The 121,896-nt window shown below is 38.1% G+C and overlaps 3 protein-coding genes, 1 non-coding gene and 1 pseudogene across 7 annotated transcripts; 3 read left to right on the top strand and 2 right to left on the bottom strand.

The window, feature by feature from the left end:
• Window positions 1-524: 524 nt before the first annotated feature.
• CTXND2 (cortexin domain containing 2) lies at window positions 525-692 on the bottom strand. Its single transcript, XM_068538190.1, has one exon. It carries the CDS (start codon window positions 690-692, stop codon window positions 525-527), a length of 168 nt encoding a protein of 55 aa, XP_068394291.1.
• A 26,722-nt stretch (window positions 693-27,414) lies between these two features.
• On the top strand, window positions 27,415-91,395 carry ARNT (aryl hydrocarbon receptor nuclear translocator). 4 transcript variants are annotated; one of them, XM_068540729.1, is made up of 22 exons: window positions 27,415-27,575; window positions 52,090-52,201; window positions 55,846-55,890; window positions 61,319-61,363; window positions 64,399-64,443; window positions 66,520-66,733; window positions 70,456-70,669; window positions 71,846-71,948; window positions 74,806-74,871; window positions 75,294-75,379; window positions 76,930-77,006; window positions 77,665-77,799; window positions 80,067-80,141; window positions 82,319-82,470; window positions 84,865-84,975; window positions 85,140-85,212; window positions 85,366-85,489; window positions 85,681-85,783; window positions 86,170-86,317; window positions 87,476-87,635; window positions 88,419-88,585; window positions 89,355-91,395. In XM_068540729.1, the coding sequence occupies exons 1-22, from the start codon at window positions 27,551-27,553 to the stop codon at window positions 89,442-89,444; spliced, it is 2,370 nt and encodes a 789-aa protein (XP_068396830.1). In that variant the 5' UTR covers window positions 27,415-27,550; the 3' UTR covers window positions 89,445-91,395. The 4 variants fall into 4 exon arrangements, with proteins under 4 accessions (XP_068396830.1, XP_068396832.1, XP_068396831.1 ...); XM_068540728.1 differs by having other exon boundaries at window positions 27,416-27,575; window positions 87,473-87,635; XM_068540731.1 differs by lacking the exon at window positions 64,399-64,443.
• TRNAR-CCU (transfer RNA arginine (anticodon CCU)) lies at window positions 42,367-42,439 on the bottom strand. The gene has a single exon. It is a non-coding gene; the product is annotated as a tRNA-Arg (tRNA).
• A 1,312-nt stretch (window positions 91,396-92,707) lies between the features above and the next one.
• On the top strand, window positions 92,708-103,898 carry CTSK (cathepsin K). Its single transcript, XM_068540727.1, has 8 exons — window positions 92,708-92,859; window positions 94,447-94,570; window positions 95,056-95,178; window positions 95,264-95,416; window positions 96,889-97,107; window positions 100,772-100,937; window positions 101,202-101,307; window positions 103,212-103,898. Exons 2-8 carry the CDS (start codon window positions 94,448-94,450, stop codon window positions 103,309-103,311), a joined length of 990 nt encoding a protein of 329 aa, XP_068396828.1. The 5' UTR covers window positions 92,708-92,859; window position 94,447; the 3' UTR covers window positions 103,312-103,898.
• Window positions 103,899-111,822: 7,924 nt separating this feature from the next.
• On the top strand, window positions 111,823-112,787 carry LOC137761275 (serine/threonine-protein phosphatase PP1-gamma catalytic subunit A-like; annotated as a pseudogene).
• The last annotated feature ends 9,109 nt before the right edge of the window (window positions 112,788-121,896 follow it).

The raw sequence follows: 121,896 nt of genomic DNA, 5'->3' as shown, positions 1-121,896 counted from the left end.
CTGGCAGGCAGATTCTCAACCACTGTGCCACCAGGGAAGCCCCAGGGCATCACCTTTTATAAAACCTCACACACTAAAAAGGTCCTGTAAGACTCTTATCTTATAAGGTTCCTGCTGGCCTTATATTTGCATAACTAAAGGGACTTCCTAGGGCCACCTCTAGGAGGGCTTCTAGTTTTAGATGCACCTTACCAAGCATCATGATATTATATTACATTACCTCATAAAATTATGGCCAACTGTCTTAAGAATATTAGATACTGGAGGATTGAAACCCATGGCCTTATTTTAATCAATAAGTTCAACCTATCTCTGTCCCACTTTGGTAACTATTTTCCTGAATAGGAACAACACAGACTGGCTTGTGTTTCATCCTTGTTATTATTCTCAACTTAACCTCATGTGCCTATTGTGGAATGCAAGAGTGAGAAGGCTGAGAAATAATAAAAAGTCTGTTTCATAAATGTCTGTATAAAAGATTTCAAATCTCCTGTGAAGGGAGGTCTACCAGGCTTTTTCATAGTTCAGCTCAGAGATGGTTCTGTGGTTGTAGAGCTGACCTTATAGGGATTCTTCACCAACTTGGCACACCGAAAAATCATCACCATTAGGAACAAAAAAAGAAGAAGAACAAAGGCAATGGCAAAGCCTTTGTCTACATCAACACTGCTGGACAGGCTTGAATCATCCATGAGAACACACACCTCTTTACCCTTGTCCAGCTGTAGCTACTTCCTCAGGAGTGTCTTCAGATTTGTCATATTCCTAGACAAAAAAGGATAAAACAAGTTTACTGGTTTGTATATGTATATATGTATTTTCTTAATAATGCTATGTTGAAACCAGAGGGTTTTCAAAAAAAAAAATTAGCAAGATTTATTTGAGGCACTTGTGAAACTGGTAACGTTAGTATAGGTGACCTTCAAGAAATACACACATGCAAGATCGGAAGAAATACTCCAAGGCAAAACATGAGCAATTATGTGTATCTCAGAAATCAACTGGGGCTTCCTTGCTCTGTTAAATCCAGGTAAAATTGTCTTGAACACCCCAATTCTGTGTGAAGTCCAAATCGTTCTCTAATATTTATTCAAATTCTGAGTACTTACTCTAGGTAATTTCTTGTAGAATCTTAACTTATTAGGTATGAACATAAAGTTGTTTTATTTTTTCTAATCACTATGTTTGTGCTGTCATTCCCATGTCTTAATTAAAAATCAGGTATGTTGCAGAAGTGATCAGGTTCAGTTATTGAAACTTAATCGGACTTCCCTGGTGGTCCAGTGGTTAAGAACCTGAGCTTCCAATGTACGTGGTGTGGGTTCAATCCCTGGTCAGGGAACTAAGATCCTACATGCCATGTGGTGCAGCAAAAAAACCCCAAAAAACAAAAAACAAAAGACAGCTTAATCCACCAAAACAATACTGAAAAGAACAAAGTCAGAGGACTCCCTCTTCTCAATTTCAAAACTCACCATAAAGCTACAGTTATTGAGATAGTGTTGTATTGGTATAAGGATAGACATATAGATCAATGGAATAGAATTGAGAGTACAGAAATAAACTCATATATGTATTGTCAACTGATTTTTGAGAAGGGTGCCAATACCATTCAATGAGGAAAGAAAACAAATGGTGCTTGGACAACTGAATAGCCATATGCAAAAGAATGAAGTTGGACCCTTTCTTCACACCATATATAAATATTAACTCAAAATAGATCAAAGACCCAAATGTAAGAACTAAAACTATAAAACTCAGAAGAAAAGAAAGGAGTAAATTTTCATAACTTTGGATTTGGCAAAGGATTTTTAGATATGACATCAAAATCACAGGCAACAAAAGAAAAAAAATAGATAAATTGGACTTCTTCAAAATTTAAAACTTTTGAGCTTCAAATGACACTATCACGAAAGTGAAAAAACCCACACAATGGAAGAAAATGTTCGCAAATCTTATATCTGATAAGGGATTTGTATCTAGAATATCTAAAGTATTCTTACAACTAAATAATAAGACAACCCAATTAAAAATTGGGCAAAGGATGTGAACAGATATTTCTCTAAGGAAGATATACAAATGGCCGATAAGTACATGAAAAAATGCTCAACATCATTAGTCATGGGGAATTACTAATCAAGAGGCATAAAGTTTCAGTGAAGCAAGATGGATAAACTCTAGAGATCTGCTGTATGACATTGTACGTGTAGTTAATGATAATGTATCATACACTTAAAAATTTGTTAAGAAGGTATATCTCATGTTAAGTGTTCTTACCATAGTAAAACAAAATTTGAAAAAAGAAAGAAAGAAAAGAGGTTGGCTGAAGAAGCCTGTGGCAGTAGAGAAGAAGGCAGTGTTGAGATTGAATTGATCAAGGGGAATTTTTTTTTTCTTGAGGACCAGATATGGACCACAGAGAGGGACCAGCCTGGGAGTCACATAAAAGAGGATCTAGCCCAACAGAGCTTCCTGCTAAGATGACGGTTACCTTAATAGAAAATGGCTGGAGGTAAACTCGGATTCAGCATTGTAAAGACCAGTCAGAGGAGAAACATTGACCTGGAGGGATCTGCAGTTAGATAACCCTAGTGAGGGAATTTCTGGGGAGCTCATGAAAAGCACATCATGAGAGAAAGAGCCCTGAACATTATCCAAGCCTAGAGAGAAAAAATGCCGATAGATTTGTTGTGAAAAATGGTTTAATGGGACTTTTGGTGACACATAGAGAAAGCTAAAATATTGTTTTATAAAAGATTAATTGGGATGGTGAGGAACTAAATTGCTTTGTGAAAGAATATCAAGAATTGCGTTCATAATGGGCAGAGTTGTACCTTGACAGAGAATTGTAAGGAAGTGTTCCTAAACTGAAGATGAGAGAAAAACTAGTCTGGTAGCTGGAAAATGGGGGAAGATTGGTAGATATTTGTACCGTCTTTAAGATATGTATCTCATTTACGTATGTATTACATTCTTTATGTGCCTTATCCTTTCCACAGTGCTCTTTCAGGGCAGGGTCATGTGTATTTTTGCGTTCCACATTTCAGTGGCTTATCACGCTCTACCTCTGTTAATATCCTTTTGGGCCTACTTCCCAAATATGTCTCAGATCAATTCCCTTTTCTTTATCCCTATGGCCACCCCTGTGCTCTAGGCCACCAAATGCCAGACACCTGCAAATACTCTCTGATCTCCTGAAAACACTCTTATTCTCCTCCAAACCACAAAGCAATCTTTAACAAATGTAAATCAATCAGTCTTCTGATTAAAATCCTTCATCAGTTTCCCACTGTCTTCAAACTTCTTGATGGGGTTTCAAGGCTGTCCACGATTTGGTCTCATCTTGTTTCTTGCCACTCTCTTCTTTGTACTTTTTTACCCAGCAGTGCTGGGCTTCTCACAGTTCCATGAGTTTTGCATGATCCTCCTTTGCCTCCATGCCTTTTCTATTAACATTATCTTTGCATTACTCCCATCCTTCTATATTCAACTTTTAGGCCTTAGCTTAAATGTTAATTTCCTAGGGAGATATTCTAGTAACATTCACTATAGTTTATTATCGTTAGTTTCTGTCTAGTCTCATAAAATAGTAATCCTACATGAGACTAAAGACCCTATATAATTTGCTTTTTTTATTTAAAGTCTGGCATACATTAGATGTTCAATAAGTATCTGTTCAATGAATGACAGTAGCACTACACTTTGCAAAAGTGAGCATGTAAAGATGCTCATTGAATGCATGAATGACTTTGAGAATGTGGCATTGAATTAAGAAAGGAGAAGACTGTTGCTGATGTAAAAGGATAGTGTTAGCTGAGTGGTAAAGAAGGAATCCAGACTTCAGTGGATTAAGCAGGAAAGGGCAGTGAGGAAATGAAGACACCAAGATTTTAAATAGTTTATGAGGAGTTCAACTAGGAAAGAAAGAATAGCAGCTAAAAGCCTATTGCAGAATCAAACGAGGGATTCATTTTCAAAGGCAGAATGGAAAGGTATCAGGTAGGATGTGTTTGGTTGCAAGACACAGAAAAGTCCACTTAAGTGAGATTAAATAATACATGAAATTTATTGACTTATAAGACTGAAGTCCAGAGTAAGGATAACTTTAGGTATGGTTGGATCCAGAGATTCAAGGCGTTATCAGGGTTCTGCCTTTATATGTCTACCTTTCTTCTATGTTGATTTTATACCGAGGCTGGCTTTCCTGTTGTGACAAGTATGGCTCCAGAAAATCCAGACCTCACATATTCCCCTTTCATATTATCTCCTCTTCATCAATTCCAGAGGAAGAAAGAACACTTTTATATCAGTCAGGATTCTTGTTTGCAAGCGGTAGAAACAGGGTTTCCTTTACTTAAGCAAAAAAGGGTATTTATTATAAAGAGATCAGGTGACTTCCAGAATCAAGCAGAAGGAGAACTGGTCCTATAAAAAAAGCAGAAACCAAGAGAGGCCAGGCATTGAGAACCACAGCCAAGGTCAGCACAGGAAAAGTCTGGTTAGGGCACTGTTGGCACTGGATACTACCACCACTGGACACTGCTGTTGCTGAGCACTGCTGCTACCGTCATTGGATACTGCTGCCTCTGCCATGCCTGAATTATAAATTGTGTCATCTTTGTGTCATTCAATATTCCAGACCCTGGCTGGAGCATCCGACTGGTCAAGGCTGAGTCATGCCCCAGCACTTTAGCCACCACAGGGTGGAAGAGGGAATATTTGGTATCTCTAGGCACTGTAGTGAAAATGATGTTCTGCCTCTCACAGACTCACATAAAGGAAGATTTCCCTCAAGTAAGAAGAGGTTTTGGATGTTGAGCAGACAAAAAATGACAAACATCTATTTTTCAGTCTTGGCCCCAATCCAACTATATGCTGTTTATAAGAGACTCACCTAAAATTTAAAGGCATAAAAACATTGAAAGTAAAATGTATACTAAGTAAATACTCACCAAAAGAAAACTGAGGTGCTATATTAATGTCAGACAAAATAGACCTTAAGACCAGAAGCATTATTAGGGATACAGAGGAATAACATTATGATGAAGGGCAAAATTCAGTAGGAAGATATAACAGTTCTAAATTGTATGCACCTAATAAAAGAGTCTCAAGAGAAATAAGAAAACAATAGGACTATAGGGAGAAATTGATAAAAATTGTAGTGGATAATAAACACATTCTTCTCAATGATTGATAGGTCAACTAGACAGAAATCAGTGAAGATATAGAATATTTGATTAATACAATTAACAAGCTTGATTTATAGAACCATGCATTCAACACTGAGCAAACTCATACTTTTCCATATATTGGTTAATCACATTTGAGTTGGCTTTGGGGGGTTTTTTGGTAATGTGAAACTAAAAACATCCTAATTCCATGTATTAAATCCCTTTCTGCTTAGAATAGCTAGAATGGTTTCTGTTCTCTGCAAGTAAGCCTTGATGGATATAGATACCAAGCTGAGTTTATCCCAGAAGTAGAAGTGTAGCATGTATATATATATATAAACCATATGAATACCTCAGTTGTTGCAGAAAAAGCATTTGATAAATTTCAATACTAATATAAAATGCCCATATTAATATTCTTAGCAAAATAGGGGTAGAAGGGAACACCTTTAACCCAATAAAGTTACCAACAACAACAAAAAATGTATAGCAAACATCCTACTTAATGGTCAAAAGTTGAAAGATTTTCCTTTTAAAATCAGGAACAAGACAAAGATGTTCACTAGCTTCACTTTATTCAACATCATTCTGGAGGTTCTAGCCAGTGCAGTAAAATAAGATAAAGAAAGAAAAAAAAGAAAAAAGAAATAAAGATTTAAAAGGAAAAAACAAAAATGTTCATTATTCACAGATGTCATTTCCTTCAGAATAGTCTACAGAAAATATGAGAAATAAGCAATTTAGCAAGGTGTCTGGATGAGATACACAAGTCAATTGCATTTCTAAATGCCAGTAACAAACAATAAGCAAATGTAATTTAAAAAAGACACCGTTGGGAATTCCCTGGCGGTCCAGTGGTTAGGACTCAGCGCTTTCACTGCCGTGGCCCAGGTTCAATCCCTGGTCGGGGAACTAAGATCTTGCAAGCCATGTGACGTGGTCAAAGAAAAAACACAACAACACATTATTTACAATAGCATAAGAATATATAAGGTATTTAAAAATAAATCTAAGAAAAGTTGAGCAGGACCTGTTTGGAAGAAATTATCAAACTTTACTGAAAGTCATTAAAAACACCTAAGTAAATAGAGAGATATGCCAAAGTTATGGATTCAACATGGTAGAACTGTTAATTCCAACTCTCCCCAAATTAACCTTTAGAGGCAGTGTAACTCCACCAAAATCCCATCAGGGTTTTTTGAGAAAACTGACAAACTGATTTTCTTAATTATGTATGGGAGCTCACAGGCCCAAGAATTAAAAAGACATTCTAAAGAAGAAGAATAGGGTGGGGAGATTTCCCATATCAGTTATTAAGGTTTATTACAGAGCTATAGTATTTTTTTTAAAATAAATTTATTTATTTATTTATTTATGGCTGTGTTGGGTCTTCGTTTCTGTGCGAGGGCTTTCTCTAGTTGTGGCAAGCGGGGGCCAGTCTTCATCGCGGTGCGCGGGCCTCTCACTATCGCGGCCTCTCTTGTTGCGGAGCACAGGCTCCAGACATGCAGGCTCAGCAATTGTGGCTCACGGGTTTAAGTTGCTCCGCGGCATGTGGGATTTTCCCAGACCAGGGCTCGAACCCGTGTCCCCTGCATTGGCAGGCGGATTCTTAACCACTGCACCACCAGGGAAGCCCGCTATAGCATTTTTGACATGGGGTATATGTGCATGTGTAGATAATAGACCATTTGAGCAGACTAGAAAGCCCAGAAACAAATTGCACATTTAGGGAAACTTGAGTTATAACAGAATGGGCATTTTTGACTGCAGAGAAAGAATGGACTATTTAATAAGTGATACTGGAAAATAGGATATCCATTTTAAAAAACACATCTATGGTCAAGAGCAAACTTTAAAATGTTTAGAAGAAAATACAGAATGTTTTTATGACCTCAGGATAGGAAAAGATCTCTTAAACCAGACACAAATGGCACAACATATATATTTTAAAAGATGGTAAGTTTAACTTCAGAGTTAAGAACTCCTGATCACCACAGACACGATAAAGTAAGTAAAAATACAAATCACAAACTCGGAGAAACATATTTCTAAAAAAGGATTAGTATCCAAAGTTAGAAAAATAACTCCTCCAACTGAATAAGTAAAGGACAAATAATAGGAAAATTAGCAAAAGACATGAACTGGCGTTAAAAAAAAGAAACATTAAAGGTACAAAAATATATGAAAAGGTGTTCAAGTTCACTAGTAATCATTGAAATACAGATATTATTTTTTTATCCACTAGATTGGTAGACATTAAGAAGTCTGATAATACAAAGTGTTGGCAAGGATGTAACTCATGCAAGGTTCTTATACACTGCCCATCAGTGGTATCGGAGTACAAATTGATAAAAATCCCCTGTAGAAAACCATTTAGCATTACCTCGTAAAGTTGAATATACATATTCTCCACAACCCAACAATTCCACTCCCGTGTATATACCAGGAGAAATATAAAAGAATGCTACTGTGGCATTGTACGTACAAGCAAAAACCAAACAACTCAAATGACCACAGCCTGGAGAATTATCACAAAAATTATGGTATAGTCACAATCAAATATTATAAAGCAGTGAAAAGAATGAGTGAACGAACTAGAGTTGCATCCAATAATATGGGTGACTCTTAGAAACATATTAGTGAGTGAAAGAAGCAAATTACAGAAGATTGCATACATTATTATATTATTTTTATAAATCTCAAAATAAAACACTATTTACAATAACAATACACTATTTAGGGATGCATACCTATGTGATAAATCTATTTTTGAAAAAGCAAAGGAGGGATTTCTCTGGCAGTCCAGTGGTTGAGACTTGATGCTTTCACTGCTGTGGCCCGGGTGCGCAGCCAAAAAAAAAGAAAAAGCAAAGGAATGATATAGAAAATTCATGATAATGATCACTTCTGGGAGGGAGGCAGGAAGATGATTTAAAGGAAAGAACACACAGGTAGATGCACTGAAATGGTAATGCTATATGTTTTAAACTGGGCCATGGGTTCATAACAGTTCATTTATTACTATGTTTCATAACTAATATGTTACATATCTTCTTTTGAATGTATCAAGGGACTTCCCTGGTGGTCCAGTGGGTAAAACTTCCCGCTCCCAACGGAGGGGTCATGAGTTTGATTCCTGGTCGGGGAACTAGATCCTGCATGCTGCAACTAAGAAGCCCACATGCCACAACTAAGGATCCTGCACGCCACAACGAAGATCCTGTGTGCAGCAACTAAGACCCGGCGCAGCCAAAATAAATAAATAAATATTAAAAAAAAGTATTAGGCTTGATGAAGGCAGGGAAAAGAACAATTTTCCTGCACTGCAAGTATATTACCAGAAATCAAAAATTCTTTGGCATATAGAACTCATTGGCTCCAGAGATCACTATGTGTTCGTGGGGGTGTCCTCTGAAGAGCCGAAGAGGGAACAGCTTAGAGAGAGCTCATTGGAAATTCTTGCTTGTCCGTGCAATTCTTGGTTTTGGAGGGGCAAAGGGCTTTCCTTCCAGATAAGTCAACCCCCAATGAGAACAATTCAATAGCAGTCATGAAATATAAGATGGTAGTGGAGAACATGAATTCTGTAGTCAGTCCCTCTGGATTTGGATCCTGGCTCTAATAAAGCTTGGTGATCCTGAGCAAGTTACTTAACTTTTTAGAGCCTTGGTTTCCTCATCTGTAAAATGGGGATAATAATACAATAATCCTATGACGCAGATGTTGAAATTAAATAAATAAGTGTATGTAGAACACAGCACAGTGCCTGGCACTTAACAACTGCTATATAAGTGTTCGCTATTATTATCCTCCCTGAGTTTACTATGTTCCTCATTTCTTGCACCTTTTCTCTTGCTATGGAGTGTCTGGAAGTCAATGCTGTTTTACTTTTTCATTCAAGTGGAGTTCTAGAGCAAACTCTTCCCATATCACAGTTGTGCTGTATTGATAGTGTGTAACAGCAGCAGAGAGGGGAGGCTAAGAAGTTCCACAGTTCAAAGTGCTGACAACTACTCTGGGTTACATACGGTTCATTTGGTGCTAGAAATGTAATAGATATTCAATGTATGATATGACTTGAAGAAAGGATTCCAGTTTAAGCTTAGCCTGTGTGTGTCCCAGAATTTAAGTGTCAAAACAAGTCTTGGGACTTCCCTGGTGGCGCAATGGATAAGAATCCGCCTGCCAATGCGGGGGATGCGGCTTTGAGCCCTGTTCTGGGAAGATCCCACATGCCGCGGAGCAACTAAGCCTGTGCACCACAACTACTGAGCCTGCGCTTTATAGCCCGCGAGCCACAACTACTGAGCCCACGTGCCACAGCTACTGAAGCCCGTGCACCTAGAGCCCGTGCTCTGTAACAAGAGAAGCCACCACAAGGAGAAGCCCGCGCATGGCAATGAAGAGTAGCCCCCGCTCACCACAAACTAGAGAAAGCCCGGCGCAGCAACGAAGACCCAACATAGCCAAAAATAAGTAAAATTAAATCTTTAAAACAAACAAAAAAAACAAGTCTTTATGATAGTTGGGAATTGGTCTTCCAGACATCTGGTTTATTTCTAACTAGAAATTTCCCTGGTGAAAAATTCATCCTAAGGGAAGAGATAGTCTAGGTTGTGGGTTTAGCTAGAGTCAGAGCAGAGGTAATATTCTGACAATACAGTCTCTATGAGGCAAAGTGTTTTTTGACCCACCTCCCCTGAGTTCACTCAAACCTCAGTCCTAGGGCATGGGAGAGTCAAGAAATTCTCCTTTATCATTGCTCTTGTCACTTTATTTTACCTACGGACTTGTGTGGTTTGGGAACTAGAGATTGCAAACAGATCTGTCTCTATTACTATATGAACTCTATCAACTTTCAATTTGCTTTCAGTGCACCATTTACCATTTAATAAGTAAAGCACAAAAACTAGGTTCTGTGGGCATAAAAAGGTATACAACAAGGCCTGATTTCTGTCTTTAGAAAACCTACAGTCTGGTATGGGAGGTGACATATCCATACAACTATGACACCGGTATTAGAATGATAAATGCCAGAACAGAAGGTAGTGGGCCTCTATGAAATTGTCTGCCCCACACTTCCCCTCCTGTCCATCCATATGGCTATTGTGAGAGCTGCCGTGTTCTGACATGGCTCCACCATGCTGGCTGCCACAGTTCAACAGTCTGGGGTAGACATCCAAGCTGGGCCAAAGCTCTTCTCTTGAATTTTTGTAACTGGAATGGGAAATGCATCCTGGCACTTACTAGGTATTCAATATGTACTTGCTGTTAACTGAGTTGTAGTGAGAAAAGCAATTTCATTGCAGTTTTAATACCATGCCTGTGTCTTTATCCATTTGTATATACCTCAGATGTCACTTTCTAGATATATTTCTTTAATATCTCATTACATTTGCAGGCAAGTACCTTCTCTTTATTCATCATTACAGTCCCTCAAAAAGGTCATATTATTTTACCCTGGTACTTACATATCTCACTAGACCCTTTACAGTCTGGCTAGTTCATTAATTTTCCAACTTCTCTCCGTTATTGCGTTTCAAGAGACTTGTGTTTCTATCATTTATTCTCCTTACTACAGATTTCTAGCTATGATTTTATATACTATGTAAACCATCTCCATTATAAACAAAAATATATACCTCCTGAATGAAAATAAATAATTCCAAAGCAATCGTTGATAAAAGTGTGAAAGGAACCCAAAGGGAAGAATCAGGAAGGTTTCACTGAAGAGGCAAATACCTGAATTGAATTGAGCCCTGAGAATGAGTAGGAGTTTACCAAGCTGATAAAAGTGGGAAAGGGGAGAAGCAGGAGAGAAGATATTTCAAGTACAAACATGAAAGTTTAAGGGAGGACAGCATAGTATGTTTGAGAAACAGTAAGTGTTCGGTAAGTATTTGAGATGTATTCTCCCACCGAATGGGCAGAAGCAGCATCCTAGGGGCCTTATATGTCACTTTAAAGACTCTGGACTCAACTTTGCAATCAGTGGGGAGCCATTAAAAGCTTTTAAGCATGGAAATTATACCATTAGATGGTGGTTTTAGAAATATTAGACTGGCAGGAATGTGGAGGGTGCATGAGACAACAATTAACCTGAAATTCTTCCATTAATATGAGCTTCTAGAGGGCAAAAATCTAAAAGTTTTTGGTTCTTTTTTTTGTGACTTCTCGCAACATAGATTAATACAGTGCCCACACCTAGTAGGAAATGTTTGTTGATGTAGAGACTCCAGTGTCAGAAGGAACACTCTGCTTCTGTTGGGTGATGAGAATGGACAGGATGACCCTTGTCTGATTAACAAACTCAGCTGGGGTAGGATTAGTCATAGAAGTCTTTCTACAAGTGATGGTCAAGCTCAATCTGGAGTAAGGAAAGTACACTCCAGATGAAGGAACAGTGATAGAGACAAGGAAGCATGGGAACTTGTGGGGAAATACTGCTTAATTCAGTATGTTGGAGCTGACAATACATGAAAATGAAAGGTATAAAATCATAGAATCTCAGAGTTGGAAGGAACCTTTAAAAGTAATCTTGTCGCATCAGCCTTCTAATCATTCCTGCAAAGCCCCTGGGGGTAGGGTGAATTTAAAGGTACTGGTGTGGCTTATGCTCAGGAGGCAAAAACATGGGACTGAAGTTTAGGCATAAAGAAGAGCGAGATCTTTAGAGCTGATAGTCACCCAAGGACAGGATAGTTGAATCACAGGAGTAGATGAGATGGTCAAAGTAGAATTAGAAACAAGGGAATGTCTGCATTTATGGTGGAGGAAGGAGGTCAAGGAACCACAGATGGAATAGTTACAAGTAGGAAAACTAGAAGAGATGAGAGAATTTCAGGTAGGGGGCGGTTTGCAAACAGCCTTGTATGCTACAGAGGGACAGACAACCTTCAATGTCTGGAAATTTGAAAACATCAAGTTATCTTTGATTCTTCTTCTCCTCCAATTAAATCTGAATTCCTGAACTTTGAATCAAAGTTCTCTAGTTTACTTATTCAAACTTCTCACTCATAGCTGCCAAATTTCAACAAACTAATTTTGCCCCTGTTAGGCTATCTTTCCTCTCTCTCCCTTAAAAAGTAAAACACGGGCTTCCCTGGTGGCGCAGTGGTTGAGAATCTGCCTGCTAATTCAGGGGACACGGGTTCGAGCCCTGGTCTGGGAAGATCCCACATGCCGCGGAGCAACTAGGCCCGTGAGCCACAACTACTGAGCCTGCGCGTCTGGAGCCTGTGCTCCGCAACAAGAGAGGCTGCGATAGTGAAAAGGCCCGCGCACCGCGATGAAGAGTGGCCCCCGCTTGCTGCAACTAGAGGAAGCCCTCGCACAGAAACGAAGACCCAACACAGCCAAAAATAAATATAAAAATAAATAAGTAAATAAAAGAGCCTTCCCTAAATTAAAAAAAAAAAAAGAAAAGCAGCTTCATTATTAAAAAAAAAAAGTAAAACCCATTCTTATTGAAAAGAGAAAAGAAAAAGGATGATGTTCTTTTGGTTTCAAGTATGACGTATGTTCTTGGCTCTTATTTTCAAATGTAAGGATCTGATCCAGGTTTTATAGGGTCTGAAGTTTATACAAGTTGGAGGTCTCTCTTTAAGAAAAAGAAAACAAGATTTTTAATACAAAATTAGGTTTAAAGTTTTTAGAATGGGAAAAGATCACAATAAATTATTGGAGACTTGGATATTCAGTTTCCATTCTTCTGAAAACCCTTAGATAAAATAGCTTTTCTTGACAGATACAAATGACAGATAAAGTGGTAAATTCAAGATCTGTTTTCCAAAGAGAAGAACTGCCTTAGAATTTTTGAAAGTAGCACTTAAGTTCCTGTTTTGTTTGGGTTGAATAGCAGCACTGCTCGGGACTAGCATAGGGAAAAAGAGGTAGGGCCTGAATCTATTGGTTTATGTAAAATTTGGTCTTGCTAAAGTAAGAAACAGAATAACCGTACTTACTTACAAATCTATAGCAATGTCAGTCCCTCTTTCACTTAACACTTTCCAGAAAGATCAATCACCTTCTCCTTTCCTTGTGTTCTCTTCCCAAGTCATTTAATTTTTCCCATCTGTAGTGCCCTATATTTCTTAAAAAAACCCCAAAAAACAAAAAACCCAAAACTTAAAAAGACCCAGATTCTTTCGTGGCCATAAGTTTAGTCTGAAGGGAGAGGTGATGGTGAAGAAATACAATAATGAAGCTTTCTTAACGATAATCCCTAAAATCAAAGACTTCCTCTAGCTAATAGGACTAACAGAAGTTCCCCCTAATTTGCCTCAAACACGACTGTGCCCAAGACATCCCTTCTCAAATGAAGATTTCACTTTTCAAAAAATCTCTAAGGAAGAAAAGCTCTTTACTTCCCTCAGTCATTTCCCTAGTATTCCCCAAGCTTGTGGAAAGGTGTTATTCAATTCAGAAGAATTGTTGGAATTATTCCCATAAAAACTTTACCAGGAAGGCAATACAGGTAGTTATTTACCTTTTGAGAGAGTGATATCCAAAGCTGGCTGTTGATAGGGCAGTCTCCTCCTACTCAAGCACTGTCTCTTGGCAGCCTCTCCTCTTTTCATCAACCCCTTCTTACAAAAGGAGAGTGGTTGGTGGCTCTCTCCCTTCCCCACTCCCACACTGAACTCAGAAGCGTCATGAATAGTTCAACTAAAACAGGATCAAGTTTCAGACACTCCCATATTGAGTGAGAAAATGATCCCACTAGATTAAATTGGAGCCTAGATCAGTAGAAGTATATTTCCACAACTCTGCTAGGGCTGGGGCAGCCAAGGTTAATGGCTCAAGTAATACCTTTTAAGTAGAATCACATGGGTGGTAGAAGTTGGGTCAGTAGCCAGCTTCTTTGGTCTCTGCGATGATTCTCTGCACTAGTAGCATAACCTGAGAAATTGTTAGAAATGTGAATTCTTGAACCCCCATTCCAGCTTTAATGAATCAGGAACTTTGGAGGTGTCAGCACCTGTGTTTTAACCAGCCCTTCTAGGTGACTGCAATGTATGCTCAAGTTTGAGAATTACTTGCCAACAAGAACAGTGAAGCTCTAAAATCTCCCCTTTTCCTCAAAAAGAATTTACTTAGGACATTTGGATCAGAAAAGTCAAAACTATTTCACTTAGCATTAGTTATTATACATGTACATATACTTCAAATGCAAAATTTACTACTATTTCCTCTAAGGTTTTATTTGGTTCATTTAAAAAAACTTCCATAGGATGTGTGTGCATGTGTGTGTGCATTTGTGTGTGTGTGTGTGTGTGTGTGTGTATGCTTATAAGTATACAGAATATTTCTGGAGGGATGCACTCCAGGGCTTCAAGGTGAGAATTGGGTGGCTTATATTGTACCATGGGCATATCATGTAGTCAAAATTAATTTGTTTCAATTAGACAAAATTTTAAACTATCATCACACCTTAAAAAAGTAACTCTCCTGAAAGATGTGCTATATTTATTAAATATTTACTGAATGCCTACTGTGTGTCAATCACTGTGCTGGATCCTCAGGACAGAATGGAGAATGAGGTATAGTCCCAGCCCCCAAACTTTTATTTTCCCAGGTAACACTAATTATAGCGATTAAAAAATATTTTCAGTTTCCAAATTTCTCTTGCCCTTGACCATACCATTTCAAATTGTGTGAAGGAACTGAGGGAAGGCAAGGGTATTATCCCTTTCTTTCCAGGAAAAACTAAAGCCTGAAACAAAACCACTCACTATAATAGGTACCATCTATTTAGTGATGGACCTTAAAACAAAATTGTTATATCTTTCTGTTTTGCATAATTATAAATGTAATGTAAAGTCATAGTACATTCAAACATTACAGAGATACACACCAAAAGATAGAAATCTCCTACTAATCCCACTCTCTAGAGATATACTGTTAACAGTTTGGTGGATTTCTCCAGCTTCAATTTCTATATTTACCATAATTTATTATTATTTACAAAATAATACTTATTTTATGCTTTTTCATTTAACAGTATATCTTGGACATCTTTCCATTTTAATACATATAAATCCATTTCATTCTTTTTAATGGCTGCTGAGCACGCAGGTATTCCATTACATAGATATCCCATGGTCCATTTTCTCTATAAATAGGCATTTGGGCTGTCTCAAATTTCTTCTTTTTTTAATTAATTAATTTATTTGTTTCTGGCTGCATTGGGTCTTCGTTGCTGCGCACAGACTTTCTCTAGTTGTGGTGAGCGGGGGCTACTCTTCGTTGCAGTGCGTGGGCTTCTCATTGCGGTGGCTTCTCTTGTTGCGGAGCACGGGCTCTAGGCGCGCGGGCTTCAGTACTTGTGGAACGCAGGCTTCAGCACTTGTGGCTCACAGGCTCTAGAGCGCAGGCTCAGTAATTGTGGTGCGCAGGCTTAGTTGCTCCGTGGCATCTTGCTTTGTGGGATCTTCCCGGACCAGCATTGGCAGGCGGATTCTTAACTGCTGCGCCGCCAGGGAAGTCCCTCGAATTTCTTATTATTATACCAACATTGCAATGGATATCCTGTACATATATCTCTGGGTACTTGTGGAAATATTTTGTGGGCTACATTCCTCAAAATATTAGAAATATAAATGCTGGGTTACAGGATATGAACATCCAGAATTGTAATAGGTATTGCCAAATTACACACCAAAACGGTTATAGCAATTTATGCTTCATTCTTGTTTTTTTAAGGGTCACCAATATAGATTACTTTCAATCTCTGAATACTTGTCCATCTAATAGGCAAAAAATAATATCTTATTTTCTTAAAAACTTACATTTCCCTAAATACTATGGTATTTGAAGTTCTATTGTTTGAACATCTTTTGTAGATTTCCTGTAACCTATCCTTTCCCTTCTTTTAACTGGGCTATTCATCTTTCACTTACTGATTTGAAGAATATATGTATTCTTATATATTCATATATATATATATATATATACACATATACATATATATTAAAATATATTTTTACTTATAACTTTTTTTGATTTGTGCTTTTCCTCATTCCTATCCTCTACCACTCCCAATCCCTCATTTTTGAATCTGCTCTTTATCAACATGAGCTTCCAGAATTCAACCTCTTTTCTCAGCCCAATAACCTCTTTCTGGCTTCTCTTGTTTCCCTGAGCAGCACGTATATTTTATTGCATTTTTTAATTGTACTTTTCATTTGCCCCTTTCCACAAGCTCAGTCTATAGACATATTTTTATATGTCTACCCCTACCCTATGCCTCACCCCAAACTAACGTTTGATTATATTCTCTTAATTGCCATATTTCTTGAGAAAATGGAGTATGCTAACAACCTGCCTGTATTTACTCACTTTCTATTCACGTCTCACTCATCTGAACCATGGGTTTCACTCCTTCTACTTCCCTTAGGTTTGTTCATCTTCATCTCTGAACATATGATGCTGTTGCTCAAACTCTTTTATCTTGAAATTCCTTTGGCTTCCATTGCCCTGTTCTTTCCAGGTTGCCTCTTCCTTCTTCCATAACCTGAAACAGGCATTTCTTTTTTTTTTTAATTGAAGTACAGTTGATTTACAATGTTGTATTAGTTTCTGATGTACAGCAAAGTGATTCTGCTATACATACATATATATATATATTCTTTCTCATATTCTTTTCCATTATGGTTTATTACAGGATATTGAATAGAGTTCCCTGTGCTATACAGTGGGACCTTGTTGTTTATCTATTTTATATATAATAGTTTGTATCTGCTACTCTCAAACTCCTAATTTCTCTCTCCTCCCTTTCCCATTTGGTAACCATAAGTTTGTTTTCTATGTCTGTGAGTCTGTTGCTGTTTTGTAAATAAGTTCATTTGTATCATATCTTAGATTCCACATATATGTGTTATCATATGATATTTGTCTTTCTCTTTCTGAATTACCTCAGTATGATAACCGCTAGGTTCATTCGTGTTGCTGCAAATGGTATTATTTCATTCTTTTTTTTATGACTGAGTAGTATTCCATTGTATGTATATACCACATGTTCTTTGTTCATTCATCTGTTGATGGACATTTAGGTTGCTTCCATGTCTTGGCTACTGTAAATAGTGCCGCTATGAACATTGGGATGCATGTATCTTCTCGAATTATAGCTTTGTCTGGTTATATACCCAGGAGTGGGATTACTGGATAATATGGCAACTCTTAGCTTTTTAAGTAACCCCCATACTGTTTTCCATAGTGGCTGTACCAATTTACATTCCCACCAACAATGTAGGAGGGTTTCCTTTTCTCCACACCCTCTCCAGCATTTATTATTTGTAGACTTTTTAATGATGGCCATTCTGACTGGCGTGAGGTGATACCTCATTGTAGGTTTGATTTGCATTTCTCTAATAATTAGCGAAGTTGAGGATATTTTCATGTGTCTATTGGCCATCTGCATGTCTTCTTTGGAGAAATGTGAATTTAGGTCTTCTGCCCATTTTTGACTGGGTTCTTTTTTGTTATTGAGTTGTATGAGTTGTTTGTATATTTTGGAAATTAACCCTTGTTGGTCGCATTGTTTGCAAATATTTTCTACCATTCCGTAGGTTGTTGTTTCATTTTGTTTATGGTTTCCTTTTCTGTGCAAAAGCTTATACGTTTGATTAGGTCCCATTTGTTTATTTTTGCTTGTATTTCTATTGCCTTGGGAGACTGACATAAGAAAATGTTGCTACAATTTACATCAGAGAATGTTTTGCTTATGTTCTCTTCTCGGAGTTTTATGGTGTCATGTCTTATTTAATATATTTAAGTCTTTAAGCCATTTTAAGTTTATTTTTGTGTAGGGTGTGAAGGAGTGTTCTAATGTCATTGATTTACTTGTGACTGTAACAGGCATTTCTTGAGGTGTTCTTTGTGTCCTTTTTCTTACCTGTTTTAGTTTTTGTGCTATCATTCCTGCAACCACAAGCCTCTTGTTGCTGATGCACAAATTTAGGTCTAGGTCCTGTCCTCTCTTTTGCGCAGATGTCCTGTAATTCCGTATGCTTAATAAGCATTTTTACCTGGTTTTCCTACCAACCAATCCAACAACTGAACTTCAACTGAACAAATCTGAACTTCCAGTTAGCATCTGTCTCTGTCATTGATATCATCCAAAAGACTTCTTTGACATCACAGCTTCCTTTCATTCCATATACAATTACATGGTAGGCCTTGTTGATTATTCTGTCACAACAGTATTTGGGGCAATCATTTTCTTTTCAGTTCCATTGACCTATGTCAAGTCCTTGTAATTTCTCCCCTGGATTTCTGCAGAAGTAGAATCCACCCAAGTGGATTTCCTGCTTCTAGTCTCTCCCCTCCCCGAAATAACCTGGATCAGTGTTCCTTAAAATCTTAACTTCGAGAAGTAGTATTTCCAGATAAAAGATGAATATTTTTAATTATAAATATGTCACATGCAATATTTAGAACACACTGATACTAAAAAATTATTTGTTGTTTATCTGAAATTCAAATTGACTGGCCAGCTTATATTTTTATTAGCTAAATCTGGCAACTCTATCCGGAGAGACTAAGTAAAACTGATGTATCTGCAGACCACCATTTTAAGTAATTTAAAAAACTGGCTTACCATGAACTTACCAAAAAACTTGTGATAGTTAAAAATTTAATAGTAGTAATGGTGGCCTCCCATCAAGCCTCTTAGATAGCCTCAGCCACCAGAGGGCAGTCAGCAGAAACAAGAAAAACTACAATCCGGCAGCCTGTGGACCAAAAACCACAGTTACAGAAAGATAGACAAGATGAAAAGGCAGAGGGCTATGTACCAGATGAAGGAACAAGAAAAAACCCCAGAAAAACAACTAAATGAAGTGGAGATAGGCAACCTTCCAGAAAAAGAATTCAGAATAATGATAGTGAAGATGATCCAGGACCTCAGAATAAGAATGGAGGCAAAGATTGAGAAGATGCAAGAAATGATTAACAAAGACCTAGAAGAATTAAAGAACAAACAAACAGAGATGAACAATACAATAACTGAAATGAAAACTACACTAGAAGGAATCAATAGCAGAATAACTGAGGCAGAAGAACGGATAAGTGACCTGGAAGACAGAATGGTGGAATTCACTGCTGCGGAACAGACTAAAGAAAAAAGAATGAAAAGAAATGAAGACAGGCTAAGAGACCTCTGGGACAACATTAAACGCAACAACATTCGCCTTATAGGGGTCCCAGAAGGTGAAGAGAGAGAGAAAGGACCAGAGAAAATATTTGAAGAGATTATAGTCGAAAACTTCCCTAACATGGGAAAGGAAATAGTCACCCAAGTCCAGGAAGCGCAGAGAGCCCCATACAGGATAAACCCAAGGAGAAACACTCCGAGACACATAGTAATCAAAGTGGCAAAAATTAAAGACAAAGAAAAATTATTGAAAGCAGCAAGGGAAAAACGACAAATAACATACAAGGGAACTCCCATAAGGTTAACAGCTGATTTCTCAGCAGAAACTCTACAAGCCAGAAGGGAGTGGCATGATATACTTAAAGTGATGAAAGGGAAGAACCTACAACCAAGATTACTCTACCCGGCAAGGATCTCATTCAGATTCGATGGAGAAATCAAAAGCTTTACAGACAAGCAAAAGCTAAGAGAATTCAGCACCACCAAACCAGCTCTACAACAAATGCTAAAGGAACTTCTCTAAGTGGGAAACACAAGAGAAGAAAAGGACCTACAAAAACAAACCCAAAACAATTAAGAAAATGGTCATAGGAACATACATATCGATAATTACCTTAAACGTGAATGGATTAAATGCCCCAACCAAAAGACATAGACTGGCTGAATGGAAACAAAAACAAGACCCATATATATGCTGTCTACAAGAGACCCACTTTAGACCTAGGGACACATACAGACTGAAAGTGAGGGGATGGAAAAAGATATTCCATGCAAATGGAAATCAAAAGAAAGCTGGAGTAGCTATACTCATATCAGATAAAATAGACTTTAAAATAAAGAATGTTACAAGAGACAAGGAAGGACACTACATAATGATCCAGGGATCAATCCAAGAAGAAGATATAACAATTATAAATATATATGCACCCAACATAGGAGCACCTCAATACATAAGGCAACTGCTAACAGCCATAAAAGAGGAAATTGACAGTAACACAATCATAGTGGGGGACTTTAACACCTCACTTACACCAATGGACAGATCATCCAAAATGAAAATAAATAAGGAAACAGAAGCTTTAAATGACACTATAGACCAGATAGATTTAATTGATATTTATAGGACATTCCATCCAAAAACAGCAGATTACACGTTCTTCTCAAGTGCTCACGGAACATTCTCCAGGATAGATCACATCTTGGGTCACAAATCAAGCCTCAGTAAATTTAAGAAAATTGAAATCATATCAAGCATCTTTTCTGACCACAATGCTATGAGATTAGAAATGAATTACAGGGGAAAAAACGTAAAAAAGACAAACACATGGAGGCTAAACAATACGTTACTAAATAACCAAGAGATCACTGAAGAAATCAAAGAGGAAATCAAAAAATACCTGGAGACAAATGACAATGAAAACACGACGACCCAAAACCTATGGGATGCAGCGAAAGCAGTTCTAAGAGGGAAGTTTATAGCTATACAAGCCTACCTAAAGAAACAAGAAAAATCTCAAGTAAACAATCTAACCTTACACCTAAAGAAACTAGAGAAAGAAGAACAAACAAAACCCAAAGTTAGCAGAAGGAAAGAAATCATAAAGATCAGAGCAGAAATAAATGAAATAGAAACAAAGAAAACAATAGCAAAGATCAATAAAACTAAAAGTTGGTTCTTTGAGAAGATAAACAAACTTGATAAGCCATTAGCCAGACTCATCAAGAAAAAGAGGGAGAGGACTCAAATCAATAAAATCAGAAATGAAAAAGGAGAAGTTACAACAGACACCGCAGAAATACAAAGCATCCTAAGAGACTACTACAAGCAACTTTATGCCAATAAAATGGACAACCTGGAAGAAATGGACACATTTTTAGAAAGGTATAACCTTCCAAGACTGAACCAGGAAGAAACAGAAAATATGAACAGACCAATCACAAGTAATGAAATTGAAACTGTGATTAAAAATCTTCCAACAAACAAAAGTCCAGGACCAGATGGCTTCACAGGTGAATTCTATCAAATATTTAGAGAAGAGCTAACACCCATCCTTCTCAAACTCTTCCCAAAAATTGCAGAGGAAGGAACACTCCCAAACTCATTCTATGAGGCCACCATCACCCTGATACCAAAACCAGACAAAGACACTACAAAAAAAGAAAATTACAGACCAATATCACTGATGAATATAGATGCAAAAATCCTCAACAAAATACTAGCAAACAGAATCCAACAACACATTAAAAGGATCATACACCACGATCAAGTGGGATTTATCCCAGGGATGCAAGGATTCTTCAATATACGCAAATCAATCAATGTGATACACCATATTAACAAATTGAAGACGAAAAACCATATGATCATCTCAATAGATGCAGAAAAAGCTTTTGACAAAATTCAACACCCATTTCTGATAAAAACTCTCCAGAAAGTGGGCATAGAGGGAACCTACCTCAACATAATAAAGGCCATATATGACAAACCCACAGCAAACATCATTCTCAATGGTGAAAAACTGAAAGCATTTCCTCTAAGATCAGGAACGAGACAAGGATGTCCACTCTCACCACTATTATTCAACATAGTTCTGGAAGTCCTAGCCACGGCAATCAGAGAAGAAAAAGAAATAAAAGGAATACAAATTGGAAAAGAAGAAGTAAAACTGTCACTGTTTGCGGATGACATGATACTATACATAGAGAATCCTAAAACTGCCACCAGAAAACTGCTAGAGCTAATTAATGAATATGGTAACGTTGCAGGATACAAAATTAATTCACAGAAATCTCTTGCATTCCTATACACTAATGATAAAAAATCTGAAAGAGAAATTATGGAAACACTCCCATTTACCATTTCAACAAAAAGAATAAAATACCTAGGAATAAACCTACCTAGGGAGACAAAAGACCTGTATGCAGAAAACTATAAGACACTGATGAAAGAAATTAAAGATGATACCAACAGATGGAGAGATATACCATGTTCTTGGATTGGAAGAATCAACATTGTGAAAATGAGTATGCTACCCAAAGCAATCTACAGATTCAATGCAATCCCTATCAAATTACCAATGGCATTTTTTACGGAGCTAGAACAAATCATCTTAAAATTTGTATGGAGACACAAAAGACCCCGAATAGCCAAAGCAGTCTTGAGGCAAAAAAATGGAGCTGGAGGAATCAGACTCCCTGACTTCAGACTATACTACAAAGCTACAGTAATCAAGACAATATGGTACTGGCGCAAAAACAGAAACATAGATCAATGGAACAAGATAGAAAGCCCAGAGATTAACCCACGCACCTATGGTCAACTAATCTATGACAAAGGAGGCAAAGATATACAATGGAGAAAAGACAGTCTCTTCAATAAGTGGTGCTGGGAAAACTGGACAGCTACATATAAAAGAATGAAATTAGAACACTCCCTAACACCATACACAAAAATAAACTCAAAATGGATTAGAGACCTAAATATAAGACTGGACACTATAAAACTCTTAGAGGAAAACATAGGAAGAACACTCTTTGACATAAATCACAGCAAGGTCTTTTTTGATCCACCTCCTAGAGTAATGGAAATAAAAACAAAAATAAACAAATGGGACCTAATGAAACTTCAAAGCTTTTGCACAGCAAAGGAAACCATAAACAAGACGAAAAGACAACCCTCAGAATGGGAGAAAATATTTGCAAACGAATCAATGGACAAAGGATTAATCTCCAAAATATATAAACAGCTCATTCAGCTCAATATCAAAGAAACAAACACCCCAATCCAAAAATGGGCAGAAGACCTAAATAGACATTTCTCCAAAGAAGACATACAGACGGCCACGAAGCACATGAAAAGATGCTCAATATCACTAATTATTAGAGAAATGCAAATCAAAACTACAATGAGGTATCACCTCACTCCTGTTAGAATGGGCATCATCAGAAAATCTACAAACAACAAATGCTGGAGAGGGTGTGGAGAAAAGGGAACCCTCTTGCACTGTTGGTGGGAATGTAAATTGATACAGCCACTATGGAGAACAATATGGAGGTTCCTGAAAAAACTAAAAATAGAATTACCATATGACCCAGCAATCCGACTACTGGGCATATACCCAGAGAAAACCGTAATTCAAAAAGACACATGCACCCGAATGTTCATTGCAGCACTATTTACAATAGCCAGGTCATGGAAGCAACCTAAATGCCCATCGACAGATGAATGGATAAAGAAGATGTGGTACATATATACAATGGAATATTACTCAGCCATAAAAAGGAACGAAATTGAGTCATTTGTTGAGAAGTGGATGGATCTAGAGACTGTCATACAGAGTGAAGTAAGTCAGAAAGAGAAAAACAAATATTGTATATTAATGCATGTATGTGGAACCTAGAAAAATGGTACAGATGAGCTGGTTTGCAGGGCAGAATTTGAGACACAGATGTAGAGAATGGACATATGGACACCAAGGGGGGAAAACTGCGGTGGGGTGGGGATGGTGGTGTGCTGAACTGGGTGATTGGGATTGACATGTATACACTGATGTGTATAAAATTGATGCCTAATAAGAACCTGCAGTATAAACAAACAAACAAAACAACTAATACTAAACTTTCATTGGGGTATTTGTATGGAAATATGTTAATATAAATGTTTCAGACATTACATGAAATTTCTAAAAATCTTATATTTGTATTTGTATAGAAAAAAAATAGTAGTAATGGTAACTGTTTAATATTGGCAAGCTGAAAACACGTGCAATAGGGCAGGTTTCACAGTCGACTTCTTAATATTTATTCCTACTAAAATTAGAAAATCTAAATGCACAATGAGCTTGTCAGATATTGCAATGAGTGTTTGGTGGCTACTAGATAATTCTGAACAGTTGAATCTAGCAAGGATCTAGCGTCATGGGGAGCTTCTAATTGAAGACAGCTTTTAGTAGTGTTAGATCCTAAGTAGAAGAGCATATGGCAACCTAAAAAACTGAAGATTTCAATTTGGGAAAGAGTAGTTGTATTCAATTGCATGGATTGCATTCAGCTCTGAAAAGCATTTTTTCCATACAGTTGCAACATTTGGATGTGGTTGAAAGTATGTTGAATAATGTGTCATCCATTTTTTTCTCTTAATAAGAAAGAAAATTATCATGTTTTGGGAAATAATAAACTCCTGGCAGTAAAGACATTTGCATAAAAGTCTGGTTTTCTTACAAAATCCTGATACTTTGTTCTTTTTTAAAAAAAATTAATTTATTTATTTTTGGCTGCGTTGGGTCTTTGTTGCTGCGCACAGGCTTTCTCTAGTTGCAGAGAGGGGGCGGTACTCTTCGTTGCGGTGCATGGGCTTCTCATTGCGGTGGCTTCTCTTGTTGCGGAGCACAGGCTCTAGGCGCGTGGGCTTCAGTAGTTGTGGCTTGCGGGCTCTAGAGTGCAGGCTCAGTAGTTGTGGCACACGGGCTTAATTGCTCCACAGCATGTGGGATCTTCCCGCACTAGGGCTTGAACCCGTGTCCCCTGCATTGGCAGGGGGATTCTTAACCACTGCACCACCAGGGAAGTCCCGAAAAATCCTGATACTTTGTTCTTAACATTAAAAATCATGGCATTTAGAATTTCAAGTAATAATTCATGTTAATAAAAGTAATGAAAATGTTGCTCAGATAAGCCATTTGAACAAGCCTACTTGGAAAAATTAAAATAGTTTTTGTTAGCATTATCTGTATAGTAAAGAAGGGATTTTTACTCCAGCCCTTATTTAGAAACTTGTGAGAGCACCTTCCCCATTATTGGCCTCCATATTTTATTGTGGAAAAAGCAGTGTTCTAACATTTGCCTGTTTCTTCTCAATGATTATGCTTACTGGCTGCTATTACTATATACATAGTGATATATTTACAGTTTACACTACTTTGTTATATGTTGAATCAGAATCAGGAGAAATATTGTTTGACTACCAATGTTCTCTGAATAAAACACGAAGTGGGCTGACATTTCGCTTATTGTAGGAATAATATCCTTTGTACACCCAAAGCTACAACCCCATCAGTTTTGATCATAAGCTACCTTTTTCAGATTTTCTCATACCTCTCAAAATAACTTTTTAAGTGAAAATTTTTCTAAATGAAAATGTCTTCTTCTATAACCTGAATTTTTAATGATAAACCAAACAGGAAGTTTCTGGGCATTTTTCCTTGTGTACCACATATACACTGTGAAATGATTCATATTGTGTACATCAGTGTGTCCACTCGTAAGATAAACGTCTGTTTAGCAAGTACAGGGTGATACTGCCCTTTCATGTTGTATACCATGATTTTGTATGATATTGATACTTGATTAGGGATTTTTGCCAATAGCTTGTTATACTTTCTCCAAGCAAAATATTTATTATTAACTGTGTAGCTAGTTGCACCAAGTTATCTCTGAAACAAAGTGACCTTTACCATTTTTTTAAAAAATGAGGGATGTAACTTGATCATTTTTTATCCACAAGTTCATCTATTTCATTCTGGAAAACACTACTTTGCTTTTATTCCAGAAAAATACATTTCTTGGCAATGAGGTTATTGTATTTGGGTCAAAACTGACTTGAAGGCTTTGATGGCTTTCCAAGTCATTGACAAAATTTCCTGACAGTCGAGGTGTAGTGGGCAAGGGACAAATGGATGCTAGCCCAATAAAATCCAATTTGTACTTCCTATTTACTGTTTATTTGTTTATTTTTTGTTGCTTGGATCAACTTACCACATTTAAAGCCACATAATAATTCATATTCTATATCTGCACTGCAGTCTTGCTTAATAGCTAGCTACCTTTAATACGTAATTTGAATTGAAGTACTTGTTACCTTTATTCACCACTACTTCTAATGCTTCAATGTACTTCATTTGAGTGAATGATTTTTCTCTTTTTGGTGAACTGGAAATATAACACAACAAAATGGTAACAAAGAAAAATTTAATTTTAACAAATGTAAACAATAATATACAAATTATGTTAAAATACCTTGGCTGAGATAAACTATACTGATAACTAAATGAGAGAAATGGATCTATGTAATCTTTGTAGTACGTATACAACCTACAAGAATTCAAAGATGCTCAATAGCATAATGGGATTTCTGTTAAAATTAGAATAAATTTATGTTAGACAATTTGTGAAAGATGTGTGAAAAGGTAGTACACTGTAGTGCTAAAACAGGGGGATGGGTGGAATATATTCCCAGAGTCAGCCTTCTTCAGTTTGCCTCCCGCACCACTACTTACCAGCTGGGTGTCCCTTGCTTAACCTCTTTGCTTCTGTTTCCTTATCTGCAAAATGTAAATAATAGAATCTACCTCACAGTGTTGTTATGAGGATTAAATGAGTAAGTACTTATAAAGCAGTGTGGACAGTGTCTGGCTCGAAGTGCTCAATGCTTCCTATTATTAGAAAATAATTCTGTGCAATCATCTTACCACTTCTCTACTAAAAACCCGTCACTATGTCCCTATCGTTGATCAAAGGAAGTTATCCCACTCTTAATCAAAATACATTGCCTCCTGTTTAGGCTGTCGGTATCTCCCCTACCAGACATTAAGCGCCCAGATCCTCTTACACTACCAGTTCTATAGCAGGCATTCAAAACTTGCTGAACTTTTTCCCACCAGGGACAAAGGTCCTTAAAATAGGGAAGAACTAGAAAGGATTACAAATCACTAAGTGAAGTTTAAGCAGTAGGGCACCTAAAGAAAATTTACAAAACAAATCATCTGCAGAGTGGCCAACCAGGCGAATCCACCACCCTGCGAAGCTTTTTAGTAAAATTATTTTTCACTGACGTCACTCGATCGCTGACCTCTAAGGTAGAAGAGGCGGAATTAGAAAGACAGCTGGACTTCTTCCTCGCCCTCCCTCCTCCACTGGACAGGCTGGCGGCTCCGTGGCCAGCCCTGCTTCTGGTCGACTTGCGATTCCATTGGTCAGTTTTCCCGAGGAGGCTGGCCTTGGGGCTGACCCCGCCCCCTCTAGGGGCGGGTCTCTCCGTCGTAGGGGCTGGGGACGGTGGGGCGGGGGGGGAGGTTGCTGCAGCCGCCATCTTGGATTCCGCGGTAGCGTTGGCGGCAGTACGGCGCCGCGTCTGGGGAGTGGCTCTCCCCTCCCCCTCCCCCCGGTTCCTTGGCGGTGGCTCCTCCCACTGGGGGGGGGTGCGGCGGCGGTGGCATCTACAGCTATGGCGGCGACTACTGCTAACCCTGGTGAGGAGACGGAGGACTGGGGTGCCTCTCAAGGAGGAGGGGCTGAAGGGGTTGGCAACTGGGTAGACCCAGCGCTGAGGGGCTGTAGTTGCGCCTGAGGGCGCTGGGACGCGCGGGGGTGGCTACGGGGCGGTGGGGGAGGGGAGTGACCTGGGGGAGGGGAGTGACCTGGGGGAGGGGCCCGCCCCTGGGGAACAGGGGAGACCCGAGGTGGAGGGAGGGAGCAGGCGGGTGGGAGTTGGGGATTCCTTGCCCCGAGTTCTGTTCGAGCAGCTGTCCGTGCGGGGCTGGCCCACCTCCACTCTTGTGGCGGCGTTCTGGTGTGCGTTGTGGTCCTCTTTCAGCCTTCTGCCCACTGTGGACCTGCTTGATGCCGAATAACTGTGAGCAGTGTGGCTCGTTTTACTTTAAAAGTAGTTGGGACTCATAGGACCACGTTGCTGTTTAGCTGAGGTGTTACTTCCAAACGTTTAGATTTTAAATTTTAAAAATCTTTGAATTAATACTCAGTTTCTTAAAATAAAAAAGCTGTACCTCCTCCCTCCCTACCGAGGGCTATCCTTTGAAACTTGCGTTTATGTATTAAGAGGTGCCTCTAGTGTCATTAGCTGCTGAAGGCAGAGGTTTGTGTAATGTTTGAGTTACAGGATAGATCTTGCCAACAGCAAGCATCCAGGACCCAGATTTAAATCTTGTTAGGTGGGTCAAGGCAGTTCCCATTCTTTAAGAAAAGTTCAGTTCATGCTATTTCTCAATGAACATCTCTTCTAAAGTGGGAGCTTGAACGTTAAAAATCTAGTCAGTCATGTCTAAAAGATGGAATGGGGTGTAGTGCAGCAGGTCTAGACAGATCAGGTCTTCAAATTCCTAGTCCCAGTCCTCTTTCCAGTACATTACAGTTATTTCTCCCTAGGAAGTATTTCATTTTAGGGATCCTAGTTTACTTTGCTGACCTTGGCTATTTCCCAGAAATCCCTATCTTTGATAGCCTTAAAAAAGAAGTGAGAGGTGGGGGTGAATAACTTGAAAATATGGTAGTGGGAAGGATTCACTGCTCTTCCCTTGTTAAAACTTAAATTGGATTTTTTTCGTGTCTCTGAAAGGCAGTAGTATTTTACAATACTCAGCTTTTGCTATTACAATTGAGTCACTGAAATTTACTGTCTTTCCTACCATGTTTCTGGGAACAGACCTATTTAAAGAAGTTAATTTGTCACATGTCAATATCATATTGTTAAATCTTTTAAATTTTTTAAGAGGAAAAGGAGATAAAGTTAATGGCTAAAATTGCATTGCAGGAAGTGCTGAGTGATGGAATAAAATCGGAAAGATGCTATTATTATGGCAGACCTGACCTTGAAGTAAAATAACCTGTTAACTAGGGAGTAAATAAACAAGATTTTAAACTGATAACACATTGCAAAATACTTATATAACCCTAGTCAAGTTGCAAAGCATTTCTCTTATTAAGAGGTGGCCTGGGTAAACAAGTTTAGTGCATATGTCAGAAGCTTTTTTCCCAGCAGCGTGGGTGGGGTTGCTTTATTTTGTTTTGTTTTTTAAACAACAGTAACCAGAATGACAATCTCTTTACCACATTTTCATTAGCTGATCAATATCAACTTAAATCTGTAAGCAGAAAATAACATTCATTTGTGCAGAATCCTTGCTTATGATGAAACAGTTACTTTGTTTATTGCCCTTTGTCAGCCTGCTTCTGCAATTTTTAGGGTTCTTTTTTGATGTTGGATAATTCTCCCATCTCTTCCAAGTTATTGATCCCAAGTTCAACACATGATAATTAAAATAGAAAGTGCATTTTCCTCCTTCAATTCTCGTTTTGCCCCTTTGTATCAAAAGGAAGAGATGATAGCTGCATTGTGGAGTTTTGGTAGCCTGTTGCATTTTGGGAAATGAGGACCATAAATGTAGGGACACAGGGTGGAAATGAACTGTGCTCAGTGAAAAGAAAGTAAATGGTTTTCAGGTCAGAATTCTTTGTTGCATGGTCAAACCTTTTCTCCTTAGAGTCATTTTAGGGACTAGGGACATCAGACTGATTTCTTTGAGTTTTTTCTACTTTGTCATTTTGCTAGTTAAGTTTCCCTATGGTTCTTGTTTGTTCTGTCCTCACATACGGCTGCAAAGAATTTTGGTAATAATTATTTAACTCTTCTAAGCTTCATTTAAGTTAATCCTTAGTGTTAATAACAATACTTGATGATCATTTTGGTTGTATTTAGAGTTTGATTTAGAGACTGTTGGTGGCCCTTCAGGGTCTTGCAGGGGACCTGGTTCCTTTGCATTTTTCTCTATGTCTTAACATGGTGCTGGATCAAAAGAAGAGTAAGGTATGGTTTATACTCCACAATCTAAGAGTTATGTTTAAGTAATAGTTCTAATGTGGTGGTGGCTTTTTTCTGCGTAATTGATAATTCTTCATATTCTATTATTTTTCACTAATTCTACTTACAATTGGCAAGTAGAAGTGAGTGGGTAGGTGGTCCATGAAGTCTTAGGCTATATCTTTCTTGTCTATGGAATACTAAAAATTTTGAGAAACATTTAAAAAATTGCATGTGTGATTTGTAATGCATTGGCTAAGGCACTGTTTGGGAACAGATTAGTTATTTGATTTATAATTCAGTATTCAAACCAGAGATGTGAATGAATTTTTAGGAGAGCAGTTTTCTCCTCCCTTGATTCTGGTCTCTTTCCCAGGGACCTCTTTTTGTGGTATTAGGTACCATTTATTGTGGGTAGAGAACGGGTAGAAGGCAAAGGAAGGAACACTTGTTTGGGTTTGTAAGGCTGACACTTAGGAAAACTTTTTTTTTTTCACATAATTTTTACTTCCATAAATTATAGTTTTTAAAGCATCAATTAGCAGAATTCTTACCCATTACCTTTACTTAACCTTTTTCAGATACGGGAAAATAGGAATTTATGCAGTATAAAATTACGATGCCAAGATACTTTAAAAATTATATTGTATTGCAGAAACCTATTTCAAAAGTGTTTAAATATAGTTTACTAATTCAGCAATTGAAATACAATTAACATTTTTGAAAAAGAACCTTAATCCATATACTTTTTATGCTGTTCGAATTGTGGCACCAAACTGAATCTTTTCTGTTTTTTTAGAAATTAAGAAGTAGATACTTCTGCATTCTTGGAACTTTAGTTTTCTTGTTGTTTTGAAATAGTGGTCTCTCACTTTAGTTTTTTGCATTCCAGCCCTACTCCTCTACTCAAACAATCCAGTAACAGATGAGAATACGTTGTTTCATGGATGTTTTGTGAAAGTCTTTTGTGGTTGTCTGCTATGGATGACTTTCTTCCAAGGCAGTAACAATAGGGATTTCCACAGTACCAAGTGGTGGTTGATCTTCAAAAAACTAAATTGCAACACTCAAGGAAACTAAACATTTTTTTCCTTGATTTTACTTAGGTTATGACATTTGGAGCATATTTAGTTTCAAAACTAGTAAAATTTGAATCCTTAATTGTAGAAACTGTCTTTGGAACCATCTTTTTTTTTTTTTTCCCTTCAGGCTATTTACAATATTTATTTTAAATGTTAATTCCCTGGCGGTATAGTCCTGTATAGAGGTGCAAGGGTGACATTTCTGTCAGTGCTATCCAGTGTCTCTGTGGTTGTATAGCTGATCTTATTTAGATGTAACAGTAAAGGAATACATTTAAAGCTCTTGTGAAATGCAAGGCCTGAGCTCAGTGGAGTCTATCTGGGCCCATCATCCACACCCAGTGATAGGCCCTGCCTGTACAGCCATCTGTTTTTAAGAATGCTGCCTAATATGCTGTGATGATTTCAATAAGTAGACATCAACGAATGTTGGAGTTGGATTCAAGATAACTCCTATCATTTTACATGTAAGAAAACAAACCTAGAGAGAGGAACTGGCACATTTATTAAACATCTATTAAGTTCTTACTACATTCCAGGCTACACTTTCCTGTTTTGTTGGCTATTCTGTATGTTAGAAACCATCTCTTAGTTTCCAAATAAATTCTCTAAATTTGCATCTCTTTTCATCATTTCTTCGTTTTGTATTTGTCCCTTCACATTTTCTCTGTAGTTGAGTAGACAAACTAAGTTTATGACTTTAACAACTTAATTAGAATTTAAGTTCCATGAGAATAGGACCTTTACCTCCCTTGTTCACGACAGCACCCTACTGCTCTCAGGGGTGCCTAGTATGTAGGACTACAGTTCAGTAAATGTTTGTTGAATAAATGAATGTTGTAAAACCTGGCATTGGAGGTTCATATCTTTATGCACTGTTAATATGAAAATACCTTTGAAAGTATAACACTAATTAAGCCATTAACATCATGAATTAATTTATAATAGCTAACAATAATTATATGCCAGATATTGTTCTAAATATATTATCTCACTTAATATTCATATATTTATCTCATTTAATCTTTTTCTTTAAAAAAAATTATTTATTTTTTTAATTTTAGCTGTGTCTGGTCTTAGTTGTGGCGTGCAGACTCCAGAGCACACGGGCTCAGTAGTTGTGGCATGTGGACTCTCTAGTTGTGGTGTGGAGGCTCAGTAGTTGTGGCGTGCGGACTTAGTTGCCCTGCAGCATGTGGGATCTTAGTTGCCTGACCAGGGGTCGAACCTGGGTCCCCTGCATTGGAAGGTGGATTCTTAATCGTTGGACCACCAGGGAAGTCCCCTCATTTAATCTTTACAAGACTCCCATGAGGTATATATTAATATTCTTGTTTTCAGATGAGGAAACTAAGGCACAGAGTGAATAATTAGTTTGTCTGAAGTCACATAGCTAGTAGGGGGTAGAGACAGTTTTTTTTAGGGGGTGGGTAGAGACATTTTGATTGCTGGCAGTCCATCTACACAGTCACATTTTTTTTTATAGGAGTTTTTTTTTCTTTTTTTAAATTAAAATATAGTTGATGTACAATATTATATGTTTCAGGTGTACAACATAGTGATTCACAATTTTAAAGGTTATATTCCATTTATAGTTATTATTAAATATTGGCTGTATGCCCTTTGTTGTACTATAGATCCTTGTAGCTTATTTATTTTATATATAGTAGTTTGTAGCTCTTAATCCCCTACCCTTATCTTGTCCCTCCCCTCTTCCCTCTCCCTGCTAGTAACCACTAGTTTGTTTCTATATCTGTGAGTCTGTTTCTTGTTTCTTACATTCAGGAGTATGTTTTATTTTTTAGATTCCACATATAAGTGATATCATACACTGTTTGTCTTTCTCTGTTTGACTTATTTCACTTAACATAATACCCTCCAAGTCCATCCATGTTTTTGCAAATGGCAAAATTTCATTCTTTTTTATGGCTGAATAGTATTCCATTGTATATATGTACTACATCTTCTTTATCCATTTGTCTGTTGATGGACACTTAGGTTGCTTCCATATCTTGGCAATTGTAAATAATGCTGCTGTGAACATTGGAGTACAAGTATCTTTTCGAATTAGTTTTTTTTTTTTTTTTTGGATAAATTCCCCCGAGTGGGATTGCTGGGTCATATGGTAGTTTTATTTTTAGTCTTTTTTGGGAAACCTCCATACTGTTTTGCACAGTGGCTACGCCATTTTACATTTCCACTAACAGTGTCTGAGGATTCCCATTTTTCCACATCCTCACCAACATTTATTATTTGTGGTCTTTACACAGTCAGTATTCTTAATTACTAAGTTATAAGACTTTCTCCATTGTGACTTAAAGTCACTTCCTACAGAAATGTGGCACAATGGATACTTTTTGAGGAGGAGGAGGGTGGGGTATTGTCTTTTTTAGTAGATGAAGAAGGTGAAATACTTCATCGGACAGCCAGGATGGCACAGTTGCTTGGATGGAGAAGTGAGTGCAAGGTGCTGAAAAAGTTGCTGGAAGAGTGTTGCAGTTCCTAAAATCTTTTCTATAACTTCTTGTATTCTTTCTTCATAGTTGTTTTTCAGCTCTTTAAATAACTTTTACTGGAATCCTTAACTCTTACTGGAATCCTTCTCCTAGTTCTTCATATCCCATAATTGTCCCTTTTTGATGAACTTCTTGAATTTGGCTTCAGAGACACTGCATTGCTTGTTCTTTCTCACTGGCTCTTCCTTCTTTGTTCCTTAGGCCTGCTCATTTTCTTTTTCTTGTTCATTATGCTTCTCCTTTTCTAGTCTCACTCCTGGGACTGGAACTCTTAATTGATTAATTAATTAGTAAGCCAATCAACTTCCTTCATTTCTATTTGCCCACCTACCTGCCTCAATTAAACATTTATTTGGTAACTACTGTATCTCCTTCCCTTCATTTATCTTTTATATATTGAAGACTCTCTAAAATTTTTATTCCTGTCTTCTTACATAAGCTTCTTTTCCTGTATTTTCATCTATTTAAAAAAACCTCTATTTGAATAAGTGTAACATGTTATTTTTACATATATGGTCACCAGTATTTCCTTCAGATCTGCTGACCTTCCTAACTTTTCTGTATCTTTTGTGACTATTGCAGTTTTTCCAGTTCCCCAGGCTAAGCAATTAGATGTGTTTGGATTCTTTTATGTATTTATCTGATTGTTATCACATCTTGTTTTTTTTGCATTAAAAAAAAGCATTTTTAAACATATAAGGATATTAAAACATATAAAACATTTTAACAATATAAAATATATACCAAAAAAGATGTATTTATTAATTTTTTAAAATTGATTTTTATTGGATTATAGTTGATTTACAATGTTGTATTAGTTTCTGCTGTACAGCAAAGTGTATCAGTTATACATATATGTATATGTACTCTTTTTTAGATTCTTTTCCCATATAAGTCATTACAGAGTATTGAGTATAGTTCCCTGTGCTATTCAGTAGGTTCTTAATTAGTTATCTGTTTTATATATGGTAGTGTGTATATGTTAGTCCTAATCTCCCAAACTATTCTTCTCCCCCTTTCCCCCTTGGTAACCATAAGTTTGTTTTCTACATCTGTGACTCTTAAAATAGATTTATTTAAACATATATATGTTAAAAATTATTTTAATAAAAATTACCCATGCATATATTTAATGACTTAGTTTTACATGATTTGTTATAAAAACAGCAGTCCTCTACCCCCTTCTCTCAGCTCCTTCTCCCCAATGACATCCATTTTTATTTCTTTTAACCAAACTTTTAACTTTTGATTAAATAAAATGTCCCAGAAGTAAAAGGCAAGAGTTTTCAAATTGAAGGAGCCAGAACAATGAATGAAAAACTCACCCACTCAAGGCACATTATTATGAAATTTCACTATCAGATACAAAGAGTATCCTATAAGCTCCAGAGAGAAGAAAATTGCTCAGTTAAAAATAAGAAGGAATCAGATTAGTTTTGCTTCTCAGTAGTCACACTGGAAGATAGATGACAATGGAGCAATGCCTTCAAAATTCTGAAGGAAAGTTATCTCCAACTTAGAACTCCATACCTAGGCAAACTATCAGTTAGTGAAGTGGAAGAAAGATATTTTCACATACCCAAGGTTTCCCTTATACTCTTTCTCAGGAACTTACTAGGGGATGAGCTTTACCAATAGGCGAGAGTAAACCAAGAAAGAGGAAACATGGAATACAGGAAAGAAGCAGTACAACAGGATACGTCCATTTTGCATACATTGCTGTTAGTTTCCCTGTTTTCAGTATCGTAACCTCACTTTTAAATTTGTCTGGTGTTCCCCAGTCCAGAGGACCTCTGGTTTACACTCTCCAGAGAATAAATCAGTTTTTTGACTGGGTGGTGGAGGGGCATTTTCCCTGCTGGAAGGGACAGGGAGAGGATCTGGGAATCCATCTGCTGCTTAAACAGATATCAAATTAATCCTTTTTATTTTAGCTTTAGCTTTTGCCCTGCCTTCTACACCCCCCACCTCATTTTTGATTAGTCTAATTAGTTTCCCTGCTTCTATTCAAATTTTAAATCTGTCAAATTAATCTTTTAATTTACATTTTCTTCTTGTCACTCTGACTTAATATATTTTGTCTTTCAGTTGCTTATTGAATCAGATTTAAGATTTCATCTTGGCATTCAAGGCCTTCTTACAGTTGGCTAGCATTTGACATCTTATATTTTCTCCTGAATACAGACTCTATGCTCTTTATAGGCCTGTTTCCCTACAGCTCCTCACAGCTATGTTCATACCTCCCTTTATGATTTGCTCATGTTCTTTTGTCTATGTGGAATGCCTTTTTCCTCTTCTTTAGTTTTTCTGAAGTCCAGCTTGACCTACTTTTCTGAAACTTCCTGGCTGGCTGTCTGGCTGGCTGGTGGCTTTATTTCCTTTAGTTTTTCCTTCCTGTTGAGTACCTTCTCTGTGCTAGGGACTGTGTCAGACCTTAATTTAAACCATCTCAATTATCTTTTTTTTCTCTAAATTTCTCTAACCTTTAGATCCCATAAAAACCTATTATTGAAAGTATGGAATTTATTTTTTATGGGAAAATTTTTTTTTTTCTTAGGGAAGTTACATATATTAGCTATTTAAAATTTAACTAGAAAAAGTTAATAGTAATAACATATAAAGTAAACTCAGTCTTACTAATAATAGAGAAATCCACATCAAACCAACAATGATAATCATTTTATACCTGGAAAATTAGTAAAAATTTGAAGATTGCTAAGGTCCAGTGCTGTTGGAGGTATGGATAATTTGATACCATTGGTGAGGTTCTTAATTGATATGACCTTCTTGGAGGGTAATGGACAGTTTTAAATGTGCTCCTTTAGATCCAGCGAGTCATTTTTAGAAATTTTTTAGTTGTAGGTAATACTGGCATCTTTGCTTAAAGATATACAAGGATGTTCATTGAAACAAATGTCGTAAATGTGTACTTTTGTACTATGAGATACTGTGTAACTTAAAAAGAATGAGCTAACAGTGTTTATTGACATGATATACCTTCCAAGATACATTGTTAATTGAAAAAAATAAAAGTTTCAGAATAAATATAATATGGTCCCTCTCCTTTGTTATGTAAAAATTGCTAAAACCCTGTAATATATGGTGTATAGGAAAAGGTCTGGAAGGATTCATATCAAAATGTTAACAGCAGTTTCCCATGGGGGAATTTGGGGTATATGTGTGGAGGATTTTACTTTTGACTGTTTGCTTCTGTGTTGTTTGCGTATTTTTAGAGACGTCTACATCTGATTTTCTGTATATCCATATTTTAATATATTACTTTTGTAATGTAAAAATTAGTAATGGCAAAACCAGTTGAAAAATTGGTGGTCAATATATTTTTACAAAGCTACTATTTAAGGCGTACTTTACAATGTGTCAGGCACTATTCACATGCAGTATCTAATTTAATCTTCCCCAAAGGTAGGTACTGTTATTAGCTACATTTTACAGATAAACCCTGAGAGATTAAATAATTTGCCCAAGGTCATATGTAGTAAGTGGTAACCTAAGGATTGGAATCTAGATTTATCTCACTTTAGAGTTTGAGCTGTGTTCTCTCAGATTTTCAACGCATGCCACAAACATAGACACATGCACATAAATTTTCTTTTTAAAAAATTGGGATCATGCATTTTCTGATTGTAAAAGTAATATATGTTTAATGTAAAAGAGAAAATGAAATGGATATGTAGAAAATCGAATATAGGAGTCTCTAAATGCCATCCCATAGATGACCACTGTTAATAGTTTATTGTGTAACATTTGCTCGCTCCATTCTAGCCATGATGTCATCCACACCATTTCTAGAACTTAGGCATGCTCTCACCTCTGGGTCTTTGCACTCTGCCTGGAATGCATTTCTCCCAGATACCTGCATGGTTTGTTCCTTTACCTCCTTCTGACCTTTCCTTAAATGTTAACCTTTTCAGCGAGGTCTTCCCTCAATATTTAAAATTGCTTGAACCTTTATGTATTTCTTTTTTTTTTTTTTCAAATTTATTTATTTATTTATTTATGGCTGTGTTGGGTCTTCGTTTCTGTGTGAGGGCTTTCTCCAGTTGCGGCAAGCGGGGGCCACTCTTCATCGCGATGCGCGGGCCTGTCACTATCGCGGCCTCTCTTGTTGCGGAGCACAGGCTCCAGACGCGCAGGCTCAGTAATTGTGGCTCACGGGCCTAGTTGCTCCGCGGCATGTGGGATCTTCCCAGACCAGGGCTCGAACCCGTGTCCCCTGCATTGGCAGGCAGATTCTCAACCACTGCGCCACCAGGGAAGCCCGAACCTTTATGTATTTCTGAGTTGACTCCCCTAGTTTATTTTTCTCCACATTTATCACTATATAACATATTGTTAGGTCAAACCAAATGAAATGACTATCCATTTTTTACCTATAAAATGTCAGTTTCATATTATCAACCCATTTTATATTTTAATCATTTCTCAATTTATCTTTCTCTTCCACTAACATGTAAAAAAAAAAGTTAGGATTTTTGTTTCTTTTATTTATTGTTTTATCTCTAGGGCCTGCAACAATGCCTGGCATATAATAGGCATGCAGTAAATAGAAATGAATTCTTCTAGGCTTTTGTTATGCATATAAACTTTATAAAGGATTATATTATATATAATTTTCTGTAGCTTATTTTTCCATAATCATATATGGTGAATAACTTTCCATCTCAATGATATAGATCCACCTCAAAAATTTTTTTTATATATTGAAATTTTTTTATTGTGGCAAAATACACATAAAATTTGCCTTTTTATGCAGCTCAATAACAAAAAAACAAACAACCCAATCCAAAAATGGGCAGAAGACCTAAATAGACATTTCTCCAAAGAAGATATACAGATTGCCAACACACACATGAAAGAATGCTCAACATCATTAATCATTAGAGAAATGCAAATCAAAACTACAATGAGATATCATCTCACACCGGTCAGAATGGCCATCATCAAAAAATCTAGAAACAATAAATGCTGGAGAGGGTGTGGAGAAAAGGGAACACTCTTGCACTGTTGGTGGGAATGTAAATTGACAGCCACTATGGAGAACAGTATGGAGGTTCCTTAAAAAACTAAAAATAGAACTACCATACGACCCAGCAATCCCACTACTGGGCATATACCCTGAGAAAACCATAATTCAAAAAGAGTCATGTACCAAAATGTTCATTGCAGCTCTATTTACAATAGCCAGGACATGGAAGCAACCTAAGTGTCCATCATCGGATGAATGGATAAAGAAGATGTGGCACATATATACAATGGAATATTAGCCATAAAAAGAAATGAAATGGAGGTATTTGTAGTGAGGTGGATGGAGTTAGAGTCTGTCATACAGAGTGAAGTAAGTCAGAAAGAGGAAAACAAATACAGTATGCTAACACATATATATGGATCTAAGGGAAAAAAAAAAAAAGGTCATGAAGAACCTAGTGGCAAGACGGGAATAAAGACACAGACCTACTAGAGAATGGACTTGAGGATATGGGGAGGGGGAGGGGTAAGATGTGACAGGGTGAGAGAGTGGCATGGACATATATACACTACAAAATGTAAAATAGATAGCTAGTGGGAAGCAGTCGCATAGCACAGGGAGATCAGCTCGGTGCTTTGTGACCACCTAGAGGGGTGGGATAGGGAGGGTGGGAGGGAGGGAGATACAAGAGGGAAGAGATATGGGAACATAATGTATAACTGATTCACTTTGTTATAAAGCAGAAACTAACACACCATTGTAAAGCAATTATACTCCAATAAAGATGTTAAAAAAAAATTATTTAAAAAAAAAATTTGCGGGCTTCCCTGGTGGCGCAGTGGTTGACAATCTGCCTGCCGATGCAGGGGACGCGGGTTCGAGCCCTGGTCTGGGAGGATCCCGCGTGCCGCGGAGCGACTGGGCCCGTGAGCCACGGCTGCTGAGCCTGCGCGTCTGGAGCCTGTGCTCCGCAGCGGGAGGGGCCGCGACGGTGAGAGGCCCGTGCACCGCGGTGAGGAGTGGCCCCCGCTTGCCGCAACTGGAGGGGGCCCTCGCGCGGAGACGAGGACCCAACACAGCCAAAAAATAAATTAAAAAAAAAAAATTTGCCTTTTTAACTTTTAAAAAGTTTATTTATATTAACAATTTAAAAACAATTTTTATTTTATTTATTTTTGGCTGTGTTGGGTCTTTGTTGCTGCACACGGGCTTTCTCTAGTTGCAGTGAGCGGGGGCCACTCTTTGTTGTGGTGCGCGGGCCTCCCATCGCGGTGACCTCTCCTGTTGTGGAGCCCGGGCTCTAGGCACACGAGCTCGGTAGTTGTGGCTCACGGGCTCTCGAGCACAGGCTCAGTAGTTGTGGCGCATGGGCTTAGTTGCTCTGCGGCATGTGGGATCCTCCCGGACCAAGGACCAGGGAACCCATGTCCCCCGCATTGTCAGGCAGACTCCTAGCCACTGCACCACCAGGGAAGCCCCTAAAATTTATTTTTAATTGAAGTATAGCTGAATTACAGTGTTGTGTTAATTACTGATGTACAGCAAAATGACTCAGTTATACCTATATATGTACATCTTTTTCATATTCTTTTTAACTATTTTTAAGTGTACAGGTCAGTGGCATTAGTATAGTCACATTGTTGTGCAGCCGTCACCACCATCCACCTCCAGAACTTTTTCATCTTGGAAAATTAAAACTCTGTACCTATTAAACAATTACTTCTTGTTCCCCAGTCCCTCCAGCCCATCCCGCCATTCTATACTCTATGAATCTGACGATTCTAGGTACCTTATATAAGTGGAATCCTGTAGTAGTCATCTTTTTGTGACTGGATTATTTCACTTAGCATAATATTTTCAAGGTTCATCCATGTTGTAGCATGTTGCAGAATTTCCTTCTTTTTAAAGGCTGAATAGTATTCCATTGGATGTATATGCTACATATTTAAAAATCCATTCATCTTGATCAACACTGTGTTGCTTCTTCCTCTTGGCTATTGTGACTAATGCTGCTTTGAACATGGGTGTTGTACAAGTGTCTCTTCAAGACCCTGCTTTCAAATTTCAGTTCTTTTTAGTATATGCCCAGAAGTGGAATTGCTGGATTATATATTCATTCTAGTTTTAATTTTTTGAGGAATTTCCATACTATTCTCAATAGTGGCTGCAGCTTTTATATTCCTACCAAAAGTGTACAAGAGTTTCAATTCCCTCACATCCTTGTTAACACATATTATTATTATTATTTTTTTTTCATGGTGGCCATCCTAATGGGTGCGAGGTGATATCTCAGTGTAGTTTTGATTTGCATTTCTCTAATGATTAGTGATGTTAGGCATCTTTTCATGTGCTTATTGGCCATTTGTATATTTTCTTTGGAGAAACATATGTTCAAGTCCTTTGTCCATTTTTTAATTAGGTTGTCTTTTTTTGTTGTTGTTGAGACATAGGAGTTCTTTATGTGTTCTGGATTTTAATCTCATAACATATATGGTTCACAACTGTTTTCTCCCATTCTGTGGGTTGCCTTTTTACTTTGTTGATACAGTGTTCTTTGATGCACAAAATTTCTAATTTCAGTGAAGTCCAATTTATCTATTTTTTACTTCTGTTGCTTGTGCTTCTGATATATCCAAGAAATTGCCACATCCAGTGTCATGAAGCTTTTTCCCTATGTTTTCTTCTATGAGTTGCATAGTTTTCGCTCTTACATTTAGGTCTTTGATCCACTTTGAGTTAATTTTTGTATATGAGGTAATGTAAGGAAGGATACAACTTCATTTTTTTTAACATGTGGGTATCCAGTTTTCCCAGCACCATTTGTTGAAAAGATTATCCTTTCCCCATTGAACGGTTGTGACACCCTTGTTGAAAATCGTTTGACCGTATATGTGAGGGTTTATTTCTGGGCTCTGTATTCTATTCTGTTGGTCTATGTGTCTGTCTTTATGCCAGTGTCACACTATTTTGATTACTGTAGCTTTGTGATGCATCAACATTTTAACGGTGAGTATTTGAGTACTCTCTTTGTCCAGTATTAAAGGCAGTTATAATGCTGGGGCATGGAACAAAAGACATGCATAAAAGAGGTTTTGTATTTTGAGTTTAGATGCAGTTTATTATAAATATAATTTGGAGGTAGGTTTTAGGAATAATAAGTAAAATATTAAAAAACACATCCAGGACTTCCCTGGTGGCACAGTGGTTGGGAGTCTGCCTGCCGGTGCAGGGGACATGGGTTCGATCCCTGGCCCCGGAGGATCCCACATGCTGCGGAGCAGCTGGGCCCGTGTGCCATGACTGCTGAGCCTGCGCTCTAGAGCCCAAGAGCCACAACTACTGAGCCCCTGCACCTAGAGCCGGTGCTCCGCAGCGGGAGAGGCCACAGCAATGAGAGGCCCGTGCACCACAGGGAAGAGTGGTCCCTGCTCCCCACAACTGGAGAGGGCCCGCGTGTAGCAGCAAAGACACAGCGCAGCCAAAAATAAAAATGAGTGAATAAATAAATAGGCTTATGAAAAAAAGAAAACACATCCAAAGTGGTTCATATTTTATACAAGGTAGGAATATGATGAATTATTGTTAACAACATTTCTTTTTGAACATTTCATTATCTATTCAACTTTTAATGCTTCATTTATCATTTCTGTTTTCCTCATTCATGTTTTCAATGACTTAGTTTTATATTATTTCTCCTATTTCAGGAAAGGAAGTCACATTTAGAGGTAGCTTTTTAAAAAATTATTTATTTATTTATTTGGCTGTGCTGGGTCTTAGTTGCAGCACGTGGGATCTTCATTGCCACGTGCAGGATCTTTTTTGCAGCATGCGGGATCTTTAGGTGGGGTATGCGGGATCTAGTTCCCTGACCAGGGATCGAACCTGGGCCCCCTGCATTAGGAGTGCGGAGTCTTCACCACTGGACCATGAGGGAAGTCCCAAGAAGTAGCTTTTCTATAAATTTGGGAGACTGTGTTGACTGACTAAAATATTTACTATTTTCCTGTAATTTCTGTCAAGTTATGATTTTAATAGAAGGTGCTTAAATTCGGTGCACTAAGAATACTCCTTAACTGTGCTACACTTAACATCACACTAAGTTCCTCTTCCATTTAAAAGGAGCTAATCTTAGTAAGTTAAATCTAGAGTATGTTAAAAGAATCATACATCATTATTATATTAGGTCCTTAGGCCTGTAGTGACAAATTACCACAAACTAGAGGGCTTAAAACAACAGAAATTTATTCTCTTGCAGCTCTGGAGACTCAACGTCCGAAATGAAGATATTGGCTGGTTAGGTTCCCTCTTTTTTAGCTTGTAGACACATCACTCCAGTCTCTGTATCCAAATGTCTGTCTCATTGCTTTTATAAAAACAGCAGTCATTGGATTTAGAGCCCATCCTAAGATCTCCGTCTTCACTAATTATATCTTCAGAGACCCTATTTCCAAGTAAGGTCACATTCTGAGTCTCTGTGGACATGCATTTTTACACTCTTCAGCCCACTACAATTTATTGAGCAAGATTTATTCCAGGAACTCAAGGATCGGTCACCCTGAGAAAACCTATATACTTTGTGTCATTAACAAACTAAAGGGGGAAAAATGATTGTATCAATAAATGCTTTATAAAAACAGTTGTTTCTGATTTTAAAAAATCCATTCCTGATTTTTTTAAAAAAAGACTATTAAATCAGAATATGGGAATTCCTGGGCGGTCCAGTGGTTAAGACTTGGTGCTTTGCTGTCACTGCTGTGGGCCTGGGTTCAATCCCTGGTCAGGGAACTAAGATCCCACAAGCTGCATGGCGTGGCCAAAAAAAAAAAGTGAATAAATAAAGAGATTCTTAACCTTTTGTATCACGTGGACCCCTATGACTGGTGACATCTGTTGAACCCTTCTTCAGCCTCATTGGGTCATTGTGGGAATAAATGAGAGGCACACAAGTTGCCCAGCACAGTGCCTGGCACACAGAGAGGGCTTAGAAAAAAATAAGTTATTATTATCACTGATTATCCATGCACTCACTGTAAAGGCAAGGAGTAACACTTTTGCTTCGAGGCTTCAAAAGTTCTTATCACACTTTTTGTGTTGCATCCATGACTAAATAAAAACCTCCTCTGGTCTGGGCCAAGTTGGAGACCCTGGTGAGGGGCAGAAAGACTTGCACATGGGAGGAAACTCTGGTGAGCTGGCGGGGCAGGTCCCTAGGCCCCCAGATCACCCTGGCATGCAGCTTGCTCTCCCTGTTGAACCCATAGAATGTTGTTCAGAGTGTAAATAACACTACATAGTATTATGAAAAATCATTTCTATTAAAAATATAGTTATCAAAATATAAAAAATTACAAATTTGTAATACAAAAATTAATGTTTCTTCTTTATTAACACAATAAATAAGATGTAGTGACAAGTCTAATAATTGCCATATTCTCAAAGTAGTATTGAATGTAGCAGTAATTCTAGATATCCAGAATAACCATCATGTGATATCTGATTTTATTGATGACAAAATCACAGATACTGCTAAAACTACTGTGTTTTACTGTACTTTCATGATTGAAGGAAATGCTAAATTTCAGTTAGAGATTAATGAAAGTAAAGAAAGAAAATTGTTCTTCATCCAAGTTTACCAGTGGATTTTATCCCGTGACCCACAGATTAAGAACCCTTGCAATAATGCAGTAAGAGAAGGAAACTAAATACTAGTGTAAATATTGAGTAAAGAAAGGTAAAATAATCATTCCTTGCAGATAATGTGATTGTATATTAAGAAAGTCCAATAGGGACTTCCCTGGTGGCACAGTGGTTAAGAATCCACCTGCCAGTGCAGGGGACATGGGTTCGAGCCCTGGTCTGGGAAGATCCCACATGCCGCGGAGCAACTAAGCCTGTGTCCCACAACTACTGAGCCTGCGCTCTAGAGCCTGCGAGCCACAACTACTGAGCCCATGTGCCACAACTACTGAAGCCCGCACGCCTAGAGCCCATGCTCCACAACAAGAGAAGCCACTGCAATGAGAAGCCCACACACCGCAATGAAGAGTAGCCCCCGCTGGACACAACTAGAGAAAGCCTGTGTGCAATGAAGACCCAATGCAGCCAAAAATAAATAAATAAATAAAGTCCAATAAACTAAATGCTTTTAGATAAGGTAATTTAGTAAAGTTATTTGAGTACAATATAAACACACTGAAGTCAATAGCTTTCTCTTATTCTAGCAATAACCAGTTAGAAGTTGAAATGGAAAAGATTTCATTCACAATAGTATTAAGAGCTATAAAATACCTAAAAATAATATAACAAGAAAGATGTAAGACATGTGAAGAAAACTGTAAAATTTTATTAAAGGACATTAGGAAATGTCTGAATAATATTCCTGGATGATGAAATGCAATATCATGCTACTGGTCCCTCAAAATTATTATATAAATTTAATGTAATTGAATTAACCTCAAGCGTTTTTTTGTTGTTAGAACTTTATATAGATTTTAAAGTTCAAAAGGAGGATGAAGTATATGACATTAAAAGGTTTTTAAAACTTTTAAATTAAACTTTCTTTTGAGATGATTTTATATTCATATTCAATTATGAGAAATAATACAGAGATCCCCTACCCTTAGCCCAGTTTCCCCCAGTGGTTGTACCTTGCAAAACTATAGTGTAATATCATGACCAGGATATTGACATTGGTACAGTCAAGATACAGAATACTTCTATCATTGCAAGGGTCCCTTGTGGTGCCCTTTTAAAGCAACACCCACGTTCCTCATACTTCCACCCTCTCCTTAATCCCCAGAAGCTACTAACCTGTTCTCTATTTCTATAATTTTGTTACTTCAAGAATGTTCTACAAATGGAATTGTACAGTGTGTAGCCTTTTGCAGTTGGCTTTTTTCATTCACCGTGATACTCTGGAGATTCATCCAGGTTGTGTGTATCAGTAGTTCACTTCTTTTTGTTGCTGAGTAGGGGTATATATATCAGTTTAACCATTTACTTGTTGAAGGACATCTGGATTTTTTCTCCAGTTTTTGGCTATTACAAATAAAAGCACTCTAAATATTTGTGTACAGGTTTTTGTATGAATGTAAGTCTTCATTTTTCTGGGATATATACCCACAAGTGCAGTGCTGGATTGTATGTTAATTGCATGTTTAGTTTTTAAAGAAACTCCCATACTGTTTCCCGAAGTGGCTGCACTATATTATATTCTCACCAGCAGTGTATAAGTGATCTTTTTCTGTATCCTTCCCAGCATTTGGTATTTATTATTATTATTTTTTAGCCATTATGATAGGTATGTAGTGCATCTTATTGTGGCTTTAATTTGCATTTCCCTCTTGGCTAATGATGTTGAACATCTTTTCATATGCTTATTTACCATTTGTGTATCTTCTTTGGTAAAATGTCTGTTCAAGACTGTTTGCTTTTTTACTGTTGAGCTTTGAGAGTTCTTTTTATATTCTAGATACAAGTCCTTTGTCCTTTGTTGCAATGTTTTTCCCACTTTGTAACTTGTCTTTTGATCCTCTCACAGTCTTTCACAGAGCAAAAGTTTTTAATTTCGGTGATGTCCAATTTACCAGTTTTTCCTTTCATGGATCTTGCTTATGGTACCAAGTCTGAGAACTCTTTGACTAGCCCCTAGATCCTGAAGATTTTCTCCTATTTTTTTAAAAATTTATTTTACTTGATTTATTTTTGGCTGTGTTGGGTCTTCATTGCTGCGCGCGGGCTTTCTCTAGTTCCAGCGAGCAGGGGCTACTCTTCGTTGCTGTGCACGGGCTTCTTATGCGGTGGCTTCTCTTGTTACGGAGCACAGGCTCTAGGTGCACAGGCTTCAGTAGTTGTGGCACATGGGCTCAGTAGTTGTGGCTCACGGGCTCTAGAGCGCAGGCTCAGTAGTTGTGGCACACGGGCTTAATTGCTCCGCAGCATGTGGGATCTTCCCAGAGCAGGGATCGAACCCGTGTCCCCTGCACTGGCAGGCGGATTCTTAACCACCGCACCACCAGGGAAGTCCATCTCCTGTGGTTTTTTTCTAAAAGTTACATAGTTACACTTTACATATAAGTCCATGATCCATTTTGATTAATTTTTGTATAAGGGGTCAAGGTTCATTTTTTTGCCTATGGATGTCTAGTTGCTCTAGCACCATTGAAAAGGCTATCTTTCCTCCATTGAATTGCTTTTGCACTTTTGTCAAAATCATTTGGGCATATTTGTGTGGGTCTGTTTCTGGATTCCATTGATCTAAGTGTCTGTCCCTTTGCCAGGGCCACACAGTCTTAATTGCTGTAGCTATATTAGAAGTCTTTCAGGTAGACTCTTTTCTCCCACTTTTTCTTTGTTTTAGCTATTATAGTTTCCTTACCTTCCTGTATAAATTTTAGAATGGTCATGTTTAATTTTTTAAAAAATTTTTTAGTTAAAAAAATTTTTTTAATACAATTAGTTTTTATTTATTTTTATTTTTGGCTCCGTTGGGTCTTTGCTGCTGTGCGCGGGCTTTCTCTAGTTGCGGCGAACAGGGGCTACTCTTCATTGCAGTGCACGGGCTTCTCATTGTGGTGGCTTCTCTTGTTGTGGAGCATGGGCTCTAGGCATGCGGGCTTCAGTAGTTGAGGCACGTGGGCTCAGTAGTTGTGGCTTGTGGGCTTAGTTGCTCCGTGGCATGTGGGATCTTCCTGGTCCAGGGATTGAACCTGTGTCCCCTGCATTGGCAGGCGGATTCTTAACCACTGTGTCACCAGGGAAGTCCCTAGAATGGTCATGTTTATATCTTCAAAAACATCTGGGTAGAATTTTGATAGGAATTGCATTAAACCTGTTTATCAGTTTGAAGAGAATTGACATCTTTTGTTGAGTCTTCCAATCCATGAACATGGTATGTCTCTCCAGTTATTTAGGTCTTTGATTCTTTGATCAGCATTCTTTCAGCATACAAATCTTGTGCCTGTTTGATAGATTTACACTTAAATATTTTTTCTATTTTGAAGTGGTTATGAATGGTTTTATATTTTAAATTTTGATGCCCATGTGTTAATTGCTAGTATATAGAAACACAATTGATTTTTGTATATTAATTTTGTATACTGCAACTTTGTTGAATTCACTTATTTGTTCTAGGAAGGGTTTTTTGTTTATTTTGGTAGACTCCTTAGGATTTTCTACAAAGACAATCATGTAATCTGCAAATGGGGACAGTTTTATTTTTTCCTTTCTGATCTGTATGCCTTCTATTTCCTTTTCCTGCACTTTTGCACAGGCTAGAACTTCCCACACTATGTTTAAATAAGTGATGAGAGTGAACATTTTTTCCTAGTTCCCAAATCTTAGGGAGAAAACATTGTCTTTCACCATTAAGTATAATATTAGCAGCAGTTTTTTTTTTTCTTTCTTTCTTTTTGTAGATACTTTTATCAAGGTGAGGACATTTCACTTTATTTTAATTTTTCTATGTTTTTATCAGAATGGGTATTGAATTTTAGCAAATACTTTTTATGCATAGGCTGATATGATCATGTTATTTTTCTTCTTAGCCAATTAATATGTTGATTGATTTTAAGTATTGAACAAGTTTACTTCCCTTGAATAAAACACATATGGTCACGCTGTATAGTTCTTTTGCGTATTGCTAAATTCTGTTTGCTAGAATTGCTGAATTTTATTTACTAATATTTTGTTAAGGATTTTTGCATCTATTTTCATGAGGAACATTGATCTCTAGTTTTTGTTTTGTTTTTATACTGTCTTTGTCTGGTTTTTGTATCAGGGTAATGCTAGCTTCAAAAGATGAATTGGTAAGTGTCCCCTTCCTCAAATAGTTTCTGGAGGAGATTGTGTAGCATTGCTGTTAGTTCTTTAAATGTTTGGTAGAATTCTCCAGTGAAATCACTGGAAAAAATTCTAGACCTAAAATTTTTTTTTTTTTGAGAGTGCTTAAATTATGAATTCAGTTTTCTAATAGGTATGAGGCCATTCATATCACCTATTTTGTGTTTGGACAGTTGTTTTAGTTTGTATTTTTTAAGGAATTGATCGTTTTGGTCTAAGTTGTCAAATTTATGTGTGTAAGTTTTAGTATTCCTAATTATCTCTTAGATTTCTTCAGGGTCTCTAGTGATATCCCTGGGGTTTTTTTCCCTGATTTTGGTAGTTTGTGTGTTGTTTGTCTTGCTAGAGGTTTGTCAATTTTATTGATCTATTTAAAGAACTCTTTGTTTTATTTTTAAATTGTTCTTCTGTTTTAAAATTTTATTATTTTGTGCTTTCTATTATTTCCTTCCTTTTGCTTCCTTTGGGTTTATTTATTTATTTATTTATTTATCCTAGGTTCTTGAGGTGGAAGTTTAGATGATTTATTTGACTTTTCCTCTTTTCTAATATAGCATTTTAGTGACTATAGCTTTTGGGGTGTCCCACAAACTTTGCCATCTTGTAATTTCATTTAAAATTTTTTTAAAAAATAAATTTATTTATTTATTTATTTTTGGCTGTGTTGGGTCTTCGTTGCTGTACATGGGCTTTCTCTAGTTGCAGCGAGTGGGGGCTGCTCTTCGTTGCAGTGCATGAGCTTTTCATGCAGTGGCTTCTCGTGTTGTGGAGCACGGGCTCTAGGCACACGGGCTTCACTAGTTGTGGCACGTGGGCTCAGTAGTTGTGACTTGTGGGCTGTAGAGCGCAGGCTCAGTAGTTGTGGTGCACGGGCTTAGTTGCTCTGCGGCATGTGGGATCTTCCCGGACCAGGACTTGAACCTGTGTCCCCTGCATTGGCAGGCGGATTCTTAACCACTGCGCCACGAGGGAAGTCCTCATTTTAATTTTAGTTCACTGTACTTTTTATTCCCTTTGAGGCTTCCTCTTTGACTGATTATTTAGAAATGTGTTATTTAGTGTCCAAGTGAATGGAGATTTTCCTGTTATCTTTCTGTTACTGATTTCTAAATAGTTTGATTCCACTGTGGTTGGAGAATCCAATCTATGATTATTTTATTTATTTATTTGTTTTTTAAATTTTTGGCCACACTGGGTCTTTCTTGCAGTGTGTGGGCTCTTTGTTGCGGGCTTCTCTCTAGTTGCGGGCTCAAGAGCACGTGGGCTCAGTAGTTGTGGCATGCAGGCTTCTCTCCAGTTGTGGCTCGCAGTTTTGGTTGCCCCGTGGCATGTGGGATCTTAGTTCCCCGACCAGGGATCGAAGCCGCATCCCCTGCATTGGAAGGTGGATTCTTAACCACTGGACCACCAGGGAATTCCCGCAATTCTTTTATACTTGTTGAGGTTTGTTGAAAGGCCCAGGATATGGTCTGTCTTGGTATATGTTCTGGGGACACTTGAAAAGAATGTTTATCTGCTGTTGTTGGATGTAGTGTTTTTATAAATGTTAATTGGACCCTGTTGATTGAGGTATCATTGAGAACTTCTATATCTTTGCTGCTTTTCTTTTAAGTTTTTTTTAATACTTATTTTATTTTTGGCTGTGTTGAGTCTTAGTTGAGGTATGCGGGATCTTTGTTGGCGGCATGCAGGATCCTCCCCTGTGGCGTGGACTCCTCGTTGTGGTGCGCGAGCTTCTCTGTAGTTGTGGCATGTGGGCTGCAGAGTATGTGGGCTCTGTAGTTGTGGTGTGCGGGCTCCAGAGCATGTGGGCTCTATAGTTTGCGGCACACAGGCTCTCTAGTTGTGGCCCGCATGCTTAGAAGTTGCAGCGTGCAGGCTTAGTTGCCCCGCAGCATGTGGGATCTTAGTTCCCTGACCAGGGATCGAACCCGCGTCCCCTGTATTGGAAGGTGGATTCTTAACCTCTGGACCACCAGGGAAGTCCCTGATTAGCTATTCTTTTAGGATAGGTCTGCTGGTGACAAATCCTCCTTAGTTTTCCATCATCAGAGAAGGTATTGATTTCCCACTCATTTCTCAAACTGTTTTTTAATTTTTAAAACTTTTAAAAATTTTATTTATTTATTTTTGGCTGAAGCAGAAGTAGTATATGACATTTAATAAGAAAATTTTGTAAAATAAATTAATGGAGAGTGGAGGACTTTCCTATTAGATAATTCAAACGTACTATAAAGCTGTTGTTATCAAACATGTTCAGTATTGACATAGGAGCTGGAAAATATATTAATACAGAATAAAAGTATAGAAAGAGATCAATTATTTGTAGACACCTAAAAGTAAAGTAAAGTAAGTAAAGTAGTAAAGTAAAAGTAAAAGTAAAGTAGTAAAGGAGTCATTTCCGATAAGTGGGGAAAGGATGGATTATCTCATAAATGATATTAGAATAATTATCTAACCATGTATAAGAAAATAATCAGAGTCCTGCCTTGTGCCAGGTAGGCATAAGTAGTAAATTCCAGATGGATTAAAAATCTAAATGTGGAACACAAAAGTATTATAAGAAAATATAGAAATAATCTTGAGAGTGGGGAGCTTTCCTAGGTAAGACAGAAATCCCAGAATTATTTAGGAAAACACTGATAACTTTTACAGCATAAAATTGTGAAATGTTATATATTTAAAGGCTAAGGTAGGTGATGAAAAAATATTTGTAATACATAACAGTCATATATTATCCTTTATATATTGATATTCTTTAATATCCTTTATATACTGATAGATATTACAAATTCATTAGAAAAAGATATTCAGTATAAAAATATCAAATATATGAAGAGTCACCTCATTGATTTCAGATGACTAATGTAAAAAGATATAAGAATTAAAACAAATACTGTACCATTTTTACCTGTCAGGTTTGGTGAAATTAAAAAGTATAATATGCAGTCCTGGTGAGGGAAATAGGTACTCTCATATCCTGTTAGTGGGAGCAAAAATTGTAGCAGGCTTTTTGGAAGATAATTAGCCATGACCAAATGTGCCTGTTTTTGAGCAGAGAGATAGGTGTATATAATCGGAGGGAAAAAATAAGAAATAAAATGAGCTCAACTTAAAAAAAACCACATTTATTTATTTATTTATTTATTTGACTGCACTGGGTCTTCGTTGCAGCACGCAGGATCTTCGTTGTGGCATGTGGGATCTAGTTCTCTGACCAGGGATCAAACCCGGGCCCCCTGCATTGGGAGTGCAGAGTCTTTACCACTGGACCACCAGGGAAGTCCCTGGTGGGGACTGGTAGTCCCTCTATATAATTTTTTTTGAGTATTGGAATTTAGGTGATTTTTTTATTTTGGGTTTTTTTGTATTTTCCAAAAAAAGTAAATCAGAGGAGCTAAGTTATATATACTTGTTGCATTAGTGAAATATGTAAACCAATTTGTGTGTGTGTTTTAGATTAATATTATGTCACTATTACCAGCTTTTAAAAGAGAAGGCTATAGAATGTAGTACTACCTCTTCCAAACTGTATTAAGTTGGGGGAACTGAAGTGTAAGGACATCTTTTCCCAGGGTAAGAATTCAAGAAAAGCAGTCTGGACGTGAGCATTTTGGGGTTTTCTAGCAAACTCCTGAGATTTTATCCATAGCTTGAGCCTTTCTTCTAGCCAGTTTGATGATGATGATGATGATAAGCAAGGACAATCTTTTTAAAATCTGTATTTCTGTTTTTCTCTGACAGAAATGACATCAGATGTACCATCACTGGGTCCAGCCATTGCCTCTGGAAACCCTGGGCCTGGGATTCAAGGTGGAGGAGCCATTGTCCAGAGGGCTATTAAGCGGCGACCAGGGTGAGTTTGAGCGTAGTATGTTACAAACGTCTCTCCTTTAAACCAGCCTGATTTTGTTAGTCGCTGAACCATCTGTTCCTAACCCTCTTACTTCTTCTGGCTACTTACTACACTCCTATCAGATAACTTTCTTTAGTCCCAGGATTTTTCTCTGTATTGAATTGATTTTTTTATCTTAGTTTCTTAGGAGCAGTTTTGTTTTTTTAAAACAAAAATCTCTAAGAGGTAAAGGACTCTGGCTAAGCCCAAAGATTTCACCATTGCTGAGAAAATTTCACTGCTTTCATTAAGCTTTGTATCTGCATTCTCAAAATTTTTTTGGTAGGCCTTTTTTTTTTTGGCTGCGTTGGGTCTTCGTTGCTGCACGTGGGCTTTCTCTAGTTGCGGCAGGCAAGGGCTACTCTTCGTAGCGATGCATGGGCTTCTCATTGCAGTGGCTTCTCTTGTTGCACAGCATGGGCTGTAGGTGTGTAGGCGTCAGTAGTTGCAGCACATGGGCTTAATAGTTGCGGCGCAAGGGCTCTAGGGCGCGTGGGCTTCAGTAGTTGTGGTGGTCAGGCTCCGTAGTGGTGGCTTGTGGGCCCTAGAGCGCAGGCTCAGTAGTTGTGGCGCACGGGCTTAGTTGCTCCGCGGCATGTGGGATCTTCCCAGACCAGGGATCGAACCTATATGTCCCCTGCATTGGCAGGTGGATTCTTAACCACTGTGCCACCAGGGAAGTCCCTGGTAGGCTTTTTACTTTTCTGAATTTAGAGAATGCTGAACTGTAGAATATGTCTCCTTTAAGTTATTGATATGTTGCCTTGTTTGGAACCTAGAGTCCATTCAGTTCCAAAATTATTTATTAGATGCCTCATTAGTGTAAGTCATTGTGCCGATTGCTACTAGGATACAAAGGTAAATAAGTCACAGTCTTCGTCTTTTAGTTGCTTATGTTCTGAAAGGGATAATCATTACACACATAAATATAATTCAAGATAGAATACGCCAGGTTTGCTAAGAAAGGAACAAATACACTGCTGTGTGTTTCAGTGTATGGAAATACCACCATTGGTTGGTAGAAATTGGGAAAGGCTTCAGAAAAGAGGTTGCTTTAGAAAGGCCTGGAAGAATGGGTAGTATTTTACCTACTTTTTAAAGCATTAAAGTATTGAATTTTTTTTCTTTCTTTTGCTTTTAATAATTATGTAGCTAGTGTTATAACTAGTCTTTAAGTTTCCTCTTACCAGTAGTAATGCAAGAGTGATCCCTGGGTTAAGGTGTTAACATGAGTAACATATTAAGACTTGCTATGTCTCCAAGAGCTTTATACATTTTAACTCATTTATTGAGGTAGCTGGTGAATAAGTAACTTACCCAAGGTTTTAAAGCTAGTAAGTGGAAGATCTATGATATGAACCTTGGGAGGTTAGCTTTATTGTCTACTCTCTTAAACACAGTGTTATGGTTATATATAATAGCAAACAATTAGAAGCAGTATTATCAAAATTAGGGGATTGGTTGAGAAAGTTGTATTGAAAATGTACAGCTATTAGAAGTGACAAATATGTATTGGTACAGAAAAATGTTTACAGTATATTGAGAAAAGAGGTTACAGGGGCTTCCCTGGTGGCACAGTGGTTAAGAATCCGCCTGCCAATGCAGGGGACACGGGTTCAAGCCCTGGTCCGGAAGATCCCACATGCCACGGAGCAACTAAGCCCGTGTGCCACAACTACTGAGCCTGCGCTCTAGAGCCCGCGAGCCACAACAACTGAAGCCCATGTGCCACAACTACTGAAGCCTGCGTGCCTAGAGCCTGTGCTCTGCAACAAGAGAAGCCACCACAATGAGAAGCCCTCGCACCACAACGAAGAGTAGCCCCCGCTCACCGCAACTAGAGAAAGGCACACAGCAACGGAAGACCCAATGCAGCCAATAAATAAATAAATAAATAAAATAAATAAATATATTTTTTAAAAAAAGAATAAAATTTAAAAAAAGAGGTTACAGTGTATGTAATATACCAACTCTATCAGAAAAAAATACATAAATAACGTGTGCATAGCAAAAAAACTGAAAGGATACTCATCAGATGTATGGGTGATGGGATTATGGGTGATTTATTTTTTCTTTTGTTTTTAGTTATTTCTAGATATTCTGAAGTGAGTGTGTTTTATTGATAATCAGGAAAATATATTAAAATAAATAATATACATTTTTTAAAAGAAAGATTGGAAAATATAGAAAGAAGACTAAAAGAGCAATAGTCCTACTACCCAAAGTCATCTCCCATCAGTTTTTTTAGTGTAATTACTTCATTCTTTATTCTATATGTAGATTTCTTTAAATAGTTATAATCATATAATTATGTAGGTTTATATAGCCTGGTCTTTTCACCTAATTGTATAAAATAACCTTTTTTCCATATTGTTACATATGCTATAGAAACATAATTTAAAATACTTACATAGAGGGGATGTACTTAATTGCAATTTTGGGACACTTAAACTGTTTTGAAGATTTGCTGTTATATGTAATGCTTAATGAATATCTTTGTACATAAATTTTTTTCTCTGAGTTATTTCTTTAGGATAGATTCTTAGAAATGGAGTTATTGGGTAAATAGGTAGACTTTGACAGGTGATCTGGGGCTACAGAGAGGAAGAGGAATGGACACTTTCAGGGTTGATGCTATGTACTTCATATATAACCCATTTAGAGGCCCATAATATCAGGTTATCACACTAGTAGAGATCATTGGGTTAAGGTGGTAACATGAGTAGTGTTTTAGTTTAATGGAGTATAGAGATTAATAGGAGATTGGCCTGTCTCGTTACCTATAATGTTGCCTAATCCCTTGAAATGAAAGTCACCTCTGCTTTCACTAAACATTTAAAGCTTAGTGATTGTGCTCTCCATATGACGCTTTCTCATTCTCACTTGTATATTTATTTGTCTAGGCAAAGAATCCCTTGAGGGCAAGTCTTTTGTTTTCACCTCATCTAGCACAGTATCCGGAATGTAGCATATATTACATGTTCATTAGGTGAATGAAGGAGAGAAACATTATTTAACAACCTTCGGGGAATCCCCTGTTGGTTCAGTGGTTAGAACTCCGCGCTTTCATTGCTGAGGGCACGGGTTCAATCCTGGGTTCAGTCCCTGGGAACTAAGATCCCACAAGCTGTGCAGCGCAGCCAAAAAACAACCAACCAACCAACCAGCCACCCTCCAGAGGTCTTAAAATCACTCCCTATGGAACATCACTGTTTTGAGAGATGTTTCAGAGAGCTTAACATAGCCTAAAGCAGACTATAGAAGTGAAAAACGGACCTGAATTATTCATATTAATTTTTTCTTGTCTTTTTGAGTTGATCCTGCTCCTTTTGTAGAGGTTGTACTGTGATGTAAAACTTTGGCAAAGGTGGATTGCTACCCTAGGAAAATGAAAGGTAGCAATAGGTATTCCTTTTTGATTGGCCAATTTCTTTGCCCAGTTTGGTACAACAAGGAAGAGGTAATATAGCTTTACTTATTCCACTTCCTCTTTTCCTTCTTCCATCTGAGTGGGTGTTCAGATAGCTTGTGGATTTAGAATTTTAATTTTTTTAATGTTCTGCATTTTCAATAAGCTTATAATATTTTTTGTTGGCTTTCCCCAGATTGGATTTTGATGATGATGGAGAAGGGAACAGTAAATTTTTGAGGTAAGATCTTAAAAAACTTTCTCTAGATTTCTGATATTAAAAATTAGTTCATTATCTTTATATTTCTGACTCATAATATTTTTGTCTTTAGGCCTAAGGAGAGTGCTTCATCCTAAAACTAAAATTACCTATTATATTATACCCCATAAAATTTTCAAGCATTCTGGTAATAGCTCCAGAGGAAAGAGCTCAATGAGGGGAGAGCAGAGAATTTACAAGACCCTCTGTATCAGTTATCTATTGTTGTGTGGCTTAAAAAGAACAATGATTTATTATTTCTCACAATTCTGTGGATTGGTTAGATGGTTATTCTGCTGATCTTGCCTAGACTCACTCATAAGACTGCGTTCAGCTGCCTTGTCAGCTGGGAACTGGACTCAGCTGATAAGGCTGGGTATCTCTTTCTTTGTGGTCTTTTATCCTTAAGGAGGGCAGACTGAGTGTCTTTACATGGTGATGGCTGCAATCCAAAGGGCAAGTCCCAGTCTAAATGCTTATCAAGCTATTGCTTTGGATTGACATTTGCTGTTGTCCCATTGGCTAAAGCAAGTCATGTGTCCGAGTCCTGATTCAGTACACGATGGTGCTACACCAGGTAGTGAATACTGCTAAGTGTAATTAGTTTGGGGGTCATTAATGTACTAATCTTTCATGCCTTCTAATACTCATTGACTTCTCCTACAGAGCAGGAATTGGAATTTGTATCCTTGAGTAGTGAATCTTCTGGAGAACTGGAAATGGACTTTTCAATATATTGATGAAGGAGTTCTTTCAGAGAAGGGAAATTTTTATTTTTGCTTATGACCAGTTACTTGGCTTTGTTTTTAAGTAAGGAAAGCAATAAGAGTCAAAGAATGGAAGATAACCTTGACTGCAACCTGCCTTTTTTCTTTTCAAATTTGAAAATATTACCTAGGTAGTGTCTACATTGCAGAATAACAAATATTTGAGAAATAAATAAAGGAGCCCTGTTTTTTAAACAATTTATTTTATTATGTGAGCGCCCAGGCTTCATTATTTGTTTGTTTTATTAACTAAGTTCTTAAAAAAATATAAACATTATTTTGCAAAATTTTTAAACAGTGCAAAGTTATATGTAATGAAAGTACATCTTCCCTCACTTCAGACCTTCAGAATCCTTCCCCTTAGACAATTATAGTTTCCAGTTTATTAAGTATCCTTCTAGAAATATTCAGTGCATATGTAAGCGTATTTAAATGCACGTATATGTGTGCACATACACACACTCATTGTCTCCTCAGGTTTTGTTTTTACACAGAGGATGCCCATATTGTAAACTGCTTGCCGTTGTTTAGTTTTATATTGCTTAGTTTAGTCAGTTACATCTATCTGTGTGTCTTTTTTTATTATTGTTGTTGTTTTTGCAATGTTTAAAGTGAAAGCTTGTGTTTCTAGCTACTGCCTAGTCGCGGAACACTGCCATATATTCTTGAAAACAACAACCATGATTTGGCCACCATAAAGAGGTAGTTGCAAAATATTGGAGAAAGCAGTTTTCCAAGAGAGCTCTTGAGACTTAATGAGTGTCAACAAATGTGAAGAGGGGTAGAGATTTCAATTTCTGTTCAAGAATAGACTTTTTTCATACAGTTCCATTGGGAATTCCTCCAATTAGGAACCCCTAATTATAATGATAAATACTGTTAGTGGAACTGTGTTGTGCATATGAATGGGGTAGAGGTAAACGCTAGTCTTATTTATACCTATCAGTTAGCTCTATCCCTGAGTCGTTGCTTCCATTTCCACAAAATCTGGTAGTCACAAACTATATGCAAATTTTAAAAGGTTTATTTGTCTTTTCCCCAACCATAAAAAAAAGGTTTTCATAATTCATCTTACCAAGTAGGTCATTATGCCCAAGTGAGGCATCACCAATTTTTTTTATTTGACCATCAGTACTTTTTTTTTTGGCCTCACGGCTTGTGGGATCTTAGTTCCCCAACCAGGGATCGAACCCATGTCTCCTGCAGTGGAAGCGTGGAGTCCTAACCATTGGGCCGCCAGGGAATTCCCAGTAAATTTTTTTTTTTTTTAATTGGAATTCTCCACTTTGGTCAATGAGTGAAAGTCTTGTTTGCATTGTATCTGTAAATCAATATTAAATCTCCTTGGTGGATGAAAGCTGTAATTTATTACCTCTTTTCATCACTTTGTTCAAGTGTCATTTTTTAAAAAAATTTATTTATTTAATTTATTTATTTTTGGCTGCATTGGGTCTTCATTGCTGTGCGTGGGCTTTCTCTAGTTGCGGCGAGCGGGGGCTACTCTTCATTGTGGTGCACATGCTTCTCATTGCAGCGGCTTCTCTTGTTGCAGAGCACAGGCTATAGGCATGCGGGCTTCAGTAGTTGTGGCACATGGGATCTACTAACTAACTAACTACTGATAGTTGTGGCTCGTGGGCTCTAGAGTGCAGGCTCGGTAGTTGTGGCACACAGGTTTAGTTGCTCTGCGGCATGTGAGATCTTCCGGGACCAGGGCTCGAACCTGTGCCCCCTGCGTTGACAGGCAGATTCTTAACCACTGTGCAACCAGTGAAGTCCCAAGTGTCATTTTGTTATATTCTCCAGACAACATCTATAAAATAATTTTTAAGAATATGAAGGCTTTGAAATTCTAGGTATAATATCAGAGTTGCTAGTATCTAGAATAATGCTTCTCAAATTCAAACAAATGCATGTACAAATCTGCCAGGGGTTCTTGATAAGATAAAGATTATAATTCATTAGGTCTGTGGTAGTGCCCAAGATTCTGCATTCTAATAGATTACTAAGTGATGCTGCTGCTTCTGGTCCACTGACCACACTTTGAGTAGCAAATATCTGGAAGATTCATTCTTGAGATTCAAAATTAATATGAAAGGACTTCCCTGGTAGTGCAGTGGTTAAGAATCCGCCTGCCAATGCAGGGAACACTGGTTCAAGCCCTGGTCCGGGAAAATCCCACATGCCGCGGAGCAACTAAGCCTGTGCGCTGCAGCTACTGAGCCCACGTGCCACAACTACTGAAGCCTGCGTGCTTAGAGCCTGTGCTCCGCGACAAGAGAAGCCACTACAGTGAGAAACCCACACACTGCAATGAAAAGTAGCCCCTGCTAGCCGCAACTACAGAAAGCCTGTGCACAGCAACGAAGACCCAACGCAGCCAAAAGTAAATTAAAACAAACAAACAAACAAACAAAATTAATATGTAAATTATAGGTCTCTTTTTTTCAGCTTAGATCACTGTTTTCATTAAAAGTTTGTAGCATCTGATTTACAGTATATTTTGTGTCTTAGAAACCCTTTGTCCTTGAGCCCAAATTCCACCATACCTCCATGTTTGCCCGTCGTTCTACTTCTGCTTTCCAGTTATTTTCAAAAATTTTGAAAATTCTTGGGGTCAAATTAGTTGAGGATTTATAGCCTGCGAAGGAGCAGTATAAATTCTGGCTGTAATTTTTTTAAATTTATTTATTTATTTATTTATTTATTTATGGCTGCGTGGGGTCTTTGTTGCTGCTCGCGGGCTTTTCTCTAGTTGCGGCGAGCGGGGGCTACTCTTCGTTGCAGTGCATGGGCTTCTCATTGAGGTGGCTTCTCTTGTTGCGGAGCATGGGCTCTAGGCATGTGGGCTTCAGTAGTTGTGGCTTGCGGGCTCTAGAGCGCAGGCTCAGTAGTTGTGGGGCACGGGCTTAGTTGCTCCGCGGCATGTGGGATCTTCCCGGACCACAGCTCGAATCCGTGTCCCCTGCATTGGCAGGCGGATTCTCAACCACTGCGCCACCAGGGAAGCCCTGGCTGTAATTTAATAACTGGTTTAACTGCGAATTTTGTGAGTCTTACATATCTCCCAAAAGCTCTTTCTGCCCAAAGTTGATAGGTCTTTGCTATATCCTGTGACAGTGAGTGAGAAGAGGAAAATTTAGATCATCCAGAGAGTAGAGTAATGTTTTCAGAGTTAGGTTTTCCTCCTTCAACACATCCTCCTTTGCGGTTTCTGTAGTAGTAAACAAGATTTATCAGCTTATTAAATAGAAGTTGTTGAGATGAATGGATTGTGTTTCCTTAATCAAAGAGGTATAAAGTTCATTGTTTAAATCATAATTTAAGTCTCTTAGAAACTTTTGCACATCAAAGGAAACAGAGTGAAAAGGTAACCCATGGAATGGAAGAACGTATTTGCCAGTCCTATATCTGTTAAGGGGTTAATTTCCATGATACTTGAAGAACTCCTGCAACTCAATAACAAAAAAACAACCTGATTAAAAAATGGGCAAAGGACTTTTAATAGACATTTCTCCAAAGAAGATATACAAATGGCCAAAAAGCATATGGAAAGATGCTCATGATCACTAATCAGAGAAATGTAAATCAAAACCACAATGAGTAGGCCATTAGGCTGGCCACCATCAAAAAACCCGGAAAGTAACAAGTGTTGGTGAGGATATGGGGGAATTGGAACTCTTGTGTACTGTGGGTGGGAATGTAAAATGGTGCGGCCACTTTGGAAAACAGTATGGAGGTTCCTTGAAACATTAAAAACAGAATTATATGATCCAGCAGTGCCACTTCTGGTTATATATCCAAAAGAATTGAAAGCAGGATCTTGGAGAGATATTTGCACACTTATGTTCACTGCCCGATTTTTCACAGTAGCTCAGAGGTGGAAGCACCCCAAATATCCGTTGACAAATGAATAGATAAAGAAATGTGGTATATACAGCTAGTGGAATATTATTCAGCCTTAAAAAAGAAGGAAATTCCATCACATAGTACAACATGGATGAACCTTGAGGACATTATACTAAATGAAATGAGCCAGTCACAAAAAGATAAATACTGTATGATTTCACTTATATGAGGATCTAAAGTAGCCGAAATCAGAGAGACAGAAAGTAGAATGGTGGTTGCCAGGAGCTGGGCGTGGGATGGAGGTGGGGAGAGTGGGAAGATGGTGTTCAGTAGCTATAGAATTTCAGTTTTTCAAGGTGAAAAAGTTCTAGAGATATTTTGTACAACAGTGTGAATATATTGTAGTTAGCACTACTGAATTGTACACTTAAAAATGATTAAGATGGTAAATTTTGTGTTACACGTTTTTTGCCATAATTAATGAAAAACAAAAACAAAACAATCCCTAACCTCAGTGGTGTTGACAGGGTAGTCAGCTGTGCCCTCATGAGATCATCATCTTTTTTTGGAATGTCTGATAAGTAAGAGTAAAGGACACATTAGAAACCAGACAAATAATAGTCATGGGTTTTTAAGTTCTGTGGGATGCTGTTATTATCTCTATTGCTTTGTGATGCCTTTTCATTGGCTTTTTTTTGTTGAATATTTTTTATCCCTTTCTAGTGTTCCTTTCAGAGTGAAATAGATATAACAAGTGTAATGCCTTGGACTAAGCCCCTTTTTTTCTCCTTCAGGTGTGATGACGATCAGATGTCTAATGATAAGGAGCGGTTTGCCAGGTAATGTAGTAGAGCATCTTGGTCCTTGTCGTGGGACCAGGCGATTCAAAAATACTGAGTTTTAATTTTATCTCAATGAGAGTTAATTTCTCTATCCAGTCTGTTTCTTCTTCTGAAAGCTGGTGAAACTTAGTATTACACTTGTTGTTTACGTTCGGGTAACAGGGCTTCAGACTTACAGCTTCAAACTAATGGTATATTTTGCACAGTGTTTTTATGTATGTGATAGATATCTATACAGTGTGCTTGCTGGGTGTCCACAGGGACACAAACAATATGAATTTCTTTGTTGCATTTATTATTAAGTGGATCTACAAAATCTGTATAGATAATGGTTTTATTCTTTTAAAAGTAACAGCAAAGAAATGATTTATGTGAAGACTGGAGTTTTTATTGAAAAAAATATGTTTATCTGTCAAGAGGATGAAAAATACTTTGCTTTATTAAGCAGATCCTTCTCAAGTCAAATATTGGTTTATTTTTAGAAAGTTTATTCTACATATTATTAAGTAGTAAATTATTTGTTTTTTAAAAATCGAGTTTGCAGCCATCTCAGAAAAGTGAATAATCCAAAATCCAGTGCTTAACTAATAAGCACTTACTATTTATTCATTGCTGATACTGCTGGTCTGGGGCCCATACATTGAGAAAAATTGATGTAGAGGGCTAAGAAATATCAGTCAGAGTAGTTTAAAACTACTCTGAAGCAGTGAGATGCCATCATAAGCTTTGAATGAGATGCTACTATATAAAATGCATATGGGATTTTTCTCTAGTAGCATTATATAGGACTGATTAAACAGAAGCACTGTAGTCAGGGAGGTAGATAGGAGGCTACTGAAATAATAAGACAGTGATAAAATCGTGAGGGCCTGGGCTAGAATGGTGGCAATGACAGTAGGAAAGGAGTGGATTTAAGAGGTTTTTGAAGAATTTGTTTATCGAAGTAGATACTTGTAAACATTTTAGGATGTGAACCATCCCTAAAATGAGAAGTTAATAATAGGGATCTGGGGAGTAGTTTTTCAAAAGCTGCATTAGAAAGTGAAGCCATCAAATAGTAGTGGTGGTACAGGTTCACAGTCTCTTGACTGAAATTCCTAAAAGCTATGAAAACATGAACTGAACTGTTTTAGCCTTCATTTGTCTTGCTTAATGTGAATATTTATACATTCATGTATTTCACTTGGAAATATTAGAGTGTAAGGGATTATGGATCTGTAGGGGTAGGAGTAGTAATAGGAATTTTAGATATTTAACTGTCAAACAAAAGAACTCATTTCTTTTTCTTTTCTTTTTTCTTTTTGGCCACACTGTGTGGCTTGTGGGATCTTAGTTCGCTGACCAGGGGTTGAACCCGTGCCCTCAGCAGTGAAAGTGCAGAGTCCTAACCACTGGACTGCCAGGGAATTCCGAGAACTCATTTCTTTAAGATATGATTTGTTAAGCTAGTTCACCTCACATATCCTCCTTCGGAATTCAGTTAGAGGGTCTTCAGAAGCTTAAATGAATTTTCCCAACTTTTTGAAAAAATGATTTGTAGTTTGTTAAGGAATTATAACAACCCAGTGAACATGAAACTTCACTTAATATCACTGTTTTCTTTCTCTTCTGGTCAGTATGCATAAGTTTTCACATGGTTCTTATCATTACTATGTTATTTTCTTGTCTCTCTCTCTTTTTTTTTTTCCTGCTGGCCATTTTTTAGAAACTTTCCCATATATTGATAAAGTCATTATACTTGTCATTTTTTTTAAAATTAATTAATTAATTAATTAATTAAATTTAATTTATGGCTGTGTTGGGTCTTCGTTTCTGTGTGAGGGCTTTCTCTAGTTGTGGCAAGCGGGGGCCATTCTTCATCACGGTGCGCGGGCCTCTCACTATCGCGGCCTCTCTTGTTGCGGAGCATGGGCTCCAGACGCGCAGGCTCAGTAATTGTGGCTCACGGGCCTAGCTGCTCTGCGGCATGTGGGATCTTCCCAGACCAGGTCTCGAACCCGTGTCCCCTGCATTAGCAGGCAGATTCTCAACCACTGCGCCACCAGGGAAGCCCTATACTTGTCATTTTTAATAACTAGTCTTTCAGCCTGTTATGTCATACTTAGACTTTCTTTCTTACTCTATTTATTGTTAATCTCTTTATATTTATATATATATTTAAGATGGAATTGATTACTGATAAACTGGCGTACCAACACCTTATTTCTTCAGTTGCCACCAACCCTTATAGTATTTTAGTTATCCAGAGAAATTTAGTGATAATCTTTGTAGCCCACTCCAGGGAAGGGGGAGTTGGTACTAGGATCCGGCAATGTTATGGCTTTATTGCAGAGAAATGGGAAAGTGACTGAATAGAAATTTACTACTTTAGGATCAAATCATTGATAGGGGATATATCAGAAACTTAGCTCTTAGTTTTATTTATGTAATTTCTCCAGTGAAGCTGTTTGGCTATTTTGTCTGTGGGTGAATGTGTGCTGTATGTGTGTTATAGAAAGATTGTGATCACTTGTTTGACATTCTTATCATGATTTACTGTTTGATTTTTTTTCATTACAGAATAGCATATGTGGATATCATTTTCTTTTCAGATTGGGAGCAGTGTGTGAGAATGGTATTCCCTTGTTTGTTTATTGTTCAAACTGTATATCCTTGGTTTCTACAGAGAATGATTGGCTTTCTGTGCTCAGATTATGTTAATTTATAATGAATATTGGCCTTGCTTTTATGTTGACCTTTGTCCTGTAAGTTACTTTTTCTTAATCCTAACAGATGGCTTTGTAGAGTTACAGGCAAGGTTCTTGTCCATATTTCCATTTTCCCCTCTCTTCTCTGCATCTGTTTTGTTCTATTTCTTTTCTTTCCTTCCCTTCCCTTTTTTCTCTGTCCCTTCCCTCTCTCCTTCCATTCCTCCCTCCCTTCCTTTCTTCCTTCCTCTCTCTTCCCTTCTTCCCTTCCTCCCTCTCTCCCTTCCTTCCTTCCTTCTTTCTTTTTATTTTACTTTTAGCTTAGTTCGTTAATTCTGTTTTTAGGTCGGATGATGAGCAGAGCTCTGCGGATAAGGAGAGACTCGCCAGGTAGGAGAACAGTGTCTTTTGGCATGATGAAGCAGATCATGCTGCTTTTTCTATCCTTTTTTTTATTCTGGTCTTTTCTTCCCCTTTCTCTTCGTGTTTTTCCTGGTCTGTGGCAAGAGAGGACAAGATTTTTAGAAGTTTGTGTGTAACAGGAACTTTGGCTTCCCCCATCAGAAAGTGGGTGGTTGAGGGAACTTTACTTAGGAATTTAAGAAATTGCTATTAGTTTTTGTAGATTTCTCTTTTACTCTTTATCTTAGCACGAAGTTTCACAGAATAAAAAGCTTTCAGAAACCGTGCAGCTGTGCCAGTTGGTGCTTTAGCAGGGAAATACTCCTTTATCAGAAAACCAATAAATGTATCTGTGTTTGCAATTAGTTCCCAGTCTTTAGGCCTCAGTATTTACTCCACACCTCTCTAGAAGGCTCACCCTTATTTTCCTATGTAGACTCACAGCCTAGATTACTTTGTTACGGCAGTACTGGTGTTGCTTTGGTGCTTGAATCTTTTGTGTTTCCCAGAAAAGCTTAGCAGCCTAGATGTGGCTATTTAAAAGATCAGCCTTATGGATTTCAGTGTCAGAAATCTGTCAGATACTAGGAAAATGGGTGCTTTATGTTTGAGCGTAGAATTTTATGTTTCTCAGGCAAAGTAACTAAATGTGAATCTATGTTGTGAGACCTTTTCAGTAAAGGAGACTATGGAGTTCTCTTTGGAGACTGTTGTCGATAATGTAGAAATACTGTGGAAGAAATGTTGTGCCCAAATTTTCCTGTTTTTTGGTCTCTGTGATTTGGGATGACTCAGTAGGAGATAGATCACTAATACCAGTACCAGTTTTTATTACTTCCCCCCTCTTACCTACCATTTCCTCTTTCAGCTGGGCCACAAGCTCATTTTGCTGCCATTTCAATTTATGGCCTCCTACGAACTCTTTCACTCTTCATAAAACTGATTGGTGTGGTATGGTGGGAAGAACATTGCATTCATTGGGAATGAGGGCAGCCCTTAGAAGAGTCAATTAGCTGCTTGACCTTAGTTTGCTCTTATCATTAAAAAAGAGATTTATGTTAGATTTGTTGTGTTCTTTTTGTTTTGGCAGAGAACTTTTGTTCCTATAGAATCTTTAAGTGGTAATAGAAGTCAATAAAAAAGACAAAAGCAAAGCTGCTCAAGTAAAAACAGTAATGTAGCATGTTGTTTGGATCTCTCCTTGAAGCAGCCCCATAGAAGACACTGAGGAACTATTAGGCTTTCCAGAAATCCAGTTTGAAAACTACTGGATTATTATTTTTAACGATGATATTCTGTTTGATTTTGAGGAAGTCATTATTGGAGATATGTTCTACTTACCCTGGTGAGATCCAGATTGTATGTTTTCAGGTCTTTAAACGTCTTCCTGTCCACTTCCTCCTATTCTCCAGTTCACTTTGTCCCAAATTGGGCGCCCATAAGGGACCTCTAGTAGATGGTATCTTACAAATCTCATGAGCTCAGTGTACTGGCACCACATCCAGATAGAGAAGGTAGGGCTTTGTGCATTAGTGGGACAAGTAAAACTTCCAATTCTGCCGTCTAGTGTTGAGAATAAGACAGATGTTTAGAACAAACAGCATTTTATAGACCAAGGGAATCTATACTATCAATTCTTGTATCAGCTGTTGAGCAACATACTTAGGTTGGAAAAAATTGGTCATTTTATGTTTTCAGCCTTTAAAAAGTTGAATTGGTAGACATGAAATCAGCCAAGCTGCTTTCGACATTTTTTAAGACTGTCATTTCTTAAAACACATTTTGTTCTGAGGGAGTGGTAATTTACATAGGAAGTGAAGTTTCCAGGAGTTAGAATTGCTGGTATCTGCTTGTACCCTGTCTGCCTCATTAGTTTCTATTCCATACTTGCTCTGCATGAGAAGTTTGGCAAACCTTACTTTAACTTCTGAGACTTAAGCATCACTAAATCTAAATACCACATTTCTTCAGCAGCTCACTTGGTATTCATATCTCTCTCCCAGCTCCCAAATGGCCAGATGTGACCACCTGGATGGGGCTTCTCCTCTCTCTCTCTCCATGCAGGGAAAATCATAGTGAAATTGAACGGCGCCGACGGAACAAGATGACAGCCTACATAACAGAACTGTCAGACATGGTACCCACCTGTAGTGCCCTGGCTCGAAAACCAGACAAGCTAACCATCTTACGCATGGCGGTTTCTCACATGAAGTCCTTGCGAGGAACTGGCAACACATCCACTGATGGCACCTACAAGCCGTCTTTCCTCACTGATCAGGTCTCTGGGAAGCACAGCTGAGAGAGTCTAGAATCTTTTGAAGGTTTTGATCTTTTTGGGGTAGATGACCATAATCCTGAATAGCGCATTATATTGGGAGTCAGAGCAGAACTGAGTCTGTAGTTTCTTATTTATTTATTAATTTATTTATTTAATTTATTTTTCGACTGCTTTGGGTCTTCGTTGCTGCACGCAGGCTTTTTCTAGTTGCAGCGAGCGGGGACTACTCTTAGTTGTGGTGCGCAGGCTTCTCATTGCAGTGGCTTCTCTTGTTGTGGAGCATGGGCTCTAGGAGCGCAGGCTTCAGTAGTTGTGGCTCGCGGGCTCAGTAGTTGTGGTTTGCAGGCTCTAGAGAACAGGCTCAGTAGTTGTGGCACATGGGCTTAGTTGCTCCACAGCATATGGGATCTTCCTGGACTAGGGCTCAAACCCGTGTCCCCTGTATTGGCAGGCAGATTCTTAACCACTGTGCCACTAGGGAAGTCCCTGTAGATTCTTTAAAGCACAAGAATTCCACTCTGAAGGAAATATTCAGACCATGGGAAAGTGAGTTTTGATCCCTGACTATACCATTTATTAGCTTTGGAGCAGTGAGAAGTAGAGAAGAATTGTGAAAGCTATTTAGCAAAACTTATAGGTACTTTAGAACTGTACTCATGAAGAACAGTGGCATCACAGGGAGAAGAGATGACTGTGTCCATGAACCAGTCCTTTTCCTTGGCTTTAGGGTTGTAGAAGATGGAAGGAATCTATTTTTTATTCTGGAAGCAGCTTCCAGTTTTAGTGATACAAGGAGTCTAATAGGAAGTTGTTGTTGCTTAGAGATGTGCTCTGTTACATTTGATGCACTATGAGAAAAATAGAGAAGGCAAAAACATTTCCAGCCTTTCAGGAACTCAGTCTGAATATGAATATGTGAGTGGTAGGATACACACATAAGTGAAAAATGATAGGAAATGGGTACGGAGAAGAAATGCCTTAAAAAAACTTATTAATAATTTATATAGGATTAGATATGTGTGTGTGTATATATATATATATATATACTAGAGGGATAGCTAAAGTGAATAGAATGGCCAGGCCTGAGTGAGAATAGTCAGCAAAAACTTCAAAGAGTAAGGAAGCCATGTTGTGTTTTATTAAAAATAACACTTGGTTATTGCAGAAAAATTTGTAAAATATAGGAAGTATAGGGAAGAAAAAATTGACCTATGATGCCATGCTTTTATTCAGAGGATTAGAAGGAAAGAAAGAATATAATTTGGAAGAAAGCAATAAGAATTTTCCAAATAGGATGGTCTATATGAAAGTACATATAGCACAGATTTTATATATATGTACATTGAAATAGCTAATCAGTTTGTTCTAACAGAACACATACAGATATTGATTCAACAGACTCCAGTAATGCACATTTTGTAAGCTAACCAGCTGCTTTGTGCTATTAGAAATGTAAAGAATGGTAAGAGATAGTCACTGGTAGAAACAGACATGTAAGTAAATCAATCATAATATAAACACAGAATCAGTTTTGTATCAGAAGGAGGTACAGTAATAAGTCCTGTAGAAGTGCAAATATGGAAAGCGAAGAATAGGGGAATAGTGTTGTAAATATTGGAAATAACTTGATCAAAAGCATAGTGAGAATAATCAGGTTATTCAAGGAAAATCAGGTAGTTTAGCATGCCTTGGGAGATGGTAATAGAAAAGTAGGCTGGGACCTGATGATGGAATATTTAGGTGTTATGTTAAATAATTTAGATTTTAATTTTTAGGCAATGGGGAGCTATAAAAAATGTGGTAGCATTTTAAGGATGGATTGGAGACAGTGAAAGCAGGAAGACCATTTGACTTGGCATGAGATGACTAGGACAGTGACATTGTATTTGAAAATAGAATTGATAAAACTGAGTTACCCCTGGAGTGTGAGAAAAAGGAGTTAGAGTTTTGAGGCCTGTATCCTGAGAGGAAGGGGATACTGTTAATCAAGAAAGGGAATGCTAGAAGGGCACAGAGGATTGTTTTTGAAGGGGGAAATGACAGGTTTTGAGATGTTGAAATTGAATTGCTGGTAAAATGTCTATTTGGAGATGCTTAATAGAGTTTAGGCAAGTCTAGGCATATAGATTTGGGTATCATTTCTTAGTGGAAGAGTGGATATGATTTCTCAGGGAGAGAGTATGGAATAGAGAAGAGAACTTAAGATAGAACCTTGGAAATGCCTACACTTGAGACTTGAACAAAGGAAAGGGAATCTGAAACAGAGAAGGCACATTTGGAAAGGAAGTATAAGTTGGAGTGCAGTGTCACAGAAGCTAGGGAGAAATAAAATTTAAAGGATAAAATGAACAACACTATCAGATATGCAGTGAGATTGAGTAAAATGATATGGACTCAGAAAAGGGGACTTGAGTTGGCAGTTAGGAATACATTAGTAACCTGAAAAAACATGAATGTAGTGGTTTAGAGTGAAGATTGCAGTGGGTTTGAGAAATAAGTGAAAAGTAAGAGAGTAGAGCCAGTGAGTGTAACATTACTCTTAATTTAAGCTTGGCGCTGAAAGATGAATTGGGCAAAGTTGAGGGAAGTTTTGTATATAATTGAGAAAACTTGATCATGTTTAAGATCTGAGGGGAGGGACTTCCCTCGTGGCGCAGTGGTTAAGAATCCGCCTGCCAGTGCAGAGGACACAGGTTTGAGCCCTCGTCCAGGAAGATCCCACATGCTGTGGAGCAGCTAAGCCCGTGCGCCACAACTACTGAGTCTGCGCTTTAGAGCCCACGACCCACAATGACTGAAGCCCGTGCGCCAAGAGCCCGTGCTCCGCAACAAGAGAAGCCACCGCAATGAGAAGCCCGCGCACCACAACGAAGAGTAACCCCCGCTCACCACAACTAGAGAAAGCCCGCGTACAGCAACGAAGGCCCAACGCAGCCAAAAATAAATAAATAAATAAATTTATTTTTTTAAAAAAAAGATCTGAGGGGAAAGAGAGAGAAAAACGCATATATTTGTAGAGCAAGATCCTAAAAAGAGCCCAGAGAGAGTGAGATCAAGAACTCAATTATTTATTTATTTTAAAAATAATTTTTAAAAATTTATTTATATATTTAATTTATTTATTTTTGGCTGTGTTGGGTCTTCATTGCTGTGTGCGGTCTTTCTCTAGTTGTGGGGAGTGGGGGCTACTCTTTGTTGCAGTGTGCGGGCTTCTCATTGCGGTGGCTTTTCTTGTGGCGGAGCATGGGCTCTAGGCACGCGGGCTTCAGTAGTTGTGGCGAGCGGGCTCTAGAGCGCAGGCTCAGTAGTTGTGGCGCATGGGCTTCATTGCTCCGCGGCATGTGGGAACTTCCCGGACCAGGGCTTGAACCCGTGTCCCCTGCATTGGCAGGCGGACTCTTAACCACCGTGCCACCAGGGAAGCCCAAGAACTCAATTATTGTTAATGGTAAGCCTTTTAATCCCTGTCTTGAGTCCTGAGGTAAAGAGGAGGAGATGGATAGTGACATAGACACATTGAGGAAATACCTATTGGAAAAAACTCTCTTGTCAGTGAAGGCAGTTACATTTAGGTTGCAAAGCCGTGCCTGTGGATTAGACAGAAGCCAGCAATTACTCATGGAGAGATACATATGGCCTGAAGTGTCTTACTTCTTTCCATGAATAATATTTGGTTTTTCAAAAGAGTTCAGTATTAACTTGTATTTCTCTTCCTTGGGCAGGAACTGAAACATTTGATCTTGGAGGCAGCAGATGGCTTTCTGTTTATTGTCTCATGTGAGACAGGCCGGGTGGTATATGTCTCTGACTCAGTGACCCCTGTTTTGAACCAGCCGCAGTCTGAATGGTTTGGTAGCACACTCTATGATCAGGTGCACCCAGATGATGTGGACAAACTTCGTGAGCAGCTTTCCACTTCGGAAAATGCCTTGACAGGTATGAGTTAATGTGGAAGGAAAATGAATGGCAAATTCTTTCTTCTTTTTTTTTCTGAGATAGAAGAGGTGTTTTAACTCTTAAATTTTTTGATTGAATCTGGCACAACTTTTAGAATTTTCTCCTTTAATGAATATAATCTGTTCTTTTTATCCATATGCAGGTAATATATTTTGTAGCTCATCTTTAGAAAATGTTTCATTAGTGACAATGCTCATAAAAAGTTTACTTTGATCTTAATATTAGTGTAAATACACAGTAAAGGCCAAGCCTACAATAACCCCCACCCTCACCCCTCCAGCCATTCCAGAAGAATGAAATTATCCATGTTTCTGTCTCATTTGTATGGGTAAATACCTGGTATTTTTTCTACCCAGTTGTGCTTGGCTTTGGCTTGGTATTAGGTTCTATGATAGTAGATTTTTATTTTTAGAGGGGAATGATTATCAGTGTATATAAGGTGTTTTTTTTGTATTTATACTATCTTTCTGTATTGTTTTTGCCCCCACCTCCATCCCCCATTTAATATTATTCAGTCCTTTTGCCCTAAGGAAACAAGTCACATCTGCTCCTAAGTGATCTAGAAAAAATTTTAATGTGGAAGCAGATTAAAACTGGTAATTAAAATAAAATCCATTATGGTCATATTAATGTTGGTATTTAGCTTTCATTTATGTTTTTATGGATTTCATTTTTCTAGTTCTTCTTTTTCCCAAAAGTTCCCACTGGTTTCTATATAATAAAGGGAGGAACAATTTTAGCATGAGACAGATGGGTGTTTCTGTAGCATATAAAATTATTTGTTATTAAACCAGTGGCATTCACTCCATGCGTGTGTGTGCGCGTGCATACGCACATGCATGCGTGTTTATAAAAATAATCAGACCTAAGGATATAGCCTTGCTCTTGCTTGCCAACTTTACCTACTTCTACTCCTGTCTTGCCTTGCACAAAGTTATTTCCAGTGCTTTGAACTGAAGAGTAAGATTCACTGATGGGAATTGAGGTGTTTTAGGCTTGAAAAAAATCCATCTCCTACTTGGTTTATTCTCTTATAAGCAAGGAGATTGAAGAGCATGAATAGGCTACTTACTTTTCTTTGCCTGCAGTATCTCTCTCTCCCTCTTCCCCACACACAAGAATGTACTCCAGACTGTTCTTCACATCCTTCTTCAGGGCGTATCCTTGATCTGAAGACTGGAACAGTGAAAAAGGAAGGTCAACAGTCTTCCATGAGGATGTGTATGGGCTCAAGGAGATCTTTTATTTGCCGTATGAGGTGAGTGTCAGGATGAGGATTGTGATTTGCCATAGGAAGAATTAAGAGCTGAGGGTTTGATTTCTGGTCAGAGGAGTTAAACTTCTAAATCCAAGCTCCAGTTAGATTAAATTTAGCTCTCAAGACCCACGTGAGTTGTAACACAGAATAAAGTGTTAAGGAAACTAACATTCACTGAACTCCTCCTATGCCAAACATTATGATAGGTGCTTTATGTCTGTCATCTCATTTCCCACAACTGCCCAATAGGGTAGAATTCATGGTTACTATTTTGCTGATTTAAAAAAAAAAAAAAAGACTCAAAGAAATTGACTTCCCAGCATTACATAGATAATGTTTGATACAGGATTTTATTTTAATCCATAGTAGTCGGATGCCAGTACCTATTTTTTTTCCCAGTATATCACGAGGCAACATCCATATACTCAGACCATTTCTGCACCCCTCCTTTTTTTGTAGAAATTTAAGACTTTATTATGTCTTTCACTTAATATTTAGCATTAATAAATTATATACTATACATTTTAGGATTCTGAAGAAAGGATGGTGATACTTTTCTTCACAGCTAGAGAAAACACCTCTTAAAGTCACAAAATAAATTCAGGTTGTATAATGGAAATTGACTACATTGTACGAGAGGATGCTTCTTAGAAATGATGAATAGGATATTAAGAAAGGTCTCCTGGGGGAGTTACAAAATTGAATATTATGTGGCTTAGTGGTTTAGAGTAGTTTCTGGACCCAGACTACTGGATTTATCACTTATCTTCTGAGACCTTGAGCAGATTAAATGACTGCTTTGTGTTTGCTTTTTTTAAAAAATATTTATTTATTTATTTATTTATTTTTGGCTGTGTCGGGTCTTAGTTGCAGCGCATGAGCTCTTTGTTGCAGTGCGTGGGCTTCTCTCTATTTGTGGTGTGCAGGCTCCAGAGCACATGGGCTCAGTAGTTGTGACGTGTGGGCTCTCTGGTTGTGGTGCGCGGGCTCCAGAGCGGGTGGTCTCAGTAGTTGTGGCTCACAGGCTTAGTTGCTCCATGGCATCTGAGATCTTAGTTCCCTGACGAGGGATCGAACCTGCGTCTCCTGCATTGGAAGGCAGATTCTTAACCACTGGACCACCAAGGAGGTCCCCCTGCTTTGTGTTTTTATTTCTTCATCTAATATTGGGAGTTATATCAACCTCATAAAGTTGTTATAGGATTAGATGAATAACTTTATGTAAAGATGCTTAAAATAGTGCATGACACATTTAAAATTCTATGTAAATTTTATTTATTATTATTAAAGAAGTGAAAGAAAGAAAGTAGAGAGGATGGGAGAGAGTGTCGCAATATGTGGACATGGCTAATGCAAAGACATAGGCAGGAGCAAAATAAATAATAACGAAATATAGCAAATAGATTGTGTTGCAGCATAGTGCTGGAGTCAACAAACCACAACTCTTTGTTTGTAAATAAATCTTTATTAGAACATAGCCATGCCCATTTGTTCACATACTGTCTATGGCTGCTTTTGTGCTATAATAGCAGAGTTGACTAGTTACAACAGATTGTATGGCCCACAAAGCCGAAAATATTTACTGTCTGGTCATTTACAGAAAAAGTATACTAACCCCTGATGTAGAGAATCTCTGCATTTGCAGAGCATGTAGAACGTTTTGACTTAAAACTCTGGGACATTTACAAGTTTTAGAAATACCAAACCTGAGTTCTTTATCCTTCCTTGTTAGGAGCATTGTTACCAATTTTCTGTGTCAAGTTGTGTTCAGAGCTTGTTATCTGGCTGTTAACTGATGGAAGCTTCTTTGATAGTGTAGTGCAACTTTTTTTTTAATTTATTTTTTTATTGAAGTATAGTTGAATTACAATGTTGTGTTAATTACTGCTGTACAGCAAAGTGACTCAGTTATACATATACATATTCTTTTTCATATTCTTTTCCATTATAGTTTATCACAGGATATTGAATATAGTTCTCTGTGCTATACAGTAGGACCTTGTTGTTTATCCATTCTACATATACCAGTTTGCATCTGCTAATCCCAGACTCCCAATCCAGTCCTCTCCTACCTCCCTCCCCCTTGGCAACCTCCAGTCTGTTCTCTATGTCCCTGATTCTGTTTCTGTTTCATAGATAGGTTCATTTGTGTCATATTTTAGATTCCACATATAGGTGATATCATATGGTATTTGTCTTTTTCTGTTTTACTTCACTTAATATGATGATCTCTAGTTGCATCCATGTTGCTGCAAATGGTATTATTTCATTCTTTTTTGTGGCTGAGTAGTATTCCATTGTATATATGTACCACATCTTCTTTATCCATTGTTCTTTCAGTGGACATTTAGGTTGTTTCCATGTCTTGGCTATTGTGAAAAGTGCTGCTGTGAACATAGGGGTGCATGTATAATACCTTTTTGAATTATAGTTTTGTCTGGATATATTCCCAGGAGTGGGATTGCTAGATCATATGGTAATTCTATTTTTAGTTTTCTGAGGAACCTCCATACTGTTTTCCACAGTGGCTGCACCAACTTACATTCCCACCAACAGTGTAGGAGGGTTCCCTTTTCTCCATACCCTCTCCAGCATTTGTTATTTGTAGACATTTTAATGATGGCCATTCTAACCGGCATGAAGTGGTACCTCATTGTAGTTTTGATTTGCATTTCTCTAATAATTAGCGATGTTGAGCATCTTTTCATGTGCCTACTGGCCATCTGTATTTCTTCTTTGGAGAAGTGTCTCTTTAAGTCTTCTGCCCATTTTTCCATTGGGGTGTTTGTTTTTTTGTTGAGTTGTATGAATGATAGTGCAACTTAATTGCTTTTAATCTCTCTGTTCATTGAAACAGGTGTGGCAATAGCGCTGTGGACCCAGTCTCCATGAATAGACTGAGCTTTGTGAGAAACAGATGCAGGTGAGATCCTAAGCTGTAAAAAAAAAAAACCAAAGGGATGGCCAAGTACCTTTAGAGATCGTCACATTTTCAACTATATTACTATCATACTTCCTTCAGCAGCCCTCACCCTCATCCCTCACTTCCCAGTTACTTTTTTTCTGGCAATATTTTCCTGAACTTCTAAAGCTTTTGCTCATCCTGTTTAAGGAAGTAATGCTACCACTTTACCTATTGATACTTTCTTCCTGCTGCAGTACCTTTCAGTTGCTTTACTTTGGCAAAGGTAAAAAATATGCTGGTCACTTTTGGGTGGGAAAGGTCCAAGTACAGTCATCCTGTTTTATAAACACCCAAGAGCCTAAAGTTAAAGGTACTAAGCCAGCATTGCCTTTTAAATGTTACTGGGTAGGGTTTTCTCCTCACACCTGTAATTTTTCTAGGAATGGACTTGGCTCTGTGAAGGATGGGGAACCTCATTTCGTGGTGGTCCACTGCACAGGCTATATCAAGGCCTGGCCCCCAGCAGGTAGGAAAGTTGAATAGTGACTTCTTCCTGGGTGCAGCAAGTTCCTCACAGAGTCCAAGAAAGTTAGCTAATATTTATCATGTACCTGTAGTATATGAAATGTACTTTGGTATAAACTGTAATAGGAAAGAAAAAGTGGACTCCTTCCCTTCCTTTATGGATCTTATATTCCAGTTAGGGAGATGGATTACTCAGACTTGAAAATGATTTGGTGATGGCTGTGTCACAGAATGTAGTTTTTAAATGTCCAAATAGTAATGTATACTGAATACCTGTATCTAAGTATTTGTGTGCAAAGAAGCAGTTGACATTGAATGCAGTTGATTTGGGAAAGTTTTCTAAAGTAGGAGCAAGACTTGGATGGAGAAGGGGGGAAATGGCTTGGCTGTAGTAACTTGTAAAGGGGATATTCTCTGCAAAGACTTTAAATCAGGATGTGAGCAGATTAATTTTACTAGAACTTGAAGTCAAAAAGGGAATGTGAGAAAAGTGGTTGGGGTACAAGGATCAGCCTTTTAACCTGGCTTGTCAGAATTTCCAAATCGTAGCAACTTTATTACCTCCCTGCTGGCTAAGTGTGCCTGGGAAGTGGGGGTTGTAGGGAGATAGAAACTAAGAGAGGCAAGGTGGTGTATTTTGGTAAGAGGTTAAACTTTGGATTTGGAAAAACCTGGGTTTGATTCTGGCATTGTTATTTATTAGTGGTATAACTTAGGGTAAGTTGCTTGACTTTTATGGGGAAAAAAACCACTCAATTTTCTCATCTATAATTTAGAGATAATATAACCCATATAGAGTTATTGTGAGGATTAGATTTAATGTAAGAAAAACACCCAGCCTAGTGCCTGGCATATGGTAGGCACCCAATAAATGGTAGTTAAATGTAATTAAGAAAAATTAATTTTAAGTCGTAATGAAGTTTGAACTTTTTAGTTTATATACTGTATAAACCATGCATTTGAGATATACATGATCTTTTATACTTCTGTGTAGCTCTCAAAGAAATACTGTTTTTCTTGGTAAAAAGAAGAAAAATATGCAAAGAGAAGAGGGAAAATGCAACCTTCTTCCCTTTCCACATAAACATTGAAACACTAGCTTGTCTCTTTTCCAAAAGACATAAATAACTATTGGTGTTTGGTTTAATTTCATTTTTGGTTGTTTGCTTACTTTGAAAGTCACAGGTTAGGCAAGACATCCGTTCTCTGCCTGTGATATGGTCACAGAGTAAATGGCTGTCTTCATATGTATTTGGCTTGGCCAGCATAGTCTTTTAGAATACTTTGAGTGGGACCTGTACTCTGCAGTTTATTATAATTAATGTGAGTATAATATATGAATTAATATATATAAAAGTACTTAAAATAGTACCTGATATATATGGTAAGTTCTTTGGGTTGTTTACCTTTATTCTTATCTTTCAGCAGTCTGTATTGTTTCATACCTAGTCTCTTCATACCTGCATGTGTTTTAAATCTTTACATATCTGACTTTTGAAGGCAATTTAGTTTGAGATACCTGTTAAACCTTTTAACTTCACCTTCCTGAAGGTGTCTCCCTCCCAGATGATGACCCAGAGGCTGGCCAGGGGAGCAAGTTTTGCCTAGTGGCTATTGGCAGACTACAGGCAAGTATGAATTTTCCACATCTATATCACCCATTTTCAGTAGGAGAAAATCTCCTTCAGGATGTGTTCATGTTATTTTTTCTTTTACTCTCTGAATACAAATGAAGAATTCCGAAAAACTCTGAATATTTTGAGGAATATGGTATTCATAGTTAACATTGCTTCTCTTGGATTTAGCAGAAGCTGAAGAGAGTGAGAGAGAGAGATCTTTTCCTCTTTCATACTTTTAGCTTTGCAGTGCTGAATTTTCTATTTCCAACTAATTTCTTTTGCTCCTATACAATAGCAGAGAGATCTTTTCATTTTTCATTACATGACTAACAGTAGAGAATTGGAATTATTTTGATTCTCCTTATAAAAACAGATGTTTCTTGGTTACTTGGGAGTATAATTTTCCAATCTGAATAATGAATACCACCTAGCTAAATGAAAGTAAGTGGGTTTTAGGTTGAATGAATTATTATCTTTCTTTACAAAGTTCGTGAAGAATACATGTGTAGGGAATGGAGCTAGGCCTCATGCCCTATCTGTAATGATCACTTTTTCCTTTCTGGACGGGTTGTGAAAGTTTAGAAATTCCTAAAATTGGAAACCTGGTGGGAAATACGTCTGTAAAGAATGGTGTCATTTTATCTCATTTTTATCTCTTTTCTTTCAGGTAACTAGTTCTCCCAACTGTACAGACATGAGTAATGTTTGTCAACCAACAGAGTTCATCTCTCGACACAATATTGAGGGAATCTTCACTTTTGTGGATCATCGCTGTGTGGCTACTGTTGGCTACCAACCACAGGTGAGGAGCTGGAGCTATTACACCACTGATATTTAGGCCTCTGTTTTCCCTTTGCTATGCTGAGATTATTCAATCATATAATTCCAGAGATAGCCAAAACATGTCAGCCCCAATTCAGAAAAAGAGATGATCCTAGTCTGTTGATAGCTAAATATAATTTCAGCTTCCTACCAAGGTTATCATCTGATCTAGAAAAATATGGCTTGTGAAACCAGGCTGGAGCAGCAGGTACAAATATGTATTTCTTTTTTGTTAGTGATATTAATACAGATAATGATACAAAAGTGCTCATTTTAACTAGTTATAATGATATGGCCACCTTTAGGTGATTCATAATCATCTAGTTGCATAGTAACCCATAAAGTATGCAAATTTAGCACCAGTTATTATGATTTATTTAGATATCTCATTCAGCAGACCAGATAACTATGTCTGAATTGAGAAACAAGTCATTATATAAACTTTCAAAATTATAGCTGCCAGGAGGGACTTCTGTAAAGAGGTTGGTGAAAAAGAGATCTTGAAAAAGGAGAACAAAGTCAGAGAGCATTTACACTACCTGATGCAACACCTGTTGTAAAGCTGTTGTTACCAACACAGCGTGGTGTTGGTGCAGGAATAGTTACATAGATCAGTAGATGAGAATCGAGTCTGTTCTCATATTTATGGTCAACTGATTTTCAACAAAGATGCCAAGACAATTCAAGGGGAAAAGAAGCTTTTCCAATAGATGGTGACGGAACAGTTGGATACTCATAGGCAAAACAAAACAAAAAGAACTTAGACTCTTACCTCACACCGTACACAGAAATCAACTTGAAGATATAAAGGTGTAAGTGCCAAAGTTATAAAACTTCTAGAAGAAAATAGGATAAAATCTTTGTGATCTTGAGTTAGGCAAAGATTTTTTTTTTTGGCCACATTGTGCAGCTTGCAGGATCTTAATTCCCCCACCAGGGATTGAACCCAGGCCACAGCAGTGAAAGCGCCACGTCCTAATGACTGGACTGCCAGGGAATTCCCTAGGCAAAGATTTTTTATATGACACTAAAAGCATGATTCACAAAAGAAAAAATTTGGTAAGTTGGGTTTCATAAAAGTTAAAATTTGCCCTCTTAAAAGGGCATCATTAAGAAAGTGAAAAGGCCAGCCACAAATTGGGAGAAAATATTTGTAAATCATATATCTGAAAAAGGATTTGTATCCAGACTAAAGAACTCTTAGAACTCATTAAGACAACCAGCCAGTAAAAAAGGGGCACAAGATTTGAATAGACATTTCACCAAAGAAGCAATACGAATGGCATATAAATAGTTGCTCGTCATTAGGAAAGTACAGATTAAAGCCACAATGAGATACCACTATATGCCCATTAGAATGGCTATCATCAAAAAGTATTGGCAAGAACATGGAGAAACAGAACCTTCATATATTGTTAGTAGATAAGTAAAATGGTATAACTACTTCGGAAAACCATTTTGGCAGTTTCTTAAAAAGTTAAACATACACTTACCCTACAAATTAGCAATTCCACTCCTAAGTATTTACCTAAGAGAAATGAAAACATGTTCACACAAAGATTTATACACAGATGTTCATATCTGTATTATTCATAATAGCCAAAAAGTGGAATGTCCATTAACTAGTGAGTGGATACACACTGTGGTATATCCATGTTAGAATACTTATGAGCAATAAAAGGGATATACTATTGATACATGGAACAACATAGATGAACTTCAAAAATATTGTGTTAAATGAAAGAAGCCAGACACAGAAGACTACCTATTGTATGATTCCATTTGTATAGAGAAGGCAAAACTAAAGAAGCAGAAGCAGATCAGTGGTTGGCCAAGGGATTAGAAGCAGGGATTGACTACAAACGGGCAGAAGGGAACTTTTGGGTGCAGTGGACATGTTCTAAAACTGAATTGTGGTAATGGTTGTACAACTGTATAGATTTATTATAAGTCATCAAATTAGAATTATAAAATTCATTAAGAATGAGTGAGTTTATCTAAATTATACCTCAAATCTGTAAAAAAATTCAGTTAAAATAAATGTACAATATCCTGAAAAAGAAGAATGCTCTAGAGGTCAGTTGTTTAGCAGATTCCATCTTTTTTTATCTTTTTTTCCCCCCCTCCACTCTTATCCATAATCCTAGGATAAAAGCAAGAGAAATGAAATCCAAGTCCCCTGCTAATGGCCCAGGAAAGTTAGATGATCATAAAAGTGTCAATTTTACTCTTCTTTTTCTCTTTTAGGAACTCTTAGGAAAGAATATTGTAGAATTCTGTCATCCTGAAGACCAGCAGCTTCTAAGAGACAGCTTCCAACAGGTAACTTTTTTTCCTGGTTTGGATTGGAATAGTATTTTAATCTAATATCTATTACTACATTCATTCCACAAATATTTATTGACTGCTGATTAATCGAGTACTGTGGCAGGTCCTGCAGTTTTATGTTCTTTAGTACTTAGCTTGTATTTTTAAGAAACAGAAAAGGACCAGTACTTTGAAACTATGGATAATGTTCAAGGTATTTTTGTTTGGCTTTGGCTACTCAGTGTCTTATATCCAAGGGGCTGTCTTTAAAGTATTTAAAATATTCTACACTTCACTGAACAGTGGATAGTAGTTGAAAAATTCATTTGACGGTTCTTTTATAGATAAGTGAAAGTTGGCTCTTAATTGTAAGCAAACTCTTAATTTCAGGCCCTAGATCCTGAAAACATCTGGCGAATTTAATTTCAGGACAGACTTGGCTTTAGATAGTAGCTCTTACTTTATATTAGACTGGTTAATTTTCCTCTTTAAGCCTCAATAGTGTTTTTACTGATACAGTGGGTATATAAGATAAAGCATTTAAAGCACAAAGCCCAACTTCTAGAGGAAATCAGACAATGGCAGTAAAAAGTCTCTCTGTCTCTCTAATTCCTCAGCATCACCTGGTCCATCCACTCACATTCCATGTATGGGTAGTCTTTTTTTTTTTTTGTATGTGTGGTCTTAGAAAAGCTATTCTGACTTCTGTTGAAACCATTCAAAGCTAAGGATGTGGACTTCTGGCAGTGCGAGAAGATGTTGTACAGTATATTTTAAATCCATGAAATTCATAATTCTGATGCTTTGGGCCACAGAGTATCACTTTATCACTTCTAGAAAAATGTTTATTCCAAAGCAATGGGCCGTATATACACTCTGTAATCTCATGGTTTTTATTCTGACATCAGTTGCTGCTGATTCTAGAGTACAGAAGCAAAGGTATTTTTTAATGTGCAGACTAGTTGCTGCTTACTAGTTGCTGATTTTCTAGATTTTGATGTTTCTTAAGTCTAGATGGATTTGTATTTCTTTTTGCTTTTCAGTACATAAATTTAGTTGCTATTTCTAATGAAGGTTGTTTTCCTCTTTTTTTTTTCCTTCCCATTTTGGTTCTTGTCATGCTTTGTTTCACATTTGATTTTTTAAAGTTTTATTTATGTATTTTAAATGTGCCATTTTATTATTGCTAAGTGAAGTATGTCCCGTTTTCTGTTATAATTATTTCTCAGGCAGATTGTAATGTCAGCAGTTACTGCCACACTCTTGTCAACTTAAACACAAATGTTATCACTTAACTTTTTCTTAAAAAGCAATTTAAAGTGTAGGTATTTTGAATTACTGGGCTTATACTTCATTGGCATGGATATGTACAGTAATAATCAGGTTTCAAATCCAGTACTTAGTTTGTATACAAATGTAATGATGTTCATTGTGCATATGTTATACAGTGAGCACATGTAAGTATTAAAGACTACTTATTATTGTTTAAATGTAGATGTTCATATCTCATTTCTTTTTTATAATGTTAAATAAATGTTGTTCTTAAAAAAAGAAAAAAACACATAGCCTAGTGCTTGACATATAGTTAGTACCAAATAAATGTTAGCTGCTAATATTATTTTTTTTACTGTTAAGGAGGGGGGTTCAAAAGATTATTTTCTGTTCTTTGAGGTTAGAAACTAAAATGATCTAAAATTGCTTTCTTTTAACAAATAAAAGTAAAACAAAACTAAAGCCAACTTAGTTTTATTTATAGAAACCTTCATGGGTGCTATGAAAGCAGAAATTCTCAGGCTTGGCAGAAAAAGCTAGGATTGAGGGGCAACATGTAAGCTATGTTCAGTGTCATTAAACTTATAAACTAGTAAATTTGCTAGATCAGTGTATCTTTAAGGGACTTTCCAAAGGAAGTGGGGAAAGGTAGTCTTTTCTCTCCTGGAATAATTGTTACTCCTGTTTGATATTGACAAGAGTGGTTAGATAGCTTGGGACTCTGAGAAGAAACATGATAAATATACCTCCTTATTGTTCAGTCACTTATTTTTACTCCCCAAAACAACAAAATGTTGTTTTGTTAGTAACATTGCAAGAGACTGTTACTTCAAGGACAGTGACACAAGGATCTTAAGGTTGGTAAATGTCTAAAGAAAATTTTTTGTGGGTTTCAACTGATAGCATGAAAACTTTTTCAGGTGGTGAAGTTAAAAGGCCAGGTGCTATCTGTCATGTTCCGGTTTCGGTCTAAGAACCGAGAATGGCTCTGGATGAGAACCAGCTCTTTTACTTTCCAGAACCCTTACTCAGATGAAATTGAGTACATCATCTGTACCAACACCAATGTGAAGTATGTACCATAAAGACCTTTTCCAATGTTGGGATTTCTCACGGGCCAAGTCTGCTTAGCCTTATCAGGTTACCTCCTCTTCTACTTTTCTAGTAGTAAACACCATTATTTCTTCATCTTCCAACTTCTTAGAATTTGGGGTAGTTCATCCAGGTAGAGTAAAATTTTTTTTAATTTAATTTTTTACTGGAGTATAGTTGATTTATACAGGTAGAGTAAAATTTTAACAAACAGTAGCTTAGAGACTAGATTCTGAAATGTGAAGGGTTTGGTCAGTTGACCTTTGAACAACATGAGTTTGAACTGTGTGGGTCCACTTATATGCAGATTTTTTTCAATAGTAAATGCTACAGTACTACGTGATCTGCATATACGGAGGGCCGACTATAAGTTATACTCAGATTTTCGACTGCTCAGAGTGTCGGTGCCCCTAACCCCCATGTTGTTCAAGGGTCAACTGTATTTCAACTTTATGTTTCAACCCTTTCTAGAAAGGATTTTGTTTTATACACCCGTTTATTACTCTAGTCTGACAGGAATTTTTTCTAGAGCAGGTATCTGCAAACTTTCTGTAAAAGACCAGATACTAAATATTTTAGCATTGTGGGGCATACAGTCTCTATTGCAGCTTCTCAATTCTGCTGTTATAGCACAAAAACAGTTCTAGACAAATGAAATGAATAAAGATGGCTGTGTTCCAGTAAACTTTTATTTACAAAAACAGGCAATGGACTGGATTTGGCCCATGGACCATAGTTTGCTTTTAGAGCATAGCTATATTCACTCTTTTGTTAGCTTCTCTTTCTCTGTTCCTTGATTCTTTTCTCTTTGAACTTTCTCAGCTTTGTAAGAAACAATTTTATTAAAATAGATTTCATATACCATACAGTTTACTCATTTAAAGTGTACAATTTCTTAAGTATGTCACAGGGTTGTGCAAGTATTACCACACACACACAAAAAACTATTACCTCCAAAGAAATCCTGTACTAATGAACGGTCATCCTCCCCAAGCCCTATGTAACAACTATTCTATTCTGTGTCTCTATAAATTTGCCTGTTCTTATAAATGGAAACATATAATATATGGTTCTTTTGTGACTGGCCTCTTTCACTTAGTATAATATTTTAAGGATCATCCATGTTGTAGCATGTATCTGTACTTCATTTCTTTTTATTGCCAAATAATATTGCTTTGTATTGGTATACCACATTTTGTTTATCCATTCATCAGTTGATAGATATTGAGTTGTTTATACTTTCTGGCTACTAAGAATGCTGCTATGAACATTTGTGTACTAGTTTTTGTGTGGATATGTTTTTATTCTCTTTGGTGTACACCTAGGAGTAGAATTGCTGGGTCACATGGTGACTCTATGTTTAATCTTTTGAGGAACTCCCAAACTGTTTTCCAAAGCTGCTGTACCATTTTACATTCTCATCAGTAATGTATGAGGGCTCCAGCTTCTCCGCATTCTTGCTGTCTTTTTTTATTGTACCCATCCTAGTGGGTGTTGGTTGTCAAGGTACTTCTTTTCCATTTAATCTATCTGTGTAGAATTGGCCTTAAACCCATGTGTGAAGATCTGATTATAAATAATTAGCAAGTGTGAATAATATCGGTGACAACATTGAGTCTCTGTCCTCCAATTCAACTTTTAGGGCTTGTAAAGTTTAGTTCTTTGCTAATTAATTTTAGTATAACAGAGTGGATTCAGTTAGAAATTTTCATTAACTTAGGACTCAGGTCATTGTAGTTTTTTGGGTTTTTGATTTTGTATCTTTATATTACAAAACAACAACTGTTTTGTGTTTCTGTTTTGCTTAAATTTTGAAATGTTTAAGTCTTTTTAAGAAGTTGTTTCTGGAAATAATGGCTTTCCCCATTTTTGCATACTACAGTTTTTCCCACTACAGTAAGTTTTAGTTGAGTCTTAATATTTTATTTTGTAATAAATACTCTTTGTAGAAAATTCGGAAAGTATTGAAAATAGTAAAGAGAAGGAAAAAAATTCTCACTATCCAGAAATAGTCTTTGTTAATGTTTCATTGTGTATTTTCAGTTTTTTACTTACGCTTTTTTTAAAACACAATATATGGATATACAACATATACATACACACATCCACAACGACTAGGTATTGAATACCTGGAAGGAGTTAGAGCCCAAACAGGATGAACTCTTGTTCCATAGGACATAGTTTCTGTTTGTACCATGTTTTCTGTAGTGTGAATTATTTGCTGAATCTGAAGTTACAGGTTATCGTAGGATTGGACTTGAAAGGGGAATTTATCAGTGATTACCCCATGTACAGGTGAATCTATAATGTCTTATGTACAAACAGAGTCAGATACTTTTTGTTTCTTTGTTCTCTCTACTCTTCATTTTCCTAGGAACTCTAGCCAGGAACCACGGCCTACACTGCCCAACACAATCCAGAGGCCACAGCTAGGTCCCACAGCTAATTTATCCCTGGAGATGGGCTCAGGGCAGCTGGCACCCAGGTGAGAAATGGTCGAAGAATCATTTATTGAGCAGTGACTAGCCTGCAGTGGTGGCCGTATACAGTCCCACTTTTTTGTTTATTTGTTTGTTTTAAGCCCTTTCCCCAGATTCTTTTTAAAAATCTCTTTTCCCGTTTCTCTCTTTACTTGCCTTTAACATACAGGCAGCAGCAACAGCAAACAGAATTGGATGTGGTACCAGGAAGAGATGGACTAGCCAGCTACAATCATTCCCAGGTTAGTGTGTCTTCTTTGAAGGATGGTGAACATTTCCTTAAGAAGTATCCCCGAGAGCCAGTTAGAGTATATGTGTATCTTTACATGAGTTTTAGGGTTATTGAGTTGTCATGTTAAACCTTCTTGGTTATTTTTATCATTGTATTTCCACAGGTTTCTGTTCAGCCTGTGACAACCACAGGGCCAGAACACAGCAAGCCCCTCGAGAAGTCAGAGGGTCTATTTGCCCAAGATAGAGATCCAAGATTTTCAGAAATCTACTCCAACATCAATACGGGTATGTTTCTTCCTTATTCTTATTTTAAATTCTCATTTTCATCACTTACTGATGGGCCTACAATTGCCCAATCAGTAGTCTCCCAGTATATTTCCATTTAATTCTAATACCTCATGAGTAAATAGGAACTTGCTGAACTAATATACTACAGCCCTTTGACTGGCCCTCCCCCAACTCCTTTTGGTCCACAGATCAGAGTAAAGGCATCTCCTCCAGCACTGTCCCTGCCACCCAACAGTTATTCTCCCAGGGCAACACATTCCCTCCTACCTCCCGGCCGGCAGAGAATTTCAGGTGAGCCCCATATGTGTGTGCTGCTTTACATGGCAACTGAGGGATTCAGTTACTGGATCCAAGTTTTATTCTTCCCTAGCTTTCTCTGGTTATTTCAGACAAAGCAGTGGAACTTGTAGGCCTAGGATGAGACAAGCTTGCTTTTCTTCCTCTTTTTTCTTTGCACCTGTCCTGTTGCCATGTTCTAGGTTCCATCTCTGTGTGTCCTGATCAGTGTGTGACTGTCAGTCTTTCTTGTCTTTTCCAAATTCTGTTATCAAGTTTTCCTTGACCCCAGGGAGTCAAGGGAATCTAGGTTAGGTATAGCACTAGATTGTCCTGTGATTCCTTGATTCTGTGATAAATGCACCTTTTTAATCCTTACCTCACTATTTGTTCACTCCTAGAAATAGTGGTCTGGCCCCTCCTGTAACCATTGTCCAGCCATCAGCTTCTGCAGGGCAGATGTTGGCCCAGATTTCTCGCCACTCCAATCCTACCCAGGGAGCAGCCCCAGCTTGGACCCCTAGCACCCGCCCAGGCTTCTCTGCCCAGGTAAACCTTCTCATCTGTCCCTTGTGTCTGTCCCTTGTGTATTTTTTGTTTGTTTGGTTAGGCTTTTCTACATATGTAAAATTATTGCTGTCTGTCTTAGACATCTTCTTTCCACCCCTCCCATCCCCTTCCTTCCAATTTTTATCTTTATTGGGAGCAGCTAGGTAATTAAAAACCATAGATAATACAAACATCTCAGAGTCCATGGTTTTCACATTCACCTTAAATCAAAATTGGTCACAAACATCTTGAACAGGTTTCAGTTTCAGATTTGTTTTGGAGTAAATTCTGAGAAGTTTCCACTTTGGTTAGGGCTACAAAATACAGGAACAAAGGAGAAAATTAATCACTAATTTATACACAGTGATATCTATTTACCAAAAAAAAAAATTGTGTTGAAAAATCCTCATATAGTATATATGTGTATATATAAAATATATGTTAAGGCTAAAGCTAATGTCCTGTCATATGTTGATATATACTTATATTGCGTAAGTAATATCTTAAATAAAAAAGCCAAAACCAGAAGTAAGCTCCAGAATTGTTATATGCAGTATGACCTCATTGTATAAAAAATGCATAGGAAAATAAAAACTGGAAGAAGTTATCCAAAAATGTTAACCATGGGTCTTTGGTGGTAGAATTATGGATGATTATTTCCTTTTTATTTTCCTTCCTTTTGAAAATGTCTCACAGTGCATATGCATTACTACTGTAGTGAGAAAAATGTTTAGTTACCAAAAAAAAAAAAACGTCATTAGGAACAAACAAATTTGGTACAGACTAAATAAAATGATACAAAGTGTTTTTTCTCTATATATAATGCTATACTATTATTAATACCTCTAGTTTTTGTATAACGTTACAGTTTATAAAATGCTTTCGTTTAAGTCATTTTCGTTTAATTCTCACAACTCTAAACGTGTACTGTTACTAATCCCATAGTTCTTTGTTTTTTGCAATTTATCACAAGTGTCTAAAAATAGCGTCAAGGGAGATTGGGAGTTAATTGGAAGAAATATACAATGGGATATAAGTAATGAGCTTGGCTCAGAAGAATCCAGTGATTGACAGAGGTAATGTTAACTCTCACAGGAATGGCCTGTGCAATAATGTTAATGTTCCATTTGCTCTCTACCCCTTTCTTTCTTTTAGCAGGTGGCTACCCAGGCTACAGCCAAGACTCGTTCTTCCCAATTTGGTGTAGGCAACTTTCAGACTCCATCCTCCTTCAGCCCCATGTCCCTCCCTGGAGCTTCCACTGCATCACCTGGTGCCGCTGCCTACCCAAGTCTCACCAATCGTGGATCCAACTTTGGTGAGTTCAGACTAGGAGAAAAATCACACCACTAAAGAGGAAGGATTTTGGGCTTCCCTGGTGGCGCAGTGGTTAAGAGTCCGCCTGCCAATGCAGGGGACACGGGTTTGAGCCCTGGTCCGGGAAGATCCCACATGCCGCGGAGCAACTAAGCCCATGCGCCACAACTACTGAGCCTGCGCTCTAGAGCCCACAAGCCACAACTACTGAAGCCCGCGCGCCTAGAGCCCGTGCTCCACAGCAAAGAGAAGCCACTGCAATGAGAAGCCCATGCACCACAACGAAGAGTAGCCCCCACTCGTCGCAACTGGAGAAAGCCTGTGCGCAGCAATGAAGACCCAACGCAGCCAAATATAAATAAATAAAATAAATTTATTTTTTAAAAAAGAGAGAGAAGGGATTTTGTAGTTAAAATGGCTTGCTTTTGTCACGGCTGTACTGACCTAATTATAGGAAAATGCAAGGTGACAGTCCATTTGGAATATAAAACCTACCCACATGAAAAAGACTTTAGCACATATAACAAAAAGCATGTAAAGTATTATACATTTAATAATATGCAAGTATAGTCTGAATGAGCAAAGGACTCTTTGGAAAGGGTACCTAGAGAAGAAAAATGAATCTGGGACCAGGGTTTGAAATAGAAGAGGCATTGATTTGCAGAAAGAAGGGCAGAAAGTATCTGGGTAAAATTAATGATTTGCATGTGACAATGTGCTAGTTTCTCCTCTCTAGTGGAGTTAGCAGATTGAAGTTGTTTATTCTTCCTTGCTGTATTTTTAGCTCCTGAGACTGGACAGACTGCAGGACAATTCCAGACACGGACAGCAGAGGGTGTGAGTGTCTGGCCACAGTGGCAGGGCCAGCAGCCTCATCATCGTTCAACTTCTAATGAGCAACATGTTCAACAGCCATCAGCACAGCAACCTGGCCAGCCAGAGGTCTTCCAGGTGAGAGGGTGAACAGACTTCAGAAAACCAGAAACTGGGAGAGAGTCAGGGAGGAGAGACAGAGAAGAAAGCATGCATGGATTCAGGTGTTTGATTGAGGTTAGTAAGAAGAGAAGAAAAGAGTCAAGACATATAGCAATAGATGTCATTAATTGAAAAGATTGTGAACTTAGTGTGCTGCACAGCCTTTAACCAGACCATCATTAGTGATGTGAAGCGCCATGTGAAGACATCAAAAAAAGTAATTTTGGCCCATTCACGGAGAACCATGTACCCACTTGATAGTACTTTAGGTATAAAAATACTGAATACAGCTATTAAGGTCTATTTACATACATCCTGAGGGGACTGCAAGAGTCAGTGGAGTAATCTCAGGTGGGACAAAGGAGGAGCTTAGTTTAAAACACAGGTTGAAAGAAGGCAAAACAAGGTTTTGGTGGAAAACATAATAGGATAAGAGATATCCCATATGTATCCAGAGGGGGGTTTTATGAAATGTGACAAACAGATTTTTCTCCTTTTGAAAATACTGAGGTCTAGAAAAGAGGGAAAATGTGGAACTGTAGGAGGAAGACAGAGAAGGAACTAGGAAAAAAGGTTGTCATCTAAAGGAGTCAGTGTTGCTGGGAGTAAGGAAGGCTAAGAGAACTCAGCGCAGCAGAAACTCTCTGGGGCCAGAGATGACAGTTCAGGGGAATGTTGGGAGGCAGCTTGATAAATGTAAAGGATCAAGGTGTGTGACCCAAACTTATTCTTTTTCTCTTATTAGGAGATGCTGTCCATGCTGGGAGACCAGAGCAACAGTTACAACAATGAAGAATTTCCTGATCTAACTATGTTTCCCTCCTTTTCAGAATAGAACTATTGGGGTGAGGATAAGGGGTGGGGGAGAAAAAAAAGATCACCATTTGTTTTTAAAAAGCAAATCTTTCTATAAACAGAATAAAAGTTCCTCTCCCTTCCCTTCCCTCACCCCTGATGTATACCCCCTTTTCCTTCTGTCCTTTCCCTTGTCTTCCTTGTTTCTCTCTGAGATAACATTTATAGAAGAAATGGAGTGAATCCTCAAGGCTTTGGGGACCCTTTGAGAAATTGAGACTGGATAAGGTTAAGAATGCCTTTCGTTATGTCTCCTGACCAGAAATTTTGTGCAGAGATGATTTGTGCTGGGTCAAGGGGCAGGTTAGAGAACCTGGCATCCACTATTTGCCTTGGATACTATGGCTTATTTCTGGAAAGAAATTCTGAATGAGGTGGAGGAGGGGAGAAATGTCCTCATGTTTGAGGACCATGAAACATGGTAGGTATACATGGGGCTTTAGGAAGTGAGCATAGGCTCTTTCTGCTGCCTGTGAGCAATTCCTCTGGAAAGAAACATGAGTAAGGAAGTGTGAGAGAGAGAGGGAAAGAGAGTGTGTGTGTGTGTGTGTGTGTGCATGCATGTGCACATATGTGTGCATGAGCACGTGCACGTTTGTTTCTGTGTTTCTTTCTCCCTATTGGGGAGTTATGCAAAATTTGTCCCAGATTTTGTCTTTCTTTGTGTTTTTTAAAGAATCCTAAGGAGTTAACTCTTCCATGTATTTTCCACTTAGTATTGCAGCCAAAGAGTATTTAAATAAATGTCTTTGCTGCACTTATATCTATGCCCAGCCAATAGGCAACTATAAGCAAATATATAAAGTCTTCTATTGAAATCGTTGGTCTCTCATCGAACACATATAGTGATAAAGCTGGGTCATTCCTGCTTTTGGTGCTCTCACCTTATATGGAAGATCTGCAAACATTACAGAAGTAGGCTGGCAAGATAAACACTTTTAGAAACCCCCTACTTGGCCGTAAGGATAATGCTGCATTTTTCTGTCAGAATCACATATGATGTGTGTTCTGTAGAGGTTATATATGCACGGAAACTCAACTTCTTGGATTAGCAGTCCCAGTGAAAATCCTCACTGGTGGAGTTTAAACCAAATACCAAGCCTTCTTGCAAAGTAACCTCTTTCATCCCATTCTCAAAGTATCCAGTCTGCAGGAAACGGAGATTTAGGTCTCTTCTGGGCCTATAGTTCTTTCCTCTTTGCTCCCTTTCCAATCTTGAGATTGGATTTGCTTTATAGTACAAGTGTAATAAATCCATGTGATAAATGGGACCTGGACTCCCATCCCGACAGGGTCACTTAGCAATTAACTATAGCCATATAAACGCGGATACAGGTTACTACTCTCACTCTTTACCTTCCTCAGGTAACAGCCATGTGTATCGGCCTTTTTTTGTTTATTTGTTTGGCTCGGGCCAGTATCTTAAGTGCAAGATTGAATAAGAAGACATACTAAATGTAGCCATAGGGGACTGAGGAACATAGGTGGCCTTGGAGAGGCTGAAAGAATGTCATTAGGTTTCCCTCCCTTTTGTCTCCAATCTGGTGCCAGGTAGTGGAGTGGAAAAGGAGACAGTTTATTTTTTTATTCTATGTGCACACATACAATATACATATATATTTATATCACAGTTTAAGAAACCAAAAAGTTGAGTTTCCAATGAAATCCTTGTTTTTTAATAATCAGCTGTTTTTAAATGTGATCAGGACTATAATATTGTACAGTTATTATAGGGCTTCTGGGGAAGGGGAGGGGCGGGAGAAGATGCTCTGGGGGTTTTGTTTCTGCTTTTCCTTCAGGGTTTTATTTTTGATTTTTTTTTCCCTTGTTGGCCGTTTCTGTACTGCTGGCATCTGTGCTGAGCCTTACAGTGGCAAAAATAATGACATGTAGCAAAGATTTTAAAACAAAATATTTTTTCCTTTTGTAAACTTTCCTGTGTTGTGTGATCTTGATTGCGGCTTTATTATTCCCTCCCAGCTCATAAACAACAAACAACCACAACTAGTTGAATCCATAGCTTGCGCTTCAAATATACAAACATAAAGCACAGTACGTCTATAATTTCAGGAATCAGAAATCATAGGGCTCTGATCACTCAGCATTCCTTGGTTGTCCTCCTGATCTTGACTCATTCTGAGTAAAATCATCAGAGACATCTGACCATGGGATGGGGGGTGGGGGATTGCCCAAGTCCTTGGGAGAGGGGGAAAGTTGGGACTTGAGACCAAGAGGGCACTTCTGGATTTAAAGGAATTAGGGATGGGGAAATTTAAACTTCAGGTCTAGACCTAGTTTCCCTCTAGGACAATGTGTTTCATTAGGAAATTTTAAAAACCCATAAGCATAAGCCTGTGTTCTTGAGGGTCTATGTGTGTAATCCAGCTAGAAACTGACTCTAGATCCCATGTGTTATCCTTTTTGTTCCAAGGACCCCTTTTCCTCTTCCCACACATCTGTTTATGGAAGAAAATGTTTGGGGTTGTGGTTTAGGGACTGAACTAGATTCTTATGATCTGTCACATGCCTGGATGTTGAGGGAAGCATTTGGTGAAGCTCATATGACTGGACCTGGATCGGGGATTTTAATAATTGAGACATAATGTTCATCAGGCATCCCACCATCTGAGAGTTTTAGCAACAAAGAAGTCACATGTGAATTTGTCAGTGCTTATGGCATTGATTCAAGTGCTGTCATGAATAACCAGGAATACTGTTTTCTGGTTACTTTTAGAACTGGTTTCATCTGGACTTTTCTGGGTGTATCCTTCCTCAGCAAAACCATGTTAGTCTGGGAAAGATATTCCCCTGCCTGGAAGCAATGACAACTTTTAGTCAACACGTTTATAAAATACAAATGATTTTGGAGCCGGTGACTTCCCTTACATACTTTTTTCTAGCCTTTTGTGTTCATTTCCTCATCCCTCATGTGAGGGTCAGACATATTGGAAAACTGAGGTTTCAAAGTTGGAGAGATGAATAATAACAGGAAAGGGGCTGGGAAAGTTGTAATCCACCAGTGTAATAAATAATATTTTGTCCACGAAAGAGAAGGTAAGCCACAAGTTGGATAATATGTACTGAGGTCTTTTTTTGTCTGCTCTCAAAGGCAGGCAGCCACGTGAAACTAAATACCTAACAACTCTCTGCCCTGGCACACATGCTCCACATGCACACGCAGAAAGGATGCAAATCTGCTGCCTCCTTCCCTCCTCCCTAATCCCCCTCTCTTAGCATTCCTATTTCCACTGCCCTCCCTATCCAAATTTTCCAGCCAACAGCTGGAGTTGACTTCCGCAATCCTGGTGGAATAAATCCAGCACCCCTAGTCATCCGCCCACATTATCCACACTTCTCTGCTGAGACGAGCCCAGAGAACAGATCCCCATCAGCAGGTAACATTTTCAACTTCCTAGGTCTTTTAGCTTCTCATTCCTTTCAGTTCTCCATTTTTAGGAATATTAGGAATGTAGTGACTTGGGGATCAAAATGAACTTTATAGGCTTTGCAGATGAAAACAGTGATGCCCTTCTTAGGTTATTTCCTGGGTAAGTAAAATCTGCCTGGAAATCTTTAGGACTCCTTTTATGGTTTGTGTGTATGTATACATGGTTATTAGTGAAAGCAAAGAATATAGGGCATCCTTTACCCATCCCTCAAGGAGTGACCTCTCAAGGTTGGTTTTTTTTTTGGGGGGGAGGTGCGGGGTGGGTGGGCAGGTACCAAAAGGGTTAACTTACTAGCCGGGAGGAGGAGTGGTGCAGGGAGGTGGTAGCTCAGTAAGGTCTTCCTACTGTTTGAGACATCCCAAAGCCCTTAACACTCCAGATATTAAATGTCCTCCTGGACATTTTGCCACTTTGCAAAGATTACACAAAAATGGACTATAAATTCAAAAATTATGCAAGCTGTGTGACTTGATGCAGACTAACTTGCTCTTAAAATGGAGGGCATGAAATTAGCAAGACACTGTGAGAAGTGGATGAAGCTAGAGTAAACTGAAAAGCTGTGTATCTAATAATCACAGAACATTGCTTTTCTGTCTTACATTCTTCTAACAAACTTTGGTTCTGAGGCTTTTTGTCCCGTGAGGCAGTCACAGAGGTTTTGTGGGGTTTTTGGTCAGAAAAAGAAAGAAAAACTTTCCTGCCCACAGCAGCTGGTTGAGATTAGGACAGTTTCCTGCCTGAGGAAGGAGCAGGAAGAGAAAGGAGGAAGAAATGCATAAGAAGACTGAGGAGACAGTAAACGTCTCATAGTTAGAGAATAGGAAATGCTGTCAAGTTTTCCGTTGTCCTCTCCTGGCAAGATCAGAAGTATCAGAATTTAGGCAAGGAACAAAAGAATGCCTTGAAGAAATGATCAGGAAGCAAAACTTAGCTGAAAATCTCTCCTTTGTGTATTCTCCGATCCCACTCATCCCACCTTGCACTTACCTTGTCTATCTCCTCCAAGTCTGCTGGGGACACTGGAGCAGACAGGTGCTGTCCCATCCTGATTGTCCCTTTTCTACCCCATTTCTGGTTATCTGTGCAAGTGTATCTGTGTGTATGTGTATATGTGTGTGTGTGTGTGTGTGTTGAATCTCCCTAGGTCAAAATACTTGTAACCAGATGTATCAGCATCCCACCCAAACCCAGAACCCTCCTGACTATCACTGTTTTTATCATATGGAAGTCATCCTCAATCTCTGTCTACCTTCCTTATAAAGCCTAGTTTTCCTCTGCCTCGTGGTCCAGAGGAAGGCGTTCTTAACTTCGGGTTCATGAACTCCCCAGAATTATTGTGTGTGCATTCATTTTTCTGGTGAGAGGGACTATAGTGGGTTGAAAATTTTTATTAGCTTGTCATGGGAGTCTATGTGTCCCAAAGGTTAAGAACCACCTGTCTGAGAATATGGTTCCAGCTATTTCCTCATCCCAAGCCAGGTTAGGAACCTCTGGGCAAATAGAAGAGTGTCCCCTAATTATCCCCTTCTCCAGGATGTGGGGGCTCAAGGTTCTACTACTGCTGCCTGTGGTGAGCCTTGCTCTGTACCCCGAAGAGATGCTGAACACCCAGTGGGAGCTATGGAAGAAGACCTACAGAAAGCAGTATAACAGCCAGGTGCCTGGGAAACCTGGAGGGGAACATGGTGGGAGGGCTGGAACCTGAGACATCTAATCCTAGCTTCCAGACTCCCTTCTTCAACCCCAATACTTTAACCACTACAACCAAGCAAACCTGCCCCTGGTCCCTAACTGTTAACATATACTTTCCATTACTACTACTCAATTCACCCTCCATCAAGTCCTATCCTTCCTTTTCTTCATAACTGTCTTATATTTCTCTTTTGGGAAGCCTTCTCAGATTAATGCTATTAATCCGTAAGCAATTTTTTTCCTATATGTCTCTCCAGAGCTTTGCATTCTATTATTTGTTTTATATATTTCTTTTGCATGCTCTTAATAATCCCATGGTCCGTTCCCCAACTAGATTGTAATCCCTCTATGATTGTAAATTTAATATCTTCTAGAAACCTCCACAGTATTATGTAGATAACTTTGTACATAGGACACAGTCTATGCCAATACTGACAATGCTCTGTTTAGGTGGATGAAATCTCTCGGCGTTTAATTTGGGAAAAAAACCTGAAGCATATTTCCATCCATAATCTTGAGGCCTCTCTTGGTGTCCATACATATGAACTGGCCATGAACCACTTGGGGGATATGGTGAGTTGATCCTTAGCTCCTGGTCTACTTGCCCTGTTTGTCTTGGTTCCCTGCTTATGCCTGGCCTCTTTCTTCTTTGTCCCAGACCAGTGAAGAAGTGGTTCAGAAGATGACTGGACTCAAAATACCCCCCTCTCATTCCCGCAGTAATGACACCCTCTATATCCCAGACTGGGAAGGCAGCCCAGACTCTATTGATTATCGGAAGAAGGGATATGTTACTCCCGTCAAAAACCAGGTACCCTTCTTTCTCTTGGGTGTGGGTATGGAAACTGGCATGACCTCTCCCTTCTGCTTCTTTGTTCTTAAGGTAGGAGGGCATCAGGAAAAGAGGGCAAAGAATTAAGTTACCTCTCCCCCTGCTAAGAGAATAAAGTCTATTCTGTTATTTAACTCATCATCTGTTTTTGTAGATTTAGGTTATTTCTGTTTTTTCTTCTCTACAAAGTGTTGCTGTAAGCACCTGTGTGCATATATTTTTGTGAATATGTACAAATATTTATGCAAAGCAAATCCCAAAATTGGAATCAGTAGGTCACAGAATCCTTTCCAAAAAAGTTTGTACAATCTTACATTCTTACCAGCATGAGAATGTAAGTTTTCCCACAACCTTAACAGGGCTGATTTATCCACCAGATGAACACTTGATTTAACATTCATTCAACAAACACATTTTTTTCAGAACCTACCAGATATAGTGCTAGGCAGTAGAGATTCAAGATGACTAAGACATAACCTGTGTCCTCAAGAAATCCCCAATCTTAAAAAATAGAACAGGAAAGAAAGAAAAATGTATAATCTAGCTGAACAAACACTAATAATAATAGCTAGCACTTTTTGAGAGATTATTATTACACACAATAATTCATCCTTTACATGAATTAACTTTTTAAATTCTCATGATTCCATTAAGTATATTGTTATTATCCACAATTTACACAGAAAGAAAGGTACAGGGAGGTTTAGTAACTTACCCAAGGTTACACATCTAGTGCATTGCAAAACCAGTACAGATGGTCCCCGGCTCCTGATGGTTCACCTTATGATTTTTTGACTTCATGATGGTGTGAAAGTGATAGGCATTCCATAGAAACTGTACTTCAAATTTTGAATTTTGATCTTTTCCCAGGCTAGCGATATGTGGTACGAAACCTTTTCTTGATGTTGGCCTGTGGTAGAGAGCCGCTGCTCCCAGTCAGCCACATGATCTGATCATGAGGGTAAACAACCAGTACACTTACAACCATTCTGTTTTTCACTTTCAGTACAGTATTCAATAAATTACATGAGATATGCAACACTGGATTATAAAATAGGCTTTGTGTTAGATGATTTTACCCAACTGAAGGCTAACGTAAGTGCACTGAGCACATTTAAGGTAGGCTAGGCTAAGTTTTGATGTTCAGTAGGTTAGGGGTATTAAATGCATTTTCGACTTACTATATTTTCAATTTATGATGGATTCATTGGAGGAAGAGCTGTACTCTGCTTTACTACAGCTAATGGTAACAATAGTAACAACAGTTATCAATAGCAACAATAGCAATAGAACACTGAAACAAAGGTTAAATGAAGGGAAATAGGAAGACTTCACAGCAAAGGGGACAGGTGCTGGAATTTATAAAACATGGAATTTCATCAGGCAGGTAGAAGGAAGAAACAAAAAGTGTGAACAGCAATGACTGATAGTTTCTCTGTTATGCCTCTCAGGGTCAGTGTGGTTCCTGTTGGGCTTTTAGCTCTGTGGGTGCCCTGGAGGGCCAACTCAAGAAGAAAACTGGCAAACTCTTAAATCTGAGTCCACAGAACCTGGTGGATTGTGTGTCTGAGAATGATGGCTGCGGAGGGGGCTACATGACCAATGCCTTCCAGTATGTGCAGAAGAACCGGGGCATTGACTCTGAAGATGCCTACCCGTATGTCGGACAGGTGAGACTGTCCCGTGCAGTCATACAGCTCTGTAATGGCTCCTCCTTCCCCAGCATGACATTTTGTACCGGAAACAAGTCCAGAAACCTTGTTTTCTGTTACCCTATCCAGCCTTCTTGATGGGATAATTTCCCACGGAAGGCCAAGAAGATTCCCACTGTCTGGGAGAATTTGGGGAGCTTAGGCTACCATGGTTCCTATCTGCCTCTCTGCCCTGAAGAAAAAACAGAGGACAGGTTATCCCATACGTCTCTGAGTCGGTCTCTGTAACTCTCTGCTCAACTCCTCCACTCCCATCACAAATCTCCAAGGCCACCATGCTAATTTCATGAATCACTTGGCCTTATTTTGTATGATCTCAGTGTGGGTTTGGGGAACATTTAAGCAAATTATGTAAGTTAACATGCTAACATGTATAAAATGAGAGAAAAAGCAAGTTTTAGAGATCAACTCACTTCCTCCTATAAGGTCCTTTAGTAATAGGAAGATCTTTCTTATCTAAAAGGAAGAAGATCTGAGGGCTTTTTATATACATGGGGTTGATAGATAATATAATATGGGGCCTTTGCAATAAGAGCCTTTGAAGCAGGGATAACAGGTCTGAGTAATACAAATGATGGCTACCATGTGCTAAGCCATGTACTTAGTGCATGTTCTCATTTAATCCTCATAAAAGCCCTGTAAGGTACCCTTATCCGCACTTTATAGGTGAGGACATTGACACTTAAGGAGATATAGTAGCATATTCAAACTCACACCTCTAGTTATGTAGCAGAGCCAAGATCTATCTATTGGATCTGTTTATCTGCTGCAAACATTCCCGGGCATGTCTTCTGTGCACATGTACAAGAATTTCTTTACCCGAATATAATATCTAGGAACAGAATTGTCTGAGTCTTGGGGTATGTGCATCTTCCTCTCTACTAGATAATGTCAAATTGTTTACCAAAGTGTTTGGAAAAATTTGTATTTCCCACCTGCACAGTATAAGAAATCCTATTGATTCATCTCTTCATTGGTATGCTTATCTGGCCATTTGCATTTTCTTCTTCAGTGAATTGACTGTTTATATCTTTTCCCATCTTTAATTAGGTTGTGTTCTCTTTCTTACTGATTTTTAGGAATTTAAAAAAGATATTTGGATACTAATACTATGTGTGTTGTGAGTCTATTTTTCTTTTCATTCTCTTTATGATGTCTTTCAATCCAGAAAAGTTCTTAATTTTAGTGTAGAAAAATTATTAATTTTTTTTCCTTTGCAATTTGTGCCTTTAAAAAATCCAGTAACAACGAGTTTTATTTATTCGTGTTTAGTCATCTGAAATGGTATCTCCTGCAACAAAAATGCTTATTAATGTAAATGACTGAAGAGATCCATTTTACTGGATACTCAGCAACCTACATAGTAATGTCACTTCAGCACATCATCGTGACATTGGCCACATCAAAACTACTGCATTTCATAAATGTCATGCCATTAGTATTCCATGTTATGGTTTCTTTACCTGTCAGGTAAGTAAGTCAGAGAAGTTGGAGGTTGTGTGTGGAAAGCTTTTTCTTTACTCTGTGTACAGTTCTCAGAACTGCTGGGTCCCCAGTCCATATTTGACCCTGGGGCTGCTGCCGTAAGGTGCAGCACACTGAAGCTGTCCTAAAAGGTTAGCTTTTGAATTCTGAGTACATCAGGCCAGTCAGTGAGATAACCTGGGCGTGGCAAAATATTCTTTTTTAAACTGTCAAATATTCTTCTGACAACTTTTTGTTGTCACTTGACATCAAAAAAATTAAACACATCCTAACAGTGTATACAAAAAAACAGATTCATGTTTATAACTTTTTTCATATTGATTAATCCAGGCAACCAATTTAAAGGGTTGTCTAACTATATTAAAAACATAACTTAAATATTATTAGAGCTAGTAGTTGATCACTTATCCATTGACAGCTTGCATCATTTATTCAGTACTATATTAACCAGTTTGTTGAGAGACAGTTTAATAACTCAGAAACTCTGAATAATTTAAAGGAAAATTACATAACATTTGAAACCCTATTTTGGAATAGAAGGAGCAATTGACTTATAATCTCTGTTCTCCTACCCCCTCAAATGATCTCGTCAGCATTTTAGAGAAATGTGCAATGATTTTGGTCTCATAATCAATTAAAATGAAGAATTAGCCGTATAAGACATGTGTTCCATTTTTAACATTCTGAATCTTGGACAACTGTTCTCTTTTCTACTTTACAGTTTTAAAGAGCAGTTATTGTCCAAAACTGAAAGAACTTCTTATATGAACGTGTAAATGAATGGAAGGAGGTAAAGAAAAACAAAATTTAAAAAAAGAAGAGATCTGATAGGGCAGCAGCCAGATAATACAGTAATTTAAGTTCATTCCAGCCATAATGCAGGTTATTTTTACTTTAAAGTATCATCACGTGGTATCCTTCCAAATCCATTCCCTAGATATTTTATTTTACTTGTAGATCTATGCAATTTTTGGCACTAGGAGGCATCAAGGGTTTGGATCATATGGCAGATAACAAAGGAATCTTGAGAAATTATTAAGACAGGAGACTACTGTAATCTTAGACTATCATGTCAACTCCTGCCATTATTGTTAATATTTAGATAACGTATTCTTGTAGATGCAACTTTAGGGTTTTGAAGGGGTAGTCTGTAGGAAAATGAACTGCCAAAAAGAATACACCGCCTTGATGTGGGTTCCCATTAGATTCCATAATTGTGGCTTGACAATGAAACATATCATCGTTAACTAGACCTGCAAAACATAACATTGGAAATTCACAGACTAAATTGCTAAGTTCTTTATTAATTTGTTTTAGTGTCATGTTATGTGCTTTTATCTCATGAGAGCACAAGGGTCCAGCCAAAACTCTTTGCCTGTTGTGTGTGCATGGGACCAAGGTCCTCCCTCTAGCTGGGTCTTGGCCTTGGCCTCCTCCCCACACAGCAGCTGCTGCCTCCCTGCCTACTGAGGATCACACGTACTACATTGCCGGAAGATGATTTGTGCTTTTAAAAAAATCTTATTTCAGAAATCTTTCTCTACCCTGAGGTAGAAATAAAAAATATGCTCTTTTTTAAGTTTTACAGTGTTTCCTTTCACATTTATGTTTTAAAACCACCTGGAGCTGATTTTTGTGTACGGTACAAGGTATCCACTTTTCATATTCTTTTTTTTTTAATTAATTAATTTATTTTTGGCTGTGTTGGGTCTTCGTTTCTGTGCGAGGGCTTTCCCCAGTTGTGGCAAGCGGGGGCCCCTCTTCATCGCGGTGCGCGGGCCTCTCACCATCGCGGCCTCTCTTGTTGCGGAGCACAGGCTCCAGACGCGCAGGCTCAGCAATTGCGGCTCACGGGCCCAGCTGCTCCGCGGCATGTGGGATCTTCCCAGACCAGGGCTCGAATCCGTGTCCCCTGCATTGGCAGGCAGATTCTCAACCACTGCGCCACCAGGGAAGCCCCATATTCTTTTTTTTATAGTTTCTAAAATGGTGAGGAGAGAACAGACCCTTTCTAGAGACTCTAGTCTGCTGCCCCTGTTAGTGCACTGACATCGCCCAAAACATTGGCAGAATTCCTCACTCACTGATTCGCTGCCTGTTGCTTAGTCCTAGTCCTATTTCAACCTGTTTTTTCCAGGATGAAAGTTGTATGTACAACCCAACAGGCAAGGCAGCTAAGTGCAGAGGGTACAGAGAAATCCCTGAGGGAAATGAAAAAGCCCTGAAGAGGGCAGTGGCCCGAGTGGGACCCGTCTCTGTGGCCATTGATGCAAGCCTGACCTCCTTCCAGTTTTACAGAAAAGGTAAGGCACTGTTCCTGCGGAGCACAATCAACCTTCTCTTATGACGTGGGCTGGGCAGCTTCTCGAAGGGTACTGAGCATTTTCAGCACTTGTTTCCATAAAGACTGAGTCTGCCAGGGAGAAACAGCTGCCACAGCACAGAGCATCTCTGTCGTAAGCCCGCCTGACTGGGATGGGATTCTACAGAGGGTCTCCTAGAGTGGGAGACCCCACAGGGCGACCCTTGGATTGCAGAAAGCTTCACCTTGATAGTTTGTTTCCTAGGTGTGTATTACGATGAAAACTGCAATAGCGATAATCTGAACCATGCCGTTTTGGCAGTGGGATACGGGATCCAGAAGGGAAACAAGCACTGGATAATTAAAAACAGGTAATGATGCGAACACTACATGTCATCCTCTTAACACTTACCCTCAACTCCAACTTCCCAATATTTCTTTCTTTCTCGTAAATCAAGAGAAAGTTTTCTCAGATGTTTCAATTCTACCTTCCCAATCAGAGGCTATTAATTCTAACATTTAACGACCAGACAAGAGTACTAAAGGTATGTGTTGGGCAGCTGCTATATGTTCAAGGTGCTTAGTCACATACACAAACACATGAGCAGATGTCTGCCTTCAGTGATCTCATAGCCCCCTAAGAAAGACAGACCTAGCTAATGAGAACATAAAGTAGCACCAAGAACCAGCAGGAGCTTTGGAATTATGTATTTTTCTTTCTTTTCTCTCTAATGTGATTGATTTTTTAGGGAGGTTTCCATCATCAGTCTGGCTATAAGCAGTAGGGTACAGTATAAACAAAGTAAAAGTTTAATATCCTCTTGTGCATCTTTTTGCCCTTCCAGATACACTTAGGATAGACATATATAAGAACTGGCCAAAGATTTTGAAGGCTGTGAAGAGAAATGCTTTTCAGAAAGTAGATATGAGCAACAACAACAAAAATTAGTGTTTCCCTCTCTATTATTGGGAACAAATAAAACTACACGTTATTAGTAGTTGGCTCCCCATTTCTCTTTAGCCCCTTGTGACTTTGTAAGGGAGCAGATTTAGGGTAGTTATTCTTTTTCTTTCCTCATTGGTCAACACCAGGCTAGCAGCAGCACTGATTAAATTTTCTGTCCTTGGTGCCCTCCAAAGAGCAGGGGTCCTAGACTCTGGGGAGTGCACAGGCCAATGCAGTAGTATAACCAAGTTGGGTTTGCTGCCTGGAGGGCTGGCAGGATAGAATGTAAGGCTGGGAGTTGCTTCAAACCTGAAGCAACTTTTTATATCACAGTCCCAATTAAGAGTGAACCTGAGCACCTTTCTAAGAGGATGTTCCTTCTCCCACAGCTTCTGTCCTGTGTTCTCCCTTTCTCGACTCCCAGCCCAAGCACTTACCCTGTCCTTTCTTGATCAAGTGCCAAGAGAGCTGGGAAGAATAAAGGACACACCTAGGCAGGATCAGGATCATTGGGGACCCCTGGAGAAGGGAACGGTGGAAGGGTAAAGGTCTTAAGTAAAATGTACCGGGTAACTGGTGAATTTTCTTGTTGGGGAAAAAGGACAGAAAGCTCATGAAAACAATTTAGGAAGATGTATAGACCAATCTTCCCTCTCTCTGTCTCTCTCTGTCTCTGTCTTTGTCTACCTATAGCTAATCTTCCAGTCTCTCCACTTGTCTCCTTAGCAATCTCATCAATTCTCATAGCTTCATTCATTTCTTCTGTGAAACCAAGATCACCAGCTTCAGCCTCTCTTGCCTCTTTCTTATGCTCTAGACTCACGTTTTCAAGATTACTCTTCATAAAACACAAGTTGAATGATTTTACTCTCCCAATCAGAAAACTTCAGTGTCTCCTCTACTATCATGGGCCAGAGTCAAACTCTTTAGCCTGGCAGTAAAGATCACTCAACCTGATCTCCCACTACACCCTGTCAAGCACCCTGTTTTTCAGCTACATGATCCTAACACATGTCCCATGCTTTCCTGCCTCTATTACTCATTTCACACTCCCCTGCTGGCTTCCATTTCCATAGGTCCAAATTCTATCCACCTTTGGGCTCAGCTCAAATGCCACCTTTTTTGTTAAGCCCTTTTTGATCCCCTTGGTCAGAAGCAATTTCTCCTATAGCACTATGTCTCCATTTCTTGACTTTAAACTGTTTAAAGGTAAAAACTGTCTTATTCATTTTTGTAAAACATCAGTACCTATACTCAGGTACAATACTCAGTAAATGTTTTATTGAATAAACTGAGGGTACTAAGTATTTTCCTTGCTTGGTCCTACAGCTGGGGAGAAAACTGGGGAAACAAAGGCTATATCCTCATGGCCCGGAATAAGAACAACGCCTGTGGCATTGCCAACCTGGCCAGCTTCCCCAAGATGTGACTTCAGCCAGCCAACCCCATCCTGCTCTTCCATTCCTTCCACAATGGTGCAACATACTGATATACCTTGGAAGGGAATTGGTGTGCCTTTCTTGAAGAAGATGTAATGATACAGAGATTGTCTGTTCAGTTTCCATGTTTGTTTGTGCTTCAAGTGACACTCCTACTACTTTTCTTCTCTCCACCCAAGGTCTTTATTTTTTCATTAGAAATAGGAAATTTCCCTAACAGGTATGCATTCTTAGGCTAAGAGATGCGACCACAGCCTGCCCTGACTGTGTTGTCCTGGGGCCAATGCTGTGTAAATAGAGGCTAGAGATCTTCAGCTAGGCTACATTCTCATTCACAGGGACTAGTTAGCTTTAACCACTCTAGAGGACTAAGGTGACCTGACTTCTCAGTCCCCACATTTACTTCTATATCTTCAAGGTAGAAATTCCACCCCATTAATAAATCTATTCATAAATCTTTGGTACAAGGTTACATGATACAACAAATGTGTTTTGTTTTTCCTTCTTTGCATTTATAAAGTAAACTGTATTTATTGCTTATCTCTAATTTAATAAATAGCTATTTAGTAAACATTCATTTTGTGTCAGATACCATGCTAGGTGCTGGAGACAAAAAGATGAACAAAACATATTCCTTATATGTGATGTGCTCACAGTTTGTCTGGAGATTCTGTTGCATAAACAATTTGTCCTAATTCATTTATTTGTTCATTCCTTCAACCAACATTTTTATTATTTTTTTAATAGATCTTTGTTGGAGTATAATTGCTTCACAATACTGTGTTAGTTTCTGTTGTACAACAAAGTGAATCAGCCATATGCATACATATATCCCCATATCCCCTCCCTCTTGAGCCTCCCTCTCACCCTCCCTATCCCACCCCTCTAGGTCTTTGCAAAGCACCAAGCTGATCTCCCTGTGCTATGCTGCTGCTTCCCACTAGCTATCTATTTTACATTTGGTAGTGTATATATGTCGATGCTACTCTCACTTCACCCCAGCTTCCCCCTCTCCCGCTGTGTCCTCAAGTCCATTCTCTATGTCTACATTTTTATTCCTGCCCTGCAGGTTCATCAGTGAGATGAACATTTTTTTTTTTTTTTTAGATTCCATATATATGTGTTAGCATATGGTATTTGTTTTTCTCTTTCTGACTTCACTCTGTCTGACAGACTCTAGGTCCATCCACCTCACTACAAATAACTCAATTTCATTTCTTTCTATGGCTGAGTAATATTCCATGTATATATGTGCCACATCTTCTTTATCCATTCATCTGCTGATGGACATTTACAACCAACATTTTTAAAGTGCTTACTCAGTATTAAGAATTGTACTGAGACTGGTTCAAGATGGTGGAGTAGAAGGACGTGCGCTCACTCCCTCTTGCGAGAGCACCGGAATCACAACTAACTGCTGAACAATCACGGGCAGGAAGACAGTGGAACTCACCAAAAAAGATACCCCACATCCAAAGACAAAGGAGAAGCCGCAATGAGACGGTATCAAGAGCTGCACTGGGGTCTAAAGATTCTTCCCAACCGCTCCTGTTCCTTTTCCCATTACCCTTCAGAAGCATTGACCCCCAGTAACTGTCTTGCACTTCTAATTCCCTCTTGGTGTCTGCTTCTTGGAGGACCTGAACAGACATAGCCTATAAATAACAGAAGACTAGTATCTAGAATGTATATGTAAAAACAAACAAACTACAGATTGATGAGGTAAAAACAAATAACTCAATAGAAAATTAGGCAAAAGATACAAACAGGCAATCCACAGAAGAAATCTAAAAAGCCAATGAAAACAGGAAAAGATGCCTGATCTCATAGAGAAAGCCAGGGAATCGCAACGAAAACCCAAAGCAGCCAAAAAAACAAATAAATAAATAAATATATTTAAAAAAAAAAAGATGAGGAAGTACTTACCCATCTTTAGAGACTTTCGCACATGTGCATAAGGAGACACACAGAAGAATACATTGCAGAATTACTTGAAAGAGGAAAAGAACCTAGAACAATCTAAATGTCCAGCAAGAGAAAAATGGATGAATACACTGTGAAACAGATACGCTACGGAATATCATGCTGCTGTGAAAACAAATAAGCCACAGCAAAAATTTCCACGTGGAATGGAAGTGAAAAACTGACTTTTGGCTGTGAAAAGTCCTAATAACATATACTTTATTTATCTTGAAAAGTTACAAAAAAGGAGAGAGAAGTTAAAAAAAAAGAAAAGAGAGAGACTTGTTTATCCTCTAGTCTACAGGAAGTAAGTTGACAAGTACTTTTGATGTGATTTGTCTTGGCCACACTAGCTGCTGATGGAGACTAATTATGATTTTGTAAATCTTTCATCTATTAAAAACAGACAGAAAAGTGTAAAAAAAAAAAGAATTATACTAAGTTTCAGGGATTAAATGGATATAAAAAGATTTCAATATTTAATTCTATCTGTATGGGGACCAGATTAAGTGACACATGAACCTAGGTCTTGAAAAATATCTTAAGGCCCTTTCTGAGGTTCTGGAACCTAAAATATTGCTGTCACCAAAAGAGGAAATTGAAACTCTTTATAATGATTCCCAAGCAGTATCAATTCTAAAATAACTTAGCTGGCTAATAATAAATCAGCACAACTGGTTTTGCCATTTTTCACAGAATGTTTATTGAGCATCTGTTATTACCACTAGAAAGAGTTCACATTTATTGAATGCTTACCATGTGTCAGGCGCTACTTTATTTCTTGCTGTGCAAAAATTATTTATTTTTGTGTGTCAGTATTTATTACCATGTGGTAAGCAGTGTATTTAAAGCTACCAGGATGAAACAAATTAGTAAGACATGGCCCTGACTTCTATGAATGTTATAGACTAGTGACAGACATATAAACAACTGATATCAATATTATTAATAATATCAACCATAATAAAATAAATATGAATTATGGAAGCTCAGGAGTGAGTCATTCTTAATCGATTTTAGATGTGGTTTCATTGAAAACAGCTTTGAAAAATCTCAGTGAGCAGAGAAGACTAGGGATTGGGGTGGATGAGGGATTGGAGAGATTTGGGTTGGGGGTGAGGAGTAGGGTTAGGGGAGGGAGGTCGGCATATCAGGCTGAAGGTTCTGGGTGAACAAAGGCACCAAGAGAGCTGTGTGTGTGAATGGTAAGGGCTGCAGTGGCTCTAAATATAGGGTGCTAACACATATACATGGTAGAGCTGAGGACAGAAAGTAGGTTGGAGGTGAGTCCTGGAAGGCCTTGAAAGCCTCTCATGTCCCTAGAAGTTCATATTTTATTTTATAGACACTCAGGCATTTAGTAGGCATCAACTATTTTTTAGTAGGAGAAAGACACTATCAGATCTATATTTTAGCAATATTCCTCTGGCAGTGGTATAAAGAAAAAATAACAGATGAAGAACAAAATGGAGATGCAAGAAATTGGTAAGTCAACGTTTAGGAGACACTGCACATACTCTATTTCTTCTCAAAGAAAGAATACTTAATGGAAGAATGACTCCTGAACTTTTTTGAAGCTTGGGTATGGGTTTGGCAGATTGGGAGATGTAAAATGGCATTCAGACACAAAGAACAGTATACTGAAATGTGTAGCATGAGAGACCACATTCGATAATCTGCAAGTAGTTTTTGTTGAGCTTTGTAAAGACCAAAGACAAGCTTGAGAGGTGTCTGACTTCCAACTAGGCAAATTTACACATTTCTATTATTTTTATTTTTATTTTTTTTTGTCTTTCTGCATAAAGAACATCCCTTAGAACTTCCTTTTGTATGGCTATGTGGGCAACAAATTTATTTCATTCCTGTATGTATTTGGGTTTATTTCTAGATTTTCTATTCTGGTACATCAATATGTATATCTATCCTTGACCAGTATCACACATTTATAATGTTTTAATATCTAGTCAGGTTAGTCTTCCCCTTATTACTCTCTTTTTTTAGATTTTTTTCCTGAAGATTCTTGCTTTTTATTTTTTCCATGTGATCTATTGAATTAGCTTGTCAAGTTGTCTAAAATTCTGCTGGTATTTTTATTTGGATGACATTAAATTTATATCTTTAATTAGGGAAAATTGACCTCTTTATACTATTGAACCTTCCTATCTAAGAATAAGAGGTGCCTTTATATTTTGTCAAGTATTCTTTTGTGCCCTTCTTATAGATATTGCCCATTTCTTGCTAACCTCTTCTCTAGGGGGTTTATCTTTTATTATTTTTGCAGTTTAAATGGGGTCTTTTCCAATATAATTTCTAATTGGATGTATATTTGAAAGCTATTGATTTCTACTATATTAGTTTTTGTACTCAGCTACCTTACTTTGAATTCTCTTTTGGTTTATACATTTTTCAGTTGATTCTTTTGATTTTTTTTTTTTTTTGAGTATGTAAGCATATCATCCACAGAGGTAAGTTTTACCTTTTTCTTTCTCATTTTTACCTCTAATTTCTTTCTTGTCTGTTTGCATTAGGTAGTATCTCCAAAATGATGCTAAGTGATAGAATTGATAGGTCTTGACTTAGAAATATGATTATTTTTATAGATGCATGAAATTCCCTTATAAAAATGTATATAATTTATTTAAACTCCAATAAATGAATATCTATATTGTTTCCAGTGTTCTCAGTTACAAATTATTCTGTAATTAATGATTGATATTTTGACACAAAGAAGTTTTAAAATTATTGTAAATCAAATCTGTTATTACATATTTTTTATTTCTTTCATAATAACAATATTAGGTAACATTTATTGAGCTTAACTATGCAGCCCATACTGTGTTAAATGCTTTACGTATCCTTATTATTGCCATTCTACAGATATCAAATAGCTCCCCCAAGGTAACCTAGCTAGTAAGAGGCTGAGCCAGGAAGCAGACCAGGTCTTTTTTGTTTTTCTCTCTCCTTTTATATATTTTATTATTTATTTTTATTTTTAACTTGGTTATAGAATATTTTAAACATATATATGAAAGGAGAAAGAGAGTAGTAAAGTGAAGCGCCACATACCCATCATCTAGTGTTAACAATTATCAACATTTTCCAGTCTTGTTTCATCTATCCCTCCTCATTTTTTTTCAGTATTTTAAAGCAAATCCCGGATATTACTTTACTCATATAATGAGGGATTATGTGTAATCCTTCATTATACATCTCTGAGTGAGAAATTTTTTAATATAACCACCATGCCATTGGCACATCCAACAAAATTAATAATTATTTCTTAATATCATTTAATATTTAGTCCATTTAAAAGCCTCTCCTATTGTTTAAGGTGTCTTTTTACTGTTCGTTTACTCAAATTAGTATCCAAACAGTTTTACACATCGCATTTAGTTGTTAAGTCTACTGTATTCTTTGACAGTCACCTCCTCACCCTACACTCCCCCAAAACACACATACTTTTTTTTCCCTTGTAATTGATTTCATGGAGAAGCCAGGTTATTTGTCCAGTAGACTGTCTCATGCTCTGGATTTGGCCGATTGCTTGCTCTTTCTGAATCCAAGGTCCTAGTGCTCTTAGCTACCACAATATACTCTATTTCTCATTATCCTTCATAGATGTTGTGAGGAGTAAATGAAAACTTACAAGTGACAGCCCAGTAACTTTTTAAAATTTAATTTAATTTATTTATTTTTGGCTGCTTTGGGTCTTCCTTGCTGCGCGTGGGCTTTCTCTAGTTGTGGTGTGCGGGCTTCTCATTGCGGTGGCTTCTCTTGTTGCAGAGCATGGGCTCTAGGCACACGGGCTTCAGTAGTTGTGGCTTGCAGGCTCTAGAGCGCAGGTTCAGTAGTTGTGGCATACGGGCTTAGTTGCTCTGTGGCACGTGGAATCTTCCTGGACCAGGGATTGAACCCGTGTCCCCTGCACTGGCAGGCGGATTCTTAAGCACTGCACCACCAGGGAAGTCCAGCCCATTAACTTGTAGTGGCACAGGTATTATAATACTCCTGGCCAATTTTATTTTTTTACAGTACATATCCTTTTTGCTGAACCTTCAGGCTCTTATGCCCTTGAAAAGCCTTTATGAGTCAATGACAGCCTTCATAATACTTACAAACTAAGTTTGTCCACAGACTTCAGGAATCTAATTCTTCACCTCTGGACATTTATAGCCTAAGGTCTGCTTTCCTGTGTCGACTTAAAGAAAAACACACAAGGTAAAAGTTGTGAGTTAAGTTTTATTCAGGGAACTTACTGAGGACTATAGCCTGGGAAATAGCCTCTCAGTAGCTCTGAGGGGACTGCTCCAAAGAGATAGGGGGAGGAGCCAATACGTATATGATTTTTTTTGGCTGGAAAATACATGTAGTCAAGCATACATCTTGGTAAAAGATTACTGCAAATCACAAAGAACAGATATCTCAAGTTAATTATTTTAGTGCTTTTCTATACATGGAAGATGCAAGAATCTGGGGACATTGAAATTCTTGCTTAGCTATGCATCTTAACTATCTGTTAAGCACAGAATGTTTCATCCTATTTTTCCCATCCTGAATTCCCCTCAGGGAGCACTGTTGGTGGGAGGGCCACTGCACTGGGTTACCATTTAACCCTTTGTGTAATGGGATAATGAGCGACACTCTTTGTTCTTTTTGTTTACACCTGAGACTCTACATGTGGATTTAACAGAGCAAAGATGCTATGCTTTTGTAGATAACAGAAAATTCTAAGGAATTAACTGAAAAATTATTAGAACTAATAAATGAGCTCAGCAAAGTTGCAGGGTACAAGATCACTATACAAAAATCAATTTGATCTCTATACAGTAGCAGAACAAACTGAAAATGAAATTAAGGCAATTCCATTTACTATAGCATCAAAAAGAATAAAATACTTAGGAACAAATTTGAACAAGTGCAACAAACTTCAGTTATAAAATAAATAAGTCATGGGTGATCTCAGAGAGGCAGCAGTGAGTGGTGGCTCAAAGCGAGATCTTAATTCCCTGCCCAGGAATTGAACCTGGGTAGCCTGGATGAAAACCGGGAATCCTAGCCACCAGACCAGCAAGGGCTAGAGGCTAGAAGCTAATTTTTCTCTGGCTCTTGCCCCCAGTGAAAAATGCATTTCTCACGGAGGTAAAAAAACTGTAAAAACAGGTACAAAGTTTATTATTAGAGACATAGCACAACAACAAGTGGGAAAGCACACAGAGAAACAGTTTGTTTAGTTAAGGTAGAAGCAAGGCAGAGATGCCCACCCGGAGAGAAAGGGTGTGGGCATCCTCCCTGATCAGGAGGAGCGCAGTAAAGAGGCTATTAAGTCATTTATATAGGGCAGTTCTTCGGGGTCTTTGTCTTCCTTCTGGCTGATCATCTTGTTTTTGTCCCCCCTGGCTAATTTGTTTCAGGACCCTCCCCCTAGGTGCGCATATACCTCTCAGCCTAGATGGATCTCGATGAAAAGGCATCTGGGAGAAGCAAGACTCATTATGGCCTGGCGTTGTCCCCGGACTTTTGACCCCCCCAAGGAGCCTTTCTGCGCATGTATAGTGTCTCCCTTGCCCCAAGGAGAGGGGGGAAGCTGAGACTCTTGATCCTGTACTCAATCGAGGTTTTGCCCCTCTTTGTTAGTGCCATGACTGTTATCTTAAGGTGTCCACAAGAGACAAAGCCTGGCTATCTACCCTGTTTCTGTTGTTACTTCCATTTTGGAGGGCAAACAGGAGGCTGATTGTAAATGCCTAACCTGGAGCCCACCTACCTCCTGTCTCAGGAAATGCAAACAGGAGGCTAATAGTAAGTGTCCGACCTGAAGCTCGTCTTTTTATCGCCGCAAGAAATGTAAATAGGAGGCCAGTTGTAAATGTCTAACCTGGAGCCCATCTATCTCCTGCCTCATGGGGATGTAATGTACAGCATGACAGCTATAGTTAATAATACCGTATTGCATATTTGGAAGTTGCTAAGAAAGTAGATCTTAAAAGTTTTCATCACTAGAAAAAAAATTCTGTAACTGTGTATGGTGATGGATGTTAACTAGATTTATTGTGGTGATAATTTTGCAATCCATACAGATGCTGAATCATTACGTTGTACACCTGAAACTAATATAATGTTGTATGTCAATTATACCTCAATAAAAAAAAAAAGAAAGAAAGAAAGAAAGAAGTGCAAAACTTATACTCTGAAAACTACAAAACACTGTTGGAAAGAAATTCAGAAGACCTAAATAAATGGAAAGACATTGCATGTTCATGGACTACAGGATAATATTAAGATGTCAATACTCCCCCAAATTGATCTATAGGTTCAAAACAATCCCTATCAAAATCCTAGCTGGCTTCGCTCTCGTGGTTCCTCTGGGGAAATAAGGATGAAGCAGGGAGCGGGGCGATTGCGCAGGGGGCGGATCCAGCCGTGGCTTCTGCCACCGCCGCCACCACCATCTCCGTGCTCGTGGCGTGGGAAAGGAGGTGTGAATCCGGGGCGCGAGCCGGCGGCGGCGCCGCTGCTGCAGGGTCGGCGGCGGGAAGGCGATGGCGGATACAGATACACTCAACATCGACTGCATCATCCAACGGCCGCTGAAAGTGAGAGGGTCCAAGCCTGGTAAGAATATGTAGCTACAGGAGAATGAAATCAGAGGACTGTGCTTAAAGTCTGGGGAGATCTTTCTCAGTCAGCCTATCCTACTAGAACTTGAAGCACCACTCAAAATATGTGGTGATATCCATGGGCAATACTATGAGTTGCTTCGCCTTTTTAAGTATGGTGGTTTCCCGCCAGAAAGCAATTACCTGTTTCTTGGGGACTATGTGGGCAGGGGAAAGTCTCATTGGAGACTACCTGCCTCTTACTGGCTTACAAAATCAAATATTCCGAGAATTTTTTTCTTCTTAGAGGAAACCATGAATGTGCCAGCATCAATAGAATTTATGGATTTTATGATGAATGTAAAAGAAGATATAACATTAAACTATGGAAAACTTTCACAGACTGCTTTAACTGTTTACGGATAGCAGCCTTGGTGCGTGAGAAAATATTCTGCTGTCATGGAGGTTTATCACCAGATCTTCAGTCTACGGAGCATATTCGGAGAATTATTCGACCAACATCAGCTGGTCAAGGTCTTCCTTGTGATCTTTTGTGGTCTGATGCCAATAAAGGTGCCTTAGGCTGGGGTGAAAATGACAGAGGAGTGTTCACATTTGGTGCAGCAGTGGTTGCAAAATTTCTCCATAAGCATGATTTAGATCTTATATGTAGAGCCCATTCGGTGGTTAAAGATGGATATGAATTTTTTGCAAAGAGGCAGTTGGTCACTCTGTTTTCTGCACCCAATTATTGTGGAGAGTTTGACGATGCAGGTGCCATGATGAGTGTGGTTGAAACACTAATGTGTTCTTTTCAGATTTTAAAGCCTGCAGAGAAAAAGAAGCCGGATGCCGCGAGACCCGTAACACCTCTGAGAGGTATGATCACAAAGCAAGCAAAGAAATAGATGTCATTTTGACACTCTCTGTTGGGACTTATAACATATAGTACATAACCTTCATTTTTAAAACTGTAATGTGTGTTGGTCAGCTTGTTCAAATAGTGTTTGTGGCCCCGCCCTCTTCCATTTTTGGCTTAATAAATGGTATTTGCTGGTTATAACAGCAAATGACTCTCCACTCCCAAGGAAAAATGTTTTGTTTTGTTTAGTTCTCTGTTCCTTTTGCAAACAACTTTAATGAAGGTGTTAAAGCTGTACACCCCAGGACAGTTTATCCTGTCTAAGGGGTGAGTGTACAACTGATCTTTTTTTAATTCAGTACAGCCCATGAATAATGTAAATGTTCATTTTCTTTAGGATATAAAGAGGGCCCTAGGGTGCCCAATCTGTACCTGTTATTGTCATAAAATGCATACTATTGGATAAAAAAAAAAATCCTAGCTGGCTTCTTTGTAGGAATTGACATGCTGACCCTAAAATTCATATGAATATTAAAGAGATCCAGAATAGCCAAAACAATCTTGAAAAAGAATAGAGTTGAAAGAATAAAGTTCTTGAAAAAGAATATACTTCCCAATTTCAAAACTTACTACAAACCAACATAGTAACCAAGACCGTGTATTACTGGCCTAAGGATAGATTTATAGATCAATGGAATAGAATTAAGAATACAGAAATAAACTTTTATTTACGTTCAGTTGAGTTTCGACAAGGGTGCCAAGACAATATGACAGGGAAAGGAATAGTCTTTTCAACAAATGGTGCTGGGACAACTGGATGACAACATGTAAAAGAATGAAGTTGGAATGGTACCTCACACCATATATAAAAATTAATTCAAAATGGTTTAAGAAAACTAAATATAAGAGCTAAAACTATAAAACTCTTAGGAAAAAACATAGGGTCTTCCTGACCTTGTCTTAGACATGACACCACCAGTACAAGCAACAACAAAATAAATTGGACTTCATCAAAATTTAGAACTTTTGTGCATTAAAGTGTCTCAAGTGAGACACTTAAAGTGACTCAAGAGAGTCAAAAGACAACCCACAAAATAAGAGAAAATGTCTGCAAATCATATATCTGATTTTAAAAGTCATATCCAGAATATATAAAGAGCTACAACTCAAAAAACCCAATGCAAAAATGGGCAAAGGATTTGAACAGACTTTTTTCCAAAGATGGACAAAGATAGTCAATAAGCACGTGAAAATATGCTCATCGCTAGCCTTTAGAGAAATGCAAATCATAACCACGATGAGATATCACTTCACACCCATTATGGTGGCTATTACAAAAAAAGCAAAAAATAGCAAGTGTGGGAAGGATGTGGAAAAATTGGAACTCTGGTACATTGCTGGTGGGAACATAAAGTGGTGCAACTGTTGTGGTTTTGAAGGTTCCCCGAAAAGTTAAACATAGAATTACCTTTTCTTTCTTTTTTTTTTTTTTTTGCCATGCTGCTGGGCTTGTGGGATCCAATTCTCCAACCAGGGACTGAACCCCGGCCTTTGGCAGGAGAGCATGGAGTCCTAACCATTGGACCGCCAGGGAATTCCCTATAAAATTACAATATTGATCTAGCAATTTCACTCCTAGATACACATCCAAAAGAATTGAAAACAGAGACTCAGACAGATACTTGTACACCAATGTTCTTAGCAGCATAATTCACAATAGCCAAAAGGTAGAAACAATCAAAGTGTTCATCAACAGATGAATGGATTAACAAAATGTGGTATATACACACAATGGAATATTATTCAGCCTTAAAAAGGAATGAAGTGTTGATACATACTACAACATGGAAGAACAGTGCAAACATAAGTGAAATAAGCCAAACGCAAAAGGACAAATGATTACACTTACATGAGGCATTTAAAATAGACTAATTCATAGAGACAGAAAGTAGAATAGACTAGAGGTATTACCAGGGGCTGGGTGGGGGCAAAATGGGGAGTTATTTCTCAAATCTTCTGTTTGGAATGATGAACAATTTCTAAATGAGGGAGGTTATGAGTATGTGGGGGTGAGGAGTATATTGGAACTCTTTGTACTTTCAGCTCAATTTTGCTGTGAACCTAGAACTATTCTAAAAAATAAAGTCTATTTTTTTTTTTAAAAAGTTCTGGAAATAGACTGTGGCAATAATTATACAATATTGTGAATGTACTTAATGCCACTTAATTGTATACTTAAAAATAGCTAAAATGGTAAATTTTATGTTATGTATTTTTTACTACAATAAAAAAAAGAACCAAAGAGAGAAGTTCTAGTAACTAGTTAAAGCTTTATTATCCAGCCATGTGATTTTGAATTAAACATTGCTCCATGTTTAATAACAACTCTTTTGTTGTTATTCCTGTCTTCTCTGCTTCTCTTACAATCCATATTAGAAAATTCTGTCCCTCTGTCTTCAAAATATAATATGAATCTGGCCACGTCTTTACCTCCACCACAACCCACACCCTCCACCCCCATCACTTCTCCCCTGGATTCTGTGGTAGGACTACTAACTTCCCTACTTCCACGCTACACTCCCTCTACTGTAGGCACACTGTAGTCTATTCTCTGGACAGCAAGCAGGTCATATCACTCCCCTGTGCAAAGCCCTTCCATCATACTTTCATTTATTTAACATGCTAGACTGTTCTGGGACAGTGACAAAAATCCATGACCTCATGGAGCTTATACTTTAGTGAATTTAGAATATAATACAAAATTCTTAAGTGACCTACAAGTATGATCTGGTTCCAGCTTACCTCTCTGTCTTCATTTTAGCCCATGGCCCTGTGGAGAGCATTTCTCTAAACAAGATTAGAATTCTGTTGGAAAGGAAGTAAGGGGTGAATGGTTGTTAAAAAATGTTCATACCTACATTAAAAAGTGCTTACCAAAGTCCCCTCCCCAGTGAGACAACCCAGGGCCTTATCTGGTTCCTGTGTTCAGCTCCAAGACCAGAATTTTTGGCTAATATATATAGTCTTCCTCGTCAAGTTTGGATATGGCCCCTTGAGGCCTGGCAACCTAAAACTTAAGTTATCTATATCTAAGCTATCTTAAAAATGATGGAGAAGAAGAAATAGTATAACTACAGTGAAAGTCTAATTCTGGAAAAGGGAGAATGGATGAAAAAATAGTACACAGTTATCATTGATCCATAGCATACATTATACCAACTAGGCAGGAATACGGAAGACTCCCTCCCTGGGGGTGGAGTGAGTTTCTTGGCCAGCCAATTGGGAACCTCCAAATTTGTTCTCTGTGGGAATCTTCCTTATTGCCACCATGGCCCCTGTTTTTTCCTGCTAGATAGATGGTCTTGCTTGTTCTTATTCTCCATGGCTATGCCAGAGGTGGGCATGGGGCAAATGCCTTTTCTGGAGATGGACTACTCAACTTTAGCTGTGGTACAAGTTGGGAGCCTAGAAAGGCAATAGACTGCTAGGCTTAGGGATTCTTCGGCACTACAGTTTCTATGACAGCTCAGTAGCCTTTGGTTCAGTTCCTTCTGCTAGTTCCCACAGCCAAAGATTTTTTTCCTAGTCTCTGTAGCCAGAAGGATACAAAGCCCTGATAGGCTAGCCTTGGGACCTACACGTACCACTGGAGCTAGGGAAGAATGTTGCTTCTCTCTTAATCCCATGAGTGTGTGTGGGGGAGTTCCCCATTTTAAAATCAGGATGTTATTGCCACAAGAAGGGGAAATGGAGGCTAGGTGGCAAATAATGTACACTTAAAGACATGCTTTAGCTCAAGTGTTCTCCACCTCTATAGAGAAGACTGATGTTCACATTTGTGACACATTTCCATGGGTACACTCACAAAATAATGTCAGTCTCTGGTAGCTATCTATAAACCCCCCTTTCCTCTCCCAGAAAGCATATTGGAATGTACCTATATCAGTGTGATGTTATTACAGAGATAACCTTAATCTCCTCTAATTTTTAAATGTATCACTTGCAAATTTTGGCACTTTATTATTACTAACAAATTTCTTGTGACTTACCTTGTGTCACCTTGTTGTGACACAAGTGTGTCACAATTGTTATACATTTGTTGGGGGAAGGGTCTTATCTGTGGCACCCCAGTACTCCTGAGTTATGTCTTGTTTTGATCTCTTAGTAAAATTAACCTTCCTTCTTTGAGCACATGGTGCCACATGACAGAGAGAGGCACCCAGGATAATGGGGGATGTCTACTGGGATCAAATATTTCCAGAATAATGCACCAAGCAGATAATCTATACAGAAAGTATTAGAAATACTGTATGTTTTCAGTTAAAACATTCCTATCTTTCCCAATGATTCAAGAATCCTATTTTCTTTCTTCAGAAAATGTAAACTAGATAATTAATTAATTTTCTAGTCTCCCATACTCTATTAAGGGTGTTCTTCACCTCACCTTTGTGTACTTCTTGGGCAAAAGGGTCAGTAACAAGCGACCTATCTTAACTATAGAAATAATGTACGTTATTAAATTCCCAGCACAAAGTTAGTCACTTGGGTAAATTAACAGAGAGTAAAAGTAGCATCAGTATCATCCTGAAATTCAGAGTCCTTTTCTTTAAGACCAAGTAAGATTGTTCCTCAAAGAAACTTGAAACAGCTAACTTTCAGGGTGCATAAGCCTGAGAGATGGTGACTTTAAAACCTGGAGAAGGAGGATTTCCCTGGTGGCACAGTGGTTAAGAATCTGCCTGCCAATGCAAGGGACACGGGTTCAAGCCCTGGCCCAGGAAGATCCTACATGCCGCAGAGTAACTAAGCCCGTGAGCCACAACTACTGAGCCCGCGTGCCACAACTACTGAAGCCCGCATGCCTAGAGCCCATGCTCCCAACAAGAGAAGCCACCACAATGAGAAGCCCGCACACCGCAACAAAGAGTAGACCCTGCTCACCGTAACCAGAGAAAGCCCGTGCACAGAAACAAAGACCCAATGCAGCCAAAAATAATAATAAATAATAAAATAAATTAATTTAAAAAAACCTGGAGAAGGCACTAGGCTTCCTTATTTGGCTTTCATTTTCCTTTTCGACATCATTCAGGAAATGTTTCCTCATCTGTGATGGAAGGGAGGCAGCATTCTAGAGAAGATTAAGTACTGTACTATTGCAAATTTCCTCTCTTTTAAAAAAAAATCTCTAGTTAAATTTGCAACAGCAAGTTTGCCCCATTTCAAAGGAAACTAATGTGCAAAAATCCAATTTACAGGTTTAAAATGTTGCAGAATGAGTTTTAATTTTATGAAAGGCACTAAGTGTACCTGAGGATAGACTATATAATGATGTGTTCCCCTAATGTTTTTAAATACTGTAGTATGATTGTTTACAGACTTTTATATACGAAGAGGAGAGCAAAAGAAGCAGAGAAACCTAAGGCTAAAAGCCTTAGAAGCCACGGCCGAATGGGTGATGAATCAGAAGTGAAGATAAAACATGTAGAAGATTATAATTAGAAAATTAATCCAGTAAATATTTATTTGTTTTTGCCTAAACATGTATTAAACAGAACAATACAAAGATAAGTAAGACAGGATCCTGTATTCTCAAGTCAGCTGGTGAGATGAAACCATCTTATGTGATACAAATAGAGAATAAGTTCAAAACTGCATGGTACAATTTGTTTCTTAAAAGTATATAGAATATATGTGTATGTATAACTGAATCACTTTGCTGTACACCTGAAACTAACACAACACTGTAAATCAAATATACTCTAATATAAAATAAAAATTAAATTTAAAAAAGTATATAGAAATGGAAGATGGTGAGGTAGTCAGAGAAGACTGGGAAAGGCGATACTTGAAGTAGAACTTGCAAGGTAGAGAGGCCAAGGAATAGAGAGAGTCATTTCAGAAAGACACGAATGACCGTGCAATGTGGGGGCCCACGAAACCAGTTTGACTACAACAGAGGGTGAAAGTTTATAAAAATCTACTCTATATTGAATAAAGTGCCTAAGGATGGGCCAGATTATGGGGAAATGCAGCAGGCAACAGAAAGCATTTGTGGAAAATAGCTTGATAAAATGTGGTGTTTTTTATTTTATTTATTTATTTTTGGCTGCGTTGGGTCTTCATTGCTGCGCAGGCTTTCTCTAGTTGCTGCGAGCAGGGTCTACTCTTTGTTGCGGTGCACAGGCTTCTCATTGCATGGCTTCTCTTTGTTGCAGAGCACGGGCTCTAGGCGCGTGGGCTTCACTAGTTGTGGCACATGGGCTCAACAGTTGTGGCTCTCAGGCTCTAGAGCACAGGCTCAGTAGTTGTGGTGCACAGGCTTAGTTGCTCTGAGGCATGTGGGATCTTCCCGGACCAGGGCTTGAACCTGTGTCCCCTGAATTGGCAGACGGATTCTTAACCACTGCGCCACCAGTGAAGTCCCTAAAAATGTGTTTTAAGAGAACAATTTGGCAGTGATGTACAGGATGAGATTGCAAGGTAGATTGGATTGAAGGCTGTTGAAATAATTTAAATCTTGTCAGTAAATATTTATTGAGCTCCTACTAACTATATCATTGCATTCTATACTGTGGAGGATACAAAGAAGAGTAAGATATACATAACTCCTGTACTTAAGGGGCCAACAGGTAGATTTGTATGACAAAGACATAAATTAGGTAGAGAATTCAGAGGATGATTTTTCTGGTCTCAGAATCTTTGAGTTTGCCATAAGAGAGCCTCAAAGTACTGTAGAGGCTCAAAAAGAGACATTAAGCTGGGGATAAAGAAAGGTTTTTTTGAAAGAGGTATCTTTTGAGATGGGCCATGAAGAAGGAACAGGATTTCAAGAGACAGCGATGAGGGAAGGAAATTCCAGACAGTGGGAAGCAAAATCATTCTGTTGCGAAAGTACTACTTTAAAACTGGGTTCAATCCCAGGTCAGCAACCAGTTCTGTCCTCTTGAACAAACTATACAGCTTCTCAGAACTTTAATTTCCCCTCTGTAAAATGAGGATAATAATTGTCCTACCTCACAGTGTTGTAAAGATTAAATAATAATATATAAAGAGTATAACACGCTCGCTGGCATATAATTGGTGCATCCAACAAATGTTAGCTAGGACTGTTATAATAATAAAGTGAGTAAAAAGTGCAGAGGATAATAAGCATAAATGTCTCGGAAACATGAAGAAAACTACCTGCTTTGAGTGTAAGATTTATGTGAGGATAGTTGTCTTGGTCTGTTTGGACTGCTATAACAAAATACCATAAACTGGGTGGCTTATAAATGACAGAAATTTATTTCTCACAGTTGTGGAGGCTGGGAAGTCTAAGATCAAGATACTGGCAGATTCAGTGTCTGCTGAGGCCCCCTTCCTGGTTCACAGATGCCTGTCTTTTCGCTGTGTCCTCACATGATGGAAAGGCCAAGGGAGCTCTCTAGGCCGGAACTGTTCAACATAAGCCTGCAATGGGTTGTCATATTAGAAAGAAAAGAATCTATTAAAGAGCACTAATCTCATGCCAAACACAGAGACTCAGGACTCAGAAGCCAATTTGAATGTTTTTGCTGACCAAAGATGGGACAATATGAATATCAATAAGGATAAAACTGCATTGAATTGAAGCACATAAAATTTGGTTAAATCCATGAATTCATAATGATACAAGAAAAACTCAATGGTTTTGCAATGTATGGACCTTATTTGGATCTCAATAATTCAAACAAACCATTTTTTTAAATGTATAAGATAGGGAAATGTAAATACTGACATGTTTGAGGACATTAAGAAATTATTGTTAATTTATTTTAGATGTAATAATGGTATTGGGGTTTTATTTATTTCAGAGTCTTTATCTTTTAGAGATACACACTGGAATATTTACATGTGAAAGAATCTGATATCTAGTATTTGGTTCAAAATAATCTGGATAGTGGGATGGTAAATAAAGGAAGACTGGCAACGTATTGATAATTATTGAAACAGGATAATGGTCTCATGGGTGTTCATTTTGCTATTATTGCTCCCATTTACCATTGCAACAAAAAGAATAAAATACCTAGGAATAAACCTACCTAAGAAGACAAAAGACCTGTATGCAGAAAACTATAAGACACTGATGAAAGAAATTAAAGAAGATACAAACAGATGGAGAGATATACCATGTTCTTGGATTGGAAGAATCAACGTTGTGAAAATGACTATACTACCAAAGCAATCTACAGATTCAATGCAATCCCTGTCAAACTACCAATGGCACTTTTCACAGAACTAGAACAAAAAATTTTACAATTTGTATGGAAACAAAAAAGACCCTGAATAGCAAAAGCAATCTTGAGAAAGAAAAACGGAGCTGGAGGAATCAGGCTCCCTGACTTCAGACTATACTACAAAGCCACAGTAATCAAGACAATATGGTACTGGCACAGAAACAGAAATATAGATCAATGGAACAGGATAGAAAACCCAGAGATAAACCCATGCACATATGGTCACCTTATCTTTGATAAAGGAGGCAAGAATATACAATGGAGAAAAGACAACCTCTTTAATAGGTGATGCTGGGAAAACTGGACAGCTACATGTAAAAGAATGAAATTAGAACACTCCCTAACACCATACACAAAAATAAACTCAAAATGGATTAAAGACCTAAATGTAAGGCCAGACACTATCAAACTCTTAGAGGAAAACATAGGCAGAACACTCTATGACATCAATCACAGCAAGATCCTTTTTGACTCACCTCCTAGAGAAATGGAAATAAAAACAAAAATAAACAAATGGGACCTAATGAAACTTAAAAGCTTTTGCACAGCAAAGGAAACCATAAACAAGCTGAAAAGACAACCCTCAGAATGGGAGAAAATATTTGCAAATGAATCAACAGACAAAGGATTAATCTCCAAAATATACAAGCAGCTCATGGAGCTCAATATCAAAAACAAAACAAACAACCCAATCAAAAAATTGGTGGAAGACCTAAATAGACATTTCTCCAAAGAAATATACAGATTACCAACAAACATGAAAAGATGCTCAGCATCACTAATCATTAGAGATATGCAAATCAAAACCACAATGAGGTATCACCACACACCAGTCAGAACGGCCATCATCAAAAAATCTACAAACAATAAATGCTGGAGAGGGTATGGAGAAAAGGGAAC

This window comes from Eschrichtius robustus, chromosome 3 (genome assembly GCF_028021215.1).
Source record: "Eschrichtius robustus isolate mEscRob2 chromosome 3, mEscRob2.pri, whole genome shotgun sequence".
NCBI classification, from domain to species: domain Eukaryota; kingdom Metazoa; phylum Chordata; class Mammalia; order Artiodactyla; family Eschrichtiidae; genus Eschrichtius; species Eschrichtius robustus.
Note: the sequence above shows the minus strand (reverse complement) of the source record. Positions and strands in the feature narration are given on the sequence as shown.

Bases quoted from the DNA above. Each gene is read 5' to 3' on its own strand.
- CTSK (XM_068540727.1), top strand. From the start codon at position 94,448: ATGTGGGGGCTCAAGGTTCTACTACTGCTGCCTGTGGTGAGCCTTGCT. The intron at 94,571-95,055 runs GTGCCTGGGAAA...TGCTCTGTTTAG, and splicing joins GAAAGCAGTATAACAGCCAG to GTGGATGAAATCTCTCGGCG. The intron at 95,179-95,263 runs GTGAGTTGATCC...TCTTTGTCCCAG, and splicing joins TGAACCACTTGGGGGATATG to ACCAGTGAAGAAGTGGTTCA.
- ARNT (XM_068540728.1), top strand. From the start codon at position 27,551: ATGGCGGCGACTACTGCTAACCCTG. The intron at 61,364-64,398 runs GTAATGTAGTAG...TTCTGTTTTTAG, and splicing joins GATAAGGAGCGGTTTGCCAG to GTCGGATGATGAGCAGAGCT. The intron at 88,586-89,354 runs GTGAGAGGGTGA...TTCTCTTATTAG, and splicing joins GCCAGCCAGAGGTCTTCCAG to GAGATGCTGTCCATGCTGGG.
- CTXND2 (XM_068538190.1), bottom strand. From the start codon at position 692: ATGGATGATTCAAGCCTGTCCAGCAGTGTTGATGTAGACAAAGGCTTT.